This window comes from Hyla sarda, chromosome 6, assembly GCF_029499605.1.
Source record: "Hyla sarda isolate aHylSar1 chromosome 6, aHylSar1.hap1, whole genome shotgun sequence".
NCBI classification, from domain to species: domain Eukaryota; kingdom Metazoa; phylum Chordata; class Amphibia; order Anura; family Hylidae; genus Hyla; species Hyla sarda.
In genome coordinates, this window is record NC_079194.1 from 133,531,098 (window position 1) to 133,675,276 (window position 144,179).

Below are 144,179 nucleotides of genomic sequence, written 5' to 3' on the forward strand. Positions count from 1 at the left end.
TGTGTTCCAAAAAGAAAATAATTTCCTCTGTAGTATTCAGCAACTAACAAGTACTGGAAGGATGAAGATTTTTTAATAGAAGTAATTTACAAATCTATTTAACTTTCTGGCACCAGTTGATAAAATAAAAAAGGTTTTCCACCGGAGTACCCCTTTAATGTTTTGCCAAGATGTACAACATATAAAATGTTTTTGTATCTGACAGTGCCCATTTAAGCAAAGCTACCTCCTGAAACACACCCACAACCTATATACAGTTGAGTATACAGTTGATATAAAAAGTGCATAGAACCCTGTTAGGCTAAGTTTTCACTTGTTTTGTTTGTTTGTTTGTTTTTTTTGGGGGGGGAGCCAATTCTGGCCGCATGGTCAGATGTTAGCTGTAAATCAATGAGAAATCGCAAGATTCTTTTTCCACTTTGCGTTTTTCAGTTTGGCTTTTTTTTAATCCTTTTGGCATTTTTTCACTCTTTTTTGGCATTTTTCAGCTCCTTAGCGGTTTTGCAAAGTCGCAGCATGTTGTGCCTATGGCATTTTTCTTCCTGAAATCGTGACGTTTTTCTCCCGTAGATGTCTATAGAAGTAGGAAACGCCAAGAAAAACGACATGTGAGTTTTAACTTTGGGTTTTTTGCCATCGGTTTTTATTCTTTTATGGACTTTAGCAATACAAAAAAGTGATGGAGATGCCTTTTTTAATAAAATTTTGTAGGGTACCATTAAAAAAAATATTAAAAAAGATACAGTAGTGCTGGAAAAAATTGTATTTAACAAAATGTATCTTTATTATAATGACATTTTTATAAATTTTTAAACAGGGATCAATTTATGTGGGCAGGCAGGGCACAAAAAATGTAGCCGACAATAATAAAATGTTTTTCACTTTTTTCTTTTTACATTTACATTTTTTAGGTAGTACTACTACTCCCAGCATGGAACACACTGTTCCATGATGGGAGTATTAGTAGTACCTGTACTAATTGACAGATTGCCCATGTCACTTCTGACACACGTTGCGATTCTCCTGTATAATGTATAGATGCGGCCGCTCTTCTATGGTCTCCTGCACTGCCGTATATATACACAAATTCATATTTCCCGTAGAGAGCTGTGATTGGCCAGATCGTTCCAGCCAATCACAACTCTCTATGGGAAATATGAATAGGCGTATAAATACGTCAGTGGAGGGGACCATAGAAGAGCATCCGGCCGCCCGCATCTATACATTATACAGGAGGATCACAGCGGGTGTCAGGAGTGACACTTGCTGCGATCTGTCTATTAATGCAAGTACTACAGCTCCCAGCATGGAGCAGAGTATGCTCCATGTTGGGTACAGTAGTAACTGCAGTTAAGGACAGATCACAGCAGGTGTCACTCCTGACACCTGCTGCAATAATCCTTCATCCTTGGGATGCAGAGCGGCTTTCTCCGGCACTCGCATCTCTGCACTATAGTTTGGCCGGCCAGTTATATAAATAGAACATCACTCAATCATATTTCACGCTGAGAGTGGGGATAGGCTGCCACTATCTGGCCAATCCCCACTCTGGGGGGGAAAATATGAATAAGTGACCGGAGTATAGTGCAAAGATGCAAGCGCTGTATAGAGCTGCTCAGCATCTCTGCTATATTATGGGCGATCTGTCTATTAGTACACAGTGTGTTCCATGCTGGGAGTAGTAGTACTACCTAAAAAAAATTATAATAAAAAAGAAAGAAAAAAAAGTGAAAAACACACACACTACATTTTTATTATTGTTGGCTACATTTTTAGTGCCCTGCCCACTCAAATCACCACTGCATAATTTTTTTATTTTATTTATTTTTTGGTACCCAACAAATTTAGAAAAAAAACACCAGAGGAGAGAAAAATGCAATTTCCACTCAAACACCAGAAAAAAATGTCAGCAAGAAATTGCACTGGCGTTTTTTCTGGCCTGGAATCTTAGCCTTAAAATGTCTTTCTGCATAGGAGTCTAGTACCATAGCACATCTTATCTTCGTAATATTTGCTCACTCTCCAAATATGTCAGATTGCAAGGACATCTCTTTTGCACATTCATTTAGCGCATCATCCCAGAGATGTTCAATTGGATTAAGGTCTGGACTCTGGGACATTTCAAAATGTAAAGCCATGCTGAAGCCATGTGGATTTAGATATGCGCTTTGGGTAATCGATATGCTGAAAGGTGAACTTCTCTTCCTCTTTAGCTTTTTAAAGGACGCCTGAAGGTTTTGTGCAAAGATTGCCTGGTATTTGGAACTGTTCCTAATCACCATCACCTTGACTAAGTATTTCAGCTAAAGAAAAACATCCCCACCGCATGATGCTGCCACCACCTTGCTTCACTGTGCGTATGGTGTTCTTTGGATGATATTTTTGTAGTTTTTGTGCCAAACATACCTTTTGGAATTATGGCTAAAAAGATCAACCTTGGTTTCATCAGACCATAATACATTTTCCCACGTGCTTTTGGGGGACTTCATGTTTGTTTTTGCAAACTTCAACGAGGATTGTATGTTTTCTTTGTAGGAAAAGGCTTCTGTCTAGCCACCCTACCCTATAGCCCATTTATATGAGGAAAATTGGAGATTGCTGTCACATATAGCACAGACAGTACTTGCCAGAAATTCCTGTAGTTTCTTTAATGTTGCAGTAGATCTCTTGGAAGCCTTCTTGACCATTTTTTTCTCTCTCCTTTTTAGCAATTTTGAAGACATGTCCAGTTCTCGGTAATGTCACTGTTATGCCATATTTTCTCTACTTGATGATGACCGGTGCCTGCAATGTGGAGGGAGAAGAACACACCAAGCTGCACTGCTGAGGAGATTGCTGTGTGGGCCATGATGACGTAGCCATACATTTATGGGTTTTGTTGCCTTTTTTCCCTGTGATCTCTCTGCGATATTGGGGAGTAGGTGGTGGGTGTGTTGGGGAAGGAGGGGCTGCAGGTGCGACTGACTATTTACCAACATAATTCCTTACCGGGTTACCTACCTGCATAACTACTTATCTGCCCACTTACCAATAACCTACCTGACTACCTACCAAAATAGCCATCTTCCTGGCTACCTACCAACATCATTCCCTACCTGGCTACCTACAAACATAGTTATCTATCTAGCTACCTACCTATTTAACTAGCTACCTACCTACATAGTGACCTACCTATCTACCTAGCTACCTACCCAGCCACATATTTACCTACCTAATTATTTACCTACTTAATTACATATCTAGGTACCTACCTATCTTCATAGCTACTTACATCTAAATAGTTAGCTACCCGTATGCTAACCTACCTACTTAGCCACCTTGCTACCTATCTAGCTACCTGAATACCAACCTACCTACATAGCTACTTAACTAGCTATATACCTAGCTACCTACCTACTTATTTATCTACCTACCTACGTATTTTACTTACTGACCTACCTGGCTACCTACCTGGCTACTTTCCTATATAGCTACCTGCTTATCTATCTAGCTTGGCTACCTACCCACCAACACATATAAGCACTTTTCTTGTGCAGGACACCAAGGGGGACATTACTACAGATTTGGGCCTATGGGGAGATTGTATAAAGTAGGGGAGGGCACTGTAAAATGTAAAGTCTAACATGTTTGTCCTGCAGACGCTGAACAGATTAAGTTTTGGCAGAATTTATCATGGCGGTGTGATCCGGATGGAGAAAAAAAGGAAAGAGGACAATGTTGATCAAAAAAGATGTGAATTGTGAGTCACCTAATTTAACTGTATGGTAAAGGAGGGGGTTGTCAATGTATGTGCGTCAAGGGGGGAGGCGCCAATACAGCACCTTGTTAGGGGAGCATGGGGCACTAGGTATGCCTCTGCTTAAGGCTAAAATCTTTTTAGTCCACAACTATTTTCTACTTAATAGTGATCAAGAAATGATGCGGAGCACTCACCCAGCATGTAGAGCAGAGATATCTTTATTGCATGGACTTCTTCATATCAGGATACAGACAGGGGAGCAAGATGGTGCTTGTGCGGGGGTATGCAGGTAAGCGTCGACGGACCGTGTTCACGCCGAAGTGCTTCGTCAGGCCGATGCTCCCTGGTCTACATACTGGGTGAGTGCTCCTCATCATTTCTTGATCACTATATCGTCTGAACTGCATTCTACAGCGTACACAGCACCACACAGTTAGCAGGTAAGACTTCAAGACTTAGTATCACATCATTGGCTTGCTATTGCATTTGAACAGCAGCAGGTAGTTAGCGCTCGCACCACACCTCTTTCTGACATTGGATTATTTTCTACTTAATTTCTTTTTTTTACTACTATTTAATGGCAGCAAACAATAGGTATACAGCAGGCAATAGTTGTACAGGAAAGCCTGCTAAAAAAAAAAAAGTTTTAGAACACAGATTCCAGAATGTAACCAGGTATAGGTGTGCTGGACATTTCAACAATTGCCTTTGTTGTAATGTCACACATCCCTGAAGACCCTGCTTAACCCCTTAAGGACCCGGGGGGTTTCCGTTTTTTGCATTTTCGTTTTTCCTCCTTACCTTTAAAAAAATCATAACTCTTTCAATTTTGCACCTAAAAATCCATATGATGGCTTATTTTTTGCGCCACTAATTCTACTTTGTAATGACATCAGTCATTTTACCCAAAAATCTATGGCGAAATTGAATCAAAAATCATTGTGAGACAAAAAAAATTTTAAATGACATTTTGTAACTTTTGGGGGCTCCTGTTTCTACACAGTAAATATTTAGGTAAAAAGGACACCTTCTCTTTATTTTGTAGGTTCATACGATTAAAATGATACCCTACTTATGTAGGTTTGATTTTGTCGTACTTCTGGAAAAAATCATAACTACATGCTGGAAAATGTATACGTTTAAAATTGTCCTCTTCTGACCCCTATAACTTTTCCACGTATGGGGCGGTATGAGGGCTCATTTTTTGCACCTTGATCTGAAGTTTTTAGTGGTTTCATTTTTGTATTGATAGGACTTATTGATGATTTTTTCATGATATAAAAAGTGACCAAAAATATACTATTTTGGACTTTTTTTTTTGTGCGTACGCCATTGACCGTGCGGTTTAATTAATGATATATTTTTATATTTCGGACATTTCCGCACGTGATGATACCACATATGTTTATTTTTATTTACACTGTTTTTTGTTTTTTGTTTTTAAATGGAAAAAGGGGGGTGATTCAAACTTTTATTAGGGAAGTGGTTAAATGATCTTAAAGGAAATCTGTCATCAGCATCACCCGCACTAAGCCTGTTACACAGGCTTGTAGTGCGGGTGATGCTGATTAAAACGCTATGTACCTTATTAGAAAACCGAGCAATGGATGTTTAGAAATCTTTATATTTACTTACCTGTCAATCACAGGCTTGGGGCTCAGTTACGTCAGCGGGATTCGGGACTCGGAAGCAGGACTCGGCCGGCCATTGATGTAAAGTTTCCTGTGATCTAAAGTTTTTACAAGTGCGCATGCGCGGGTTAGCGCTAGCGTAAACCCGCGCATGCGCACTTGTAAAAACTTTAGATCACAGGAAACTTTACATCAATGGCCGGCCAAGTCCCGCTTCCGAGTCCCGCTGATGTAATTGAGCCCCAAGCCTGTGATTGACAGGTAAGTAAATATAAAGATTTCTAAACATCCACTGCTCGGTTTTTAATAAGGTACATAGCATTTTAATCAGCATCACCCGCACTACAAGCCTGTGTAACAGGCTTAGTGCGGGTGATGCTGATGACAGATTTCCTTTAATTCACTTTTTTTTTTCACTAGATTTATAGGGACAGAACGTTAATCCAGGGATTTATTCTGATTGCCATATAGGAGTCGGGAAGGAATTTTTACCTCTAGTATGAGGGTTTTTTGCCTTCCCCTGAATCAACTCAGTAGGGACTCATTAGGGTTATAGGTTGAACTTGATGGTCTCTGGTCTTTTTTCAACCTTATGAACTATGTTACATTTTTTTTGCAATGTTATAGCTCCCATAGGGGGCTATAACACTTCACACACTGATCTTTTACATTGAACAATGGTTTGTCATAGGAAATCATTGATCAATGATTCTGCTGCTTGACTGCTCATGCCTGGATCTCAGGCACTGAGCAGTCATTCGGCGATCGGACACCAGGAGGCAAGGTAAGGGACAATCCTGCTGTCTCTCAGTTGTTCGGGATGCAGCGATGTCACCGTGGACATCCCGAACAGCCCACTAAGCTGACTGGCAATGATTTACTTTCACTTTAGACGCGGCATTAAACTTTGAGAGCCGCGTCTAAAGGGTTAATAGCGCGCTACACCGCGATCAGTGCCACGCGTTATTAGCCACGGGTCCCGGCCGCGCTATAACACTGTGGCCCCGCGTTATTGAACGGGAGCAGACTCATGACGTACTGGTACGTCATGGGTCCTCAACAGGTTAAAGGGGTACTCCAGCACTAAGACATCTTATCCCCTATCCAAAGAATAGGGGATAAGATGCCTGATCACGGGGGTCCCGCCGCTGGGGACCCCCATGATCTTTCACGCAGCACCCCATTACCATCTGCGCCCCCCCGAAGCATGTTCACTCCGGGTCTAATGACTGCCAATCACGGGGCCGGAGTGTTGTGACATCACGGCTCCGCCCCGTGTGACATCACGCTCTGCCCCCTCAATGCAAGGGGGCGTGACAAATTAATGAGATGGTGGCCGGGTCCGGTTGGGATACGGGAACACCCGGTTTTCTCATCTCCCAGCCAGATCCGGTCCCCATATGTAACAAACTTAATGTGAATGCAGCCTTAGTTGGCAAAAAGAAAACTTTGATGCACAAAATTATTGATAGTGAATTGCATTTACTCTTACTTTTTTAACCAAAAATTTGCACCAGATGATCAGAAAAAAAGAATAGAAGAATATAAAAGTACATAGCTGACCCAAAAGAATAATATAAAAATAACAGAGTCTCAAACTATAATGGAGGGCAGGGTAAGGGAATAAGTTGCTGAACTAACACAAGAGCAGGACAGGCATTTAGAGCCAAATAGCAAAACTAAGCAAAAGGTATCATTGTCTGGGAATGGATGGGAGACCAACAGCAATGCTCAAAGGAAATAGAAGATGGAGTGATAGAGAATTCCAGGTGAAGCAGAGAAAGGAAATACTATTTTAGTGCAGTAAAATAAAAGGAAACAGATAATAAAAGCTATTAAAACCCATATATAGCTAATATAGGGGAAGACACCCTATTCAGCATTTATTACAAGTTTTGTTAAATTAACTGAGAAGGGTACCAAGTTTAACTACTCACTAGTTCTCTTTCCTTTTGAGAGAGATGATATCTGACTGTGGACAGATTTTCAGAAATATTGAACCAATGAAAGATTTAACAGGGTAAAATATTTTTTTATCTATGAGTATTAATCCTAGCTTGGACTTTTTGACAGTTACATCCATCCTGTATATTGTAAACAACAAGAACATTCTAATTAATAAATAACAAACTGGGAATCGCAATCCATATGCAACCTCATAATTTCCCTAATGTACTAGATTCAAAAATATTTCTCCCATGAGTAATTCATTGGCAACACAGACATTGTTTATTATAACACTTATACTTCCCAGGAGTCTTAGACTGCTCTGAGGTCTCATCTGAATGCACACATTTAACTCTGCTTGGAGACTATAAGATTCCATGTAGGTGCTCTTCTAAAACTCATTCCCAGTTTAAAGGGTTAATCCGGCCCTAAGATATCTTATCCCCTATCCAATGGATTAACAAACAGTTCACAAACCGGTATCGGATACGGCAGTAATGGATAAAATGAACAAAACTAAGTATGGTACGAGTAAACAGCAGAAATCAGGACTTACAGGGGATGAACAGAAGAACTGAAAGCTAGACACTAAACTGATCAGGTAATATAGAAGACTGTTCACACTGGGACACAGAACAAACAAATTGGACACCGCACTCCACAAAAGGAGTAGCCATTGTAATAAAGCCAAATAGACTACTGGCAAGCGGGCACACTCCACCGTGTGATCAGGATGCTGACCCAGTAAGAAACAGAAATATAATACATGAAACTCTAGACCAGAATCAGATGAGTCTAAATAGACTCCAGGATACAAAACAGAAATTATTACATACAGAGCACAGGTAAAACTAGACTAGACTCTAGACAGTGCGAACTCAGACTAAGCAGAAAGTACATACAATCCTAAAACCGACAAATGTAAAACAGACTAAAATCTACAATAAACAAGACTATTAAACCATGGCCAAAATTAAGATATGTCACAGGATAAATACAAGGGGCATGCTAAAGCAGAAATAGTTAGAGTATTGCAAAGACAGACATAATAGTAGCATTATTGCACAAAATAACCAGCAGAGAATGAAGATGGACTCTGGTTAAAAAAAGACACACCCGAGATCTCATTGGTTCTGAGCATTAACCATTCAAAATCCAGGGAGAATAACAAACTGCTCAGAACAAACACACCTGAACAGAAAAATACAAAACAAATGGACTTTACACTTTTCACAATTTTTTTACAGGGAAGAGGAGCCTTAAACCTGGCTGACTGTGCGCCTGCCCCCCTCCCATAAACCTGGCTGACTGTGCGCCTGCCCCCCTCCCATAAACCTGGCTGACTGTGTGCCCCCCCCATAAACCTGGCTGACTGCCCCCCCATATACCTGGCTGACTGTGCGCCCAACCCCCCCCCCCAATAAACCTGGCTGACTGTGAGCCCAACCCCCCCATAAAGCTGGCTGCCGCCCCCATGAACCCGGCATGTATCTGGTTGCCCCCCCCATATACCTGGTCCCCCCATAAACCTGGCTGCCCCCCCATATACCTGGTTCCCTCCCCCCATAAACCCGGCTGCCACCCCAATATAACTGGTTCCCCCCATATACCTGGCTGCCCCCTCCATATACCTGGCTGCCCCCCCACATACCTGCCCCCCCCCTTACACCTGGTCCCTCCTATATACCTTGGTGTAAGGGATTTTTATGCGCCCAGACAATTTTGCGTCCGTTCCTCTCCTCGGCTCTCCGAACCATTTCTTGGCTCTGTCTCCATGCAAAATCATCCGGGACACATTGCTTCTGCCTCCCCGCAATGTACTGCATCTTGGACTGTATAAGTGTTTACAAAAAAGTTTGTAGGTAGATTTTTCAAAACTATAGCTCCCGGTATGCCCAGACAGCCCAAAAAAATAAAGGGAACACTTAAACAACACAATGTAACTCCAAGTCAATCACACTTCTGTGAAATCACACTGTCCACTCAGGAAGCAACACTGATTGACAATCAATTTCACATGATGTTGTGCAAATGGAACCGACAACAGGTGGAAAGTATAGGCAATTAGCAAGACACCCCCAATAAAGGAGTGGTTCTGCAGGTGGTGACCACAGACCACTTCTCAGTTCCTATGCTTCCTGGCTGATGTTTTGGTCCCTTTTGAATGCTGGCAGTGCTTTCACTCTAGTGGTAGCATGAGACGGAGTCTACAACCCACACAAGTGGTTCAGGTAGTTCAGCTCATCCAGGATGGCATATCAATGCGAGCTGTGGCAAGAAGGTTTGCTGTGTCTGTCAGCATAGTGTCCAGAGCATGGAGGTGCTACCAGGAGACAGGCCAGTACATCAGGAGATGTGGAGGAGGGCTTGGGAGAGCAACAACCCAGCAGCAGGACCGCTACCTCCAACTTTGTGCAAGGAGGAGCAGGAGGAGCACTGCCAAAGCCCTGCAAAATTACCTCCAGCAGGGCACAAATGTGCATGTGCCCACTCAAATGGTCAAAAACAGACTACATGAGGGTGGTATGAGGGCTCAACGTCCCCAGGTGGGGGTTGTGCTTACAGTCCAACACCATGCAGGACGTTTGCCATTTGCCAGAGTACACAAAGATTGGCAAATTCGCCACTTGCACCCTGTGCTCTTCACAGATGAAAGCAGGTTTACACTGAGCACATATGATAGACGTGACAGTCTGGAGACGCCGTGGAGAATGTTCTGCTGCCTGCAACATCCTCCAGCAGGCCGTTTGGCGGTGAATCATTAATGGTGTTGGATGGCATTTCTTTGGGGGGGGGCACACAGCTCTCCATGTGCTTGCGAGAGGTAGCCTGACTGCCATTAGGTACCATGTGCTGGTGCGGTTGGCCCTGGGTTCCTTCTAATGCAAGACAATGCTAGACCTCATGTGGCTGGAGTGTGTCCCAGTTCCTGCAAGAGGAAGGCATTGATGCTATGGACAAGCCTGCCCGTTCCCCAGACCTGAATCCGATTGAGCACATCTGGGACATCATGTCTCGCTCCATCCACCAACGCCACGTTGCACCACAGACTGTCCAGGAGTTGGCGGATGCTGTAGTCCAGGTATGGGAGGACATCCCTCAAGACACCATCTGCCACATCATCAGGAGCATGCCCAGGCGTTGTAGGGAGGTCATACGGGCACGTGGAGGCCACACACACTACTGAGCCTCATTTTGACTTGTTTTAAGGACATTACATCAAAGTTGAATCAGCCTGTAGTGTGGTTTTCCACTTTGATTTTGAGTGTGACTCCATATCCAGACCTCCATGGATTGATAAATTTGATTTCCATTGATAATTTTTGTGTGATTTCGTTGTCAGCACATTCATTCATTCAGATCTAAAATGTGTTATCTTAGTGTTCCCTTTATTTTTTTTGAGCAGTGTATATTTCTCTGTCTTTCCAGTTTTTCAAAGATTGTGTTGCAAGCTTTTGCAAAACTACAACTTGCAGCATGCTCGGACAGGTTTTGGCTGTCTGGGCATGCGGGGAGTTGTAGTTTTGAAAAATCTACCTACAAACTGTTTTGTAAACCCTTATACAGTCCAAGATGCAGTACATTGCGGGGAGACGGAGACAATGCGCCTTGGATGATTTTGCAAGGAGACGAAGCCAAGAAATGGTTGGAAGAGCTGAGGGGAGGAGCGGACGCAAAATCGTACGGGGCGCATAAAAATCGCTCCCAGCGGCATTATAACAATTCAGGGTCTATAGATGGGGGGTGGTGTAGAGGAGGGGATGGCACTGGAAAAATGCAGAGTCTAACATGTTTGTCCTGCAGATGCTGAAGTGATGAGTTTTGGATGGAAGAAGTTTTCATGGCGGTCTGATCCGGACGGAGAAGAAAACAATTAAAGGACAATGCTGATCAGAAAAGATGTCTGTGAGTTCCATAGATGTAACTAATCACTTATATGGTATGTAGATCCAGTATATATCTTATGCCATATTGTCCGGTACATAATTACTTATATAGTATACAGATCCTGTGCACAGCTGGTATCTACTGCCATATGGTCCTGTATATAATCACTTATATGTCATACAGATCCTGTATACAACTGGTATCTACCACTATATGGGCACTGTATGGAGGAATACTGGTCCTTGTATAGTGGTTTTATTCAGTATAGTATGGCGGTATTATCCAGTTATTGTGTGGTGGTATATATTTCCTCTTTGTATATTGGTATTATTGGTCATGGAAAATAATTTATTTTATTTTGTGTGTGAGGATGGGGCATGAGGAGGAATTGGGTGGGATAGGGGCATGGCAGAGGTGTGGCCAGGGGCCGTGTTTCGCAGGGGGCCCTTGCTTTATTTGGCCCAGGGCCCTGAGTATTGTCAGTCTGCCCCTGGTAATACTGTGCACAAAAACTGCGTTATAGAATAAGGGGATGGTCTTCTAAAAGAAAGTGGCCAGTATGCATAATATAGAACCAAAATTTTTCATAGAAAATCTTGTTCTTATTAAAGAGATGTCATTTGGAGAGGTTTCACTGTTAAAGGAGATGGGATGTAACAACTCATCCCTTATCCTAAGGATAGGGGATAAATGTTAGACCGCAGGGAGTACGACTGCTGGGGCCCCCAGCGATCACTCGCACAGAGCCCCGGCTCCATGCACAAAACAAGCCTTTTCGACCACAGCACAAAGCTGCGGCCGACATGCCCCTATGGCAGAGCCGGAGATTGCTGAAAGCAACGCTCCGGCTCTCCCATAGAGCTGCATGGAGGGGGCGTGTCGGCCGCCGCTTTGTGCAGTGGTCGACACATCCCAATCATGCTGAGAACCAGGGCACCGTTCGGGAGATCGCGGGGGAACCCAGCGGTCATACCCCCATGATCGAACACTTATAAGGATAAGGGATAATTTGTTACATCCCGGATTTATCCTTTAATCTGCAACCTATCCAGTTGCATGGGGGAGCACTACGAGATGGAAAAAAAATCACATAAAAGCATTATGGTAATTAAAAACAACTTTTGACTTGTGAATTAGACATTTCAAAAGTTGTTGATCGCACCCGCTGTAATCGGGATTTATTAGCTGGACAAGTAGGCGGCATTGTGCTCCGCTCCCCAGCCTGCCGAGAGTTCTGAACATTTCTTTGCATAGAATTCTAATGTTTTTAAGGACAGTAACACTTTAAGGAGGAAAGGTCTATGCTGAACTATTAAAAAGCAAGGGGCCCAAATACTGTTCTTTACTTAAGTCCTATGATGCCTTTGTCCATCCCTGGAAATGATTTGTGATCATTCTCCAACTTTTATTCATTGTAGATCTTTACAGGTTAAAATGAAACCCAAAAATACCTTACTATAAACAATCATAACATTGAGCCTCCTGAGACCCTATTATATTGTTTATGAATGTATAGAGCAGAGGTTCAGGCTTCTATGACTTAATCTCCTGGGAACACTGAGTTTTAAAATAAAGGATGCTGTGAGGAGTTAGGTTCCACATTGTTATATCTGAGCATGGATGTTATCTCACTGGGTTCATATTAAATTCATTGTTGTCATCAATTTTATTTTTTATTTTAAATTTTTAGGAAAAATGATACATAATCAAACAATCATCACCAGCATCCATCTCATGAGTCTGTCAGATAACCAGAAGATCATCCATGTCCTATTCATCATCTTCTTCCTCATCTACCTGATGACCTTCTTGACCAACTCCATTATCATCCTTTTAGTTCTTACTTGTGCTCATCTTCATACACCCATGTATTTCTTTCTTGGGAACTTAGCGTTCTTGGACATGTCATACTCATCCGTTACTGCCCCGCGGATGCTCTTTGACCTCTCCACCCAACACTGGTCAATCTCCCTCCAAGACTGCATAGCACAAATATTTTTTGTGATTTACTTTGGGAGCTCTGAGGTTTTCTTATTGTCCTCCATGTCTTATGACAGATATGTAGCCATCTGTCACCCTCTCCATTACTTTCAGATCATGTCTTGGGGTATGTGCTCTAAGATGATGTCTTTGGTTTGGTCATCTGGTTTCCTTGCCCCTATTATTTGTATATTATGTTTAAAAAGGTTGACATTCTGTGGTCCCAACTTCATTCAGAATTTCTTTTGTGATTTGCCCCATTTGTTCCAGATCTCCTGCACTGATACCTTCATTAATGTTCTAGTTGTAATAATTGTAGGTGGTGTTCTTGGCCTTATAGCCTTTGTTGCCACATTTTACCCGTATGTCAAAATTTTTAGCACAGTGCTTAGAATTCGCACCACTGACGGAAAACATAAAGCTTTCTCTACTTGTACATCTCACCTGACTGTTGTTTTCATATTTTATGCATCAGTAACTTTTATCTACTATGTTCCTAATGCAAGTAATCTTCTTGTATTAAACCAAGTAGTGACAGTAATATATACATTAATCACCCCCTTACTCAACCCCTTAATCTACAGTCTAAGGAGCAAAGCCCTGAAGGACGCACTGCAGAGGACCTTACATATACGCATGCTGGATACAGGTATAAAAATAAGGTCCACATGACTCCTACCCAACATTGGGAATAGACTTACTGTTTGGTCAAGACAAAATTTGGCAGCATTTCTTAAATTGGAAAAAAAAATTATATTGGAAGGTCAAAATTGGAAGGGTTATTTATTTATTTTTTTTACTTTGTTTTCTTTTCCCGCTTTACTGTATATTCACAGATACTGCAGCGTGTGTTTAAATTGCTCACCAAATCTCTGCTTACTAAAATCTTTTCATTAGCCACTGTAGGATAGATGTATTATCCTAATGAGACAAGCCCACTTAATATATTAAATCACAACTCTGTTGTTGGTCCGGTGTCAGGATACATGTTTAACTCCTTAAGGATGCAGCTCATTTTCACCTTAAGGACTGAGCCCTTTTTCGCAATTCTGACCACTGTCACTTTATGCATTAAGAACTCTGAGATGCTTTTACCGATTATTCTGATTCTGAAAATTTTGCATTTTTCTAACTTTGAAGCTCTCTGCTGGAAAATTGATATTCCAAATGTTATATTGATTCACAAATATATGTCTACTTTATGTTGGCATCATAAAATGGACATATTTATACTTTTTGAAAAAATTTGAGGGCTTCAAAGTATAGCAGCAATTTTCAAAAATTTCATGAAAATAGCAAAATCTGAAGGCACAGATGTTACAGAACTACAACTCCCAGCATGCCTGGGCAGTCTAGGCATGCTGAGAGATGTAGATTAGCAACATCTGGAGGGCAATGTAATAGTGGTCTGCAAACTGTGACCCTTCAGATGTTGCAAAACTACAACTCCCAGCATGCCCAGACATGCACTAGAGGGGCAGCAGTAAAGATCGCTTTACTGCCACCTTCCTTTACCACCCACCCCCACCCTGGTCGCTTCCCTACCTGGGCCGCTGATCTCCGCTGTCTCCACCGATGATCGGCGGTCCCCACGGCATCTTCTTTCCAGATACCACCCTCCATCTTCTCCCCCAGTTCTGCCCGAAATCCAGGGGTGGGCAGTGCGGGGGGTTTCCATGGCAACCCCCTGTTGTGCACTGCCATTGGTCAGAACTAATTTCTGACTAATGGCAGGGGATAGGAGGAGATTGCAGAGCTGCAACCTCGCTCCTATCCCTCAGGATGATCGGGGCTGTCACTGACAGCTCCGATCATCCCTATTTTCCGGGTGATCGGGTCACCAGAGACCCGATCAGCCTGGAATAGGAGAAAATCGTATGTCTGAATTGACATGGGGTCTCAGGACCCCCCTCAGCGATGTGCTGGGATGCCTGCTGAATGATTTCAGCAGGCATCCCGGTCCGGTGGCCAACCGGCTTGCGGAGGGGACCGGAATTCCAACAGGCGTATCCATACGCCCTATGTCCTGGACAGGTTAAAGGGGTAGTCCGGAGAAAAAACTAATTTTTTTAATATCAACTGGCTCCAGAAAGTTAAACAGATTTGTAAATTACTTCTATTAAAAATCTTAATCCTACCAGTACTTATTAGTTGGTAAAGTTGAGTTGTTGTTTTCTGTCTGACAACAGTGCTCTCTGCTGACACCTCTGTCTGTCTCAGGAACTGTCCAGAGTAGGAGCAAATCTGCATAGCAAACCTTTGCTGCTCTGGACAGTTCCTGAGACAGATAGAGATGTTAGCAGAGAGAACTGTTATCTGACAGAAAAGAATAAATCAACTTCACCAGCTGATAAGTACTGGAAGGAATAAGATTTTTTAATAGAAGTCATTTACAAATCTAATCTAATTTACAAATAACTTTCTGGAGCCAGTTGACATGGGAAAAAAAAAAAGGGTTTCGCCAGAGTACCCCTTTAAATCTCCCGGCAACTTCATAGCCTGAGACTTGCGACAAAGAAACAAACTTGCCAGAAGTCCTATGAACGTCTATGGGGCTTCCAGCAAATCAAGATCATTGGGGTTGATTTACCAAAACCTGTGCAGAGCAAAAATGAAGCAGTTGCCCATTGCAACCTATCAGATCGCCACTTTAAAAATGAAAGAAGAAATCTGATTGGTTGCTGTGGGCAACTGGTCAGTTTTTCCTCTGCACAGGTTTTGATAAATCTCTCCTATTGTCTTCATCTACAGAACAATCCAATATATTTTTCTAAAATTACATCAAAGCCCCACTAAAGATTTAGCTCTGCTTTAACCCCTTTACTCCTTAGCCTGTTTTGACCTTGATGACCAAGGCACATTTTTAATCTGTGTGTCCCCTTATTTGGTAATAACTATTAACCCCTTAAGAACCATTGTTTTTCAGTTTTTGCACTTTTGTTTTTTTTTTTCCTTACATTTAAAAAATCATAACCTTTTTAATTTTGCACCTTCTTTTGTGCCACCAATTCTACTTTGCAATCACATCAGTCTTTTTATCCAAAAATCTACAGCGGAAAAAAAAATCATTGTACGACAAAATTGAAGAAAAAACGCCATTTTGTACCTTTTGGGGCCTTTCGTTTCTACGCAGTACATTTTTTGGTAGGTCCAAATGATTAATATGATACCCTACTTATATAAGTTTGCTGTTGTCGTACTTCTGGTAAAAATCTTAACTACATGCACGAAAATTAATATGTTTAAAATTGTCATCTTCTGACCCCTATAACTTTTTTATTTTTTCCCGAACGGGCCAGTATGAGGGATCATTTTTTGCGCCATGATCTGAAGTTTTTATCGATGCTGCCGGGTGGACCATTCATATGGATACTCCTTAATAAAATGGGAATGGTTGGTGATATTAACTTCCTGTTTGTGGCACATTAGTATATGTGAGGGGGGAAACTTTTCAAGATGGATGGTGACCATGGTGGCCATTTTGAAGTCGGCCATTTTGAATCCAAATGTTTTTTCAATAGGAAGAGGGTCATGTGACACATCATACTTATTGAGAATTTCACAAGAAAAACAATGGTGTGCTTGGTTTTAGCATAACTTTATTCTTTCATGAGTTATTTACAAGTTTCTGACCACTTATAAAATGTGTTCAATGTGCTGCCCCTTGTGTTGGATTGTCAATGCAACCCTCTTCTACCACTCTTCACACACTGATAGCAACACCGCAGGAGAAATGCTAGCACAGGCTTCCAGTATCCGTAGTTTCAGGTGCTACAGAATGGGCAAAACAAAAATTGGAACAGGACCCTCAGTTTATGCAGAAGATTTTGTTCATTGATGAGGCAAACTTTTATGTGAATGGTGAAGTTAACAAACAAAACCACCGCTATTGGTCTGACACTAACCCACATTGGATAGATCCCTCCAAGACTGTTGGAACACAAAACTTGATGGTATGGTGTGGTATATGGGGTACAAAGATAGTGGGGCCATTCTTCATCAATGGAAACCTCAAGGCCACTGGATATGCGAAATTGCTACATGATGATGTGTTTCCCTCTTTATGCACTGAAGCTGGCACATTCCCTGAGTTTTTCCAGCAAGATGGCGCACCACCACATTATGGGTGTCAGGTCCGAGCATTCCTAGATGAACAGTTTCCTGGAAAGTGGATTGGTCATAGTGGGCCAGTTGAATGGCCCCCAAGGTCTCCCGATCTGACCCCCTTAGACTTTTATCTTTGGGGTCATCTAAAGGCAATTGTCTATGCTGTGAAGATACGAGATGTGCAGCACCTGAAACTATGGATACTGGAAGCCTGTGCTAGCATTTCTCCTGCGGTGTTGCTAGCAGTGTGTGAAGAGTGGGAGAAGAGGGTTGCATTGACAATCCAACACAATGGGCAGCACATTCAACACATTTTATAAGTGGTCAGAGACTTGTAAATAACTCATGAAAGAATAAAGTTACGTTAAAACCAACCACATCCTCTTCCTATTGAAAAAACAAAAGTTGGATTAAAAATGGCCGCCATGGTCACCACCCATCTTGAAATGTTTCCACCCCCCCTCACATATACTAATGTGCCACAAACAGGAAGTTAATATCCCCAACCATTCCCATTTTATTAAGGTGTATCCATATAAATGGCCCACCCTATATTTTTGTTTTGATCAGACTTTTTGATCGCTTTTTATTCATTTTTTATGGTATAAAAAGTGAAGCTATTTTGTACTTTGGAATTTTTTCACGTGTACATCATTGACCGTGCGGTTTAATTAACTATATATTTTTATGGTTCAGATCTTGACGCATGCATCAATACCACATATGTTTATTTTCATTTTTATTTACACACTTATTTTTTATATGGGAAAAGGGGGGTGATTCAAATTTTTATTAGGGAAGGGGTTAAATCACATTTATTAACTTTTTTTTAAAACTTTTTTTATGCAGTGTTATAGCCCCCTCTAGGGGCTGTAACATTGCATATACTGATTGAAGGCACTGTTCAATGAATTGCCATAGGAATGCATTGATCATTGCTTTCTGCGCTTGATTTCAGGATTGGAGCAATCAAATGCCGATCGGACAGCCGGGAAAAAGGTAAGACACCTCCCGCTGTCCTCTCACCTCTTCGGGATGCCGCGATTTCACCGCGGCAGTCCTGGACAGCTCCGCTGAGCTAACCGGCAGTGTACTCTCCCGTTTTAGACGCCGCAATCAACTTTGATCACGGTGTATAAAGGGTTAATACCAGACATCAGCCTGATCAGCAATGTCTAGTAATAGCTGCGAGTCCTGGTTGCTGATAGCAGCCGGGATCCTGCAGATACGAAGCGCTCAGCTTCTGAGCACGCTTCTCAGATCACAAGCCGACCATGGATGTAAATATACGTATGGTTTTCCTTATGAAAGCAATTCTGAGATTGTTTTTTCATGACATATTGTACTTTACATTAGTGGTAAATTTTGATGGATATATTCAGCAGTTTTTGTGAAAAACTCAAAAATGTTGCGAAAAAAAAATCAGCATTTCTCTAGATTTTACATTTTCTGCTTGTACGATGAATAGTCATGCCACACCAAATTAATGATTAATTCACATCTACAATATGTCTACTCTATGTTCCCATCATTTGATAAACATTCTTTTATTTTTTTTAGAATGTTAGAAGGTTTAAAAGTTTAGCAGCAATTTCCCAGATTTTCACGAAAATTTCAAAATCTGATTGTTCAGGAACCAGTTTAGTTCTGAAGTGAATTTAAGGGGCTTGTAAGTTAGATACCCCCATAAATCAACTGCACCCCTTAAAGTAATCAGAATGACATTAAAGAGGTTCATTAACCCTTTAGGTGTTTCACAGAAATGAAGGCAAAGTGGATACAGATTTTTAAAATGTAATTTTTTTTTGCAGATTTTCCATTTTGTCTAACAAAACTGGTGTTGACAGAGACCTTCAACTTAAGATTTATGCCCCGTATTTATATTGACGTCTTTAGAAATATCCCATATTTGGCCTTTGTGCGCTACATGACTCATAGACAGGCCTCAGACAGGTGTGATGTGTGGATTTTGGGGCCTCCGTTCAATTTAGGATATTTTCCGAAAAGTTGCAGAGGCCTTGGGGTGCAAAAATATTTTTGGGAGACAAGTTGACATTTTCATTATAGAGTGGAATGAATAAAAAAAAAAATCTATTCTGTGGTTGTTTTTTATGAATTGTTTTTAGGTCGTTCGTCATATGGTATAAATGACATGTTAACTTTGCTCTGCAGGTTGATACAATTATGGCGATACCAAATTTATATATTTTTTTATATTTTATGACACTTATACCATACAAACTATTTTTGTAAAAAATAAAATCATGTTTATAAGTTGCCGTATTCTAAGATCCATAACTTTTTTATTTTTTCACCGACACAATTGTGTGAGGACTCTTTTTTTACGGGACATGTTGATGGTTTTTTTTGGGGGGGGGACAATTTTTGGGTATATATATAATACATTTATATATTTTTTTAATTTTTTTTTTTTTTTTTCATTTATTCTTTTACTGATCATACACATAATCCAGTGGAGTACACATCTATACTCCATTGAATTATGTCTATGCCTGTCAGTTTTACACTGACAGACATAGTATAGAAGATCAGACCTTAGGTAGAGGTTGATCAGCTTCTGTTGCCATGACAATGGAGTCCATTGTCAGTCCTCCAGTTTCCATGGCAACCATCGGCGCTCTGCTGTCACCTTGCAGAGTGCCGATCCGGAATAGAGGGAGCTCCCTCCCTGTGTAGCCCTAATAGACTCTGCAGTCACAGTGACCGCAGCGTTTATAGGAATAACTCAGGATCAGAGTGCAGCTGCGGCTGGCCGCCTCCGACAGCCCCCCCCCCCCCCCTCCTCTGATCGCTTCACTGTCTGAAGCAACGGAGGAGAGGGGGAAGGAGGAGACCCCGTAAATATCACTCCTTTTGATATGTCAGTACTTACAGACCAATAGGAGCATTCGACAGCCCACTTCTGGTTTTGGAGAAATTGTAGAGAAAATTTGCCATGAGCGCTAGATCATTTGTTCAAATCACTAGAAATTACATCTGAAAATCTCTGAAACATGTGTGACTGGTAATACTATTCTGGCATCCTTCGATACCTATAGTATATGTTTGTCTTACTATACATGTCATTTATAAATGAGAAGGGTATGTTGGCTGTTGAAGTAACGGTAGCCTTTGCAGACATGCAATGCAACTGAGCAATAAATATGTACACCAATTTGAGGCATATACGCTGCTGGTGCCATTATATTAATAATATTTTTTTTGTGTGGAGCAGTACAGCTTAGGCCTCGTTTACATTGTTGTCGGACTCTGCTATTCGGATTTCTGTCGGCAGTCCAACCAGAAAGACGGGAGTTAAGCAGAGAAAGAAATAGTGCAAGCTCTATTTTTTTCTCTGCTAAAATCCTGTAAAATTACCGGGTCACCGACGGACCCCATGCATGTCGGGAGCCGGCAGTAGCCGTTTGCATTCGACCTGTTTCAGGGTCCGATCGGCTCAAAAAACAAAACAAAAAACAAAGCCGATCGGACCTTAACGGGTCGGATGCAAACGACCATGTGAACCGAGCCTTATGAACATGATCCTTACAGTTCACGCTGAGGAGGATGGGGATTGGTGAGGGGATTATTGATGAAAAGCTGGAAGAAATGTGCAAAGTAGTGGGAAGTTATAAGGACAGGGTAAAGGGACTCTCAAGAACTTCTGGTTTTCAATGGGAAAGGAATCTATTCAATGAGGTTTCCTTGTTGTCGATTTTTGTCCATAAGAGTAGTAAGATGTATGCGCATGTTTTCAAAAACTGGTATGTGGTACAACAAGGTTGCTTTAATATCCTCAAGTTCCAGAGTAACATATGATATCCTACAGGCAGGGAAATAATATGGGGATATTTTAGTAAAGTCTGATTTAGGCACTGGTCATGGCTGGTCAGCATGTCTACAATCTGGTTGGTGATACAGGAGGAAGGGATGATTGATTTTGATTGAATACTCATCCCTAGTGAAATTATGTTGTCTCCTTACAATGACCACCTGCACAGACTGGAAGATCAGGACACTGCTGTGCCCCCTATTATTGTCTGCTTCTGGGGTAGGCATCTAGAAACTGCCTCCCCACTCAGGTATTTAAAGGGGTACTCCACCCCTAGACATCTTATCCCCTATCCAAACAGGTAGGTGCCGCAGGCTATATTGTGGGGGTCCCCGCGATCAGACATCTTATCCCCTATCCTTTGGATAGGGGTAAGATGTCTAGGGGTGGAGTACCCCTTTAAGGATCTGTGCTAGGGACATGGAGTTACTAATAGACCTCATTGGAGTGAGAAACTGATACTGAGGTCAGCACCATCTCATAATAATGTTTACACCTAAATAATAGTCATAAAGTGATCTAATAATACCAGTATGATAGGAGCAAATATTATAACAAGAAACACCTAATATTGCCACATTATGACTACATATTACAACACATAGTGACATAATAACATACAGTTACTAGCCGCTGGCTGTCTGGGTATGCTGGGAGTTGAAGTTTTGCAAGATCTGGAGGGCCACAGTTTAAGACCACTGACTTAAAGGGGTACTCCAGTTTTTTTTTTTTTTTTTTTAAATCAACTTAAAGTTAAACAGATTTGGAAATTACTTCTATTTAAAAATCTTAATCCTTCCAGTACTTATCAGCAGATTTATACTACAAAGGAAGTTATTTTCTTAAATTTCATTTATAAGTGATCTATAACAAAAAATTGGCAAAGCTCCTCATGGGACAAGTACAGTTTTGTATATATAATGGATGCGGTGAGAGAATAGTACAATGAGTGACTGTATTCTGCTCCCCTTGCTTGGTTGTGTAACAGACACAACCACAACTGCGCATGTATCAGTGTAGGTGGAGCAGCCTCCAGTGTCGGGACCTGGAGTGTTCCTGGCAGAACAGCAAGAATTCATAATATTAGAAAAGGTTACCGGGTTTCTGGCACAGTCCACCAAGGATGAGGTGAAGTTCTTTAAAGTAGTTTTATTAGCCAAAACATGATGCGTTTCAGAGCATAGGAGCGCCTTCCTCAGATAAAATGACAGTATGACAGTACAGAGTATGTGGGTTCCAGTTATATTTAAAATTGGTGCCAAACATAATAGGCCACACCCACTGGGCGTGGGCAGTACCAGCAACACAAACTAAAACAATAGTGTATACAAAGAGCACAGTTATTCATAAAAACATATTAAAACATACATTCTTTAAACATAAATAACACATGGTGGCAGTGGTTGTGTTTGGGTACTAGTTATAAAGGGCAGGGAGGTGCTGAACAATGGGGTTAACCTATTGCTGTGAGTCGTGGCTTGCTTGTTATGTTTGGGCACAAGCCTGCCGGCGTGTGGAGAGAGATATGGACTGCAAGTGCGCCGGTGGAAACAGGGCTTTGGCCATCTCTCGCACAGCGCATGCGCTGAGGGAGAAATGAACATAGTATAGAGGCTGTTTTTAACCTGGTATTATGGATGGAGGGAGAGGGAGATTTCAGGTAGGGACAAGGGGGAACAATGTGGACAAGAGTTATTTGGAAGAGATGTTGGGGAGGGATATACAATAAAATCCACATAATATGGATGCATATATAATATGGGGGATGAAGGTGAAAACTGTCACATGTTTTATTACAAATATATGATTGGGCCAGTAGAAGTAGGACAATGGATGTGGGCAAGGCAATGTAAATTGCATGGGACAAAACAGTAATGATAATAAACCATACAGTGATGACATATGGCATGTGACAATAGACCATACAGTAATGATAACAGTGATGATAATAAACACTACAGTGATGACATATGGCATGTGACAGTAAACCATACAGTGATGACAAATGGCATGTGGCATATAAGCATGGATTTATCAATTGCAATAAACCATATAGAAATAACATATGGTATATATATAAAGGATAAATATAAAGGTGACACTACCCTATGTATATAGTTTAAATTATGGACAACAGTTACAATGACATGATCAAGCCTACTCGAATACTAGGCTGGGATAGCCTGCACCAGAGTTGTAAAATCAAAGAAATGCTAAAAATTAGAATGAGTAACCAGAGAGATGGCAAACTGCCAAAGATAGGAACATAGTTCAGTGAAAATATAGTACAGCATAGTAATCTTCACTCTTAGTGCATATGAAAGATCAAACTAGTATTGGTGTACGCCTATCTAGATGTATTGAGAAGGTCATAAGCACACACCTTGATCAGTGTACTGTTAGCCTGACAGGTGCAGGCTATTCGGTTTATAGATCCAGTAGGACTGCCTGCGTTGAAGCCTCTCGAACCTGTTGTGAAAGTTGCTGGGAATGTGTTCGATGGCTAGCAGAGAAAATTATGTGAAGCCATTATTGTGGTATGATGCCTGGAGACACTGTGATGTATGAAGCCTCTGGATACGTTAAATCTATGGTGGTTCATCCGTGTTCTGAGTTGTTGGGTAGTCCGGCCCACATATTGGAGGTTGCATGAGCATTCTAGCAGATACCTTACAAATGTGGCAGAGCAGTTTATTCTACTTTTAATGGAGAAAGTATCTTCAGTGACATTGCTCTTAAAATTGGATTTTCCATGCAGGATATTGGTACAACATTTGCAAGCTTGCGCCCCACATTTGAAAACCCCCAGAATCGCTCCCACTGGGGCTTTTTTGGGGCCTCTGTCCTTCAGGCGGGTGGGAGCCAGTGCATTTTTCATGGTTCTTGCTTTTCTGTAGGTGATGGCAGGTTTCTCTGGGATATGTCCTCTCGAAATAGAGTCCTGGGTGAGGATATTCCAGTGTTTATTTTGTATGCGTAGGATGTCCTTGTGTGAACCAGAGTAAGTGGTTATGAAGTTGTGTTTGAAGTTTTTTTCAACTTTTTGTCTAGTGGTTCTTTATTGTTGACTGTTTTGTTGTGGTCAATGGCCCGTTCGTTTTCTGATTTATCAATCCTGGGTGTATGTTCACTTTTTTCATTCTCCCTAGGATTTCTGATTGCTCTGTTGTATCCTGATTTTATGATGCGAGTGGAGTAACCTTTTCCTTTTAATCTCTGTGACCTTTTCTACTATTCTAAATTTATTTTATGCTTGACCACAGTGCTCTCTGCTGATACCTCTGTCCATGTCAGGAACTGTCCAGACCAGGAGAGGTTTGCCTTGGGGATTTTCTCCTGCTCTGGACAGCAGAGAGCACTGTGGTCAGACAGAAAAGAACTTCAAAGAGAAAACAACTTCCTCTGTAGTATACAGCAGCTGTTAATTTACAAATCTGTTCAACTTTCTGGCACCAGTTGATTTAAAATAATTTTTTTCCATTGGAGTACCCCTTTAAATAAAACCTGTCTGACAAAGGGAAGTGTGGTGACAGCGCCACGGCAGTAACACATTACAATGACAAAGTCCCGTACAATCTTCTGGCGCAAACTTTTTCGCAACTGCATGCAATTTACTTTGGACACAGTTCAGACTCAGACTAGGGCTTGCGGGTTTATGGTTAAGGCACACACCGGTATCCTGTTCGTGAAGCCAAAGTTGTGGTGTGACCAAGGGGTGTGAAGGGTGTAGGTTGATGGGGAACATGTATACCATCTACACCCAGGGGCAAGGTGTTATTGGTATTGGTGGTTTTTCAGGTAACCACCCAAACGGTAGCACCAATATCCGAAGGTTAGGCTGAGCAATAATAGTCCAAGACCATGTAAGGGATAACGGTAGGTTTACTGAGGTTAGACAGTTGTTAAAGTCTTTACAGCTAGACCAGAATCCCAGAGAATTGACCAGTAACATGGAAAGGTCCTTGCAGCTTGCTGGGACTTGCAGTACTTTTGGGTCAGACTTCAATACAGCCACTCTGACTATAATTGGCTTGACTAGTGACTTGACTTTGGTAGAGACAGGGCCGGCCTTAGGTGTTCAGGCGCCCTGTGCGAGCTAACCTTGTGGCGCCCCCCCTATTACCCCATAAACATACACAAAGAGGAAAAAAATCTTTGTAACAAATATATTTTTTTTTATATTTAATCATTCCCCTACCCTACCCCCTTAATCAGTCCCATGTCCCCCTTAATCAGATGCAGTATAGTTCCCCCACATTAGGTGCAGTATAGTTCCCCCACATTAGGTGCAGTATAGTTCTCCCACATTAGGTGCAGTACAGTTCCCCCACATTAGGTGGAGTATAGCTCCCCACATTAGGTGCAGTATAGTTCCCACATTAGGTGCAGTACAGTTCCCCACATTAGGTGCAGTATAGTTCCCCACATTAGGCAGTATAGTTCCCCACATTAGGTGCAGTACAGTTCCCCCACATTAGGTGCAGTATAGTTCCCCCACATTAGGTGCCATATAGTTTCCCACATTAGGTGCAGTATGTTCCTCCACATTAGGTGCAGTACAGTTCCCCCACAATAGGTGCAGTATAGTTCCCCACATTAGGTGCAGTATAGTTCCCCCACATTAGGTGCCGTATAGTTCCCACATTAGGTGCAGTAAAGTCCTTCGCATTAGGTGCAGTATAGTCCTCCACATTAGGTGCAGTACAGTTCCCCCACATTAGGTGCAGTACAGTTCCCCCACAATAGGTGCAGTACAGTTCCCCCACATTAGGTACAGTATGTTCCCCCACATTAGGTGCAGTATAGTTCTCCACATTAGGTTGGCAGTATAGTTTCCCACATTAGGTTGGCAGTATAGTTCCCCACATTAGGTACAGTATGTTCCCCCACATTAGGTGCAGTATAGTTCTCCACATTAGGTTGGCAGTATAGTTTCCCACATTAGGTTGGCAGTATAGTTCCCCACATTAGGTGCAGTATAGTTCTCCACATTGGGTGCCGTATAGTTCCCCACATTAGGTGAGGTATAGTTCTCCACATTAGGTGCAGTACAGTTCCCCCACAATAGGTGCAGTACAGTTCCCCCACATTAGGTGCAGTATGTTCCCCCACATTAGGTGCAGTATAGTTCCCCACATTAGGTGCAGTATAGTTCTCCACATTAGGTTGGCAGTATAGTTCCCCACATAGGTGTAGTGTTGCTCGCGAATATTCGCGATGCAAATTTTATTCGCGAATATCGCAATTTTGCGAATTCGCGAATATAGCACTATATATTCGTAATTACGAATATTGGTCTTATTTTTTATTTTTTTTCACAGTACACATCACAGTGATCATCCCTCTCTGCTTCCAGCTTGTGTGGTGTAAAGAAGGCTCTAATACTACTGTGTGAGACTGGCGTGCAAATTTTCGCATATGCGAAAATAAAACGCGAATATTACGAATATGCGAATTTAGCCAATATATGACGAATATTTGTCCATATATTCGCGAAATATCGCAAATTCAAATATGGCCTATGCCGCTCAACACTAGTCACAAACTGATGGTCAGACATTCTCCTTCAGGATTTTTGGGTAGAGAGCGGAATTCATGTTTCCATCAATCACAGCAATTCTTCCAGGTCCTGAAGCAGCAAAGCAGCACCAGACAACCACACTACCACCACCATCAATACCATATTTAACTGTTGGTATGATGTTCTTTTTCTGCTGTGTTACTTTTATGCCAGATGGGGGGGGGGGGGGGGTTGGGGGAACGACAATGCTACCGAATTTGGGGAACCTGCTACTTCCTAATGTGGGGAATTTTTGCATATTTTTGCGAATATTTGTGCGAATTTTTGCATATGGGAAAATTTGCACATGCAAATTTTCGGTTATGCTAATTTTCGCATATGATAATTTTTTCGCACATGCGAATTTTCGTTTATGCTAATTTTAGCATATGCGAAAATATAACGTGAATATTACGAATATGCGAATTTAGCGAATATATGACAAATTTGCGAATATATCGCAAATTCGAATATGGCCTATGCTGCTCAACACTACTGTCGATATACCTGATCATCAAAGATAAAAACATTATTGCGTAAAGTAAATAAAATGGCAGTGATTAAAAATTGTGATTGCACATCCCCAATAAAAGGGAAAACGAGGATGCAGCAGTGGTAGAAAGCTAAGGAAAAAGGAGCCATTTAGCAAAACAAAATTAGTAAAAATATTTAATTTGTCTACACATGTATTATCTATACATGAGAGATCCCTTTTATCTAAGGGCTTATCTTTTTGTCCAGCTACGGCTCCAGATCCGTTTCAGTTATTTCTGGACTTCAATGAATACACCAGAACACTTACACTGGCTAGAGTTTTCTCAATAAAAGAAAAAAATCCCATGGGGATTACAGATACCACATTGTCGGTTACTGATAGCGATGACACCCTTGTTGCTGAAATTAAACATGTTGATGTTTACAAAAAGTCTACAATTTACCCTTTATCCTCTAGAGGCAATTTTATTGATACCTTTATACACTGGTCTCTAATGATTTTAGAAAAATTTATGAATAACCAGTGCGTTATTTTAATGATAATTTGTCTAAAGATGAAAGACTGGCATTAAAATCACTTAAAAATTATAATACCCTAATTGTCCGCCCTGCTGACAAAGGTGGTGGGAAGGTTTTATTAAATTGTGAGGATTATATAGCTGAATCTTTTAATATTTTATCAGAAGCAACATTTTATAGTAAATCGAAAGAGGATGCCTCTGCACAGATTTTTTTAGAATATAATGATATGATTCAAGAAGCTATTGCTAATAATATTTTAAATAAACAGGAACGGGAATTTTTAAACATAAAAAATTTCCAAACACCTATTTTTTATTATTTACCAAAGGTCCATAAAGATAAGAAAAAACCTCCTGGACGGACGATTATTTACGGCATTGGATCGATCACTAGTCATTTGTCCCACTATGTGGACCTGTTTTTACAACAGTATGTCTTGGAATTACCAGCTTTTTTACGTGATTCTACACAATTGATACATGAATTTTTTAACTCTCGACGTGAGTGCCCTTTATTCGAATATTTTAGAAAAAAGGGCATAAGTGCAATAAAACATTTTCTTGACACAGATGTTACTATTGGGGATGTGCAATCACAATTTTTAATCACTGCCATTTTATTTATTTTACACAATACTGTTTTCATCTTTGATGATCAGGTATATCGACAGGAGTGGGGCTCTGCGATGGGGACTCGATTCGCACCTAGTTACGCAAATTTATGCATGGGGCTTTTTGAGTCCCTATACATCGCACAGCCCCGCTGGTAGGATTCCCATGTTGTGTTTTATCACCGATTCATCGACGATTTGTTGAGCACCTTCATAACAATGAATGGGGGCTGGATTTTACTCCCAATTTCTCCTGTACTACAGTTTTTTTAGATCTGGAGATTTTTAAAGATTCTCATGGTAATATCCAAACCAAAACACATTTTAAAAAGGTGGACATGAATAGTTTTTTAAACTTTTCTAGTTGTCACTATCCTAAATGGGTAAAAAATACACCATATGCTCAGTATCGACGAATAAGGAAGAATTACAGTTCCGATAGAGATTTTAAGATTCAATCTAATTTATTGCAGGAAAGATTTCATGAAAAAGGGTATCCGACAAAAGTTTAAAATTATGCTTTTAATAGAGTTAAAAAAAACTACAACAGAAAAATCTAATTGTTCCCAAAAGGAATATCAATCAAAATAAAAAAAAGGTACCTTAGACAGAAAATTTTATTTTATCACTAATTATAATTCCTGCACTGCCAATATTCGTAATATTCTGTCTAAGCACTGGCCTATTTTACTTTCTGACCCCATTTTAAAATGAATATTACCTGAAAAACCAGCCCTAACATTCCGACGTGCAAAAACCTTGCGGAATCATCTTGCTCCTAGCCGCATGAAAAAATTACAAAAAAATCAGGAACAAAAACTATCTATTTATTCTGGCAAGAATTCTATTAGTGCAGGTACATTTGCATGCAAAAATCCTAGATGTCTTTGTTGCTCTTGGATACCAAAAGGTGGAACAGTCAGTTTTAGTTCTAAATCTACAGGCGAGAATTTTATATTAAAAACATATGCTGACTGTTCATCATCTTATGTAGTTAATTTAATAACATGCAAATGCAGTACCCAATATGTTGGCCGCACTATACAGACTTTGCATGCAAGAATTAATAAACATCGCTATAATATTAATAATAAATTCATGTTACATAGTTTATCACGGCACATGACTTTAGTTCATGGCGGCGATTTGAATGGCCTTTCTCTGTGTGTTATTGACTCCATCCCAGTGGATTTTTTAAATCGTTTTCAACAATTGATAAATTGGGAGTCATTCTGGATTTTTAAAATACACTTTGAATCCAGAAGGGCTTTATGAGATGATCGAGGACTGTAAGATAAGCTCATGTGATTTGATATGTATTTATTTGAAAGTGTATGCTTTTATATTTTTAATATCTGGATTTTATTATTATTTACTGCAAATGGTTTTTGTTTGTATGTATGGAGCCCTCCATGGACTATACTCCTCCCATTTACTTGTCATTTCCGTTTTGGTCTAATTTTGCACTCCCACCTCCCCCCTTTTTTTCTTATAAATACTGACAATTTTATATGTATTACACGCCTGATGAAAAAGCTGTCTTGGCTTTGAAACGCGTTGTGTGTGGTTTAATAAATTGATATTTTCAAAAACATCAACTCTTACCTTTCCTTTGAGGTTTGGCAGCGCGGGAATACTTCCCTAATTTCCATTGTGTCCTGCTTTGATTTTTCACACGCCATCCTGGCGTGGGAAGGCTGCAGCAGCCTCGAAGCATCATATGCAATCTCCTTATTGTCCTCTGAGCGTTGTGCCTCGTTATTGCACAACTGTGATAGGTGAGCATAACATTCACCTTCTTTTTCAACATACTTGTTGGTGGTCCTGGACATGGAAGCGCTTCTGTCTCCTTTTGCCAACTTGGAGGTGTGGCAAACACAGCAGTCCCAGCCACGCCAGCATGGAGGGTGCTAGACCTAAGAAGGAACATTGGTGGCAGGGTTCCAGGGTTGGAACCAAGAGCAGCTGCATAAAGAGACAATGATCGGTGAAGGAGATGGTGGGGAAGAAGCTGGTGCTCAAAGGGAAGAGCCACTACAGGATTACTCAATTAAAACTCCTGGGGAATAGGATAGGAGAGACAAAACAGGCAGCACAGGCATGACCTATATTCAGCCTGAAGGTATAGACCAAATGTAAGAGACAAAAAATCAGATCAGAATAACAATTATGACCATCTGGAGGTGATACCATGATCATATAGAGTGAATTCTGGTAGAAAAAACAGACCTGGCCGCACATCCACAATTTTGTATTATGATCTAATTGCTTCTCAGCATAATAACAAAAACTAACAGGTTGTTAGTATATATGTTTTGATCAAAAGGTACAAAGCCCACTCGCCACGTCAAGGCCACCTAATGTCCCTAGCATAAAATGATCATATAGAGCTATTCATTCTAACCCCAGTGCTAGATAAAAAGAGGAGCTATGATTGTTAAATGTCCCCTGTTAACACTATAACTTCTATGGGAGAGATGCGTTGGGAAGGAAGAGAGGGTGTGGTACAGCATGGTTCATTCTGAGGTGAAAATCAGGAAAACGACACGGATCAATACACAAGAGTATATCAGAAATTGTGAAAAACTGAGTTTTTAGCAAATGTGAGTAAGGTGTATGTAAACGTACGACTTCAACTGCCGTTATATATGTACAGCTGGTACAAATTGTACATCTTCTGGAGTCTTGCTAATAATTCACAGAAAACGTTTGAAGTCATGCACTCGTGGTTCTTTATTCTCTGTGTGTCTTGAGCTGGTTACTATTTTATACTATTTTATGATGTATTTGGGCTTGTCCACATTAAGCAGGAGGAATATCAAAAATATTTTCTACAATATTATTCGCTTCTGCAGTCAGATCATCAGATGTAAATGTCACACAACATCCTTGATTTTTTACTCCAAAAGAAGTGACATCACATGAGCAGGAGCTGAAAGAAAGACAAAAAAGAATAGCTGTAAATTGAAAAATTAGGACTGAAAGATGCATGTTAGTGGCCATGTGGCTTAGTTTATTTCTAAGACTCCATTTAAACCCATGTAATTTGTATTTAAGGCTTCTACTCCATAAACAGTCTCTATGCTGAACAGTAGTCTGCCTCTCTATGCTGAACAGTCTCTATGCTGAACAGTAGACAATATCTCCATGCTGAACAGTAGACTGCCTCTCCATGCCGAACAGTCTCGATGCTGAACAGTAGACAATATCTCCATGCTAAACAGTAGAATAATTCTCCATGCTGCACAGTGGACTGCTTTTCCACGTGACAGTGAGGTTCCACTCCATACTGCCCAGTTGACTGCCACACTATATTGCAGAGTGGACTAGTGAAATATTGGCTATGAAACACAATTTGCTTCTTACCGACTGGAAGGAAAGCTTTTGCCATGGATGCTGATGTCACCAAATGTTACAGTAATGTTGTTATCACTTGTCACATGGCCTGAAAACATAAGAAGATATTGATGGACATTTATCAACGGGTTTAGTCAGGTTTTCTTTACTATAATTGTCACAAAATTGGCGCGACTACGTGTGTTTTCGTGCGACAATTTGCATGGAGAACAAGAAAAGCAAGAAAATTCTAACTTGCTTACGTAGTAAATTTTTCAAAATGAATTTGCTTTAGTCGGGTATTTATCAACTGCAACAGTCGCAACTGCACAAATAAAAGTCGCAACAAGGTTAAAAATTGACTAAATTTACTCCAGGTCAAACATGGAGCAGAAAAAGCTACTACCAAAGTAAAAAAGGAAAAATTGCTTACGTGAAAGAAAATTATCAACAGGCTGAAACCAGTTGATAAATAAGTCACACATAAGCAAAAAAAATAAAAAGTTAAAAAAAGAATACATAAGCAAACATTGATAAATGTCCCTCATTGTTGTTAAGAAAAGTGTAACTTTCTAAGTTATATAAGTATCTGAAAAAGCTGAGTGATGCCAATACAATTTTCAATGGATTGTCACCAAGCTTTCCATGACTCCCAAATAAAGACCCTGCTTAGTTACTGTACAGCCACCCCGGTTACTTATCACCAAATAGATGTATGCTGGTCTGGACAGGTGAGCACTTACTAACTAGTCCAATGGTGTAATTGGAATCTCTTCTTTTGCTCTCCACTTGAAGCTTGAGAAGATCCAGATGTTTTACCAAAGAGATAATGACCTTCAGTCCAGGCTCCAATGATGCGACTAATGTATCAACTTCTTTCTTTACAACCCTGAATAGAAGTACAAAGAGCAAAATCTATCTCATGTCTTATACTCAAACGAAATGAGTCTAAAATAACAATATCCCATCTTGTAAGCATCTGTTAGGGAGAAAAAATGGAGAGACCGGTACCAGCGCCTGGTGTATTACCCTTGGTAACAGGAGCTAAGAGAGGTCCAGAACTGGACAGGAATCATAAAGATGGCCGTTCACCTTAGAGAAGAAGTAACAGGCATATAACCCCAGCGGTAATGGGGTACTAAAGGTGTGGAGTCACTGCCAGGCCTTCTGGGTAACAGGAAACAGTGGCACTGTCCTGGATAGACTGCAGAGGAACTTAGAAAAATACCCTTTGTAGATGGTGCTGCGGCTCCTTCAGAATGATGAAAAGGGACCAAAAATTGTCCCATTTCGTCATTTTGAAGGAGCCGCAGCACCATCTACAAAGGGTATTTTCTAAGTTCCTCTGCAATCTTGTAAGTATATCTTGTATGTATGTAAAGATTTTGGCTCCAACGTGAGTCCAATGGGCAAATATTGCCATGTCACACTGATCATACTGCAGTGAAGATATAGTGAATGGGGTTGCACTGGGGCCCACAAGAGGCTATGAACGTGATCCGACAGTTGAAAGAAATGAATACAAGATGGATTTTTTGCGACTGTCAAGTCACGGCTACTTAGGGGTCACAACACAACACCATTCACTTACCCAAGCTGCAATGCAGCACGATCCCTGCAACACAACACTGGGATCATTCTTTGGCAAGTTGACCTGTGTAGTGGCCAAAATTTCTGCAAAGCCATAGCCTAACTGTTTACAATATTTTTACAGTAGATTTCCCATGTAAGGGTCTATGCACACATCGGAGTTCCTCCATCTTAAAATTCCAGGGTGGCTAGCACCGACTGAATCAACCAACGTTAAGACTGAACGGACATTGCTGGTCCCCATAGCCAGCAATACCTGCTCTTGTATTCCACTGAAAGAATGAACATGAACATTATTTCAGTGAATTCCTTTCAGCAACAGAAAGCACTCCTGCTGGAATTCCATAGTGCGCACTGTCCAGCAAAATCCCATTAACAGCAATGAGACTTTGCTGCATCAAAATTTCCAAGCTAAATTCTGCTCGGAAATTCCATAGTATGCATGGGCCCCAAGAGGGTATGATAATATACTGATATGGTGTCTCTGTTGGTTACATTGTTTCTGAATTTACCATAATGTTTGTGCCACTGCTGTCCATGGGTAAACCTGTGTATCTCGACCTTTTGTCACTGTGATGTTTTCGGCAGTTATCTCAATGGACACCATCTTCTTCTTGTGCACAAGTCCAAGTTTATCAAAGCCGTTGTTATCTGCAGCAAGTTTCCCATTAAGAGTGATCCCTGGAGTAGGAATTATGGATAATATCAGCATCCAAGAACAATTCCACAATGTATCTAGTGATTTCAATATTAACCCATTAATCACCTTAGACTACACTGGACAACTATTTTTTAAACAGATTTGCTTCCTGAAAAACTTTTGGTGATTATGATAGATTCCTTCAAAGTGAATGCAAATATAGTTTCGGATTGACTGTATCATGTAAGAATTTTGAGAAACATTAATCTTTAGATAAAGATGTTGGCCACCCAATCTGGCACCATTGAGGCCCTCATTTTCCCCATTATACACTACTCAAAAAAATTAAGTGAACACTAAGATAACACATCCTAGACCTGAATGAATGAACTAATTGTATAAAATATTTTCGTCTTTACATAGTTGAATGTGCTGACAACAAAATCACACAAAAAATATCAATGGAAATCAAGTTTATCAACCCATGGATGTCTGGATATGGAGTCACACTCAAAATCAAAGTGGAAAACCACACTACAGGCTGATCCAACTTTGATGTAATGTCCTTAAAACAAGTCAAAATGAGGCTCACTAGTGTTTGTTGCCTCCACGTGCCCGTATGACCTCCCTACAATGCCTGGGCATGCTCTTGATGAGGTGTCGGACAGTCCTGGACAGTCTGTGGTGCAACGTGGCATTGGTGGATGGAGCAAGACATGATGTCCCAGATGTGCTCAATCTGATTCAGGTCTGGGGAATGGGCTGGCCAGTCCATAGCATCAATGCTTTCCTCTTGCAGGAACTGCTGACACTGCTGTCTTGCATTAGGAGGAACCCAAGGCCAACCGCACCAGATTATGGTCTCACAAGGGGTCTGAGGATCTCATCTCGGTAAATAATAGCAGTCAGGCTACCTCTGGCAAGCACATGGAGGGCTGTGCAGCCCCCCAAAGAAATGCCACCCCACCCCTTTACTGACACACCGCCAAACCGGTCATGCTAGAGGATGTTGCAGGCAGCAGAATGTTCTCCGCGGCGTCTGCAGACTCTGTCACGTCTGTCACGTGCTCAGTGTGAACCTGCTTTCATCTGTGAAGAGCAGAGGGAGTCAGTGGCAAATTTGCCAATCTTGGTGTTCTCTGGCAAATACCAAACGTCCTGCACGGTGTTGGGCTGTAAGCACAACCCCAACCTGTGGATGTTGGGCCCTCGTACCACCCTCATGGAGTCTGTTTCTGACCATTTGAGTGGACACATGCACATTTGTGGCCTGCTGGAGGTCATTTTGCAGGGCTCTGGCAGTGCTCCTCCTGCTCCTCCGCACAAAGGCAGAGGCAACGGTCCTGCTGCTGGGTTGTTGCCCTCCTACAGCCTCCTCCACATCTCCTGATGTAATGGCCTGTCTCCAGGTAGTGCCTCCATGCTCTGGACACTACGCTGACAGACACAGCAAACCTTCTTGCCACAGCGCGCATTGATGTGCCATCCTGGATGAGCTGCACTACCTGAGCCCCTTGTGTGGGTTGTAGACTCCATCTCATGCTACCAGTAGAGTGAAAGCACGGCCAGCATTCAAAAGTGACCAAAACACCAGCCAGGAAGCATAGGAACTGAGAAGTGATCTGTGGTCATCACCTGAAGAACCACTCCTTTATTGGGGGTGTCTTGCTAATTGCTTTTAATTTCCACCTGTTGTCTGTTCCATTTGCACAACAGCATGTGAAATTGATTGTCAATCAGTGTCGCTTCCAGAGTGGACAGTGTAATTTCACAGAAGTGTGATTGACTTGGAGTTACATTGTGTTGTTTAAGTGTTCCCTTTACTTTTTTTGAGCAGTGTATCATAGTGTTTTTCAATTTATAATTGGTTCTGTCCCCACTTGCCTCTCATCTGTGTCTGCCCCTTCCTGTTTGTGTTAACAATAGTCGGCAGTACTGTTGGACCCTGGGAGCCACAGAGGCACAGAGCAATTCCTATAATGTGAGTAATCCACCCCTAAATGTTGCATTAAGGCAGGACACATTAACCATTTTACAGACCCATAGCTGCCCAGGAGGATGGGCTCTGAGCCAACAGTCATTGTGCTTGGCCCTCAATAGAAGATCAAAGTCCCTGACCAACTGTGGTGTAGGGACTGTTGTTGAATGTAAAATATGTTATCTAGTCAACTGCAACGTCTGTGTTATTCCTTTCTTACAGACTCCAGAGCTTCACCTTTCAATTAGTATATGAATTATCTTGCGTGTGATCAACACATGTATTACCTCTGTCTGAATTGTGAAATAAGTTTACAATTCCACCTGGAGGCTCAGAAAATCCAAGACACATCTTCTCTGGGAGAGCAGCAGCACTAATAAGTACGGGAAACGATAAACAATCTGCAAAGACAGAAAATATGGAGAAAAACTGATAAACTTGATGACATTTAGTCTTAATACAAAGAATACTCTGCTGTACTGCATTGTTTGTTACTCTGTTTACAGCATACTGTTTTGTAATTGAACTCAGTTTACACCACTGATAGGTGAAATAAATGACACTGATTTATTAATATTCTAAAATATTTGTCTGGTTCAGGACAAATCTTTTTTTGGTAAGCAGTAGTCAGTACATACCAAGAGCACAAGCAGTGAAATGCAGCAGGGTTATGGACTCATTGATGCAGTTCGCGAATATCTCAGGCAGGTGAAAGCACATTTCATTCCTTCAGAAGGCTGTCACCCAGATTCCATAGACTCCTTAGGCAAACCTGTAAAGCTGTGCAGTGTTACATTACAGCTAGTTGGACAGATTTGCCCAGATGCCTAGGAAAGCTGAGTTACAACCCTACATAAACAGTTATAACTGAGGGAAAAAAGAACAGCATTTCACAATGGGACAAAAATGTATCTTTAAAGGTCTCACCTAAGCGTACTGGTTTCCTTGTTTTTAACCTGGCTGCTGTCCGGATATATTGTGACACTGCAAGGAAAATGAAAGAAGCTCAACAAAAGCTTAGGCAACTGCTGTAAACTGTCTGTTTCAAGGCATCTAGAACAGTGCTTGTCAACCAGGTGCCTCCAGCTGTTACAAAACTACAACTCCCAGCATGGCCGGACATGGTTGGGAAACACTGCTATAGAAGGTAGTATGGAGTGTTACGTTAAAGGGGTACTCCGGTGCTTAGACATCTTATCCCCTGTCCAAAGGAAAGGGGATAAGATGCCTGATCGCTGGAGTCCCGCCGCTGGGGACCCCCGTGATCTTGCACGCAGCACCCCATTTATAATCAGTTCCCGGAGCGTGTTCGCTCCGGGTCTGATTACCGGCGATCACAGGGCCGACGGCGTGTGATGTAACGCCTCCCCCCCCGTGTGACGTCACTCTCCGCCCCTCAATGCAAGCCTATGGGAGGGGGCGTGACAGCTATCCACAGGATAGGGGATAGCTTGCTGATCAGTGGTGGTCTGACTGCTGGGAACCCCATGGATCCCAAGAATGGAGACAAGATTATCCCCAGAATGAATAGTTTGCACCCTGTGTGCACGGCCAGCACACCATTCATCCTCTTTGGGACCACAATACAAAGACAAGCGCTAAACTCAGCAACATTTAGCGGCCCCTTAGGGTATGCTCACACATACAGGATCCTGCGCAGATTTGATGTACAGGATTTGTAACTGCCTATTAGAAGCTGTGTTCAGTAATTTAGTTTACATTGTAATCTGCAGCAGAAAATCTTTCACATCAAAAATGTGTACGTGTGAACGTACCCTTAAAAGTGAATAAAACACTGGCTGCGCATACATGATAAAAAAAACACTCAGCAGACAAATTCTTATTTTCGAGATCCATGCTGGTCCCAGCAGTCAGACCCCCACCGATTAGCTTGCTATGCTCTATCTTGTGGATTTGGAATAACTTAATAAGATGAGAATATCCCTTTAACCCCTTAAGGACCCAGCCATTTTACACCTTAGGACCCGGCCATTTTTTTGAACATCTGACCACTGTCACTTTAAACATTAATAACTCTGAGATGCTTTTAGTTATCATTCTGATTCCGAGAATGTTTTTTCGTGACATATTCTACTTTAACATAGTGGTAAAATTTTGTGGTAACTTGCATCCTTTCTTGGTGAAAAATCCCAAAATTTGATGAAAAATTTGAACATTTTTTTTTTTCTCACTTTGAAGCTCTCTGCTTGTAAGGAAAATGGATATTCCCCCCCCCCAAAAAAATTTTTATCCACATTTCCAATATGTCTAATTTATGTTTGAATCATAAAATTGATGTGTTTTTACTTTTGGAAGACACCAGAGGGCTTCAAAGTTCAGCAGCAATTTTCCAATTTTTGACAACATTTTCAAACTCACTATTTTTCAGGGACCAGTTCAGGTTTGAAGTGAATTTGAAGGGTCTTCATATTAGAAATACCCCACAAATGACCCCATTATAAAAACTGCACCGGCCAAAGTATTCAAAATGACATTCAGTCAGCATTTTAACCCTTTAGGTGTTTCACAGGAATAGCAGCAAAGTGAAGGAGAAAATTCACAATCTTCATTTTTTACAATCACATGTTCTTGTAAACCCAATTTTGGAAGTTTTATAAGGGGTAAAAGGAGAAAATGTATACTTATATTTGTAGCCCAATCTCTCGAGTAAGCACATACCTCATATGTCTATGTAAAGTGTTCGGCGGGTGCAGTAGAGGGCTCAGAAGCGAAGGAGCGACAAGGGGATTTTGGAGAGTACGTTTTTCTGAAATGGTTTTTGGGGGGCATGTTACATTTAGGAAGCCCCTATGGTGCCAGAACAATGGCATACCATTTTGGAAACTAGACCCATTGAGGAACGTAACAAGGAATAAAGTAACCCCATCTCTTCTGAGTATGGAGGTACTCCATAAGTTGACCTGAAGTGCTCTACGGGCGAACTACAATGCTCAGAAGAGAAGGAGTCATAGTTGGCTTTTTGAGAGCAAATTTTGCTTGGGGGGCATGTCGCATTTAGGAAGCCCCTATGGTGCCAGGACAGCAAAAAAAAAACACATGGCATACCATTTTGGAAACTAGATCCCTTGGGGAACGTAACAAGGAATAAAGTGAGCCTTAATACCCCCAGAGGGGTTTCACGACTTTTGCATATGTAAAAAAATGTTTATTTATTTTTCACTAAAATGTGTGTTTCCCCCCAAATTTCACATTTTTGCAAGGGTTAATAGCAGAAAATACCCCCCAAAATTTGTAACCCCATCTCTTCTGAGTATGGAGGTACCCTATAAGTTGACCTGAAGTTCACTACAGGCGAGCTACAATGCTCAGAAGAGAAGGAGTCATATTTGGCTTTTTGAGAGCAAATTTTGCTCGGGGGGAATGTCGCATTTAGGAAGCCCCTATGGTGCCAGAACAGCAAAAAAATCCCACATGGCATATCATTTTGGAAACTAGACCCCTTGAGGAATGTAACAAGGAATAAAGTGAGGGTTTCCCCCCAAATTTAAAATTTCTCTTCTGAGTATGGAGGTACCCCATAAGTTGACCTGAAGTGCACTACAGGCAAACTACAATGCTCAGAAGAGAAGAAGTCATATTTGGCTTTTTGAGAGCAAATTTTGCTCGGGGGGCATGTCGCATTTAGGAAGCCCCTATGGTGCCAGGACAGCAAAAAAAAAAACCACATGGCATACCATTTTGGAAACTAGACCCCTTTGGGAACGTAACAAGGAATAAAGTGAGCCTTAATACCCCAGAGGGGTTTCACGACTTTTGCATATGTAAAAAAATGTTTATTTATTTTTCACTAAAATGTGTATTTCCCCCCAAATTTAACATTTTTGCAAGGGTTAATAGCAGAAAATACCCCCCAAAATTTGTAACCCCATCTCTTCTGAATATGGAGGTACTCCATAAGTTGACCTGAAGTGCTCTACGGGCGAACTACAATGCTCAGAAGAGAAGGAGTCATATTTGGCTTTTTGAGAGCAAATTTTGCTCGGGGGGCATGTCGCATTTAGGAAGCCCCAATGGTGCCAGGACAGCAAAAAAAATCCCATATGGCATACCATTTTGGAAACTAGACCCCTTGAGGAATGTAACAAGGAATAAAGTGAGGGTTTCCCCCCAAATTTCACATTTTTGCAAGGGTTAATAGCAGAAAAGACCACCCAAAATTTGTAACCCAATCTCTTCTGAGTATGGAAGTACCCCATAATTGGACCAGAATTGTACTGCACGGGCGCTACAATGCTCAGAAGAGAAGGAGCCACATTTGCAAACTTTGCTGAAATGGGGGGGGACATGTCGCATTTAGGAAGCCCCTATGGTGCCAGGACAGCAAAAAAAAAAAAACACATGGCATACCATTTTGGAAACTAGACCCCTTGAGGAATTTAACAAGGGGTAAAGTAAGCCTTAATACCCCACAGGGGTTTCACGACTTTTGCATATGTAAAAAAAAATTATTATTTTTTCACTAAAATGTGAGTTTTCCCCAAAATTTTACATTTTTACAAGGGTTAATAGCAGAAAATACCCCCCACAATTTGTAAATACATTTCTTTGGAGTAAGGACATACCTTATTTTTGGATGATAATGGCTCGGCGGATGCACAGCAGGTCTTGCTGGAGTGGGAGGGCAGTCAGGGGCCATGAGCTTCATATGGAGCCAGGATGTGGAACCCCCCCATCAAGGAGCGTTAATGGGGAGCACTGAGCCCTAAAATAGGGGAACACTATGGGGGACAACGGGCCTTAACTGGGGTATACAGGTGGGGTACAGAGGCCCGTAATATGGGGTACAGTGGGCCAAAAAATTATAATAAAAAAGGATATATTCCCAGAATGATGACCCAGAGCATAGCCAAAAATAAAAAAAATATGCCCGCCCCAAACCCTATGCTCTGAATCATCATTCTGGGAATGTGATGTGTGTGGCCGTCCCTAACCTGTTGCCTCAAATGGAGAGGTGGAGAGAGAGCGCTGTGCATTTGAGGCAACATAAAAAAGTCCCCGATGATAGTGACAGTGACCTATGACCCATTTTTGAAAAAAACACCCCCAGAGGTCAGGTATTTTTTTTTTTTTTTTTTAGGTTTTTGAGGCAATTTAGAGATTTATGGGGTTAAAAATTTGGAATGTACTCTGGACTTGGTACATTGGTCAAATTATGGAAAAATAACATAAAAAGGGAAAATTTAGGGCTCCATGGAAGTGTGATACTCTCTGAAGCAGTTTATGCAGAGGCCCGGATTATCTGGGCAAGTGTCACATTGATATGTGGTGTCCTTCCGAATCCCATTCCTGAAACACACACAGCATTTTTTCGGGGTTTGTCCCTTCTTTCCAGTCGGGGGATCACACCTGGAAAGTGTTGGCCTGGGACGATCCTGGCGCCTATAACTCCAGATCCTTGGGAAGTCTGACCTGATCTTTCCCGGTCAGCAAAGATCAGGAACCTTAGGACTTCTTCTTGGTACTGGAGGAATGTCCCTGTGTTGCCAGCGTACTGGGATAGTACAAAAGCGTTGTACATGGCAACCTGTACCATGTAGACCGCAACTTTTTTGTACCATGCCCATGTTTTCCGCATGGCGTTATATGGCTTGAGGACTTGATCTGAGAGATCAATTCCCCCCATATACCGATTGTAGTCCAGAATACAATCGGGTTTGAGGACCGGTCCCACGGTACCTTGCACAGGGACAGGGGTGCTGCCGTTCCCATGAATAGTGGTGAGTATAAGGACATCCCTCTCATCCTTATACCTGACCAACAACAGGTTATCATGGGTCAGGGCATGGGACTCACCCTTGGGGATAGGCGTCTGGACCAAATTTAGAGGGAGGCCTCTCTGGTTCCTCCGCACGGTCCCACAAGCGGACGTGGATCTGGCGAAAAGGGATTTGAACAGAGGGATGCTGGTATAAAAGTTATCCACGTACACGTGGAAACCCTTATCCAGCAATGGGTGCATAAGGTCCCAAACGATTTTCCCGCTAACACCCAGAGTGGGGGGGACATTCTGGGGGTTCAATACGGGAATCTCATCCCTCATATACTCTAAACTTGCAAGTGTACCCGGAGGTACTCTCGCAAAGTTTGTAGAGTTTCACGCCATACTGTGCCCGCTTCGAGGGAATATACTGGCAGAAGATGAGTCTCCCCTTAAAACTGATGAGAGACTCATCTACAGAGAGGTCCCTGAGCGGTACGTAGGCCTCCAAAAATTTGGCCCCAAAGTGATCGATGACCGGCCTAACTTTGTAAAGCCGGTCATGGGCGGGATCACCTTGGGGCGGACATGCTGCATTATCTGCATAATGCAGGCATTTCCGAATCGCCTCGAATCGCTTCCATGTCATCGCCATACTGTAAAGCGGGGTCTAATAGAGGACGTCCCCGCTCCAGTATTGATGAGCACTTGGTTTTTTTACCAGGGCCATATGCAGGGTGAGGCCCTAAAATGTCCTCATTTCCGCTGCTTCAATGGCGTACCATTCACTGGACCTGGCCAAAAACAAATTGGGGTGGTGGGCAATGAACTGCTGGGCACACAAGTTCGTTTGCTCCACCATGTGATTGACCAGGCTGTCACTGAAAAAAACTAGTCTAGATCAGTGAATCCAGCATGGTCAATCCGGATTCCTGAGTCGCCAACAAACTCAGGAATCCGTGGCTGATAACCCTCTAGGGGGCTCCAGACAGGGTCATCGGAAGGGGGCTCCGGTGCACATGTCTGGGGGGCCGGACTCCTATTACGAGCGGCATTGCCACTCGTACTAGTGTCGGCCACTGGGTCACTCTCATGGGGGGTGCGTGGCTTCGCCTGGCGGCGTCTCCGCCGCCTTACAGGGGAACCATCATCACTGCTAGATGAGGAGGAGGACGAGGAAGAACACAAAAAAGTAGGATCTTCCTCGTCCTCACTGGCAGATTCGGAGTCGAAGGCTAAAAAAGCGCAAGCCTCATCTGCAGAAAATGCCTGGCGGGCCAACGCCTTTTTTCTACGGTGGCGGGGGTGGGGCGGTGGCGAGGGTGTGTGTGCGGGGGGGGGGGGCAGGGAAGTGTGTAGTGCTTGGTGTAAACTTACAGGGAAAAAAAATGTGTGGCACTCGCAGCACCCTGAACCCGGATCAGGTGACAGTGGAGCCTTTTTTTATTTACTGTTTTTTCACTTTTACTTTCGTTTTGTTTCCCTACCTGTCCCTGGAAAAAGCTCACCCTGATCTAATGGGGTCCTCTTCTTCCTGAGGGTCTCCGATGCTCCGAGGGGGGATCCCGGTCCTTATCTTCCTGCTCTGCCAGCTGACTGAACTCAGTAAGCGTGCAGAGCGGGGAGAAGGAGCCGTTAACCCCTCCTCTGCCGCACTGCTATTGGCTGGACGATCGCGGCCAATAGCAGCATTGCTGGGGAGGTGACAGTATTGTCACCTCTCCCCAGCAACGGCAGGTGATTGGCGGTGTATTGTACACCGCCGATCATGATTTATTACCGGGTCATCGGGTCACAATTTACCCGAATGACCGGAATCGGCGCAGATCGCTGGCGTGAATTCGCTTGCGATCTGCGCCGATCGCCGACATGTGGGGGTCCCGGGACCCCCCTCGGCATTTGCACGGCATGCCTTCTGAACGATTTCAGCAGGCATGCCGTTCCGATCTCCGCCCGGCGAGCAGCGAAGACCGGAATGACTCAGGACATATTCATACGTCCTGGGTCCTTAAGTACCAGGGTCCCAAGACGTATGCATACGTCTTGGGTCCTGAACAGGTTAAAGGGGTACTCCCCTACTAGACATCTTATCCCCTATACAAAGGATAGGGGTTAAGATGTTTGATCACTGAAGTACCACTGCTGGGGCCCCCCATGATCTCCCGCAGCACCTGGCATTCTAAACAAATGCCGAGTTCCTGCGGCAGTGGTCGTGACATCATGGCCACGCCCCTCATGACGTCACTTCATGCCCCCTACATTCATGTCTATGGGAGGGATGTGTCAACAGACACGCCCCCTCCCATAGACATAAATGGAGGGGGCGTGGCATGACATCATGAGGGGGCGTGGCCGTGACATTACAATCACGGCCTCCGGCTCCAAGCATTCTGAACGCTGGAGCACCGGAGTACCCCTTTCAGACTCTTTACTGACCAGATCCACCTTACTCATGAATCTATTGCAGGCAGCGCGGGTAAAGAGATAATTCTCCCACTGTGTTTTTACTCAGTAACTTCACTATGTCTAAGGAATATACAGTAGTGATACATCTCCTGACCATGTGCAGATGAAGGGTGCAGCTACAATGACAGAGCAATCTTTGTAAACGTACAATCTACAAAACATAATTAGCAAAAAAAAAAAGGTTAATCACTTCAACTAAAAGAGGCTTACTAGCACCAAATGAAGGTGAAGAAACAGCAGGCACATCTGAAAAGAAATAAAAAAGAGAAATGGGAATATAATTTTTTAGGAATGGAATGAAAAGCTGTCATACAATCAGTCAGCTGAACATTTATGGCGGCCATTACCTGTGCTGTCATCCAACGTGACAGAAATGCATAAGAGAATATTTTATAGAAATTAAACTTCATTGCTCTAATGAAAGGTTCTACAGTTTTCAAATATACAAATAGAGAGGAATTTATTAAGTGAGTGTGGTGGAATTGGGTAACAACCCCTTCCCGATCCCCTGAATTTTGATTTGTGGCTTTCGTTTTCTTCACCTTCTAAGACCCATAACTTTTTAATTTTTCCACAAAACCAAACTTGGATAGTTTTTGTTCTGTTTTATGAAAAAAAAAAAAAATCTGTTCATTGCCATGTTCTGACCCCTATAACTTTTTTATTTTTCCACCTATGGATCTGTATGAGGCCTTAAAGGGGTACTCCGCCCCTAGACATCTTATCCCCTATCCAAAGGATAGGGGATAAGATGTCAGATCGCCGCGGTCCCGCTGCTGAGGAGCCCTGGGATCCCCGCTGCGGCACCGCGCCCTCATTACAGCAAAGAGTGAGTTCGCTCTGCACGTAATGATGGGCAGTACAGGTGCCGGAGCATTGTTACGTCACGGCTCCGCCCCTCATTATGTCACGGCTCGCCCCTTTCAATACAAGTCTATGGAAGGGGCACGGCGGTCGTCACGCCCCCTCCCATAGACTTGCATTAAGGGGACGGACCGTGATGTCACAAGGGGTGGAGCTATGATGTCACGCTGCTCCGTCCCCTGTATCGCCCGTCATTACGCACAGAGCGAACTCGCTCTGTGCTGTAATGAGAGAGCGGTGCCGCAGCGGGGATCCCAGGGCTCCCCAGCAGCGGCACCACGGCGATCTGACATCTTATCCCTTATCCTTTGGATAGGGGATAAGATGTCTAGGGGCGGAGTACCCCTTTAATTATTTGCACCATGAGATGTAGTTTTTAATGGTACCACTTATGTGTAGATCTGAATTTTTGATCACCTTTCATTCTATTTATTCTGGGATGTGATGTGACCATAAATCAACAATTTGGGGGTTTGGAATTCTTTGGAATGTTTACGCTATTGGCCATGCGGGATCAGGGATGTAAAAATGTAATTGTCTGGACAATTTTGCATGCAGTGATACCAAATACATTTATTTACTAACTTTTTTTTGCAGTGTTTTTTTATTTTATTTATTTATTTATTTATTTTGAAAGATGGTACATTTCAATTTTTATGAAGGGGAGGCTTAAATAATAAATAAAAAAATTTTTTCCTTTTTAACTTACAATTTTTCAGCCTTCCCCTCCAAAGACGAGGAGACTCTTGTTGACATTTATTTGTAGCAAACACTTAACATAACCAGTCCCGCTCTCCCCTGAAAACTTACTATCCTCCTTTGGCTTCTTTGCCACCATTGTTATGGAGTCATCACTTTCCTCTAATTTGGTAATAACCAATGACGTCAGAGGAGTCACAAAGTTGTACTTCAAGCTCAGGTCGAGCGCCTTCTCTGTGAAGTTCTTATTTAATTCACCTCCAGCTGAAATTCTGGAACCAAAACAAAGGGACCATGAATTTCCTCAACAAATGAATGAATAAATAAATAAGAACCTATAACACACTGAGAGGTTGATTCTCTAAACTGGAAACCTAAAATCTTTCCTAAGGATTAACACTCTGCTGGATACGTGTGGCCCCTACCCAATCACTTAAAGGGGTACTCCGCTGCTCAGGGTTGGAACAAAACGGCGTTCGGAACATTTTGTTCCAAACACCGAGCAGCAGAGTACCCCTTTAAGAAATAAGAAGCAATACCCACATGTAACAGGTACAGAAAATGTTTGGTAAAAGTGCAAGGGCCGGGGAAGGACAGACGACTAAAATTGGTGGTGTTATTTTATTTTTGGCATAATTTAAATTCTTCCCGATAGGAACGTGTTCATGCCTGAGCAGCTTAGACCCAGGCAAAATGCGTTTGTGTCACGCAGTACATCTAAAACTATGAAAATCTAAAATTTTGCACATACATAATTATTCAAGCCCTTTGCTATGCTAAAATTAAGCTCTGGGGCCTTCAATTTCTATTGATCTTTGAGATGTTTCCTCATCTTGGTCGTAGTCACCTATGGTAAATTCAGATGAATGGACATGATTTGGAAAGGCATAGCCCTGTTTATATAAGGTGTTACAGCAAACATTCCATATTAGAGTAAAAACCAAGTCATTAAAGGGGTCACTGGTCAGCGTTCCAAACTAAATATTCCGAACGCTGTGTTCGTGCTGCGGGGGGCCACACCCCATGATGTCATGGCCACGCCCCCTCCATGCAAGTCAATGGGAGGGGGCGTGGTGGCCATCTATATGTTCCCAAGATCCTCTATATGTATTGTTCTTTAATTGCATATACATATATATATATATATATATATATATATATATATACCTGTTTTACATATATATATATATATATATATATACACAATCAAACATCATTATGGGTATCAGAATTGTACATTACATAGCAATAGCCAATCCCCCCCATTCCACACACACCATGACCCAGTCTCCCCATGAATGAGCAGGGGACAGCACTTTCAAAAATCTCAGAGTCATCTTCCAGACTCTTATTTCTACCTTTAAAGATAAGTAACTCATATCACTTACCATCTTTCAAAAATTCCAATATAGTTGAAATTTGAAGAGGCCTCTCCGAGGCCTCTGCACTATGTTAAATCATTCATCATTTGTGTAATTTTTATTTTAGATCTCTGGTAAGTGAATTGGAGCTGAAAATAATATAATATCTGAGGTATTATAATCATTTTACCTAGTACAATATGATCTGCCATCAAAGTTGACAGCCTGAGCCAAAATGCTATACTTTTATTAATTTTATTGATAGCTGGTCCTAGATTTAGCCTAGCATAGTCTATAGGCTGTGAGTATATATTTATCCCCAGATACTCAAAACTCTCTGATCTATTAAGGAATGTTTAGGCCCCGAATTGGCTCAACTATATTACTGTCCAAAGGAAGAAGACAAGATTTATTCCAAATAATGAGCAGCCCTGATACCTCACACAATTTTTCATTGCATAAAATAATATTATCAGGGATGTAACAATAGGGGAAACAGGGGGAACAGTCGCACCAGGATCCCAAGGCACCTCTGCCTCATAAGATGATACCAGTATTATAAGTGTCACATGGCAGGCATGGGGCCCGGTTAATGGGTTTTGCATTGGGGACAAGAAGCTGCAAGTTACGCCTCTGACTATTATCAATACAATTTTGAAGTTTTTTAACTAGCATGGTTTTGTCACACCATTAACACTATGTTGCTCCATTTTCATAAGGGGACAAGGGACCTCCATACTTGTGATTGCTGGGGTCCCAGTGCTCAGACCCACACCAATTGCATGCTTTTTACCTATCCTGTGGATAGGTGATAAATTGCAATCTTGTGAACCCCTTTAGGCTCTTGTGAATAAAATCTTTTTCTGGTGGCCATATTTCTGGAGCCCATGCACCACAGATATACATCCTAAGCCTGATCTTACCTCTTGGTCAGTAATTGATCTATGGTCAGATAAGCCCACAATCTCTCAGTGAAGTCTCCAAATATGTATTTTTGTTCTGCCCCTACTTCCACATCATTCCTTATATCGGTCTCTACTCTCATGGAAAAAGGATCAGTCATCTGGAAAAACAGGAATACAAGAATCACAGGACATTCACATTCATCTGATGGGGGGGTGTCTTATAAATGTGCTGACTTCACCTTGAATTTATAACACACATAAGTGGGCTGGATTACATTCATGGGCACAATGGGGCTGTAATTCTGTAGATGTCATAAAGAGACCTCAGTGGTTAGCAGATGACGACAATACTTACACCTTGTGCCGCAACTTCGGCGATGAGAATGTCTACATTGTTACTGTCTATTTGTCCAGCTACAACTATTTCAGAGCCTTGGTAATAATATTTGAAGCTGTTCTGGGTTAAATCATTGACAGGTAAATTGAGGTATCTCAGGTTGACATCAAGGAGGACAGGGTTTGCCACTTCTTTGTAGAAATCCTGCAGGAAAAAAAAATGTTTAATATGTCCAATCACAATCATCATACTATAAATACAGTCATGACCGTAAATGTTGGCACCCCTGAAATTGTTCAAGAAAATGAGGTATTTCTCACAGAAAAGGATTGTAGTAACACATATTTTGCTATACACATGTTTATTCCCTTTGTGTGTATTGGAACTAAACAAATAAAGGGAGAAAAAAAAGAAAATTGGACATAATGTCACACCAAACTCCAAACATGGCCTGAACAAAATTATTGGCACCCTTAACTTAATATTTAGTTGCTCACCCTTTGGAAAAAATTACTGAAGTCAGTCGCTTCCTATAATCATCAATAAGCCTCTTACACCTCTCAGCCGGAATGTTGGATCACTCTTCCTTTTCAAAGTGCTCCAGGTCTTACTTATTGAAAGGGCGCCTTTTCCCAACAGCAATTTTAAGATCTCTCCACAGGTGTTCAATGGGATTTAGATCCGGACTCATTGCTGGCCACTTCAGAACTCTCCAGCGCTTTGATGCCATCCATTTCTGGGGGCTTTTTGATGTATGTTTGGGGTCATTGTCCTGGAAGACCCAAGATCTCAGACACAAACCCAACTTTCTGACACTGGGCTGTACAGTGCGACCCAAAATTCGTTGGTAATCTTCAGATTTCATGATGCCTTACACACATTCAAGGACCCCAGTGCCAGAGGCACCAAAACAACCCCAAAATATAATTGAACCTCCACCATGTTTCACTTTAGGTACAATGAATGTCAGAAATCACTCGGAGAGGTTTAGAAAACCCTACTAAGGGGCGTGGCTTCTATAAAATGAGCATAATCCAACGAAAAAGCAAGAGTGGATTTTGAAAACATAGAATGTGTCGGCAGATAAGAACCCTTTGGCCATCTAGTCTTTCCAATAATCTGAATCCTATCAATAGTCCCTGTCATCTTATATGAAGGATAGCCTTATGCTCATCCCATGCATGTTTAAACTCCTTCACTGTATTTGCAGCGACCACTTCTGCAGGAAGGCTATTCCATGCATCCACTACTCTCTCAGTAAAGTAATACTTCCTGATATTACTGCAGAAACCTTTGCCCCTCTAATTTAAAACTATGTCCTCTTGTGGTAGTTTTTCTTCCTTTAAATATGCTCTCCTCCTTTACCGTGTTGATTCCCTTTATGTATTTATAAGTCTCTATCATATCCCCTTTGTCTCTTCTTTCTTCCAAGCTATACATGTTAAGGTCCTTTAACCTTTCCTGGTAAGTGTTATCCTGCAATCCATGTACTAGTTTAGTAGCTCTTCTTTGAACTCTCTCTAGAGTATCTATATACTTTTGGAGATACGACCTCCAGTACTGCGCACAATACTCCAAGTGATGTCTCATCACTGCCAGATGCTTGTGTAAAAACAGGTAAAATGGTCAGGCCTTTGCAAAGCATGGTCATTATGGCCAATATATATAAATAAGGTAAACCCAAATTAAAAAGACTTGTTCACTTAACTCGCCTTTCATCCGGACATATCTTCCTGAGTTAATAGTATATATATCTGGACAAAATTGTGCAACCAAGTGTGAAGAAATTTTCACTAAATGTGTATTTTAAATGCTGTTGTCTTTGATGTTTCATGGTATAGTACTTTCTAACATTATCTGGGGGGTTTTATTACAATTGCAATGTTGTCGCTGTTTTTCTTTTTATTTAAATGAGGTCCCTCGGGCACGGGCACCCCATGGGATCCTCTGCCGGGAAGGCGCTCTGCCCGGATCATTAATATGCATGCCCTCCCTGCAGGTTTTCGCCAGGGTGCAAGTGCTGCTACCAGAGTACACCCGGCAGCGGTGTCAATTTCAGCCTCATTCCCGTGGCCAGCAGTGAAGTGTGAGGATGCACAAAGGTATGAGGGTGAATGAGGCTGAAACTGATGTCGCTTCTGGGTGTACTCTGGAAGCGGTGCATGCGCCATGGTGAAAACCTGCCGCGAGAGCACGTGGGGTGCCCGGAGCTCTGGTCCTAGCTCCGCCCGTGCCTGAGGGACCTCATTTACATAAAAATAAAGACAGCGATAATGGCGCAACGGTGGTATGACAGGTAAGTGAGGGTAATACTGATGACATTCGTGGTATTGGCAACATAATCCACTTTCAGCCTTTTCTTCCACCTGGTCTGTGGAATGTCGTTGGTATTTGGTATTTCAAAATTTTGTCCCAGGAATTCAGCTAATAGATAGATTAAGTTTGAAAGGCCCACTTAGTTGCTAGGGTATCTGAATGGGCTAGGGCATTTTAGAGAATTGGTACAGCATAAGCAAAGTCTTGGAAATGAGACTGGAAGGTTTGGATTTTATAACAAGACAAGATTCTCCTATTATGCTTTAAACTTATTTTACTGAACTCCGCAGCAAAGTAAAAATATATATTTATAATTAAATGTACAGAAAAACTTTGAACACATATGGTATGAGGCAACCAAACATGTTGTCACGTCACCAATAACCAATCAGATCAGCATGAACACAGTAAAGGTAATTGACAAATGAATCAAATCCTTGTTCTTTGCTGCTCAGCAGTGCCATCAAATAAGTATTTTATTGCTCTGTTATTTATGTATAATTTTCTTTCTTTTTCCTCTTAATCATAAAAATGTTCTCATTGTATTATCTTATTGTTATTTAATTTTACCTTATTGTACCTAATTCATATTTCTTATATATTATTATCCCCCCCCTTTGTTTTTCTTCCCCTCCTTGTTTTATCCCCCCCCTTTTTCATTATTTCAAAATATTTGCCCCTATATACATATTTACAGATATTTACATATTTACATTTTATTTGTTTTCTCATTTCTCCTTTATATACATTTTTCATATATTCCCCTTTTATATCTTTCCTTTTATTTGCCTTATATTGCTCTTAATTGTTTCCCGATCATCCCCGCTGATCTCTCTTTCTGATGGGACCCCCGTTCTCCTTACTATATCCTCCATTATCTTCTTTTTTTTCCTGCATCATCAGTGCCATGTTTTCCTCATCTCCGAGCCTTCTGTGGTGAGCCACCGGTGTTAGGGCGGGGACCACGGGGTTTAACAGTGTAGGTAGCGGGGCCAGATGGTATTAAACCCTGGGGCAAGATGTTGTTAACCCCTAGTGTTTGTGATGCCAGGATGTGATTGTATGGTGTAGGGCACCGCCAGCAACCAACCCAAAATGGCATTTCGTAAATGAAAGTCCAAAGCAGGGTTTTGATGCAACTGGAACTTTAATGAAGAAGGCAGAGAACAGTCTTTACAAATAGCCAACTTCCACAGAGGTGACCGGGACACAGGGAACCTCTCAGACTTGCTTGGACTTGTAGTTGCAGTAATAATAATGATGCAGGCCACTGAACTACTGTTATCACTTGGTAGGGACAGTAGAGACATGACTTGTACTCACAGATTTGATGCGGCTGCAGGTTTATAGGCTTTGGCCTAGATATACTGGACTTGACTTGTACAGGTCTTGTGCTTGCTTTTGGGTCCAGAGAATAAGAGCTAAGAGAGCGAATATGGAGACTACAGCCCTTAATATATCAGGGGGCTGGACTAAAGCCCATTGGTAGCTGGTTGCCTGTGATTACTTGTGCCTCTGGAACTCTGGGTATATCATGTGATCACATATCACATGACACATCACATGACCTTAGGAAGGTAATATACAGGGTAAATATCCTAACAACCTTCATATATTACTTACATTCACTGTACAATACATATAATAGATGTACATACTTAATATACAATACCAAATAATGAGTTAGGGGAGACCCTGCAGGAGAGCCCTTTGGACCTGAGGGACTCTACCTGAGGGGACTTTAGGACTGTATAGAACCATGTTCTGTACCGGGACACCACACTTCTGACCGTTAGGTCTCGCGAGAATTGATCTAGCAGTGTGGTATTCACCTGCTAGACGTTGACGAGATCACTGTACAGTCTCGTCAGCAATAACAAGTGTGTTACACCCCTTAAGGAATTGTTACTTATAGAGATGAGCAAATTTTTTGAAAAATTCGATTCGGCCGATTAGACGAATTTTCCCCTAAAAATAGTTTTGGTTCGAATTTTTGGGCAGCAAATCGCTATGAAAAACTGCAATTTCTGGCCTACAGAGAACCTCAATAAGGGTGTAGAACACATTGCCTTGCTGTAACACGCATAGGGTGTGTGCTGGGTTAGTGAAATAATACTTTTATTCAGTATGACATGCAGATCAGAGGCGTCGCTATTACAATCACTGTCGTAGAGCGGCACAATGAGAGAGCCTGGTGGTGGCATCAGTATGAGGAGAACATATAGTGGCTGAAGGGCACAGCGTGGAGGTGGCGGCAGCATGAGGAGAATATATAGTGGCTTAATGACACAGCCTGAAGTTGGTGGCAGCATATGGAGAACATATGGTGGATGAATGACACAGGATGGAGGTGGCGGCAGCATGAGGAGACCATATAGTGGCCGAATGACAGAGCGTGGAGGTGGCGGCAGCATGAGGAGAACATATAGTGACTATATGACACAGCCTGGAGGTTGCGGAATCATGAGGAGACCATATAGTGGCTGAATGACACAGCGTGGAAGTGGCGGCAGCATGAGGAGAACATATAGTCGCTGAATGACACAGCCTGGAGTTGGTGGCAGCATGAGGAGACCATATAGTGACTGAATGACACAGCATGGAGGTGGCGGCAGCATGAGGAGACCATATAGTGGCTGAATGACACAGCCTGGAGTTGGCGGCAGCATGAGGAGACCATATAGTGGCTGAATGACTCAGCCTGGAGTTGGCGGCAGCATGAGGAGACCATATAGTGGCTGAATGACTCAGCCTGGAGTTGGCGGCAGCATGAGGAGATTATATAGTGGCTGAATGACACAGCCTAGAGGTGGCGGCAGAATGAAGAGACCATATAGTGGCTGAAAGACACAGCCTGGAGTTGGCGGCAGCATGAGCAGACCATATAGTGGCTGAATGACACAGCCTGGAGGTGGCAGCAGCATAAGGAGACCATATAGTGGCTGAATGACACAGCCTGGAGTTGGCGGAAGCATGAGGAGATTATATAGTGGCTTAATGACACAGCGTGGAGGTGGTGGAAGCATGAGGAGACCATATAGTGGCTGAATGACTCAGCCTGGAGTTGGCGGCAGCATGAGAAAAACATATAGTGGCTAAATGACACAGCCTTTAGGTGGCAGCAGCATGAGGAGAACATATGGTGGCAGTATGAGACAGCTTGGAGCTGGCATCAGCATGAGGAGAACATATGGTGGCAGAATGAGACAGCCTGGAGCTGGCATCAGACTGATGAGAATATATGGTGGCAGAATGAGACAGCCTGGAGGTGCCAGCAGCATCAGGAGTCCTGAAAGTGACCAGGTGACAGAGTGGTGCGGTGGGTGGCCATACCAGTACCCGGTGATGAAGGTGGGTGAAAAAAAGATAACTTGGCATCAGGCGGGTGACAGAATAGTAGCTGAAGCAGGTTGGCAGGAGAAAACGGTCTATTTTGTAAAAGTGTTAGTGTGCACAAGTAAGTATTGATGATATGCATTACGTGAAATTTAACTTTTAATAATATGCTTAGGATAAAATACATGGACCCAAAATATATTTTTTTAAATCAAACAAAAGGAAAGATGTGCAAAAACAGCATGTGCCACCTACACCACCAAGTATTGATGTGATGCAAAGACCGCTAAAAGGTGGAAGGGAACAACGCATGGTCCACTGTAACCGGTGGGGGTAAAAACTTGCCCTGTAAGGCCCTATTCTCGCATTATTAATCCCCTTCTTGGCAAGTGTTACTCGCCCTAAAAAGGGTGGACCCACACAGCAAACTCTCCCTATTTCCACCTACAAACACTGCCATTTCCCAGGGTTTTTAGGTGGAACTAGGGATTGGTTCCTGTGTGGAGCAGCACTTTTTAAGACGAGTGACACTTTCCTCGGAAAGGTGGAAGGGAACAACGTATGGTCAATTGTAGCAGGTGGGGGTAAAAACGTCCCCTGTAAGGCCCTATTCTCACCCTATTAATCCCCTTCTTGGCATTTATTACTCACCCTAAAAGGGTGGCCCCACACAGGAAAATCTCTATTTCCCTCTAAAAACCCTGGGAAATGGCAGTTTGGGACCGAGTAACACTTGCAGAGAAGGGAATTAATAATGAGAGAGTAGGGCCTTACAGGGGAAAAAGACCGCAAACGGCGCCTCGTGTATTACCCTTAGAGTAGGTATGGAGTAGTAAAGCCCCTTAAAAGTGGCTACTCACCTTGGAGAAGGAGAAATAGTGCATATCACCTCAATAAAAGGTATATAGGTGGAGCAGGCTGCTCAGCCGGAGGGTCCGCAGGAGTCAGGTAAAACTGTCCTGTTGAAGCATGCGAAGAGGTAGAGAAAAAAGGACCAACGATTTTCCAGGCGCTGCTAGCTCAAAAACACGGAGGCACGAGTTATAGATGAAAGATCCTGGCAGGGATCATATTTATTAAAAAAACAAAAGTACAGATGACGCGTTTCGAGGGTAACCCCCTCTTCCTCAGATCAACATGTTGAGCTGAGGAAGAGGGGGCTACCCTCGAAACGTGTCATCTGTACTTTTGTTTTTTTAATAAATATGATCCCTGCCAGGATCTTTCATCTATAACTCGTGCCTCCGGTGTTTTTGAGCTAGCAGCGCCTGGAAAATCGTTGGTCCTTTTTTCTCTACCTCTCCGCTCTCTGTAGTAGGTCAGTTTCTACTCCCTCTCAGTGGGTGTAAAAAAGGCCCCCATTTTGTGCCAGAAGCGAGGGTCCAATAAGGTGGAGAGCTGCAAGCAAGTGAGAATGCAATGTGCCATTTGTGCAAGAGACTCGGAGGGATTCCCTGCATCCATCTCCTCTGCATACTGCCACTATGTGTCTGGGTCCTCTGTCTCACCTTCCTCATAACCCTCTAGCTCCTCTAGCTGCTCCTGCTCCTCCTCTCTGGTCAGATGACTAGAAAAACCGCCCAACTTGCAAAACCAAAACTGTGCTCCACTGTGCCCCTCCCCCTCCTCCTCCAGGTCAGCCCCCACAGGGCCCATGTGGCCGTGAGATATAGGCGCCACGTCTCCAGTGCCCTGACCAGCCATTGTTTCCAACACGTGTTGTAGTAGATGAAGCAGTGTAATCCTGGCGAATGACTAATAATGTGGCTTCCTCAAAGGGCCTGAGCAAATGGCAAGTGTCACGTATGAGCTGCCAATGGTTGACATTGAAGCTACACAGGGGAGTCCCCCTATCCGCTTGGATCATCAAGAAATCGGTGATGGCTTTTTTCTGTTCGTATAGTCAGTCCAACATTTGGAGGGTGGAATTCCAACGTGTGGAAATGTCGCAAATCAGACTATGTTGGGGGATACCGTTCTGACGCTGCAGCTCAAGGAGGGTGTGCTTTGCAGTGTACCAGTGGCTGAAGTGCATGCAAAGTTTCCTTCCCATTGTTAGGATGTCTTGCAGATGGGGTGATCACTTCAGGAACTGCTTGACAACCAGATTGAACACGTGTGCCATGCAGGGCGCATGGCTCAGGCTTCCTTGTCACAGCGCAGACAAGATGTTCTTCATATTGTCGGTCACCATGGTTCCCATTTCCAGTTTTCGTGGAGTAAGCCATGATTTGATTTTTTGATGAATGACTTTTAGCAGTTCCTCCCCTGTGTGACTCCGTTTGCCAAGGAAAACCATGTGAAAGAACAGCGTGACACAGCCGTGCCCTGCACACATGGAATGTTGGAGGGGGACTGAGACCTGTCCATGCAGTGGAGGCTGGGGACATGGTGGAGGATGAGGAGGCGGAAGTGGCATAACCTGTCCAAGTTACTGTTGTGGCTGTGCAGGAACCACATTCACCCAGTTGGCCGTAAAGGACATGTATTGTCCCCGACCGTAGTTACAGCTCCACACGTTAGCGCTGCCATGCACTTTGGTACACACCGACAGGCTCAAGGACTGGCCCACCTTCTGTTCCACAAAATTGTACAGGGCTGGTACTGCCTTCTTCGCAAAGAAATGACGGCTTGGGACTCTCCACCTCTGCTTGGCACAAGCCATCAGTTCTCTGAAAGGTGCAGAGTCCACCACTTGGAAAGGGAGGGACTGCAGCACCAGCAACTTGGACAGGAGCTCATTTAGCTTCTGCGCCGTTGGATGAATGGGCGCATACTGTTGTCTCTTGGAAATGGCTTTGCCGAAGGATTGCTGGTGGAATGACTGACTCGAAGTAGGAGGAGCAGGGGCATCTGGAGCAACAGAAGTTGAGTATGACACACAGCTCCCTTCGGCTGAGGTGGTGGAGCCTTGGCTGGCTAAAACAGGGAGTGGCGTGCCACTGGGTGATGCAGCAGGCTGGACCACCACATCGGAGCCATGGTTCTCCCAGGCCGCTTTATGGTGACATTGCATATGTTGATGCAGGGCCGTGGTGCAAACATTGGGACCCTGGCCACGCTTCACCTTCTGCCGACACATTTTGCATGTGGCCACGTTAACCTCCTCCGGATGCTTGATTAAAAACTGCCACACCGCCGAGTAGCTGATTTTCCCACCAACAGTCCGCACTGATTGACTCAAGGGAAGGTAGGCTGCCGCGAAGCAGATGGTCTACCCCGAGCAAGTTTGGCTCCAGACTTTCCACTTCTGCCACCATGCTGACTGCCAACCATGCTACCACCTTGCTGGCTAAGCTGCTGCCTCACAGGCAACCTGCAACCCTCTTCTCCTGATGATGAAGTCCTTTCTGCACCCGGCTCCCAGTTGAGATCAGCTTCATCATCATCGAGTTGTGTCTGCATGTCACTGATGTCCTGCTCAGGTTCCTCAACAGTGTCTGCTTCAGAAGCCTGAACGCTCCCAATACCACCTCCCACACCACTCTCCCCATCACTACTTGCCCACCTAGAGGAGGAAGCGGCGGATGTCTCTTCCACTTCTTGGCTGGGCAGTAGCTGCTGACTGTCCTCTAGATCGCCCTCACTAAATAGCGGCGCTGAATCCACAGAATAAGTACTTTAGGGGAGGAAACAGCATAGGACAGAGGCAATGGGAGGACAGGGACTGCTCCCGGGCCAGGAAAGCTGAGGGTTGTGTCTTAGGAACCCACCGACTGTTGACTGGGGGTGTCAGATGTCTCTTGTGATGAAGTGGATGACCATGTTAACCAATCGATGACAGCAGATGGGTTGCTGGTCGAGACACGACCGCTAGCTGATACCGGGAGCTCAGGCATCTTGCTGCGACTCCTGCTGCCACTTGCCCCTAGTCTGCTGCGACCTCTACCTGATGAATTTAGACCTCTGCCACTCCTTTGTGCACATCCTGGCACTTCTCTGCCTGACATACTCAATGCGTATATGAGGAGAGTACAATATGCTCCACTACGCCTAAAACAGTATTTGTGTACAACACCAACCAGTGGGTACTTTTGGCTGGCCTTTCACAGTATCTAGGCCCTTAAGACTTAGACAGGAACAAAATAGTACACCATTTAAATATACATATGTGGTATGCACTTATGAGGGGAGGTCAATGCGCTCCAGTTCGCTTAAAAAAAGTATTTTTGTACAACGCCAGCAGTACACACCAGTGCTGCAGCACACAGTCGCTGCAATTTCAATCTCACTCCCTTCCCTATCAGGGCTTCTAGGCAGGATTTGGGCTTGAGGTGAATCGCTGCTGTTCTGTGCAATACACTGTGCAACACTCTGCTCTCTGTTCCTCTCTGTAATAGAATGCTGTAGTGACTTGGAGGTGAATTGCTGCTGTAAAAATGCTTTTCTGTGCAACACACACTGCTCTCTGTCCTTATCTCTGTGCAACAAAACACTGATGTGACTGGGAGGTGAATCGCTGCTGGAAAAATGCTTTTCTGTGCAACACACAGCCCTGTCTGTCCCTCTCTATCTCTCTACAATAAAAGGTTGAAGTGATTGGCCTATGGTCTTAGATCCTGTCCAAAACCGCACACGGGTAAAAACTGAGCCGACCGGAGTCACCGTTTGACTCCGGTCGGCTCAGTTTTGACCCGTATGCGGTTTGGACCAGATCTAAAACCGTAGGCCAATCACTTCAGCCTTTTATTGTAGAGAGATAGAGAGGGACAGACAGAGCTGTGTGTTGCACAGAAAAGCATTTTTCCAGCAGCGATTCACCTCCCTGTCACATCAGTGTTTTGTTGCACAGAGATAAGGACAGGATCATTAAAGTAAATCGAGTCACGGGCTGATCCGTCTGGGGCATGGGAGCACCCAGTTTGCCCCTCCCCCCGCCGGATCGGGCACCCGTATGTACAAAACGTGGTGTGAATGCACCCTTTCTTAGTTATTTCATGTCCGGATCTCTATTCTGACATTTTGTAACTAAATTAATCATTTCTTATGCTATGCTGCCATCTAGTGTCTGAAATTTATATTATACCCTGTATTAATTGAATTTAATACTAAGCCCCCTTTAGGTTTATTCTACCCTAATATTTTAAAAATGTATTTTGTACATTTTATTGCACATATTTAATATTTACATTCATTTATATATAAATTTATTTTACCTTAATATGTTATTAATATTTATGATATTTATTGTATATATATATATATATATATATATATAAATATATATATATATTTAATATTTAAATTTATATATTAATTTATATTGTTTAATTAATTTATTTATATTAATTAATTTACATTTAGTGCTATGAAGACAATAGATCATCTAACAAGGACATCCATCCTCAATCTTTAGTCTCTGAGTCCATCACTCATGAACATCTACAACACCTAGTTGATGACTCTGTCTCAAGATCTGTCAATTCAGCAGTCCAATCTGCAGTTTCTTCTCTCCATGACAGTATAAATAGGTCCATTACTATAGCCTTATCCCAATCCAATACGACGGATCCTATTGTTCTTGGTCATTCCACACCCTCCGACCAATACTGGTCTCCTGAGACCTCTGTCTCTAAAATGGCTAAAGGTCTTAAAGTCCCTAAAAAGGCCATTTGTAAGACCAATAATACGGTAATCACCCTACTAAGATTTCAAAATGTTCGGCTCAAAGAGTTCGCCACAATCATAATAATGACCGCCGATCTGACATCGGTCCTGTGAACAGGGCGATTCCTATGCATTCCATACCCTCTGCCCCTGAGGAAAAACATCATAAATGGGCTCAGAAATCCGCTGAGCAGACAAAACCTGATTCTTTCCAAGAATCGTCTTCGGACGAATTTTTAGATTCCCAAGGTGAGGTCATGGAGGATAATGACTATTACTCTGATGAGAGTGGTGAAATAATTGACGACCCTGATGATAAGGACGTAATTATTGTTGGGGATACTGGGAATCCATTCTTCGATCCCTCACTCATATGCCATTCTAGATCCGGAGAGTGGCTTCCCAATCCCAAAGTTGCCCAGTACTTATCCTTATGGACAAAACAGGGCCTTGATAAATCAGCCCATAATAAACTTAAGGCTGAGAGCCTAAGACCCACCCTCCCTCACAATGCTTCACTCACCCCGGATGTAGATCCAATTTTGACTAAATTCCTTATGAAATCAGAAAAAAAATCCAAAAAAAGGGCATAGATAGAAGCTTTAAAGCATGCCAAGATAACCTTATGGACATACTAGGTCCACTTACCAAAATCTTGGACTTGGCAGAAGAAGCATCAACTTCTAATAGACCCGTTGATACGGAAGTTTTAAGAGGATGGGCTCAACGAGCCATGTGTTTCTTTGGCAATGCCAATTCTGCCATTTCCACTGAGCGCTATTTTGATGAAAATCTACCCCCAATTGACCAAATTGGCCTCTAACGAGTCTGAGAACCCAACAGAGGGTATGTTATTCGGGGAAGAATTTATTAAAGAAAATACGTGGGCTTCTTCTCTTCCATCTTAAAAGCCCAGACCTCCCTTAGAAAAGTCTTTTCAAATAAGGTTTTCGGGAGGGCCGGGAGAGGACGGAGCCGCTTTCCCGTCCGAGCCCATTCTTTCAGACAGCAATACAGAGGCTCTTATCAACCAGGACAATCCTCATACCCAGATCCTTCCACTACCACCCAACCTTTCTTCCCATACCGAGGAAGACCGTGGCGTTTCCAGGGGACAGACCATCTTCAGGTAGGACATTTACCCCCTTCCCTAAGTTATCCACTGAAGACTCATACATTTTTCCAAAACCTGGAGTATGATTACTTCCGACTTATTGATCCTAAATACCATTCTAGGTTATCGGATAGAATTCATATCTCAACCAATTCAACTTGTACTCCAGCCTCCAAAACATTTTTCTCAAATGGACAGAGATGTATTAGATTCAGAAATACAAGATCTACTTACAAAACAGGCTATTACTCCTGTAAATCCCAATTGTCCAGGTTACATCAGCAACATTTAATAGTTAAAAAGAAGGATGGTGGCCACAGGCCTGTTATCAACCTCAGATTTCTCAACAATTTTGTGGTTTATTGCCACTTCAAAATGGAAGGTATCCATCTTCTTCGAGATATTTTTTAAAAGACGATTGGTTAATAAATATAGATCTAAAAGATGTCTACTTGACAGTTCCAGTTCACCCTTCTTCCCAACCTTTCCTTCAATTCATTTGGAACAATAAAAAATGGCGATTCAATTGCCTTCCATTCAGCCTATCTTCAGCCCCTTAGTGTTTCACCAAACTTTTAAAGCCAGTTGTGGCATCTCTCAGGAGTCGATGTGTACATCTAGTTATCTACCTTGACGACATTCTCATTATGGCCCAATCCAAGGATTTAATTCTTCTTCACATGGAATGGACCCTCTCTCTCTCTCTCTCTCTTAACCGACCTAGGTTTTCTTATCAATTACAAAAAGTCGGTACTTGTTCCTTCTCAAGAACTGGAATTCCTAGGTTTCTTGATCAACATCCAGTTGACCACTCTGAGTATCCATCACAGAAGGTTGAAGACTATTCGCAAGGAAATTAGTCAAGTACTCCTGAAAGATCTTATCTCATTGAGAGCCATAGCTCGAGAAGTAGGTCTTCTTTTGGCATCCATTCAGGCAACCTTTCCAGTCCCTCTTCACTATCGTGCTCTCCAAAGACAAAAAAAATCGCCATTTACGAGAAGGTCTAAATTATTCCGATGAAGTTCGTTTGTCCTCAGACTTGAAAGAAGAACTCCACTGGTGGCTTTTTCACATTCAACTTTAGAATGGCAAAGCAATTTTTCATCCAAATCCAGATATAGTCATAGAATCAGATGTCAGTCTGATCAGATGGGGCTCTCGATGCGGTCCTCTTTCAACTGGAGGAAAATGGTCCCCTTCCGAATCTCTCGAACACATCATTTGTTTTGAACTTTTGGCAGGATCTTTTGCTCTCAAGAGCTCTGCAAAAGATTCCTCCCATTGTTGTGTTCTATTACGCATGGACAACATATCTGCTGTCCAATATTTGATAGTAACAAAATAGGTACAGTTTACGTTTGAAACCTTCATTTTGACACATTTGTTAAAATTCTATAACAAGTTACAGATTGTCTGAGATTCATTGTTTATATGCAGACATGTTATTTTTGTTTTGGTTATATGTCATTTTTATTAGTTCTTTGTATTTCTTGAAAATTCAATAAAAAGTTATTTGAAACAATATATCAATTGCCTGGGGGGACCACTTCCAAAACCCTTGCAGAATTTGCCAAAGATTTCTGGCACTTTTGTCTGGAGAAACACATAATCTTGAAGGCTAAATATCTTCCAGGAATTTTTAACTCTATTGCGGAATTGAATTCCCGATTTCTAACGGATTACAGCGACTGAAAACTCCATCCCCGAGGATTTCATCAGATCAATCTTTTATGAAGTCCACTACATCTGGACCTATTTGCCTCTCATCTCAATCACCAAATTCCGCACTTCTTCAGCTGGAGACCAGACCCGGAGGCTTCCGAAATGGATGATTTCCTTCAATTTTGGCCTACAAAAATTCTATACACATTTTCTCCATTCAATCTCATCCCTCGCCTTCTTCTTCAGGTGTAAATTCGGAAATCCACATTGGTTCTGATAGCTCCATGGTGGTCAACTCAATCGTGGTTTCCACAGATATTACATCTCCTCATAGACTTTCCTCAGATTCTTCCTTACTTTCCGGATCTCCTCCAAGATCCTCTAGGGAACTCACATCCTTTAATCTTATCGGATCAATTGCCTCTAGTGACATGGTTAATTTCAGGTCGTCCAGATCATTCCCATCTCTTTCTCTCTCATCTAGAGAACTCCTTTCTGATACATGGGCTCCAGGTACCAGATCTGCTTACAGATCATCCTGGAAAATTTGGCTTCATTGAAGTGCTCAATAGGATCTGGATCCCTTTCTGGATCTGTCACATTATAAACTTCCTTTCTTATTGTTTTGATCAAGGTAAAGCTTACCGGACTATCAATTTATACCGTTCGGCCATTTCTTCCCAACATCAACATATTGATTTTTTTACCCGTTGGTAAACATCCATTGGTCTAATATTTCTAGACGACAATATTCTCCACAAGGAGTTTACTTTTCTATTTATCATCGTACTAAAACAAACTTGCAGTCGTACTTTTATCCAGCCTTTACACTTCAAGAAAAACTATGTGTAGTTCGTTGTCTTCAATCCTACGAATCTAGGACAGAATCTCACAGGCATAATTCTTCATCTCAACTTCTTATTCCTTTTTGCAAACCCTATAATCCTGTTTCTGCCACCACGTTTGCTAGATGGGTAAAACAAACTATGGACTTAGCCGGCATAGATGTCTCTAAGTTTGGAGCTCATTCTGCCAGAGGAGCAGTCTCAACTAAATTATTCCAGTCGGGAGCTTCTCTCTCAGACATTCTTAAAGGGGTATTCCAGGAAAAAACTTTTTTTTATATATCAACTGGCTCCAGAAAGTTAAACAGATTTGGAAATTACTTCTATTAAAAAATCTTAATCCTTCCAATAATTATCAGCTGCTGAAGTTGAGTTGTTCTTTTCTGTCTGGCAACAGTGCTCTCTGCTGACATCTCTGCTTGTCTCGGGAACTGCACAGAGTAGAAGAGGTTTGCTATGGGGATTTTCTTCTACTCTGGACAATTCCCGAGACAGGTGTCATCAGAGAGCACTTAGACAGAAAAGAGCAAATCAACTTCAGCAGCTGATAAGTACTGAAAGGATTAAGATTTTTTAATAGAAGTATTTTATAAATCTGTTTAACTTTCTGGAGCCAGTTGATATATAAAAAAAAGTTTTTCCCTTGATAACCCCTTTAAAGCTGCTAATTGGTCCTCTGATTCCACTTTTAGGGTCTATTGACATGTAAAGTATTCTGCGCAGATTTGATGAGCAGGATTTCAAGCTGTGTTCATTCAGTTTACATTGTAATCTGAAGCAGAGAATCCTGCGCATCTAATCTGTGCAGAATACTGTACATGTGAATAGACCATTAAAAGATTTTATTTCAGATTTGAATGTCATGTTTCCATGGTTTTATTGTAGTATGTTTATATTATTTAACTGTATTGATTAACATTAGCTTTGAACTAGCATAATAGGAGCATCTTGTCTTGTTATAAAATGGAAGATTTTTCTAGCCTTGGTGAAGGAAGATATAGATTTTATTAAAGACAAGACGCAAATATTTTCCCTCCCCTGTTAACCCAACCCTTTTACTTGTCTTTCAGCTGTCTAAAGGAGTATTTACCATGTTTATCAACTCACCGTGTCAAACGTTCCTGTTCTTCTGTTGATGAATGTTCCATTATCTTCATATTCACGACATTGTGTCAAAAGTTCCTGTGTTTACTATAGAAACTGTTTACAAGTAAACTTCTTCATTCCTATCCAAGTGGGACTGTATTCCGGTTATTTGGATCATTCCATATTTCCGCAAAGAAGAAGGATTTGATTCATATGTCAATTACCCTTACTGTGTTTGTGCTGATCTGATTGGTTATTGGTGATGAAACAGCATGTTTGGCTGTGTCATACCATATGTGTTCAAAGTTTTTCTGTACATTTAAGTATATATATATATATATATATATATATATATATATATATATATATACACACACACACACAGTGGTCCCTCAAGTTACAATATTCATTGGTTCCAGGATGACCATTGTATGTTGAAACCATTGTATGTTGAGACCAGAACTCTATGGAAACCTGGTTATTGGTTCTGAAGGCACCAAAATGTCATCCAAAAATAGGAAAAAATTTAAGAAAAATAAGTAGATAACTAAAATAGATAAAGCAAGTCCTTATATAAAAGTAATAAAGATCTGCTGGGAGCTGGAATCGCTGTCTATGTCAGTGTTTCTCAACCAAGGTTCCTCCAGCTGTTGCAAAACTATAACTCCCAGCATGCCCGGACAGCCAAAGGCTGGGAGTTGTAGTTTTGCAACAGCTGGGGGCACCCTGCTTGGGAATCACTGTCTATGTTGAGGAAAGGATCTTCTTCAGGGTCCTGTACAGTACAGGCAATGTCCTAAAAAAGTAACATGGAGTTGCCCTTACCTGGTGTCCAAAGGAGCAGGAACTCTGGTACAGGTAACGTGTACAGAACATGTAATACCTCCCTGTACTGTAGGGGGTGCTACCAGACCCCAGTCAGTGCATGCACTTCAGTAATACAGGGGTTTTACCAGTAAAATGCCCATTCTGATTGGTCAGTTCTTCCGGCCATTGACACTTTTCACAGATCTGGACTGTCCGTAGCATTGTATGTTGAGTCTGGTTTCAAGTTACAATGGTCCAGAAAAGACCATTGTATGTTGAAACTATTGTATGTTGAGGCCATTGTAAGTTGAGGGATCACTGTATATATATATAAATATATATATATATATATATATATATATATATATATATTTTTTTTTTTTTTTTGCTTTGCTGCTGAGTTCAGTAAAAGAAGTTTAAAGAATAATACTCACGTCTTGTCTTTAATAAAATCTATATTTTCCTTCACCAAGGCTAGGAGAATCTTCAATTATGAAGCATGTTAGTCTTAGTTTGCAGAACTTATTTCCTGGGCAGGATAGTATACAGACATGAGGGAGGTTGCTGTAGTTAACCATTTAGTTGATTTAGTTTAGTTTAGTCACAAGTTGACACAACCTAACTGGACACTGTATAGTACTTATTATCTGGTAGTCACAAGACAGCACAAAATTAAACTCTGGATAAACAACACTTATAAAGTATAAATTGTTCACACTCAAAGTCACCTGCAACTGTAAAGCGGAGTCAGAATCCAAATATATTCGTCTCGCCAGACCACCATTTCCTAAGGACATTTTCTCTAGGAAACTATAATCTACGTCTGCACCAAATCCCAAACTGTACAACGTTGCCACACCATCAGCGGCTTGCTGCACATTCTTCATTATTGTAGCAATGTTGGTTTCACCTACAAATGAGGCAAAAGTCATTGAAATGCAAATACAGAAATTTTATGATGGACAGACAAGAAAATACTAAGGGGAAAATTATAAAGGCTTGCATTCAAGAAAAATGGCGTACGAAAGTTTGAATTGTTGGTCAAGCCTCATTTTGCACTAAAGTTTGTGACTTATGGCCTTTTTGCACCATAAATGAGACTTAGTGGAGAGAGTAGGGCCACCCACGCCTTGCAGGTCATGCTAAGACAGCCATGGAAATGGTGCATGGACAGAAAAAGATGCACCCAATGTATTTACAGCTGTGCGCTTGTTAATACATCTATATAATCTTATGCCAGCATTCTACTCCTTAAAGGGGTATTCAGGCTTTATACATCTTATCCCCTATCCCCAGTGGCAAGGCCCCTGTGATCTTGGTGCAGCCCCCGGCATTTTGTGTCAGGCGCTGCCTCCGAGATGGGGACGTGGTGTCACACCACGTCCCCTCCATTCATGTCTATGGGAGGGGGTGTGACGGCCTCCCATAAACATTAATCAAGGGGGCATGGTGTGACATCACTAGGGGCTGTGACGTCCCCGTCTCAGAGGCAGCGCCGGGCACAGAATGCCGGGGGCTGGACCGAGATCACGGTGGTCCCCAGCGGCGGGACCCTTGCTATCATACATCTTATCCCCTATCCTTTGGATAGGGGATAAGATGTATAAAGCCAGAATACCCCTTTAAAACCAGTGTGTGAAAGTCTTAGAAAATGTCCCCATAATCACAACTGCCTATATAAAAGCAATGTAAATGTAAGCTATGACATCCGTACTTCCCAAATATATGTGACTACATAACTACTATCCAAAGATTAGCAATGACATCACTCCTCCTAAAATTGACCTTACTACCCCCCAAACTAAAAAGACTGAGCTCACTGCCCCTCAAATGTAAACAAATACATCACTACTCTCCAAATATAAGCAATGGATTTCCTCAAATATAGGCAATGACTTCATATCTCCTCAAATATAAACCCATAAGCACAGGTGATAATGTCACTATCCTATCAACACATATCCTTTTTAATATCCTAGTCATGACAATTTGATGACCTCCACGATAATTAACCTTTAAATATCCATCTCTAATCCCAGTGTGATCCTAGCTCTACATACCAAGCGTTGGGTCTCCATCAGAGAGGAATATTATAGATGAAGCGCTGATTTCTGGGAATATTTCAGCTTCTCGCCCGTCTTTCAGCATCTTGATGGCAGATAATAAAGCTGAATTTATATCAGTTCCTACAACACAAAAATATATTAACTAGATCCTAATGCTAGTAAGAATGACAAAAAAAATGGTGAATTTACAAACTGGCATTCCACCTCTAAACCCTCCCTCCATGTTAGACCCGCTGAGGGTGCTATGTAGTGGTGAAACAGTGGGGCAGAGACAGGGCTTGAAGGGGTTGTCCATTTAGAGCAGAGCTGGGGAGTGGGCATTGGCCTCCTTTTTCAGGTTCCTATTAGTCAGAGCAAAGAGCCACTGGAGAGAACCATGGATTTCAATGGGTGTCATGTCTCAGTAGAGCATCTACACCATGATACAAATGATATTGTGTACCTCCCACCCCTGCTGCTATATACTGTATCTCACCTCCCTTTGCCTTGATTTTGCTCACAAATTTCATTGCACTTTGGATATTGTCGGGCGTTGCTTTCAGGAGGGCGTCGTTCCATTTTACTACATTGCTGCTAAATTTCAAAATTCCGAAGTGATCTTCCTCAGGCAAATCTGACAGAATTTTAATGAAGGCCTCGTATGTCTGCAGTAAAGATTCACATAAGTTTAATACTTGCTGTATAACATGCTCAAAGATCTACAGTCTACATATCTAAGATTATCTAAGTCCATGTATAGAAACTAGTGCAAACCATTATCCTGTCAACATAGCAACCAGTTATATTTCATCCCGCCACCAGTGTGATGGGACTAGTTACTACTTTCCTTCATTATGTAAGGGAGGCAGTGGGAAAGAGTTATCAATATTTGGTACTACACAAAGTGGAGCAGTCACCCAGAGCAAAAAGTGGAGTATATGTAGTGTACGAAAATGTGTTCTAGACACTTTTTGAACATTCCTCAAATGGGCACTGTCAGATATAAAAACTTTTTAGATGTTGTACATCTTCGCAAAATAATAGTTTTTCTAATAAACTTCTTAAAAAAAAAAAACATTTTATTAACCTCTTAGGGACCCATTTCCCCCTTAAGAACTCAGCCCTTTTTGCAATTTTGGCCACTCTCACATTATGCATTAATAACTCTGAGATGCCTTTACCTTTTATTCTGATTCCGAGATGTTTTTTTCGAGACATATTCTACTTTAATATACTGGTAAATTTTTGTCATTACTTGCATCCTTTCTTGGTGAAAAATCCCAAACTTTAGCATTTTTCTAACTTAGAAACTTTCTGCTTGTAAGGGGAAATAGACATTCCAAATAAATGATATATTGATTCACAAATGCAATATGTCTACTTTATGTTGGCATCATAAAGTTGACATGTTTTTTCTTTTTGAAGACATTAGACAGCTTCAAGCTATAGCAGCAATTTTCACGAAAAATTTAAAATCTGAATTTTTCAGGGACCAGTTACGTTTGAAGTGGATTTGAGGGACTTTTCTGTGAGAAATACCCCATAAATTACCTCATTATAGAGACTGCACCCCTCAAAGCATTCAAAATGCCGACGAATCAGGACGATTGTGAGGTGGCACCAGTGCCACCTCATTCCTACTGCTAAAGGATGATAGATACCATCTCGGACAGGACCTATCTTCCTTTTTTTCCCGGAATTGCCGCAAATGGACGATCTGAATCGCCACACAGGAAACTCTCCCTATTTCCACCTAAAAACCCTGTGAAATGGCAGTGTTAGTAGGTGGAAATAGGGAGAGGTTCCTGTGTGGGGCCACCCTTTTTAGGGCGAGTATCACTTGCCAAGAAGGGAATTAATAATGTGAGAGTAGGGCCTTACAGGGGAAGTTTTTACCCCCACCGGTTACAATGGACCATCCGTTGTTCCCTTCCACCTTTTAGAGGTTTTTGCATCACATCAGCACTTGGTGGTGTAGGTGGCACATGGTGTTTTTTGCACACCTTTACTTTTGTTTGATTTAAAAAAAAATTTGGGTACATATATTTTATCCTAAGAAAGGTTAAGTTTTAGCTAATGCATATCCTCAATGCTTAATTGTGGTCTGATGCCGAAGAATATCTGTAACTGGGGAGCAGTGCCTTAAATCTGTTTGGCACTATCCATATTTGTGAAGTGTTGGTGTGGCACCATGGTGGGTGAAAATCCTGGCTGATCCATGCCTGATTCATCTTCTCAAAAGGTCAGTCTCTCCCCATTTTTCATGGACAGACAAGTTCTCCTTGGGGTTACTGTGGCCCCCGCTTCACTAAACACCCGCTCTGACGCCACACTCTTGGTCGGGCAGGACAGCTTTTCCAGGGCAAACTCTGCTAGTTGCGGCCACAAATCAAGTTTGGCTGCCCAGAAGTCCAGCGGATCTTCAAGGTGTGTTGACATGGTCATGTCAAGCTATGCCACCACCTGCTGGTTCAGGTCCTGCTCCAGGTCTACCTGCTGCTGATGAGTTGCTTCACTATGCGGGTGAAGAAAGCTACTCATCAGCGACTGTAGACTCAGGCTGCTGCTGATGGAGCTGGTACTGCTCCTGCCACCCCACCCCTCCCCAGCAGCCATGGCAGTGGAAGATGAGTGCTGAGGGTCCCCCAAGTCAGACCTATGAGAGAATGGACGATGGCGCAGATAGGCATCGGCCAACTGACTACCTAGGATGTCTCTGTAGTAGGTCACTTTGTCCTCCCTCTCAGTGGGTGTAAAAAATGGCCCCTATTTTGTGCCAGTAGCGAGGGTCCAATAAGGTGGAGAGCCAGAAGTCATCCCACTGCCAAATGGTGACAATTTGTCAGTCACTACGCAAGCGAGCATGCATCGTGCCATGTGTGCAAGTGACTCGGAGGGACTCCCTGCCTCCATCTCCACTGCATACTGCCACGGTGTGTCTGGGTCCTCTGTCTTGCCTTCCTCATAAACCTCTAGCTCTTCCTACTCCTCCTCTCCTATCAGATGACTAGAAAAAATGTCTCGCAAAACCTAAGCTGTGCTCCACTGTGCCCCTCCCCCTCCTCCTCCAGTTCAGCTCCCACAGGGCTCATGTCGCCGTGTGATGTAGATGCCACATCTCCAATGCCCTTACCAGCCATCGTTTCCAACACATGTTGTAGTAAATGAAGCAGTGGAATCACTGTCCAATATATGGAGGGTGGAATTCTAACGTGGAAACATCGCAAATCAGAATATGTTGGGGGATACCGTTCTGACGCTGAAGCTCTAGGAGGATGTGCTTCGCGGTGTACGAGTTGCTGAAGTACATGCAAAGTTTCCTTCCCATTGTTAGGATGTCTTGCAGACTGGGGGAACACTTCAGGAACCACTTGACAACCAGATTGAACACGTGTGCCATGTAGGGTGCATGGCTCAGGCTTCCTTGTCGCAGCACAGACAAGATGTTCTTCCCGTTGTCGGTCACATGGTTCCCATTTCCAGTTTTCGTGGAGTAAGCCATGATTCAATTTCTTGATGAATTACTTTTAGCAGCTCCTCCTCTGTATGACTCAGTTCGCCAAGGCAAACCATGTGAAGAACAGCGTGACACCGCCGTGCCCTGCACACATGGTATGCTGGAGGGGCACTGGGACTTGTATGTGCAGTGAAGGCTGAGTAAACGGTGGAGGATGAGGAGGCGGAGTCACACACTGTCACAGGACCAACGGCCTGAGAGTGTGGAGGCGGAAGCGTCGTGACCTGTCCAAGTTGCTGTTGTGGCTGTGCAAGAACCACATTTACCCAGTGTGCCGTAAAGGACATGTATTGTCCCTGACCGTAGTTACAGCTCCACTCATCGGTGCTGCCTTGCACTTTGGTACACACCGACAGGCTCAAGGACTGGCCCACCTTCTCTTCCACCAAATTGTGCAGGGCTGGTACTGCCTTCTTCGCAAATAAATTACGGCTTGGGACTCTCCACCTGGGCTCGGCACAAGCCATCAGTTCTCTGAAAGGTGCAGAGTCCGTCACTTGAAAAGGGAGGGACTGCAGCACCAGCAACTTGGACCGGAGCACATTCAGTTTCTGCGCTGTTGAATGAGTGGGCGCATACTGTTGTCTCTTGGACATGGCTTTGCCGATGGATTGCTGGCGGAATGACTGACTTGAAGTAGGAGGAGCAGGAGCATCTGGCGCGACAGAAGATGGGTATGACACACATTTCCCTTCGGCTGAGGTGGTGGAGCCTTGGCTGGCTGAAACAGGGAACAGTGTGCCACTGGGTGATGCAGCAGGCTGGACCACCACATAAGAGCCACGGTTCTCCCAGGCCACTTTATGGTGACGCTGCATATGTTGACGCAGGGCCATGGTGCCAACATTGGGAACCTGGCCACGCTTCACCTTCTGCCGACATATCTTGCATGTTGCTACGTGAACCTCCTCCGGATGCTTGATGAAAAACTGCCAAACCTCCGAGTAGCTGATTTTCCCACCAACTGTCTGCACTGATTGACTGCTACTGCCGCCAACTCCAGGAACCCCTGTTCCACTACCTCCCAGGAAGGTAGGCTGCCGCGAAACAGGTGATCTACCCCAGGCATATTTGGATCCAGACTTTCCACTTCTGCCACCATGCTGACTGCCAACCATGCTAGCACCTTGTTGGCTCAGCTGCTGTCTCACGGGCAACCTGCAACCCTCTCCTCCTGATGATGATGAAGCCCCTTCTGCACTCTGCTCCCAAGTGCGATTGGCTTCATCATCATCAAGTTGTGTCTGCACGTCACTGATGTCCTCCTCAGATTCCTCAACAGTGTCTGCTTCAGCAGCCTGAACACTCTTAACACCACCTCCCACACCCCTCTCCTCAACACTACTTGCCCGCCTAGGGGAGGAAGCAGCGGATGTCTCCTCCACTTCTTGGCTGGGCAGTAGCTGCTGACTGTACTCTAGTAGATCATCCTCCCTAAATAGTGGAGCTGAACCCACAACATAAGATACTTCTGTAGGGGAGGGAGCAGCATAGGACAGAGGCAATGGGAGGACAGGGACTGCACCCAGGCCCTGCCAACTGAGCGTTGTGTCCGAGTTGTGATTAAGTGGATGACCGTGTTAACCAATCGATGACGGCAGATGGGTTGCTGGTCGAGACACGACTGCTAGCTGATACCGGGAGCTTAGGCCTCTCGCTGTGACTAGCCCCTAGTCTGCTGCAACCTCTGCCTGATGAATTTAGACCTCTGTCACTCTTCTGTGCCCGTCCTAGCACTTCTCTGCCTGACATACTTTGTGCGTATATGAGGGGAGTACAATACGCTCCACTACGCTTAAAACAGTATTTGTCTACAACACCAGCAGGTGTGTACTTTTGGCTGGCCTTTCACAGTATCTAGGCCCTGTTAAGACTTTAACAGGAACAAAATGGTACACCACTTAGATGTACCTATGTGGTATACACTTATGAGGGGAGGACAATGCGCTCCAGTACGCATAAAACAGTATTCGTCTATAACACCAGCAGGTGTGTACTTTTGGCTGGCCTTTCACAGTATCTAGGCCAGGGGTCTCAACCTCCAGGCCTGCAAGCCATTTACGGACCACGGAACAAAATTATGCGGCCCGGGCTCTGGGCAGGTGATTTCTTCAGGCATTTAGCCCTGCTTTAGGCAAGCAGTGCTAAATGCCGGAAGACTTCACACACGTCGGCACACACTGCTACTGTACCTATATCTCCCTGCTGCAGCCTATAACGAGCCTTCCTGGAGGGATGCACACGATTGGTGAAGTCATTGGATCCACAGCGCAGGATGCCGGGACGCTGACATCCTGCACGGCGCATGGGATGACGTCACCTAACGCGCGCATCCCTGCAAAGAAGGGTCGTTTTAGGCTGCAGCAGGGAGAATTAAGTACTGTAGCTGTGAAACTTAACTTAACTTGCCTAATTACTTGCTTAATAAGGGAGGACCTACTTATCCCCAGTGGCTAACCTATCTTCTTAGGGGGCATAATTGTTTAAATAGGAGCCCTACCTACTGGGGGTAATATCTATCTGGGTAGGGCTCCCCAGTAGTTAGACAGGCCCCCAGATAGATATTACCCCCATCAGTGATGGTGATCATATCTATCTGGGGCCTCTATACCTACTTGGGAGCCCTACCTGATGGGGTCATATCTATCTGGGGGCCTGTGTACCTACTGGGGAGCCCTACCAGATGGGGGTCATAGCTATATGGGGGCTTATGTACCTACTGGGGAGCCCTACCAGATGAGGGTCATATCTATATGGGAGCCTGTGTACCTACTGGGGAGCCCTATCTGATGGGGGTCATATCTATCTGGGGGCATAATGGGGGCATTATATGTAAGGGGCGCATGATGGGAGCATGATATGCGAGGGGCGCATGATGGGGGCATTATATGTAAGGAGCGTATGATGGGGGCATTATATGTGAGGGGCGCATGCGGCCCTTAAGACTTTAACAGGAACAAAATGGTACATCGCTTAGATGTACATATGTGGTATGCACTTATGAGGGGAGGACAATGTGCTCCAGTACTCTTAAAACAGTACTTGTCTACAACACCAGCAGGTGTGTACTTTTGCCTTGCCTTTCACAGTATCTAGGCCCTTAAGACTTTAATAGGAACAAAATGGTACATTACTTAGTTGTATGCACAGGTTACACTTAATAGAGGGCAATGTGCTTTTAGTGCTCTGCTCACCCTAACTGGCTGGCTACTATTAGCTTTTCAGTTGTTGTACACATCAGTGCTGCAGCACACAGTCACTGTGTACCACACCCAAAATTGCATTTTCTCTCTCAATCTCACTCCCTTCCCTAATCCCTCCTAGGCTGGATTTGGTTTTGAGGTGAATCGTTGTTGTAAAAAAGCTTTTCTGTGCAACACACTGCTCTCTGTCCCTCTCTGCAATAGAACCCTGATGTGACTGGGAGGTGAATCTCTGCTATAAAAATACTTTTCTGTGCAACACACACTGCTGTCTGTCCCTCTCTCTCTGCAACAGAATGCTGATGTGACTGGCCGCAAGATGGCTGCCGATTATATAGGGCTGTGACATCACAGGGGTGGCTGGCTACTGAAAGGCTGCATGCTGCATGAGATTCAGGTTCATCCCACCGACCCTGGTTCCCGCCTTCTCAGGATTCCTTGCCCCATGTCCTCACATTTTAGATTCCCTGGAGCCTGGACCGCACTAAATGGAGATTAAGGAAGCGATTCGTGCTGCGATATTCTCATTCGTTACTAATCAAATTTTTCCTGAAATTCGTAACGAATTTGGATTCGGCAGATTCCATTCGCTCATCCCTAAGAGAGGACATGCCTCCTGTCTTTGACAACATGGAAAATACATTGAGAAACTGTAATATGCTATTTGTTAGTGAAATATGGGTGATAGAGACATAAAAATTACCTGTACATTGTGTATTTGTGGAATATGGCAGGTACGCTTTAATTTAAAAATTGTCTAAATAAAGGGCCTTTCCTCATCCATAATTTTAATAAACCATGATGTAACTCAGAATCCGTAGAGGAGAAGTAAAGTAATGTACCTTCACAGTGATGCCACCAGCAGAACAGTGAGTGCAGCTCTGGAATATATTATATGATGTAACTCAAAATCAGTACAGCTCATGTAAAGTAAATGTATGTATACAGTGTGGGGGGTTTACAGATTTTTGCTGAGTGTGGTATTTACTGTCGTGGTGCACATTAGTAAGTAAATCCATGTCCAGATACAAAATGCACAGTCAAAGTTTACACCTCTGTTTTTAATGTAGCTTGAAATTAGCCTTTTTCATTAGCAAATTAATTGGGAAAACATACACCCTTATAGCCATGTTCCCTTTTCAGAAACTAAACCCCCAAACATGATGTCGAAAAAAAAGTGTTGCCCAAACAATGTATATTAATAGTAAATAACATATACCTGGCATGCAACAAACTTTGGCGCATGAGAGGACAAAATGTGAAGCATGAGAAATAGTAAATTCCCCCTCCCCCCTAGTGACTCCAACAGCTGAATAGTGAGTGCAGCACTGGAGTGAAATACAGATTGTTACACAGGATCAGTACAGAGTAAGTAATTTAATGTACGTATTATTTAATGTACATGTTACCTATCACAATAACCTAACAGTACCTGCTTTATCTTGCGGCCTCTCATGGACAAACTGCAGTCAATAACAAACACCACGTTTTTGGGGACCCTGTCAAGTATGCTGGGAGCAAAGTAGTGCACAAAATGCCCATTGACAATCTGTGGAAGAAAAGGTTATTACTGTGAGTGGAGAGGAGTAACATGTCAAAAACTAGAGAAAAGGCATATAAACCATAGAAAGAGCAGAAGCAGCAGCAGTATACAGATAAAGTTGGAAGGGGGGGATTAATCTAGTAGGTGATGATTTCATCCTGTAGTTCACAGGGAGCCATCTGATCCAGGACTGACCACCTTCTCTGACACATAAAGCACTGTGATTTTCGATGGGTCAGACTGGTGATCACATGACTTAGTTAATAAAACACATGGATGCAGCTGTGTTGGAATAAAACAAATGGTGCAGTAGGGCTAGTCATAGTTAATGTGCATGATATGGGCAAGAAAAAAAAAATTACTTCTTTAAGACATTTTAACGGCCCAAACATAGTAAGCCAATGACTACATTCAAGCCACTTTCCACTCCTACATGTTTATTTTGCGGCACTATTGAATACAGTAAAATATTAATTTTTTTCATCCTCTCATATATTTTTATACACATGGTTATTATCCATTAGGTTATTATTTATTTAGTTTCTTATGTTACAGCATTTATTAGAGTCATACCCGACAATATATATATCCTGTTTATGTTATCTTATACAGATATTATGACATTTAAAATATATGGTCCTTCTAGTTTTTTATAGGTTATATATACATTTGCAATTGATAGGTCATTCTGGATACTGACTTTTTTGGTGATCGCAACCTCCATCTTCCACGTGATGTGTGTTTGTAATCAATCATTTTCCAAACAGTGTGCCAACAGCTGTTGCAAAACTACAACTCCCATTATGCCCAGACAGCCAAAGGCTGTCTGGGCATGATTGAAGTTGTAGTTTTGCAACAGATGAAGACACACTGTTTGGAAGTAGTTCCAATACAATTTGTGTGTCATTTTGTTTTAACTACAGAGCCAGACAGAGGAAAAGAGAGAAACACAAAAATGCTGCTGAAAGCTGTGCTATATTCACAGCTTACACTGCTCAGTACTGCTATGTAATGTTCTGGTTATTGACCACTGAAGCTTCTTCCAGTAGAGTTAGGTCTTTCCACTCATTGCTCATTTTGGGAAGTGCAAGCCACACTAATATTTACCATCCAAATTCACCAGTCACCTGTATATTTCCGGCAGACATCTCTCTGTTGACATCGTACTTGATGACAAAGTCGCCGTCCAGAAGAGTCTCTGTGCATCCTGGACATTTACGCTGCTGCTCCAGTGTCGGCTTAAACACAATGTGAGCCTGAAAGATCAAAACTTTTAACAGCAAAGTAACCTCCTGTCACCAGCCAAACCAGACAATAAACCTTGTCCCCGTACCTTGTTCTGGTTGTGATCGATCTGAACTGTATCCATTAGCTCATTGGTCAAGAAACCTCCAAATGCATTGACAAAGCTGATTCCTTGAGGTTCTACTATGTCTACTGTTATCTATAAAGAAAGAGCAGTATACTTTATTTTGGAGAAGAATGTGCTAATCTTGCAGGAGGTCACATCCTAAGGGTATGTTCACACGGCGGATTGTCCATGCATAATTCCACCATAATATTCTGCACGGACATTCCGCTGCGGCAGAGCGCCATTGATTTCAATGGAATTCCGCTGCACTGTGCACATGGTGGAAATCCTGATTCCAGCATCCGCAGAAGATTTCGCTCTGGAATGCATTGCAGTCTATGAAAGGACATATTGTATTTCCGAGCGGTCTTAGAACCCAACGGAACTTTTGTTCCTGTATTTTCCGGGTGGAATTTCCGCACATTTTAATATCGTGTGAACATACCCTAATGGTCCAAGCACACTATAGCGGAATCCTCTTGCAGCAGAATCCCATTGACCTCAGCTTCAACCAAATGAATGAACATATTCATTCTTTCCACAGAATCCACTGGGCTATGCTCATTAGGGAATGGGAATTTAATTTTTGACACTTATTTCCTCTGTACAATTCAGCTCGAATTACCGTATATACTCGAGTATAAGCCGAGTTTTTCAGCACGATTTTTCGTGCTGAAAACACCCCCCTCGGCTTATACTCGAGTGAACTCCCCCACCGGCAGTGGTCTTCAACCTGCGGACCTCCAGAGGTTTCAAAACTACAACTCCCAGCAAGCCCGAGCAGCCATCGGCTGTCCGGGCTTGCTGGGAGTTGTAGTTTTGAAACCTCCGGAGGTCCGCAGGTTGAAGACCACTGCGGCCTTCGACATCTTCCAGCCCCCTCTCACCCCCCTTTAGTTCTATACAGTACTCACCTCCGCTCGGCGCTGGTCCGGTGCTGCAGGACTGTCCGGAGAGGAGGTGGTCCGGTGGGATAGTGGTTCCGGGCTGCTATCTTCACCGGGGAGGCCTCTTCTAAGCGCTTCAGGCCCGGCCTCAGAATAGTCACGTTGCCTTGACAACGACGCAGAGGTGCGTTCATTGCCAACGTACTTCTGCGTCATTGTCAAGGCAACGCCTCTATTCCGGGCCGGAAGCGCTTAGAAGAGGCGCCCCCGGTGAAGATAGCAGCCCGGAACCACTATCCCACCGGACCACCTCCTCTCCGGACAGCCCTGCAGCACCGGACCAGCGCCGAGCGGAGGTGAGTACTCAGAACTAAAGGGGGTGAGAGGGGGCTGGATGATGTCGAAGGCCGCAGTGGTCTTCAACCTGCGGACCTCCAGAGGTTTCAAAACTACAACTCCCAGCAAGCCCGGACAGCCGATGGCTGCCCGGGCTTGCTGGGAGTTGTAGTTTTGAAACCTCTGGAGGTCCGCAGGTTGAAGACCACTGAGGGCGAATGATGAGAAGAGGATGATGAAGGGGGGGGGGGTGTGGGATGATGACAAGAGGATGATGAAGGGGGGGGGGGGTGGGATGATGACAAGAGGATGATGAAGGGGGGATGTGTGGGATGATAAGGGGATGATGAAGGGGGGGATGTGTGGGATGATGACAAGAGGATGATGAAGGGGGGATGTGTGGGATGATAAGGGGATGATGAAGGGGGGATGTGTGGGATGATAAGGGGATGATGAAGGGGGGGATGTGTGGGATGATGAAAAGGGGATGATGATGAGGATGTTAATGACGGGTCTGGATGATGACAGGGGGGGATGATGTATTTCCCACCCTAGGCTTATACTCGAGTCAATAACTTTTCCTGGGATTTTGGGTTGAAATTAGGGGTCTCGGCTTATACTCGGGTCGGCTTATACTCGAGTATATACGGTAAGTGTCTGTTCCAGGAGGTTCTAATTCTGCAAGAAAATTCAGCAAGGAATTTTCTTATTAAATTTCCTCAGTGGGCATGAGCCTTAAGGTTCACACTTCAGAATATCCAGCCAGACAAAATCCGACCAGAGATTCGGACATTGCCGTCCCCATAGATGGCAATATCTGCAGAGCGGAAATCTGCCAGAATATTGAACAAGTTCCATGTTCTGACAGAATTTTTTGAGCATATTTTCTGGCCAAATGGGACCAGAATTTCCGAGGGGAATCTCAAAACGGAATTCCGCTCGGAAATTCCGTGGTGTGAACCCGGCCTAACAGTTGCACAGTAGAAGGAGCAGGGCGTCTAGCTGCACAGAGTATTTAAGCAGAGGAGTGTGCTGATCCTTTGGGGGGATTACGTTATGTTCTCACCTGAAAATTTTCTACCAGCTGTTTGGGTTCCACTTTCAGTTGCAGTTGGTATATCCCTTGGTGTCTTTTCAGCAATTCCTCGTATGTCAGTTTAAATATCGCTGTAGCCCGTGCTCTAACATTGACCGAGATTTTAAAATTCTCCATTTTCCGTCCAATAGATCTAGACAGAAATAAATTCTAAGCATCACATATGGGTAATCCCTTTAAGGTGGCTTTATAAAATTATAAAATTGCTAATATCAGTCGTACATGTGGTGAGGAACTGGGTGGAAAGCCTTGTGGGGTGTAATTAGTTGGGTTGTTTCTGTTCTAGATACTGAAAGGGCGCTGTTAACCCTTGTCACTCGTGACGCCAGGGTGAGGGTTAAAACTCTGTGGTGATGCAGGGCCTATCGCCAACCTTCCCAAGAGCGATAGGTGAGTGTGAAATAAATAGATTGTCCACAGCAGTGCTGAACTTAAAACATGCGGAATCTTTACTGAAGATTTTCTGTATTTTCAATAACGGTAACAGTCCAGATAACAGAGTCTATTGAAACAGCACAGCAGTGATTGACAGATGCTTAGGAACGGAAAGTTCGCTTTGGCTTTAGAGGATTGTATTTGCATAGATCCGCCGGATTTAGAGGTTTGATTAGGTCCAGAGATCTTGCTGAGATAACAGGGAATTGTAAGAACTATCTGTCTCTAGCGCAGGCTTAGGCCGCAAGGCTTAGGCCTAGTAATTTGTCTTGTAAGCTGCGGAGGTCCTACCTCATCCAGAGTCAGCAACCCAAGAGAAAAGAGAGCGATCAAGATGGCGCAGCTCCCTTATATGGGCAGGGGCTGGCCGGTTTGGATTGGTCCAATCAGCTGTCACTCACCGTTACATTGCATTGCGGGTGATCACATGTCATGAGAACCACCAAAGGTCCTTCATCAAACCATGGAGTTCTGAACTAAGTCACATGACACATGCAGGTCCTGTGACGCAAACAAGGTAGGTATTCACATAAATATTAACTAACTATGGGGTGACGAGGGGCTAGCTAAGGTAGAGGACCCCCACTGTTCCTAGGGACTCTGTCTTTGGGGACCTCACCACAAGGTAACGTATGAAATACGGTACCGGGACACCACATACATATACTTGTAAATGTCTCTTGAGGTTCTTGGCACTGGAGATACATAACATTGATATCATAGAGTAATGATCATAGGGTACAGGGAAGTTACTGAACTTCCTGTCAATCATCCCACTGAAGAACATTATAGTCAAATTTGCCACAGCCTGAAATGAATGAGAACAGAGAACAGCAGATGGCATTTACCTGTCTTTGAGTGCTTCTTTATAGGCCGACATCATTGTGGGTTTTTTACACAGGGAGATATACAGACGCCTAAGGCTAAGTTTCCACTTTTTTTCTGGCAGTTTTTGGAAAACTGCCACTGCAAAGTCAGAAGTGGACTGGATAGCAGGAAAAAAATGACCTTTAACCAGGGGCTCAGAAGTCCAAAGAGATCTCACAGCCAAGTCATGGAAGTGAATAGAAGAATTCTTAGCGCCTGGTTAATGGTCATTTTTTTCCTGCTATCCAGTTCACCTACAGGGTTTCTCTCTGGACTTATCCTGAGACCTGCGGGCCTGCACGGAATCCTCCATCATTACCTCAGATTGAGGTTACATGCGTATTTAATATACGCTCCAGGTGACCGTCCATCCACTAGACCCCCCACCCGTCCCCCGTTTGTGGGGTGCTATTCGCTTCCTAGGGTAATGCAGTAGGCGCCTCTTTGGGCCTTTTCTCTTTTTTCTTTATCTACAAAGTCAGAAATGGATCCATAAGGGTGGAGTAGTTTAAGTCCTTCCTTTATATGTCCTATTCTTTTTGAATGCACTTTTCCAAAAGCTGCCAGAAAAAAAAACAAGTGAACACTTAGCCTTAGGCTCTGTTCACACGGGGGAGATGTCTGCACGGAAAATCTTCATGTGGACATTCCTCTGATAGAGAGGCACGGGGGTTAGGATTATTCTAAAATGCGCCGTCTCATAGGCGGCAAAGCCTATGAGATAGTACATTTCTGTGTGGACTACGCAAAAACATTGAACGTATTAAATATTTTTGCGGACACTGGAATCAGGAAACATGTGGAGTGGAAATTATTCCGTGTGCACAGTACAGCGGATCCCTTTACAATCAGACCCTCACAAGTTAGACATGGGAGATGAAAAAAAATGGCTGATAACAGGAAAAAATAGGCAACATTTAATTGCTCAGAATATGGCATTATGGGCCACTAACGTCCTACATTTTTGGGGCTATTGATTAAATGGGCACTGCCACCTTAAACATTTTTGACATGTTGTAAAGCAGTGTTTTCTATACAGCGTGCCTCCAGCTGTTGCAAAACTACAACTCCTAGCATGCCTGGACAGCCAAAGGCTGTCCAGGCATGCTGAGAGTTGTAGTTTTGCAACAGCTGAAGACACACTGCTTGAAAAACACTGATGTAGACCACGACCAGCACTAGAACTAGCTGAAAGAAGAGCACGCAAAGCAAGACAAACATAAGGGATTGTCTCAGTCAGCCACCCTCGTTCTAACGATCAAAAATTTTGACATGTCTCTACAACATGTCAAAAGTTTTTTTTCTTAAAGTGACAGGTACACTTTTAAGATTTTATAGAAACTTACTGAACCAGTCCAGCGTTTTGGCCCTTGGATATTGCTCTTTCATACTGCTCGTCTGCTTCGGCCTTCTTTTTCACTACACCAACAGTCGTGATTCCATCAATGGTCCTTAATGACAAATAAAGATATTTTTTGTATTACTGAATAGAACCTCACACTTTGTAGCCTTGTAAAGTTACTATGAATGATGCACTCTTATATAGCAACACCAGTGCATGAACAATAAACCACCGCAAGAAACTTGAAAATACAAAAGGTTTGTGGTGTAATGCAGTTTTTTGCCTATTCCTAAAGGAACAGTTCTAGGAAAACGGGAAACTGTGTTTTATTATCACATTATTCTGGTTCTTATATTTTTTTTAACCAAGGGAAAATGCACGAGACTGTAATCTGTGTTCTGTTTCATTGTGTTCACTACAATGTAATATCTGTCTGTGGCGGTAATTTACCGCATCAGTCGAAACACTAAATTCTGACCCGCACACCTTTATGTCCCATTACATATTATCATTATACAGTCACATGACTCGTGTCATAAACTCACATGCTGAAATTGGTTATGAACGCTGTTTTGGGAAGTTCCACATCAAACACGGCTTCATGTGATGAATTTAACTGGTTCTCAATCTCAGCAACAATCGTAGTGTGAGCAAAGCGCGATGTTACCTTACACTCAATGTCCATGTTGTGGATGAGCAATGATGGCTCTGCCTGAAACATTATAACATTATAAACCTTATGTTACATTCATTAGATTCTACATTAGCTCTATAATACAGTGGTCACTCAAGTTACAATATTAATTGGTTCCAGGGCAACCATTGTATGTTGAAACCATTGTATATTGAGACCATAACTCTATGGAAACCTGGTAATTGGTTCTGAAGCCCCAAAATGTCATCCAAAAATAGGAAAAAGTGAGGATTAAAGAAAAATAAGTAGATAATTAATATACACTGCTCAAAAAAATGAAGGGAGCACTAAGATAACACATCCTAGATCTGAATGAACTAATCGTATGAAATACTTTCGTCTTTACATAGTTGAATGTGCTAAAAACAAAATCACACAAAAATGATCAATGGAAATCAAATTTATCAACCCATGGAGGTCTGGATATGGAGTCACACTCAAAATCAAAGTGGAAAACCACACTACAGGCTGATCCAACTTTGATGTAATGTCCTTAAAACAAGTCAAAATGAGGCTCAGTAGTGTGTGTGGCCTCCACGTGCCTGTATGACCTCCCTACACTGCCTGGGCATGCTCCTGATGAGGTGGCAGATGGTCTCATGAGGGATGTCCTCCCAGAACTGCACTTAAGCATCCGCCAACAGTCTTTGGTGCAACATGGCGTTGGTGGATGGAGGGAGACATGATGTCCCAAATGTGCTCAATCGGATTCAGGTCTGGGGAACGGGCCGGCCAGTCCATAGCATCAATGCCTTCCTCTTGCAGGAACTGCTGACACACTCCATCCACATGAGGTCTAGTATTGTCTTGCATTAGGAGGAACCCAGAGCCAACCGCACCAGCATATGGTCTAACAAGGGGTCTGAGGATCTCATCTCGGTACCTAATGGCAGTCAGGCTACCTCTGGCAAGCACATGGAGGGCCGTACACCAATACTAACCCACCGCCAAACTGGTCATGCTGGAGGATGTTGCAGAGAGTAGAACGTTCTCCACGGCATCTGCAGACTCTGTCACGTCTGTCACATGTTCTCAGTGTGAACCTGCTTTCATCTGTGAAGAGCACAGGGCGCCAGTGACAAATTTGCCAATCTTGGTGTTCTCTGGCAAATGCCAAATGTCCTGCACAGTGTCGGGCTGTAAGCACAACCCCCACCTGTGGACGCCGGGCCCTCATACCACCCTGATGGAGTCTGTTTCTGACCTTTGAGTGGACACATGCACATTTGTGGCCTGCTGGAGGTCATTTTTCAGGGCTCTGGCAGTTCTCCTCCTTGCACAAAGGCGGAGGTAGCGGTCCTGCTGCTGGGTTGTTACCCTCCTACAGCCTCCTCCACATCTACTGATGTACTGGCCTGTCTCCAGGTAGTGCCTCCATGCTCTGGACACTATGCTGACGGACACAGCAAACCTTCTTGCCACAGCTTGAATTGATGTGCCATCCTGGATGAGCTGCACTACCTGATCCCCTTGAGTGGGTTGTATACTCCGTCTCATGCTACCGCTAGAGTGAAAGCACCGCCAGCATTCAAAAGTGACCAAAACATCGGCCAGGATGCATAGGAACTGAGAAGTGGTCTGTGGTCAACACCTGAAGAACCACTCCTTTATTGGGGATGTCTTGCCAATTGCCTATGATTTCCACCTGTTGTATGTTCCATTTGCACAACAGCTTGTGAAATTGATTGTCAATCAGTGTTGCTTCCTGAGAGGACAGTGTGATTTCACAGAAGTGTGATTGACTTGGAGTTACATTGTGTTGTTTAAGTGTTCCATTTATTTTTTTTTAGCAGTGTAGATAAAGCAAGTCCTTACATATAAAATTAAGAAAGAGCTGCTGGGAGCTGTAAATCACTGTCTATGTCAGTGATTCCCAACTGGGGTGCCCCAGCACACTGGTGTGCTGTTTGGCACTGCCCGGGGTGCCGCAGGATTTTGCCGTCAAAATATATTTTTTTTTATTTCCCGCCCCGGCCTGCACACCTGTGACTCACGGCGCCGCAGGGGGAAGAGAAGTCTGTGTGCGCTTTGCTGTGTGCACACACAGCATCCTCCAGTGTCTCCCAGGCTTCCCCAGTGTCCCCCTCCCCCTGCGGCCCAGTGAGTGAGTGCCCTGTTGGTGCCCTGCCGGCGAGGGGAAGAACATGGAAGCTGTGTCGGATTCCCATGCCAGTGTAGTGACTCGTGCCCCAGCATCTCGCTCCCCCCTGCAGCGCAGTGAATGAGTGCCCTGTTGGTGCCCTGCTGGAGCCCTGGGTCAGTGCCCTACCGGAGAGGGGAAGAACGTGGAAGCTGCGCCGGATTCCCGTGCGGTTGTAGTGAAAGATGGCTTGCTTACCCCCTCTCAACCCTTTCCCCGCCCTACCAGTCACCCATGTCCACCCTCCTGTCATCCATGTTCACCTTGTCCATTCCCCTGTCCATCCCTGTCACTCATGTTCACCCCCCCATCTGCCCCCCAGTCTACCCCTGTCACCCATGTTCACGCCCCTCATCCGCCCCCCAGTCTACCCACTGCCTCCCATGTTCACCCCCCATCCACCGCCCCCCAGTCTACTCCCTGTCACCCATGTCCACCCCCCTATTCACCCCTCTGTCCCTTTGTCACCCCTCTTTTATCCCCCTTGTCATCCTTGTCCACCCTCCTGTCACCCCTGTTCACCCCCCTATCTCCCGCGTCCACCCTCCTGTCATTCATGGTCACCCATCTGTCACCTATGTCAATCCCCAGTCCACCCCTCTGACCACCCCCCAGTCTACACCTTTCTCATCCATGCCCACCCCCCCCATTCACCCCTCTGTCTCTTTGTCACCCTAGTCCACCCCTCTCTGTCTCTCCTGTCCACCCCTGTTTTACCCCCTTGTCACCCTTTTCCACCCCTCTGACCCCCTGTCTCCCATATCCACGCTCCTGTCATCCATGTCCACCTTGGCCACCCCCCTATCCACCCCTCTGTCACCCCTGTCCATCCCCCTGTCACCCATGTCCACCCCCTATTCACCCTTCTGTCCCTTTGTCACCCCTGTACACCACTCTGCCACCCATGTACATTCCTCTACCCACCTGTCACCCATGTACACCCCTTTACACTCCTCTACACCCCTCTGCCACCCATGTACACTCCTCTACACCCATGTACACTCCTCTACACCCATCTGTCACACATGTACACTCCTCTATACACCTGTCACCCATGTACACCTTTCTACACCCCTCTGTTACCCCTTTACACCTATATGCCCCTGTATTCCTCTTCACTTTTAAAAGGGGAATCTGGAGGCTGATTTTGGTAAAGTGTGGAGCCCAATAGGTTTGTTTTGCAGGTTCAACGGTGAAAAGTTGTGGTTGGAAGAAATGGTCATGACGGTCCGGATCTGACGGAGAACAGGGAACGACGCAGAGAAGACGGCATTTGTGAGTTGCTGTATAAAGCAGCATTGTAAGCTACATACCCACAGATAAATAGATATTGTGCATTGCGGCTTTTTCCTTTTTTTTTTTTCTTGCTTCTCAACTTTGGTAGGGGTTCCTCTTTTTCCAAGGTGGGCCCCGAAAAAGGTTGGGAAGCACTGGTCTATGTAGAGTACAGGAGCTTCTTCAGGGTCCCGTACAGTACACACAGTGTCCTAAAAAAAAGTAACATGGAGCTGCCCTTACCTGGTGTCCAAAGGAGCAGCTAACTGTGGAACAGGTTAAGAGTAATACAGGTGTTTTACCAGTGAATGCCCGTTCTAATTAGTCAGTTCTTCCAGTCATTGACATGTTTCGCAGATCTGGACTGTCCGTAGCATTGTATGTTGAGTATGGTTTGAAGTTACAATGGTCCAGAAAAGACCATTGTATGCTGAAACCATTGTGTTGAGGCCATTGTAAATTGAGGGATCACTGTGTCACTATAATATCTATTCATTACATTCTATAATAGCTCTATAATATCTATTCATTACATTCTATAATAGCTCTATAATATATATTCATTACATGCTATATTAGCTCTATAATATCTCTATAATATCTATTCATTACATTCTATAATAGCTCTATAATACCTCTATAATATATATTCATGACATGCTATATTAACTCTATAATATCTATTCATTACATTCTATAATAGCTCTATAATACCTCTATAATATATATTCATGACATGCTATATTAACTCTATAATATCTATTCATTACATTCTGTATTAGCTCTATAACATCTCTATAATATCTATTCATTACATTCTATATTAGCTCTATAATATCTCTATTATCTATTCATTACATGCTGTATTAGCTCTATAATATCTCTATAATATATTAATTACATTCTGTATTAGCTCTATAATATCTATTCATTACATTTCATATTAGCTCTATAATATCTATTCATTACATTCTATATTAGCTCTATAATATCTATTCATTACATTCTATATTAGCTCTATAATATCTCTATAATATCTATTCATTACATTCTATATTAGCTCTATAATATCTCTATAATATACATTCATTACATTCTATATTAGCTCTATAATATCCATTCATTACATTCTATATTAGCGCTATAATATCTCTATAATATACATTCATTACATTCTATATGAGCTCTATAATATCTCTATAATATCTATTCATTACATTCTATATTAGCTCTATAATATCTCTATTATCTATTCATTACATGCTGTATTAGCTCTATAATATATTAATTACATTCTATATTAGCTCTATAATATCTATTCATTACATTTCATATTAGCTCTATAATATCTCTATAATATCTATTCATTACATTCTATATTAGCTCTATAATATCTCTATAATATACATTCATTACATTCTATATTAGCTCTATAATATCTCTATAATATCTATTCATTACATTCTATATTAGCTCTATAATATCTCTATAATATCTATTCATTACATTCTATATTAGCTCTATAATATCTCTATAATATACATTCATTACATTCTATATTAGCTCTATAATATCTCTATAATATCTATTCATTACATTCTATATTAGCTCTATAATATCTCTATAATATACATTCATTACATTCTATATTAGCTCTATAATATCTCTATAATATCTATTCATTACATTCTATATTAGCTCTATAATATCTCTATAATATCTATTCATTACATTCTATATTAGCTCTATAATATCTCTATAATATACATTCATTACATTCTATATTAGCTCTATAATATCTCTATAATATCTATTCATTACATTCTATATTAGCTCTATAATATCTCTATAATATACATTCATTACATTCTATATTAGCTCTATAATATCTCTATAATATCTATTCATTACATTCTATATTAGCTCTATAATATCTCTGCCCACTGTGGGCAGAGATATTAAGCTCAATGGATGTGAAGGATTTTCAGCTCGCTGCCTAGCAACCACTAAACTTCCTGTCTTGTGACCATCATTAAGAACGTTGTTCATGGCCGCACAACTCCATGGCGCCAACACATGCTTATTTAGAACTTTGGTTATGTTCATGCCCAATGTAATTAATATGTCAAAAGCAATTAATCACATGACAAATACATACAACCCAATAAATATTAGATCTGGCTCACTCCATATACATCACCTACTCCGAGCTCACCACTGAGAGAAAAAAAAGTGAAAACTCCAATTCACAGATAAGAACAATCTAGTCCGGCACTGCTGCCCAATCCAACACCCGCTCAAATAATAGACACCAGCTTTTTATTATTTTCAAATTATTTTCTTTTTGGAACACAGAGCTCTCTGCTGACATCATGACCACAGTGCTCTCTGCTGACATCTCTGTCCATTTTAGGAACTGTCCCAGAGCAGCATATGTTTTCTATGGGAATTTTCTCCTACTCTGGACAGTTCTTAAAATGGACAGAGGTGTCTGCAGAGAGCACTGTGGTCATGTTGTCAGCAGAGAGCTCTGTGTTCCAAAAAGAAAATAATTTCCTCTGTAGTATTCAGCAGCTAATAAGTACTGTAAGGATTAAGATTTTTTAATAGAAGTAATTTACAAATCTGTTTAACTTTCTGGCACCAGTTGATTAAAAAAAAAAAAAAAAGTTTTCCACCGGAGTACCACTTTAAAAAAATTTCTGTAAAACAGTATCCTGTACAAATAATGGGCTCCTAACTTTCTTTAGGTTCCTTCCTTTAGGTTCCTTCCATGAGGTGAGATAGAGGCTTTGAAGTGGTTGCAGTTATAATCTAAGCTAGTCCTTAAACTGATAATGGGGGCAGTACAGTGGTTATGTCCAAAGAATATTATCTTGCTGAAGCAGTGTGTGGTGTCCCAGCGCCAGTGGCTGTCCCCTGGTTTTGGACTGTCTCGGGCAGCCTGGCAGCACAAGGTGTTGGGCCCACTAGAGTCCTACTGTTGTATTAATTATGTGTATACTGTAATATAAAAAAATATATTTTCCTAAATTTATTTCATTATTGTTATATGTATATGTGTTTAACATGTTACTGTGCCTTTAAGGGTGTTACCCATGAGACCCTGCAGTGAGCCCCATGTGACCCTGCCTGCCAATGAGACCCCAAAAGTCTCCCCTCTATAGTGAGATGCAGGGGAGGACTTAGCCTAGTTCCATCCAGGCTCCTGAGCAACAGCTTGGCTCAGGTGTGCTGTGTGTCATGTGCTCTGAGTAGAGGCCTACTTCAAATCTAATCTCTATCCTGGTCATCCTGCAAGAAAATACTCACGTGTGGGAAATTCATGCCCCTGCAGAGAAAGCTACAGTAAATTGTCAGGACCCTAGCTACCAGAATTCATTCATTCAACTACTCCAAGTCTCTGAACAGCAACAGGACTCCCAAGGGGTTACGCTGCACTCTCGAACCAAAGGCTAGTTGTCTATGCAATTCCACCTGCATCTGCTCAGTAAAGACAGTTATCCGTAACCTGGCGTCGGTGTGTTTATTTGCTCATCATGTCTGGCCCAGGAGAAGCTGCCTCCAACCTCGGACCGTGTATAGGATAACAGTGCACTGGCGTCACAACTTGAACAGGTAATCTTACTAATACCCCATGGGAGCCACAAGTGTGCTTATTGAGTGATCCAGAGATGTAAACACAATTCATGGCAGACCCCACTGTTAGATAACACGTAAGTCATCCTTCAGCTCTGACCCATGATTGTGCAACCTAATGGTCTAAAGCAGTGCCAGTGCTCGATGTCATTTATACTGGATTCCTTTGGCACAAGATATGTTAATACATTTATTACCTTGGAGATCATATAAGTCTTATCACGTGTGATTTGAACTGCATATTAGAATCATATCTGGTTATTCACATTGTCAGAAGAATTGTTAAGCAACACAATAATAGCAACCAGTCTCAGATCTTCAGCGAAGGACATAATTGTCATTGGAACATGGGCAGCACTTACCGTATTTTTCGCCCTATAGGACGCACCGGCGTATAAGACGCACCCAATTTATAGGTGCAAAATCTAAAAAAATAAAGATTTTGAACCCAATAGTGGTCTTACCCGTGCGGACCTCCTGATGTTGCAAAACTACAACTCCCAGCATGCCCGGACAGCCGTTGGCTGTCCGGGCATGCTGGGAGTTGTAGTTTTGCAACATCTGGAGGTCCGCAGATTGAAGACCACTGCATAGGAGGTAATACTCACGTGTCCCCGCCGCTCCGGACCCGTCACCGCTGCCCTGGATGTCGCTCCATCGCTGTCGCCGTGTCCCCGTCGCTCCGGAAAGTCTCTGCTGCCGGCCGGGTATCCTCGCTCTCCGTCGCCGCCATCACGTCGTTACGCACGCTGACGCACATACGTCACGACGTGATGACGAGGAAGGAGAGCGCCGGACATACAGGGGATCCGTGAACGGAGAAGACACAGAGGAGGCAGGTAAGGTCCCTCCCGGTGTCCTGTAAGCACTAACCCGGCTATTCAGTCGGGCTGTTCGGGACCGCTGCGGTGAAATCGCGGCGGTCCCGAACAGCCCGACTGAACAGCCGGGTTAGTGTCACTTTCCCTTCAGACGCGGCGGTCAGCTTTGATCGCCGCGTCTGAAGGGTTAATACAGGGCATCACCGCGATCGGTGATGTCCTGTATTAGCCGCGGGTCCCGGCCGTTGATGGCCGCAGGGACCGCCGCGATAGGTGTGTATTCGCCGTATAGGACGCACCGACTTTTTCCCCCCAGTTTTGGGGAAGAAAAAGTGCGTCTTATACGGCAAAAAATACAGTATTTAGTGCATATAGTACTTACTGTAATTGTAATCACAGAGTGCAAAATAATGCAATAATAGAAGCAAGTGAGATGATATAGACAGACTTAGGTCTGTATTACATGCCTTCACGTGAGACAAGACTGATCAATCAATCAAAAAGCCCTTTGTATTTAATAGGGTATAATGTTAAGATGGAGTACTCTGCACCATCACTTCTGGTTATTATTCTTCGGTGAGCATCAAAACAAAACCCTGGCGCACGCATGTTTACTTGAAAAGGCATTGAACTCCAAACACTTTGTGCTCATGATTCTGTTCAATGGTTGATATGTTTCACAACAAAGTATCAAGGTACATTTATAAGGTGAACCTGCAAACAGGGCTGGTACCCTGTGCAAAATTGCCTTTTGGTGCCCCCACTCTATTATTTACTGTGTGGCTCCCAGTGTAGATCGCTGATGGAAAGCTGTGATGCAAGAGAGTAACTAGAAAAGGCTGAAACCATTAAAAACAATCGAATGGAGCCACCCTGAGCATGAACATTTACCACGGAGTCCACGGAGACATCTCAAAGTTTTGATCAGTTAGTGTCTGAGTGTTCAGACCCCACCGATCTCTAAATATAGCTGGGAGAAGCGTAGGATTATGTGCTTCACTTTCTGCTTTTTCTCTTTCACTGCTGAAGACAGACGGATTATGAAGCTCATCTTGTAAAGTGAGACAGATAGCAGCGAAGTGAGAAGTAAAGTACACAGTCTTATAAGTGTGCACTTACACTTCTTTGTATGTTTAGAAATAATTTTAAAGAAATCTCACCAATGTCACCTGCACTAACCTGTCGGTACCAACAGATAGTGCAAGTGATACTGATGACAACGGTACTAACCTTGTCCCGTACCATGGCGGGGATTTTCGGTAATCTCTTCCGTTAGCTCCGCTCCGGGCACCTTGCTTGAGGCACGGGCGGAGCTTAGTGACATCACTGCTGCTGCGAGACTCAGCAGAGAGCAGCAGCGGTTTGGGGCATGGGAGATTACCGCCATGGAACGGGACAAGGTGATTACTGTTGTTATCAGTATCACCTGCACTATCTATCGGCACCAAAAGGTTAGTGCAGGTGACACTGGTGACAGACTTCCTTTAACAAACAGCCAGGCATTTATAGGTTACCTGATATGACCCCAGACCAGACCCCTAAATGTATTCAGGCATAGCATCAGGGCAAATCATATTAAAGGGGTACTCCTGTGGAAAACAATTTTTTTTCTAATCAACTGGTGCCAGAAAGTTAAATAGATTTGTAAATTACTTTTCTTTAAAAATCTTAATCCTTCCAGAATTTATAAGCTCCTGTAAATTGTATAGTTCTTTTCTGTCTGACCACAGTGCTCTCTGCTGACACATCTGTCCATGTCAGAAACTGTCCAGAGTAGGAGCAAATCCCCATAGGAAACCTCTCCTGCTCCGGACAGTTCCTGACATGGACAGAGGTGTCAGTAGAGAGCACAGTGGTCAGATGTTTAAAAACAAAACTATACAACTTCCTCTGGAGCATACAGCAGCTGATAAATACTGTAAGGATTAGGCTTTTTAAATAGAAGTAACGTACAAATCTGTTTAACTTTCTGGCACCAGTTAATGAAAATAAAAAAATTGAACTTGAGTACCCCTTTAAACAACATGTGCGTAGTCTGCACCGCTCTGGTCTTGGGCTCATGCCAATCCTGCCCCCTATCCAGGAAGTGCCATGCATCAGGATGAGGGCTCTGTAACAGTGGCATCAGGGGAGTGAGGAAGGGAAATATAGTTTTTATGATTACCAGCTGCTTGCAGGCATTAAAAAAAATACTGGACAACCCCTTTAACCCCTTAAGGACACATGAAGTACTGGAACGTCATGTGTCCACTCCCGATCTATAACGCGGGGCCACGGCGTGGCCCCGCGTCATAGCGGGTCGGGCCCGGCCTCTAACAACGGCCGGGACCCGTGGCTAATAGCGCGCGGCATTGATCGCTGTGCCGCGCGCTATTAACCCTTTAGACGCGGCGTTCAAAGTTGAACGCCGCGTCTAAAGTGAAACCGAAAGCATGCCGGCTAGCTCAGTGGGCTGTTCGGGATAGCCGCGGTGAAATCGCGGCATCCCGAACAGCTGACAGGACAGCGGGAGGGCCCCTACCTGCCTCCTCGCTGTCCGATCGCCGAATGACTGCTCAGTGCCTGAGATCCAGGCATGAGCAGTCATGCGGCAGAATCATCGATCACTGGTTTCTTATGAGAAACCAGTGATCAATGTAAAAGATCAGTGTGTGCAGTGTTATAGGTCCCTATGGGACCTATAACACTGCAAAAAAAAAGTGCAAAAAAAAAGTGAATAAACATCATTTAACCCCTTCCCTATTAAAAGTTTGAATCACCCCCCTTTTCCCATAAAAGAAAAAACACAGTGTAAATAAAAATAAACATAAATGGTATCACCGCGTGCGGAAATGTCCGAATTATAAAAATATATCGTTAATTAAACCGCACGGTCAATGGCGTGCGCGCAAAAAAATTCCAAAGTCCAAAATAGTGCATTTTTGGTCACTTTTTATATCATGAAAAAATGAATAAAAAGCGATCAATAAGTCCTATCAATGCAAAAATGGTACCGTTAAAAACTTCAGATCACGGCGCAAAAAATGAGCCCTCATACCGCCCCATACACGGAAAAATAAAAAAGTTATAGGGGTCAGAAGATGACAATTTTAAACGTATAAATTTTTCTGCATGAAGTTATGATTTTTTCCAGAAGTGCAACAAATTCAAACCTGTATAAGTAGGGTATCATTTTAATCGTATGGACCTACAGAATAAAGATAAGGGGTCATTTTTACCGAAAAATGTACTACGTAGAAACGGAAGCCCCCAAAAGTTACAAAATGGCGTTTTTTTTTTCAATTTTGTCTCACAATGATTTTTTTTCCCGTTTCACCGTAGCTTTTTGGGCACAATGACTGACGTCATTACAAAGTAGAATTGGTGGTGCAAAAAATAAGCCATCATATGGATTTTTAGGTGCAAAATTGAAAGAGTTATGATTTTTTAAAGGCAAGGAGCAAAAAACGAAAATGCAAAAACGGAAAAAACCCCGGTCCTTAAGGGGTTAAGATGTGTATCCCTGGTGGTCTAAAGCAGTGAATTGAGGTATCTCTGGTGGTCTAGGATAGTGAATAGGTGTCACGATTCGGCTTCCAGGTAGTGGATCCTCTGTGTCAGCGAGGGATTGGCGTGGACCGTGCTAGTGGACCGGTTCTAAGAGGCTACTGGTTTTCACCAGAGCCCGCCGCAAAGCGGGATGGTCTTGCTGCGGCAGTAGCAACCAGGTCGTATCCACTAGCAACGGCTCTACCTCGCTGACTGCTGAGAAGGCGTGGGACAGAAGGACTAGGCAGAGGCAAGGTCAGACGTAGCAGAAGGTCGGGGGCAGGCGGCAAGGTTCGTAGTCAGGATGGGTAGCAGAAGTTCAGGTACACAGGCTTTGGACACACTAAACGCTTTCACTGGCACAAGGCAACAAGATCCGGCAAGGGAGTGCATGGGAGGAGGTCAGATAAAGGCAGGGAGCAGATGGGAGCCAATTAAGCTAATTGGGCCAGGCACCAATCATTGGTGCGCTGGCCCTTTAAGTCGCAGAGAGCTGGCGCGCGCGCGCCCTAGAGAGCGGAGCCGCGCGCGCCAGCACATGACAGCAGGGGACCGGGACGGGTAAGTGACCTGGGATGCGATTCGCGAGCGGGCGCGTCCCGCTGTGCGAATCGCATCCCCGACGGCCATGACAGTGCAGCGCTCCCGGTCAGCGGGACTGACCGGGGCGCTGCGGGGAGAGAGACGCCGTGAGCGCTCCGGGGAGGAGCGGGGACCCGGAGCGCTAGGCGTAACAGTACCCCCCCCCTTAGGTCTCCCCTTTTCTTTGACCGGTAACTGCCTCCCCTGGGATGAGGACACCGGGAAAGAATGGAGGGTTTCCTCAACGGCAGGCAGTACAGCAGGAGTGGGAATGGGGAGGGAGGGCAGAGGGCGAAGCCTGGCACGGGGCAGTGTGACACCAGGACGGGGGCCATGAGGAGGCACAGAGGTTTGCCTGACGGGACTGGGAGGGGGGGAGAGGCACTTCCTATGGCAGGCAGAGTCCCAGTTCTTTATCTCCCCGGTGGTCCAATCAAGGGTGGGGGAATGAAGCCGGAGCCATGGCAGACCGAGGAGGACCTCAGAGGTACAGTTGGGGAGAATGAAGAACTCAATCCTTTCGTGGTGGGGTCCGATAGACATCAGGAGGGGTTCTGTGCGGTAACGCACGGTGCAGTCCAATCTGGCTCCGTTGACCGCGGAAATGTAGAGCGGTTTGACGAGACGGGTCACCGGGATGCTGAATTTATTAACAAAGGACTCCAAAATAAAATTCCCGGAGGCACCAGAGTCCAAGCAGGCCACGGCTGAGAGGGAGGAGTTGGCTGTAGGAGAAATCCGCACGGGCACCGTGAGACGTGGAGAAGAAGACTTAGAACCAAGAGATGCCACACCCACGTGAGCTGGGTGCGTGCGTGCGTTTCCCAGGCGTGGAGGACGGATAGGGCAATCCACCAAGAAATGCTCGGTACTGGCACAGTACAGACAGAGATTTTCTTCTCTACGGCGATTCCTCTCTTCCTGGGTCAGGCGAGACCGATCCACTTGCATGGCCTCCTCGGCGGGAGGCCCAGGCATAGACTGCAAAGGATGCTGTGGGAGAGGTGCCCAGAGATCTAAGTCTTTTTCCTGGCGGAGCTCTTGGTGTCGCTCAGAAAAACGCATGTCAATGCGGGTAGCCAAATGGATGAGTTCTTGGAGGTTGGCAGGAATCTCTCGTGCGGCCAGCACATCCTTGATGCGACTGGATAGGCCTTTTTTAAAGGTCGCGCAGAGAGCCTCGTTATTCCAGGATAGTTCAGAAGCAAGAGTACGGAATTGTATGGCGTACTCGCCAACGGAAGAATTACCCTGGACCAGGTTCAACAGGGCAGTCTCGGCAGAAGAAGCTCGGGCTGGCTCCTCGAAGACACTCCGGAGTTCAGCGAAGAAGGCCTGGACTGTGGCTGTGGCAGGATCATTGCGGTCCCAGAGCGGTGTGGCCCAAGACAAGGCCTTTCCTGAAAGAAGGCTTACTACGAACGCCACCTTAGACCGTTCTGAAGGAAACAAGTCCGACAACATCTCCATATGCAGGGAACACTGAGACAAAAATCCACGGCAGAGTTTAGAGTCCCCATCAAATTTGTCCGGCAGGGACAAGCGGAGGTTAGGAGCGGCCACTCGCTGCGGAGGAGGTGCAGGAGCTGGCGGAGGAGATGGTTGCTGCTGTAGCAGAGGCAGAAGTTGCTGTAACATGGCGGTCAACTGCGACAGCTGCTGTCCTTGTTGGGCAATCTGCTGCGATTGCTGAGCGACCACCGTGGGAAGATCAGCGAGACTTGGCAGCGGCACCTCAGCGGGATCCATGGCCGGATCTACTGTCACGATTCGGCTTCCAGGTAGTGGATCCTCTGTGTCAGCGAGGGATTGGCGTGGACCGTGCTAGTGGACCGGTTCTAAGAGGCTACTGGTTTTCACCAGAGCCCGCCGCAAAGCGGGATGGTCTTGCTGCGGCAGTAGCAACCAGGTCGTATCCACTAGCAACGGCTCTACCTCGCTGACTGCTGAGAAGGCGTGGGACAGAAGGACTAGGCAGAGGCAAGGTCAGACGTAGCAGAAGGTCGGGGGCAGGCGGCAAGGTTCGTAGTCAGGATGGGTAGCAGAAGTTCAGGTACACAGGCTTTGGACACACTAAACGCTTTCACTGGCACAAGGCAACAAGATCCGGCAAGGGAGTGCATGGGAGGAGGTCAGATAAAGGCAGGGAGCAGATGGGAGCCAATTAAGCTAATTGGGCCAGGCACCAATCATTGGTGCGCTGGCCCTTTAAGTCGCAGAGAGCTGGCGCGCGCGCGCCCTAGAGAGCGGAGCCGCGCGCGCCAGCACATGACAGCAGGGGACCGGGACGGGTAAGTGACCTGGGATGCGATTCGCGAGCGGGCGCGTCCCGCTGTGCGAATCGCATCCCCGACGGCCATGACAGTGCAGCGCTCCCGGTCAGCGGGACTGACCGGGGCGCTGCGGGGAGAGAGACGCCGTGAGCGCTCCGGGGAGGAGCGGGGACCCGGAGCGCTAGGCGTAACAATAGGTTATTGTTTCATTGGTGGTCTAGTGGAGTGAAAGGATTAATGGCAGCATCCCTGGTGGTCAAGGACAGTAAAAGGGTTGACTTATAATGGGGCCCATCAGATTCCACCACTGTTGAGTTTTGAATTGCACCACAAGTTCCACTATTTTTCCTGTCAAATTTGACAAAACCTGCAAGAGAGGCTTATGTCTGAGATTCAGCATTTAGAGAGGCTTTATATCAGCCACATGCACCATGGGAATCAGTCTCAAATAAGCTGACGCATTGGGGTAGATTTAATAAAATTGCCTTATTTGCCCATAGCAACCAGTCACAGGTCAGCTTTCATTACTTAATTTGCTCTGGTAAAATAAGAGTTGAGCTGTGATTCATTACTATGAACAAATAAGATTTTTGGGATAATAACGTAGGCATGCTCTGTAACCTGTGAAGATAAAACTTGACCATCACTATTGTTAATGGTCTGATACCATCTTATCTCTACATTTTGCCTGGTGAAAGTGTGCAGTGACCATTGCCAACCACCAGCTGCAGCAGTCACATGCAGGACCAGGAACAACAGCAGGGGTATGTAACCTTCCACTCTGCCATCGCCTGCTAGCTGCCCCTTTACTATGAAAGGGGTTATTTAGGATTACAAAATTGGCACCACACCTGTACTCAGGTTGTATGTGGTATTGCAACTGTTCCAAAAATTTTGAAAGTATTTAACATGAAACAAATATAAACAATAGGTAATTAACTGATGACACATTCCTTTTGATCCCTTAGTGGTAACCAAAACTGTGCCCTATCATATATATGACAATCATGGTATCATACTGGGAAAAATAGTATGTAGCACTCTTCTGACTAGTTGCTTTCATCAGGATAGAAGCTCTGACACTTCATGGATTCAGTACTCACCAAAGCGCCATTGGGGGGTCCAGCGATACAAACTATAAGGAGCACAGTAGTGAATACAAGACCGTGCCTGAAGAGCTCCATGGCAAATCTGTTCCCAGCGTGCAGCGACCACTGTGGGTTAATGGATAACTGGCCTCAAACCCTCAGCCTCAGCCGTTCCCTGCAGGTTGAGGGGCTGGGGTACAACTCCACTAGAATTCTAACGAATTGCAATGAAGAGATAAACAGCAGCCAGACAAATGTTTGCTGAAAGGCCATGCAGACCCTGCTGCCAAGATTTCTGGTCTAAGCTGCACACAAGGAATAATAGCACTATCATGCTATTAAAAAATAAATAAACCACCACCCCATTAGAACAGTATTTTGATTTATGGTGTGATTGAAGTTCTACATTTCAGAGCCTACAACTCTGAAGAGAAGTAGTCACCCATAGCAACCAGATTGCTTTTTTTAAATAAGCTTCTGAAAATGAAAGACACAATTTGATTGGCTGCTATGGGCAAATGGACCACTGTTCTTCTACACAGGTTTTGATAAATCACCCCCAAAGAGCAGTGCATTCGGGGAGTGGCCTGGATGCTGAGCTGAGCAGACGCATGCTGCAGTAGCTCCGCTTTGAAACCGTGCTTTCACTCACCCTGCTATCATCCTGGACTCCCTGATCCTTCCTCAGAGGCTCTGGAAATGAAGTGGATCACTTGGCTCCATCATACCGCACCATAAAGGCAACCCAGCAGCGGCGGCAAAACTAAAACCGTTCGCCCGCGCTGTCTCTCAAGATGGCTCCTGACAGCTGTCTCACATGGGTGCTCCCGCTGCTGTTGGATCATCAACTGCTGTCTTTACCATCCCTGCCTGCTAACCTGACCCTAGGGGAGGTATCTCCTCAGCTGTTAACGGCCATCACGACCTGCAAAACTTCACTTACTAGTATGCTGGAGGAAGTTAGAGTGGATCTCGGATTACTGCTGCAGGACCTCCACAACCTCAGGAACAGGATGCGCCATGCGGAGGACCACATCTCTACTGTGGAAGATAACATGGCTCCCTTACCTGCTTCCATCACAGTCCTCGAGCGCACGGCCTCCCAGTGGTAGGAAAAAACAGACAATCTGGAGAACAGACTGCGGAGGAACATCCTCGGTATTGTGGGCCTTCCAGAGCGCTCTGAGGGCCAGGATCCGGGCCTATTTGTGGAGCCCAACACTCCCTTCTCCACAGCCTATGCGGTGGAAAGAGCTTGCCATGTGCTGATGCGCCCCCTTCCACCTGGGGCCCCACCACGTCCACTCCTGGCCCGTATGCTTAATTGCAGTGACTGGGACCTGGCCTTGCGCCTGCTGCGCCGCTTACCTGAAATCATGTACAATGGCTCTCCGGTGTCTTCCCGCACTTCTCCCCGGATCTTCAAAAGAAGCGTGCCGCATTCCAATCTGTTAAGCGGAAACTTCGTGAATTGGCGGTGCCTTACTCGATGGTCTACCCTGCCCAGCTCCAGATAGTGGACGGGGAACGCACTCTTTTTTTTTTTCCTCACCCCCCAGGTGGCTGATGAGTGGGCCTCTCGACGACGCAATGCTAGGCTGCAAGCTTCTTTCCAGGAGTGACACTCCATTTACACGCACCTTCGCCAGACGACTGCCTATAAGGTTGCTGCTGCCTTCTCCTCATGTGAGGATCTACTACCTCGGCAGTGGACCTTGTCATGAGTACTGTACCCAGCTCTGGCCTGTACCAGACCCGGTCCTGGACGTTCCCCATATCTATGTTTGCCCTCTGATGGGAGCCACCCTGATGGGAGATTTGTTTTCGTCTCCTTCCTCACAGATATCTCCCCATATGTTCTCCTGGGTGTTTATGTCCCGCCCATGGGCTCCCTAGATGTACTCCACCAGGCAGCTGTGTTTGCTGCTTCTTTCCCTGGGGCCAAGACCCTATGTATGGGTGACCTCAATAATGTATTGGACTCCAGATTGGATTGGGTTCTGCTACTGACTCTCGACTTTCTCACACTCCATTAGCTGCATTACTCTCAGAGCTGGGGTGGTTGGATTTTTATAGACACTTCCACCCGTGTACTCGCACATTCTCTTGCCAGGCAGCAGGCTATAACTCTCTCTCACAAATTGATTTTATGATAGGCAACCCTTTGTTAATTCCCTTAGTGAAGGCCCTAGCTTATGTTATGTCAGACCACTCTCCGTTATTGTTGACCCTGGAACTACCAAGTCCCCCAATGGTTAGAAGCTGGAGGTTTAATACATACTGGTTGTCCCTTCAAGGCCCTCATGATGGTATCCCGATACAAGTGCAGATATTTATGAATGATCACAGGGACACCGAGGACAAAATAATGGTCTGGGAATCCGCTAAAGCCTTTTTGCGCGGTTGCTTACAATCCGCCATTTCCTATCACAAGCGGGAATCGGCGCGAGAGGAGAATGAGTTAGAGACACGATGATCTGGTCTGGAAAGGAATTATGTGACTGACCCTACTGACGCACACAGGCATGACTGGCTCCAGGCTGGCTGACTATCTAAAGTGTTTGCAGGAGAGGGCGGCTCAAAAACTTTTCTTTAACAGTCAAGTGGCCTTTGAGTTGGGCAACCAGTCTAGCAAGCTGCTGGCTCATCTTATTCATCAAAATTTGCTTTCTCAAACAGTACTGCAGATTCGTGCCTCAGATGGCTCCATCTTAACTAACAATGCTGATATTTCAGACGGGTTTGCTGTTTTCTATTCTGATTTGTACTCCTCACAAGCCACTTATTCACACTCTGACTTGGCTTCCTTCCTGGACGTTTTTCCTTGTCTCTCTAGTGACAGCGCTGCTTCTCTGGAATCTGGCTTCACAATGGAGGAATTAACTGATGCCTTGGGTTTCTTAGTGAGAGGTAAATCGGCGGGCCCCGATGGTCTTCCAATGGAAGTGTATCAACAGTATAGGGAGCAGCTGGCTCCCTGTCTGTATATGTATCAGGCAGCTTTTGCTGCGAATAAACTCCCTGATTCATTCTACGACGCCTTCATTGTGGTAATTTTAAAGCCAAACCAGGAACCACTAGACTGTGGCTCATACAGTCCCATTTCTATTTTAAACTTAGATTATAAGTTACTTAGTAAATGTTAGCCACCACACTCAACCGGGTTATACTGGAGGTTATCCATATGGACCAATCAGGCTTTACTGTCCCAGGTGAGAGTTGCACAAAGGGAGGACTGGGCAATGGCCTCCCTAGATGCTGCTAAGTCCTTTGACTCCATAGAGTGGCCCTTCCTCCTTGAGGTCTTGAGTCGCTTTGGGTTTGGCCCAAACTTTATTAAATGGATATTGCTACTTTATAGCTCCTCGATAGCCCAGATGTCTGTCAATGAGTACTTTCCCCATATTTTGCCCTTGCTAGGGGCACGCGGCAGGGGTGCCCTATTTCTCCCTTACTCTTTGCAATTGCCATTGAGCCTTTAGCTCTGCAGATATGTCAACACCGTGATTATTCTAGAATACGTGTTGGCTCAAGGGAGGATAGGGTAAGCCTCTACGCCGATGACATGATACTTTTCATGTCTAACTCGACTGAGGCCCTTCCTATTGAAATCATGCCTATTGATAGGTTTGGTGACTATTCTGGACTGAGAATAAATTGGGATAAATCTGTTTTCATGCCCCTGAGGGATGCTTCCTGGGCAGTGTGCTTCTATGGCTTGGAGGTTGTCTCCCACTTTAAATATCTTGGTATTCATGTTAACCGGGCATTTGGGGATGACCACCTGATGAATATTCAAACCTTGCTCCAATTCGTTTGTGAGAAGTTTCGGGTTTGGGCGACCTTGCCGCTTTCTGTGGCTGGTCGCATCAAACTCTTAAAAATAGTGGTCCTAAAATGCTTATATGTGCTTGAGCATGCCTCTGCCCCGGTGTCGTTCTTTAAATAGTTGCATGCCCTTTTCACATCCTTTGTGTGGGGAGAGAATAGATCCAAACTTAAATAGTCTCTCCTGTAGCGCTCCAAAAGTCGGGGAGGCATGTCGCTCCCTGACATTCACCTGTACTACTTGGCGGAACAGCTCCGTTACCTTAGACACTGGGTGGTCTCATCAGTCAACAGTGAACATCACCTTGCCCAGTATCTCCATCTTGCCCAACTGTGGCCTGTCCTGGAGGGTGAGTCTGGAACGGGTGGTCCTTGGTTGACCTTACATAGACTGGCCTCTCAGGTTTGGGTAACATCAAAAAAGCTTCTTGTATACACGGATACCATGATAGACAGTTGTGGTCTGATCCCTCACTTCCTCATTTCTCTGCTGGATCCTCAGATGGGCGGCCTTAAGCCCGCACACATCGTTTGGAACAATAACTTCCGGACGCTGGGGAGCGGAGCTCTGAAAGCAAGTGAACGGAGTACCCCTTTAACTGAAGAAGACTGGAGTGACGCTCTATCTTCTCACTTAAATGCATCTCCTGCTGTTAATAATAGACTCAACTATATATGTTTCACCAGTCATACCTCACACCGACACGCTTAGTTAAAATGGGCAGATGTCCAAACATGAATTGGCATAGATGTGGAGTTAGTGGGGCGGATTACATACAAATGATGTGGCTCTGCCAGCCCATACATGATTTCTGGAGTAAAATACAGCACTTTCTGGGAACCCTGCTGCAGTACCCCTTATTAACAGATATTAGGTCCTGCCTACTGGGTCTCTTTGAGGAGGAACAGTGGTCGCGCGCAAATCCATAGCCTTGCACTGAGCTTGATAGATCCTAGATCCCCTACCCTAGCTGACTGAAAAGCCCTGGTGAATACCACTGTAATGTATGAATACCTGGTTTATAGACAACATAAGAATCACCCCAAATCTCATAAAATCTGGTCCTCCTGGTGTGCTTCTCTGCAGGCAAACTTCACAATATCTCGATTTTTGGCCCTCAGAGACCAGCTGAGCTCCTCCCCATAGCCACTATCATAATATTCTTGGTTGCACTCCCTATTTCAGTACTCTGCTACAAGATGTTGGATCTCTACCTGCTTACACACTCCTCCTCCCTCCCCCCCCCCCTTTTTCCCCCTCGTTTCATTCCAAGTTAGACCAGTTTGCCCATACATCTGTCCAGTTTTTGGCCTGTCTTTAGGCAAATTGTATGTTTTTAGTCATGTCTTGTCTATTGTGTGTGCTATTGTTTAAGTTCCCACTTTCAGTGGTTGGTTATTTATGGGTAGAGGTTCATACTGTTATTACCATGTATTGCTATGGGAACCTGATTAAGTCTCTCATTAAAGTTAAAATTACTCTCCATACACTGACTTCCCACTGGGATTGCGTTTATTCACAGTAAGGAACCGAATGTGGGTTATGGATGTGCGACATGTTGCAGATTTCAGATTTTGATATGTTTGATGCAGATAAAAATTGCAAGGAAAATCATGTACACGTATCCTCGTATGGATTTTGACACAGATATACTGTAGCATTAACTATACTGAAAGTTTTATAAAAAAAAAAAAATTTTATTCTGTACAATCCTCAAGATCTGTTTGTGGTCTTTGAATGTAAACAGCTGGGTAGTCAGGAAGGATTTTCCATGAATTCTTTGATACCATGTATCTGTGCTGAGGAAATTTAAGAATAGCAATATAAAAAATATATATATATATATATAAAAAATAAAAGCCATTAATTACTCACCGGTAATTCTGTTTCCTCGTAGTCACAACAGCACCACCAGAGAGAGATGGACTCCTCCCCCAGGGACAGGAAACCTACATCATAAAAGGAAGCACAGCCCTACCTAGCCTCAGTGAGTTACCAAGAACCCTTTATAGCCTTCACATTAAAATAAAATTTGAAATTGCTTCCTATTAAACATAGAAATACTAAAATAACTGACACTATCACGTCAGGCTAACAACATACTATACAATAATAGTAGAAGTAACTTCTTTTCTCCTAACTAAAACATAATAATGCACAATCAATCACTATTAGATTATTTCTCTAACCCGTGATGGAAGAAACCCAGTACACAGAAATAAAGAGGTGGGAAGGCTGTGGTGCTGTCGTGACTAAGAGGAAACAGAATTACCGGTGAGTAATTACCGGCATTCCACCCCGTCACGACAGCACCAGAGAGAACACCAGAGTGCCAGAATTAGGGTGGGACCACCGCCTGGAGGACTTTCTGTCCAAAGAGAGAGAAGAGAAATCAGCCAAGTTTAGCCTGTAGTGCCGAAAAAAAAGTATGTGGCGACGACCAGGTGGCCGCTTTACAGATCTGCTCAATAGAAGCCCCTCTCCTTTCAGCCCAAGAAGAAGCTATAGCCCTAGTGGAGTGAGCTCTTATATTATCTGGCGGAGAAAGCCCTACCGATAAATATGCAGAGGATATAGCCTGGCAGATCCATCTAGAAAGGGAATCCTTTGCAGTCTTGTTCCCCTTGCTAGGCCCCGCAAACTGAACAAAAAGACTATCTGATTTACTAAAGTCCCTTGTTCTATCGACATACTCTAGCACACACCTCCTAACATCTAAGTTATGAAAAGATCTTTTTGTATCATTAGATGGGTTGGCACAAAAGGAGGGGAGAATAATCTCCTGGGACATATGGAAGGCCGATACCACCTTTGGTAGAAAGGCAGGATCTGGGCTAATTACAATTCTGTCATTCAGGATCTTTGTGTATGGCTCTTTAAAGGATAAAACTGCAAGCTCTCCTACCTGGCTGGCTGTTGTAATAGCCACTAAGAAGACTGTCTTCTGAGTCAGGACCGAGAGAGGAATTTCTGACAAGGGCTCAAACGGCTGCCTACTCAAAGCATTTAGCACTACTGAAAGATCCCAAGCAGGAGTTTTAACACTTGTTGATAACTGCAACCTGTTAACTGATCTAAAAAATCTCCTAATCCACAGGTGATCAGCAATCTTTTGGCTAAAGGCAGACACCTGAACTTTAAGAGTGGCTGCTCTCAACCCTTTCTCAAGGCCCTTCTGAAGAAAGTCCAGAATGACTGCAATGTTAGGTTTGTCAAAGTCTATATTAGCAAGGCCCACTACCTCCAAGAACTTCCTCCAGATCCTGAAGTAGACCTTGTTTGTAACCGGCTTCCAAGCCTGAAGAAGGTCAATTACAGCATCTGAAAGGCCCTTAGATCTTAGAACTAGCCTTTCAAAAACCAGGCCGTCAGGTGTAGGCTTCGCACTTCTGGATGTAGTAGCGGACCCTGCATCAGAAGATCCGGTATCTCTGGAAGGACCCAAGGATCTGAAACTGACATTGTCCTTAGGCAGGAGAACCAAGCCCTCCGAGGCCAGAAGGGGGCGATCAGAATCACTCTGGCCCTGTCCTCTCTGATCTTCTTGATGACCCTAAGTATGAGCACAAGCGGGGGAAAAGCATAAGCCAACTCCCACCCCCACTTATGGGACAAAAGCATCTACCCCTAAAGGACTGCCTAACATGGACAGGGAGAATTATTTTTTTTTTTACTTGCCTGTTCTGTCTGCTGGCAAATAAATCCACCTGAGGGGTGCCCCACAGATCTGAGATCTTCCGAAAGACTGCTGGGTTTAACTGCCACTCTCCCTGACGAACTTGATGCCTGCTCAAGAAGTCTGCCCTGACGTTTAGCTGTCCATTCAGATGAACAGTTGAGATGGAATTCACTTAATTCTCGGCCAGCGACAAGATCTGGAAAGATAACATCATTAAACTATCACTTCTAGTGGTACCCTGCCTATTAATTATGGATACTGCAGTACTGATCTTTAATGGAGGACCCTAAAGCTTGTAACGCACAAAACATAGCTACCGTATATACTCGAGTATAAGCCGACCCGAGTATAAGCCGAGACCCCTAATTTCAACCCAAAATCCCAGGAAAAGTTATTGACTCGAGTATAAGCCTAGGGTGGGAAATACATCATCCCCCCCCCTGTCCTCATCCAGACCCGTCATTAACATCCTCATCATCATCACCGCCTGTCATCATCCAGACCCTCATCATCATCACCTGTCATCATCCCCTTGTCATCATTCCACACATCCCCCCTTCATCATCCCCTTGTCATCATCCCACACATCCCCTTCATCATCCCCTTGTCATCATCCCCACCCCCTTCATCATCCCCTTGTCATCATCCCACACACCCCCCTTCATCATCCCCTTGTCATCATCCCACACATCCCCCCTTCATCATCCCCTTGTCATCATCCCACACATCCCCCCTTCATCATCCCCTTGTCATCATCCCCTTGTCATCATCCCCACCCCCCTTCATCATCCCCTTGTCATCATCCCACACCCCCCCTTCATCATCCCACACCCCCCCCTTCATCATCCCACCCCCCCCCCCTTCATCATCCTCTTCTCATCATCCGCCCTCAGTGGTCTTCAACCTGCGGACCTCCAGAGGTTTCAAAACTACAACTCCCAGCAAGCCCGGGCAGCCATCAGCTGTCCGGGCTTGCTGGGAGTTGTAGTTTTGAAACCTCCGGAGGTCCGCAGGTTGAAGACCACTGCGGCCTTCGACATCATCCAGCCCCCTCTCACCCCCCTTTAGTTCTGTACAGTACTCACCTCCGCTCGGCGCTGGTCCGGTGCTGCAGGGCTGTCCGGTGAGTAGGTCGTCCGGTGGGATAGTGGTTCCGGGCTGCTATCTTCACCGGGGGCGCCTCTTCTCCGCGCTTCCGGCCCGGAATAGAGGCGTTGCCTTGACAATGACGCAGAAGTACGTTGGCAATGAACGTACCTCTGCGTCGTTGTCAAGGCAACGTGACTATTCTGGGGCCGGGCCCGAAGCGCTTAGAAGAGGCCTCCCCGGTGAAGATAGCAGCCCGGAACCACTATCCCACCGGACCACCTCCTCTCCGGACAGTCCTGCAGCACCGGACCAGCGCCGAGCGGAGGTGAGTACTGTACAGAACTAAAGGGGGGTGAGAGGGGGCTGGATGATGTCGAAGGCCGCAGTGGTCTTCAACCTGCGGACCTCCGGAGGTTTCAAAACTACAACTCCCAGCAAGCCCGGACAGCCGATGGCTGCCCGGGCTTGCTGGGAGTTGTAGTTTTGAAACCTCTGGAGGTCCGCAGGTTGAAGACCACTGCGGGTGGAGAGTTCACTCGAGTATAAGCCGAGGGGGGTGTTTTCAGCACGAAAAATTGTGCTGAAAAACTCGGCTTATACTCGAGTATATACGGTAACAATTCTTTGTAGTTAGAGGAAGTGTGTCTAATCAATGTGTCCCAGGAACCCTGAAGGTCTCTGTCCCCTACATGAGCTCCCCACCCCCAGTGGCTAGCATCCGTAGTAACTACCAAGGGAGAATGAACCTTCCAATCTAACCCCCTCTCTAAGTTATAATCCACCAACCACCACCCTAGAGAAGCAATTACAGACCGGGGTAGAAGGATAACTCTCTCCAATCCCCTTTGAGACCCATCCCATTTGCCAAAGCCTCTAACTGCAGGGACCTGGAATGGAATTGGACCCAGGGTACAGCAAGGATGGCTGAAGTGAATAACCCTAATAAGGACATCCCTTTCCTAATAGTAATGCTTGGAGATTTACAAACCTCTGTGACTAAAGACTTAAGTTAAGCAATTTTCTGGGCAGGTAAAAAGGATTTATGAAGTGTGGAATCTAAGAGAATTCCCAAAAATACCCTTTGTTGCATAGGGGAAGATGACTTTTCCCAGTTCACCAATCAACCAAGTTTATTTAGAACTTTACAAGTGTAATCTAAGAAACACTGTACCTTTTCCCTTGTCTCGGCAACCGGAAGGAAGTCGTCCAGATAAGGGGAAAAGACCCCCCTCCTCCTCTCTGATGTGGGCTGCCATTTCTGAGATAATTTTGGTAAAGACTCTCAGGGCCACTGCAATCCCGAAAGGGAGGGCTCGAAACTGAAAATGCATAAGATGAGAGTCCATGTAAACCACCAGTCTCAGATATTTCTGGTAGTCCTGGTGAATGGGAACATGCAAGTAAGTGTCCATCAAATCCAGTGAGGCCATGTAACAGTCCTTTGAGAGAAGGTTGATTGTTGACTTGATAGTATACAAGGAGTTCAAGATGGAGACTAAGAACCGGTTCAGAGGCTTTAAGTTTATAATTAGCCTGTAGGATCAGTTTGGCTTTTTTATTAGAAAGAGGGAGGAGTAAAATCCCTGACCTAACTCTTCCTGAGGTACTGGACTAGAGCCCATTTCCGAACCAGCGATCTTACTTCTCTCTCTAAAGAGGACTGACCTGTTTGAGACTGACAGTTTGTGACGAGGAATAGAGTGGGCGGCAGGCTGGAGAACTTTAAACGCAGTCCGAACTTTATAGAGTCCCGGACCCAAGAACTTCCAGCTATCTTTTCCCACTCTGGAAAAAATTCTAGCAGCCTGCCGCCCACCCGAGACCTCGTCACTGGGAATTAGTTTTTTTGGACGTGGACTGCTTTTTTTTTTTTTTTTTTAAAGAGAATCTCCACTTGGAAGACTGATCTCTTCCTTTGTTCTGGTCCCCTACCCCTAGAACGAAAGGGTCGGGGGTTTCTTGAGGTCTGGGAAAAAAGGAAACCCTTCTTTCTATCCCCTGCCTTTTCTAAAAGATCTCACAGGACTGATCCAAACAAAAGCTCCCCCTCACAACGTATTGCACAGAGTTTGGATTTACAATTACTGTCTCCAGTCCAATTCTTAATCCACAAAGCTCGTCTGGCTGAATTAACTAGGGCCCCAGACCTAGCTGACAGTCTTAAAGCGTCCGCAGAGGCATCCCCCAGAAAGGCGTCCGCCTTTCTAATGGCTGGTAAAGAGGCTAATAGATCCTCCTTGGGGGCCTCATTCTGAATGTCAGCTGACAACTGGTCTAACCACACAATAAGGGAGCGAGTTACCGAGGTACCCGCTGCATTAGGCTTTAAGGTAGCCCCTGCTGTCTCCCAGGCTCTCTTAAGGAAGCCCTCCGCCTTCCTGTCCATTGGGACCTTAAGCGAACCCAAGTCCTAAAAGGGCAAAGCCCCCTTCTTGGTCACCTTAGCAATGGCCACATCTATCTTGGGAACTTTATCCCAGAATTTAGAGTCCGCCGTGTCAAAGGGATATTTTCTTTTAATTGCCCTTGGTATAAACAATTTTTTATCTGGGCACTCCCATTCCCTGGAAATTAGTTGAGAGATAGTTTTATGGACCGGAAAAAACTCTCCGCTTTTTAATCTCCAGGCCTTCAAACATAACATCCTGGACAGATTTCTGTTCCTTTACTTCTTCCATCCCGATAGATGACCTAACTGCTTTTATTAATTGGTCAGTGTCCTCCACCAAAAATAAGGGCTTGCCCGTGGAATCATCATCTGATGACCTATAGTCATCCTCTGCAGGGTAGATAGAAGGAAGAAGAAAAAAACATCAGTATAGGTGGAGGGGGGGGGGGGGAGGGGCAGGAACAATTCAGGAAATCTATTAATAACAAAATAGTACCTGAACTAGAGTTTGCCTCCACAATCTAAACCTTGGTAGCAAAAAAAGAAAGAATTTCTCCAAAAACAGGCGCTTCTCCCAATAAAAGGTTTTCTTTATTCCATCAAGGTAGATATAAAAGATTAAAAAGCACTTTCAACGCGTTTCTAGCTCGGACCGAGCTTTTTATCAAGACGTGCATAGTCTAGATAAAGACCTCGGTCCGAGCTAGAAACGCGTTGAAAGTGCTTTTTAATCTTTTATATCTACCTTGATGGAGTAAAGAAAACCTTTTATTGGGAGAAGCGCCTGTTTTTGGAGAAATTCTCTTTTTTTGCTACCAAGTTTTATCTCTGTATGCCGACTCCCCTGGAGGATCAGGTGCTCTAAGGCTGCTGACCCATCTGATGAGCTGTTATAGATGTTATGCTCTAAGCATAACACATTCCAGTGAGCATAATATTATTGCCAACATTGCCTGAATTTTTAATGGTATTTCACTAGGATCGCGCTTCTCTTGTCTTTTTTGTCTCTATAGTACATTTACTTCCACAATCTGACCTTCTTCCTCCTCTACCCCAGTGGAGCGGAGGATAAGGCCCCTGGCTGATAACAACCCTTTTAAAGGAGGCTTCAATCTGACTTTTAATTAAGTCCTGCATCTGCATAATAATGGATAGAGTCTCAGCAGCCAACACCCTGTTAGTACAAGCTACACAATTTGGCTTTTTATAATCCAAGGCTAAACCGGTTCTAAAAATTTTTTAAAAATATACAACAAAAATTAGGGTTTTAAAATGAAGCACCACCACAAAGAAAATAAGGTACCTGCACATAGCGCATTCCCTGTTCTTACTCTTTTTAGAAGCTTTCCTAGGTACATCACCCTGAAAAAAAAGGGGAGTATTACAGCTTTAAACAAGTTTAACATTCACCCCTCAGCCAGTAAATACCGTAGGTGGAAGTTTGGAAGAATCCATGCGATCCTGCTTGGAATGATACCCAGAATGGCTCATCCTCAGAGATGCACCCCCTCCTTGAAGTCTCCAGCACAGCTTGGACAGCAATCCAGCATGAACACAGGAGGCAAAGTGAAGTAAAAGGAACTCTCTTTAAACCTCCCGCCCTGAAGTCACGTGACCCGGCTTCTGACGTCATCTCCGGCCCGGACTTCCTCCTCCCAGCACACAGCAAGCCCTGCGACTGTGCCGGACCCGTCCCCAGCAACACAGAGAACCGGCAACAACACCGAAGCCCGTGACCCCACACCAGCCACACCGGAACCCCAGGTGCGAACAAAACTAGTGCAACTATGCGCAAAACACGTACGCCGCGGCCGAAATACAGCGGCTAGTACAGGGACGGAGGGGGCCGGCGCAAGATTTGAAAAAAATCTCAGCTGGGGACATGCTAGAAAGCTCCCAACCAGGTGCTATTGGAGGCACTACTAACCCTGCAACCACAGGGACAGGACTTCTAGGCCTCCTCACAGTCACCACATCCCCATCAGAGACATGGATTCTCCAGGCTTCCCATGGGGACAGGAAACCACTGAGGCTAGGTAGGGCTGTGCTTTCTTTTATGATCTAGGTTTCCTGTCCCTGGGGGAGGAGTCCATCTCTGGTGGTGCTGTCGTGACGGGGTGGAAAATAAAGTTTCTTACTAAGGATCGACCGATATTGGTTTTTTAGGGCCGATATCGATAATCTGTGGAGGTTAGGGCCGATAACTTATACCGATATTCCGGTATAAGTTATCAGCTATTTATCCCCCTGCAACACCGCTGCAGATCATTGATTTAAAGCAGGCGCTTTAATTCAATGCACTGCAGTGGCTTTTGCGGTGCCATAGGCCACCACCCGCTTCTCTCCCCCTGCCTGTCCGGGGGTCCCGAGACCTAGCACAGCCACCGCTCCCCCTGCCGTGCCTAGGGGTGCCTCCAGCTGTTGCAAAACTACTACTCCCAGCATGCCCGAACAGCCGTTGGCTGTCCAGGCATGCTGGGAGTTGTAGTTTTGCAACAGCTGGAGGGCCTACTGTAGGTATAGTATATTATACAGATCCCTGTTCATCCCAGAACCCTGACTCACCTTCCCAGTTGCTGCAGGCACCATCCGGGGAGGGTGAGCCAGGCCATCCATCCTTCCTGTAGTGTCCGGCGGCATTCCAGGTGGAGGGTGAACCGGTCCGGGCTGTCCTTCTCCGGGGGTCCTCTTCTCCGCTCCGGCCTAGTAACGCTGCATAGACGCCGCGTCTGACGTCACGGCGTCTATGCAGCGTACTAGGCCGGAGCGGAGAATAGGACCCCCGGAACAGTTTACCCTCCACCCGGAATGCTGCCGGACACTACAGGAAGGAAGGATGGATGGCCCGGACCATCCCGATTACGGGTAATTTAATTTTTTAATTGGAGGGTGGGGGAGGGGCCTGACCGGTATAGCGGTATGGGCAAAAATCCGTACCGTGGGAGAAAAAAAAAAAAAAAAAACTGTATCCGGTTCATACCGGTATACCGCCTAGCAATACGGTGGGGGCGGTCACGGTAATTACCGATAATGCCCAAAATCGTGATTATCGGCCGATAATATCAGCCATACCGATAATCGGTCGATCCCTATTTCTTACCTTACTTGTTCCTGCACCACTACCAGTTTAAGGGTGCATTCACACGCTATTACTAGCAGAGGGTTGCCCACTGCGAGTTACGCTACCATGGATTTAAATGGGTCCACAGACAGTCCACAATAGATCAGATTTGCAGTCTGTCCGTGGACCCATTCAAATGAATGGTAGCGTAACTCACAGCGGGAAACCCGCTGCTAGTTACTAGCGTGTGAATGCACCCTAAGGCCAGTTTTTTTCTGCCGTATTTTGGAAAACTGCCACTGCAGTGGTAAGTGGATCAAGTAGGAAGTACAAGTCCTTCCGTTATATTTTAACCAGATTTGTAAATTACTTCTATTAAAAAAAATCTTAATCCTTCAAGTACTTATCAGCTACTGTATATTACAGAGGAAGTTGTATAGTTATTTTCTGTGTGACCACAGTGCTCTCTGCCGACACCTCTGTCCATTTTAGGAACTGTCCAGAGCAGGAGAGGTATGCTATGGGGATTTGCTCCTTCTCTGGACAGTTCCTGACATGGACAGTTCCCGACATGGACAGACGTGTCAGCAGAGAGCACTGTGGTCAGACAGAAAAGAACTCCACTTTCTCTGAAGCATACAGCAGCTAAGTACTAGAAGGATTAAGATTTTTTAAAAGAATTTACAAATCTGGATAACATTCTGGAACCAGTTGATTTAAAAATAAAGAAATTGTATTCCACCAGAGTATTTAAAGCTCTGAGGGAAGAACCCTGATAAGCACTACACACAGTTGTGCCACATTCTTGGGAGTTTTCAGATTCTATAAACTGACAAGACAGACTGAACAACATTTTTTTATTCAAATGACATCGGCACTGGACACATCTATTTAGAGTTTTTGGCGTTATTTGCCAGCATTTTCTTCATTCCTTTCTTGTTGTGTTTCTTGGCGAAGCGCATGTTCCTCAGAAACTTGGGATCAACCTGAAAAAAAATTAAAAATGAGGGCAAAGAAAAAAGGGAGAAATTGGTGATCAATATAAGAGTTTGTCTAAACTAACATGTAACATAACTGCACTCAAATCTTGCTTTAATTTTTTTTTTTCTATTTGCTGATTGTCAATCTACAGTGAAATCTACAGCAAAATACACAATGACTTTTCATGATAAACTGTTGTGTGTAAAATGAGAAGCGGCACCATTCCTGGCCATTGTACAACTTGTATATGGAATATTTCCCCAGCAGATTTCTGCTATGCAGACTGCATCTATAATTTTCAGTTCTCCCAGAGATGGTGAGTGGGTTCTATTGTCTCCCATACAATGCACAGGAGAACATACACTTCTATCGATCTATACACAGCCTAAACTTTGTAGAAATTGTGAATATCACTTTCCCTTAAGCCTCCCTCCTCCCCCTCCATAGACTTGTATTGAGTAGTAGTAGTATGATAACTGGAATAAGTAGCATTTTGTCCAATAAGATGTATTACAATGTTTCTAATATTTACTATTGATCTAAGTAAAGTTTGTTGTAATGACAGTGCCTGACATACAGTGTATTCTGTTGAAAGTAGGGATGTCCCGATACCATTTTTTTTTTTTTTTTTTTTTTTTAAGAGAGTATGAATACTGACACTAATTAGGGAATTTGCTTTGGCGGTGAGACCGATGTCTCCAGAGCGATTGCACTGATGTTCACATGGCGAGCAGCGTTAGAAACCGGGTGACCTGCACTATCTACCTATAAATTCAAGTTAGTGCAAGTGACTCTGCGGTAAGATTGCCTTTAATAGTAGGTAGTATCCCCTTTTTAGGTATAGATAGCTGCAGACATTAGCAGCAGCCCCCCTGCAGACTGCAGCACCCCCGTTGTAGACATCAGGGACCCCACCTTGTAGACAGCAGGGGCCCCACCTTGTAGACAGCGCTCACCTGTGGCTGTCCTCTGGTGTTGCTGCTCCACTGCCCCGTTCTCCCGTCTGCATCATGGTGTCCTATGGAGGAGCATGTGACGTTACGCAGGGGAGGAGGTGGAGTTACGTGTGTGTCACATGCTCCTCCATGGGACGCCATGATGTGGACGGGAGAATGGGGAAGCAGAGCCGGCCCGCAGTGCAGCAGGTATCGCACATGGTACCGGGGACATTAAACGAGTCCCTGATACCATGCAAATGCCGGGTATCGTCCTGATACCGATACTAGTATCGGGACATCCCTAGTTGAAAGTATTTGTACGAAGAAAATGTAGTCTGTTGCAGGCAACACCTCCCCATAAAAATAAATGGCATAAATTTGTCCTATGAAAATATGCTGTTTGTGATTCCAGCCTCCCCTGATGAGTCTGCCCCCTATGGTCCACACAGTAGAGTGGAGGAAAAAAAAATTTCAGACCACATTAGCAGAGCACAGAACATTTGTCTGCATTTAGCGCAACTGCAAACTTGAAGACAGAACAGAACAAAACAAAAAAAACAAAAAAAAGCACACACACGTGAAATGCAGCCTCTGGTCTACCACAGATGAGCAATAATAAACTGTACCAAGCACTAGGACCCCTACATTCCAAAATCCATCTGGTGTGTTAGTAATTAAAAGGTACTCAAGTGTTTTTAAATCAGCTGGTGCCAGAAGAGTTACAGATGTGTAAATAACTTCTATTTAAAAATCTTAACCCTTCCAGTACTTAGATGCTGCTTGCTCCAGAGGAAGTTGTGTAGTTCTTTCTAGTCAGACCACAGTGCTGTCAGCTGTCAACAACGTCCATGTCAGGAACTGTCCAGAGCAGGACAGGTTTGCTATGGGGATTTGCTCCTACTCTGGACAGTTCCTGACATGGACAGGGGTGTCAGCAGAGAGCACTGTGGTCAGACTGGAAAGAACTATACAACTTCCTCTGGAGCATAAATCAGTTGATCAGTATGGAAGGGTTAAGATTAGAAGTAATTTAGAAATCTGTAACTTTCTGGCACCAGTTGACTTGAAAACATTTGTTTTCCATGGAGTACCCCTCTAACGCTCACATCGATCAACCCCAGCAGCCAACTAACACATGTAGAGAGTTTCCTCTAATGTCAGGCATGTTTGATTTCAACTGCCAGATCCTTTTGTAGTTGGAGAGATCGCAAGATGCCAGTAGGCCGAATGTGTCCCTCTCCCAGTCTTTTTAGAACACAAGCACACCAAATTCCCATAGCAAATCTCTCCTGCTCCAGACAGTTCCTGACAGAGGTGTCAGCAGAGAGCACTGTGGTCAGACAAAAGAAATTCAAATAGAAAATAACTATGTGGAGCATACAGCAGCTGATAAGTACTAGAAGGATTAAGATTTTTTAATAGAAGTAATTAACAAACCTGTAACTTTCTGGCACTAGTTGATTTAAAAAAAATTAAATATAAAAAAAAATTGCCATTTACTGACCTCAAACAGGGATTTAAAAAAAAATGGTAAACTGTGACACGCTTTAATCTGTAACTCATGCTGTCACTTGTTGTAATGGGGGTTCCTAACTTAGGAAACCCATTGTCATGTACACAGTAAAGGAGAAGAGGCCCTCAGATCAGGAGCCTCATCCCTTTGCCAGAGTGGAGAGAGGTTATAAACAATCTTTCCTACTGAGGATCAGTCCTACAGTTAAATGTTTCCTAAACTGGGAGTCTCCAGCTGTTGCAAAACTACAACTCTTCGCATGCTGGAGGCCACCTGGTGGAGAAATAGTGCTGTAGTTTATAACTTTGCATGTGAATGCCTACTGTGTAATAGCACTACCTAAGACAAAGTAGCACAATTGTGGATATCCTAACAATAGCTGCAGGACAACAGTTCTTTAATATGACACCGCAGGAGATCTGGGTCCTAAGCCTGCGAGTCCGGAGGTGCTGGGAACCAAAGAACTCAGTTACAATAAGGTATGCTCAACAAGAAAAGTGGCTACCCGTACTCACCGCTAGGCTTCAGTGGAACGACTCTGCTGTTTTGGTTCTCACGGACGTCTCCGGTGTCAGCGGGCAGGGCGCTCAGAGGCGACCGCAGGCTGGTTTCGCAATCAGCACGAAACCAGCCTGCAGTCGCCTCTGAGCCCCCTGCAGCGGGTCTGACACCGAAGACGTCCGTGAGAGCTGTAACAGCAGAGTCGTTCCACTGAAGCCTAGCGGAGAGTGCGGGTAGCCGCTTTTCTTATTGAGCATAGACTACTGTGTAATGCTGCCAGGAAACTGAACACTTTTTACCAGGTCTCAGATAAGAGTTCATCTCTGTGGGACACTGATCAGCTCATTATTGCAGGATACTAACAAGTAAGGCTTATGCAAAACAGAGAACCCCCTTTAAGCATTTCATTTACACCCCCATGTTTAGCAAATCTAGGACCAAGCTGAACCACATACTGCAACCAAATCCCCTCTTACTGCAAACACCTGAACCCCCAAAAACACTTGTAGAGGTAACAAGATCAGACAAAAAAAAAAAAAAGGCCAAATTATAACTTCTTCAACTTAATTTACAATTACTTTTTCTAGGTTCACATCTACGTTGGGAGGCTCCGTTTACGGCCTATATAGCAAATTCCATTCAACAGCTGTAAATATAACCAGCCGGTCCTAGTGCTGGGCGGTATACCGGTTCATACCGAAATGCTTCATGTCCTGCACGATATGAATTTTCCCCATACCGCAATACCGGTTTGGCCCCTCCCCCTCAGGAATGAATTATCAACCCAGCACTGCGCTGTCCCCCCACATTGGAGAACTAATCATGTGACCTGCGAGCGCTTTTATGCTTTTCTCCCCCCAATTAAATTATCAGCGCTGCGCTGTCCCCATCAGGGAACTAATCACGTCCCCCTGCAAGCGCTGCCCTCCTCGTCCTCCTGTTTGTTGCGGGCTGCAGGAAATTTGTACTGTATGCTGTATCCCTATGCCCGGGCTGCAAAAGATAAACAAAACAAACTTTAACTCACCTCCCTACGGCGGTCTCACGCTCTTCTCACGGGAATTTTGGAGAGCCGTCAGCCTATCACCAGTCGCAGCAATGTTCCGCCTCAGCCGGTGATAGGCTGAGCTCACTGTCATGTAAGGAGCTCTGGCCGGCTTCTTACATGACAGTAAGCTCAGCCTATCACCGTCCGAGGCGGAACATCACTGTGGCTGATGATAGGCTGACGGCTCTCCAAAGTTCCCATCCCCAGAAGCAGGTGAGGCCGGTACCTGACCAACAGGGCAAGGTGAGTTAAAGTTTATTTTGTTTATCTTTTGCAGCCCGGGCATAGGGATACAGCGTACACTACAGATTTCCTGCGCCGGTGGCCCGCAACAAACAGGAGGACGAGGAAGGCAGCGCTTGCGGGTGACGTGATCAGTTCCCTGATAATTGCGGGGGGGGAGGAGAAGCAGAACAGCGCTCGGTCACATAATTTGGGGGGGGGGAATACCGTTATATACCGTGGAACCGCCATAAGTTACAAAAATACCGTGATACACATTTTTGCTCATACCGCCCAGCTCTAGCCGGTCCATTCACTCCAGACACCAATTGACTTATATGGGGTCTGTTATATGAGGTTTCTGTTATAGAGTCCATTCATTTGACTGGATTCAACCGGACAACAGAACATAGAAAATATATAATGCTGCATTCCCCCCCCCCCCCCCCCCCTGTCGTCTGAACAGATTCCAACAGAGGACAGACTGAAGCCTCAGATGTGAATCTAGCCTAATACAAATATTAAAAAGAGATTTTCTGATCCCCCCCCCAAATATCAGTGTCATTTTCATTTACCAAGTGAACACAGCAACTAAACTGCAGCACAAAGGACAGTACCAGACGGCATTACACAGACATTTGCCAAATAAACCTAAACCAATTGGCTGCTCTTACCCCTTTAAGAGACTCGTATCTCTGAGATCTGGGCTTCTTGATGCCATTTCTGTGCCATTTGCGAGCTGTAACAAAAAAAATTAAAAAATATAAAGATTCTGATTTAAAGTGGCAAGGAACTCCGCAATGTTCTTCATAGGGTAGAGTGGTGGCAAGCTTCTCCATTCACTTGGGGGACAACAGATCTTAGCTCGCAACCTGCAAGGATTCCAGCAATCAGACCCCAACTGATCAGCTAGTTATCACCTATCCTGTGGAAAGGGCAGTGTTTTCCAACCAGAGTGCCTCCAGCTGTTGCAAAACAAACTCCCAGCATGTCTGGACAGCTTGCTGGGAGATGTAGTTTTGCAACAACTGGAAGCACACTTGTTCTGAAACAATAGGATAGGAAATAGAGATATGATAGGGAATAGGGGGGGTTACCAGTAATTTTGGGAAGACTGGGCACTTACACTGGTTGTGAGTTGTGTGATTCTTGGACTTTGCCATATTGAATTCTGTAAAGAAAAAAAATTTGACAAATAAGAATATTCATATATAATAGCATAAAGGTGGTGGGGCACAACACAAAGGTCAGTTACTGTATCAGACCCCAGACATCCCAAAACTACAGGCTGCACAGACTGTACAGCGCCCCCCTCACATCAGCTTCCAGGGTTCTGACCAGCGCTCCCCCCCCCCCCCACCCAATCAGCTTCCAGGGTTCTGACCAGCGCTCCCCCCCCCTTTCATCAGCCTCCTGGGTTCTGACCAGTACCCCCCCCCCCCCAAACAGCTTCCTGGGTTCTGACCAGCGCTCTCTCCCCCCCACTTCATCAGCTTCCAGGGTTCTGACCAGCGCTCCCTCAAATACTAGGTACTGACTGTCACACATCACATTCCACATTACTTCAGAAGCTACACAGCCTCTGCCATAGTCATAGCTCCGGACCCTCTACATCAGTGGTCTTCAACCTTCGGACCTCCAGATGTTGCAAAACTACAACAGCCGGGCATGCTGGGAGTTGTAGTTTTGCAACATCTGTAGGCCCACAGTACTAGATGAACAGCTGGCAGGGGATACAGACACTGCACCCCATAAAATCAGTCACGTGACCCAGAAAAATATGAACTCACAAACTATGGATCATATGGAGCATGAGAGCAGATACTGGCAGGAGGAGCCCCCAAACACCACAGCTAAGGAATTACACCCCCATATACTAGATCCCAGCCATAGCAACATCTATAACTCGGTGTCCAGCCGCCTGATCCCGCCAATATCCCGCCGCTCCGGCCCCTGGTTGTATTCTCCGATGTCCACCATTACATTCCCCCCGGTCCGCGGCTCCACCACCGAGGATGACCCCGGATAATCGCATCCCCCGCCACACTCACCAGCACTCAGCTACGACCACAAGCCGGAAGAGAAAGGCCGAACGCAAAGCACGCCGGGAAGTTACCCAGCCTGGGTGCAGGGACTAATCAGCCCCCACCGGAACAAGTGTCCGCACACGAAGGTTCCGGCTGCCACAGTGAGAATTGGATAGAATTGTGATATTCTATATTGCGATATTCCATACAGTGTAGCAGCCTGTTATATCGTGTAGTCCGTGCAATATAATAAGGATTCTTATTGTGGTATTCTGCATCTTTGTAGAAAGAGCTGCTGCCTAGTAAATCACGTGATCATTCTTCTGTACAGTGGAGTATGGACGGGGCTGAAGTTGGTTCTTATTCGAGCATTGTCTTATAGATGACTATGACTAATAAACCCTTTCTCCTCTTATTTCTCTCTATGCAGTAAACCTGTTATTTTTTTTTTATACATAAAGGTTGAATATTATTTGGGAACAATCGAATACAGAAAAAAAATCTAGATTGTTTGTGTTTTTGCTGAAAAAAAAAAAGTTAAAAATAGATGAAAAAATATGCGTTTTGAATAAGTAACTAATGAATTTAAGGGGTTAAACGCGGTTGGGGCACTGACCTAAGTGTTGAAAAATATAGAGTAAAGGCCCCTCCATAATACCCAACTGTATCCAGCCTGGCCCAAACAGTGGATTGGCATTAAAACAGGTGTCAACCTTGCCAACTATATACATTTTCTACATTTTGAATAAGTAACTGAGGAATTTAACCCCTTAGGGACTCAGCCTATTTTCACCTTAAAGGGGTACTCCGCTGCCCTGCTTCTGGAGCTCCGCTCCCCAGCGTCCGGAGGTTTATTGTTCCGATCGCTGTGTCCGGGCTTCCGTGTTCAGGGCCGGCCCTCGTGACGTCACGCTCGCCCCCTCGTGACGTCACGCCTGCCCCCTCAACCAAAGTCTATGGGAAGGGGGCGTGTACACGGAAGCCCGGACACAGCGTTCGGAACAATAAACTTCCAGATGCCGGGGAGCGGAGCTCCGGAAACAGGGCAGCGGAATACCCTTTTAAGGACTCAGCAAATTTTCGTTTTTGCATATTCGCTTTTTCCTCCTTCCTTTCTAAAAATCATAACACTTCCAATTTTGTACCTACAGACCCATATAAGGGTTTGTTTTTTGCGTCACCAATTTTACTTTGCAATGACATCATTTACAATATAACCTGCGGTGAAACCCCAAAAAAATTATTTGTGTGGTGAAATAAAATTTAAAAAACGCCATTTTGTAGCTTTTGGGGGCTCCCGTTTCTACACAGTGCAATATTTGGTAAAAATGACACCTTATCTTTATTATGTAGGTCCATACGGTTACAAGAATACCCAATTTATGTAGGTTTTATTTTATTTTAATACTTAAAAAAATTATAAACTACATGCACCAAAATTAGTATGTTTAAAATTGGCATCTTATGACCCCTATAACTTTTTTATTTTTCTGTGTACGGGGCTATATGAGGGCTCATTTTTTGCGCCATCATCTGTAGTTTTTATAGGAAGGATTTTTGTTTTAAAGGGACTTCTTGATCGCTTTTTATTAATATTTTTATGGTATATGAAGTGACCAAAAATGCACAATTTTGGACTTTGGTATTTTTTTACGTGTACACAATTGACCATGTGGTTTAGCTTTAATAGTTAGGACATTTACGCACGCGGTGGTACCACATGTGATTATTCTTTATTACATTATTTTAAAAAAAATGTGAAAAGGGGGAAGATTTAAACTTTTAATAGGGAAGGGGCAATAGCTCACCGATTGGATGACGGAAAGGCAGGTGAGGACACTCCCATCGTCCGGTAAGCTGATCAGGACATCACGATTTTATCGCGATAGTCCCGAACAGCTCAGCTGAGCTACCAGGATTCTTTTACTTTTGTTTTAGACGCCGCGAGGTCCGCGATGCCCCGCAGCCAGCCACGCCCACTTTAATAATTCACACTGTAATTCAGCGCATGCGCCGTTCATTTCTTCTAAAGTGCACGCCGCTTCGTATAATGCTTGCGAGCGCTCGATCCCCCAGCAAGCGCTCGCTCCCTCCGCCGTCTTTCTACTCAGGGCGCACTGCGCAGGCGCCCTGAGTAGAAAGACGGAAGCGGGAGTGAATGCTCGCTGGGGGAGCGGGCGCTCGCAAGCATTATATGCAGCAGTGCGCACGTTAGAAGAAATGAACGACGCATGCGCTGGGACCTGTGTGTCAATCACACAGAGTCCCAGCACTGAATTACAGTCGGTGGGCGTAGCTGGCGGCGGGGCATCGCGGACCTCGCGCCATGCCTACCCGACTGTCCATGGCTTTCATAAAAAGCCTTTTTTAGGGTAATAATAATTATTAGGTAGAAAGGTTGTTATATAAACCACCTGCACACAGTACACATGCTGTGTGCAGGTTATTGCAGTAAAAGTTCATGACAGTTGCGCTTTAAGGATCGGGGATGCAGGACGTATGCATACGCCCTGCGTCCCCAAGAGGATAAGGGGCTTAACGTGGTTGGGACACTGAATTAATGGCGGAAATATAAAGAGTAAGGGCCCCTTTATAATACCCAACTGTATCCAGCCTGGCCCAAATAGTGGATTGGCATTAAAACAGGTGCCAACCTTGCCAACTATATACATTTTCTGCCTTTTGAATAAGTAAATGGTGATTTCAAGGGGTTAAACGCGGTTCGGCCACTGGCCTAAGTGTTGAAAAATAAAGAGTAAGGGCCCCTCCATAATATCCAACTGTATCCAGCCTGGCCCAAACAGTGGATTGGTAAGAAAACAGGTGCCGACCTTGCCAACTATATACATTTTCAATATTTTTAATAAGTAACCGGTGATTTGTAAAGAATCGGCATGACCCAGTGTGTAACACATAGAAGCATATTTTTTCTGTGAGATGTCAACTTAATTACTTTTCTGTCTGGGTACAAGGTATACAGCATCCCAACCATAGCCGTGTGCTATGCAAGGCCGTATACAGTGCATAGGGCTACATTTCTCATTCCATGTGCCACTGATGGAATGATAAATATGTGCACAACCCCCTTGGCTGTGTGAAAATCTGTGCAACTTTTGACCATATTTTCATAAGTTGTACATGATAAATCCTGGCACCAGGTTTAAAATGCCCACTCTCAGCCATTAAATATAGGTTGAAGTACATTAAGTTCTGTGTATGTGATGTGGGTGTTGGGACAAGTACTATTGTGGAGATTCAGCAAAGCCGAAGAAAAGTGGTGACGTTGCTCATAGCAACCAATCAGAATGCTTCTCTATTTGCTGCTCTATGCACTAAGACTGAGTCCACCCCCAGTAAAGGCGCCGATCAATTATAATCATGAGGAGCTCATTCCAGGCTGTTCTCACGTGGCCTTTAATATGCAGAACTAATCCAAATAAGCAAAATAAATGTCAGAGATCTTGAAATCAAGAGAAGGCTTCAAGTTTATTCCACACCAAAGTGTATACATGTGCAATGTTTCGGCTAAATACCTTTGCCAAGCAGAACAAATAGTACAATGACGCTTACTTAACCCCTTAAGGACGCAGGGCGTACCTGTATGTCCTAAGTCCCGCTAACGGGGTTTAAGCCGTTCTCACGAGCGGAGAACGTGTTAAACGCCGTGGGTCCCGGTTGCTATAGGCAGCCAGGACCCATGGCTAATGCCGGGCACTGGATGCCGCGATCAAAGTTGATCGTGGTGTTCAAACTGAAAGTAAAACTATCCCGGCAGCTCAGCGGAGCTGATCGGGACTATCGCAACAGAATCGCGATGTCTCGATCAGCTTTACTGGATGACGGGAGGGTCCTCACCTGCCTCCTCGTCATCCGATCAGTGATCTACTTCTACATGCCCGCGTGCGTAAATGTCTGAACTATTAAAATATAAGGTTAGCTAAACCGCACGGTCAATGGCATGTAAAAATGTGAAAAAATACCGAAAAAAGTCAAAAATTGTGAATTTTTGGTCACTTCATATACCATAAAAATATTAATAAAAAGCGATAAAAAAATCCCATCAAAACAAAAATTGTATAAATAAAACTTCAGATCACGGCGCAAAAAATAAGCCCTCATTTAGTCCCATAAGCGGAAAAATAAAAAAGGTTTTAGGGGTCAGAAGGTGACAGTTTTAAACATACTAATTTTGTTTCATGTAGTTATAATTTTTTTTAAAGTATTAAAATAAATAAAACCTACATAATTTGGGTATCCTTGTAACCTTATGGACCTACATAATAAAGATAATGTGTCATTTTTACCGAAAAGTGCACTGCCTAGAAATTGATGCCCTAAAAAGTTGCAAAATGGCGGGTTATTTTTTTCATTTCACGCCACAAAGAATTTTTTTTTGTTTTGCCACAGATTATGTTATAAAATAAGTAATGTCATTACAAAGTACAATTGGTGACGCAAAAAACAAGCCCTTATAGTGGTCTGTAGGTGCAAAATTTTACGTGTTATCATTTTTAGAAGATGAGGAGGAAAAAACGAAAGTGTAAAAACGAAGATTGATTTGAGTCCTTAAGGTGAAAATGGGCTGAGTCCTTAAGGGGTTAAATACATCAAAGTGCATTACAATTGGTCAAAGAAACATGTGCATTACATTCCCAGTGATTAGGTCGTCCAACCTCCAGGATCTGATAGGTTGTGTATGTAAACATCATGTGATCATTAGCTGTCAAACATACTAAAGTGCATAAAAAACATATTCCAGACAAATCTAATATATAGAGGATAAAGAGGGACCTCCGTTTAGCACCCTCAAAGTACTTACATAATGCGTCAAAACCGGCGCTCGCATCCCACGGTCACAGTGTCCTCCCATCCACTGCGCCTGCGTCGATCCAGCGGCGAGTTTATGCAGCGCTATATTGTGCCAATGCATGATCGGAGAATGTAAGTACTTTGAGGATGCTAAACGGAGGTCCCTCTTTATCCTCTATATATTAGATTCGTCTGGAATGTTTTTTATGCACTTAAGTATGTTTGACAGATAATGATAACGTGATGTTTACATACACAACCTATTAGATCCTGGAGGTTGGATTACCTAATCACTGGGAATGTAATGCACATGTTTTTTGACCAATTGTAATGCACCTTGATGTATTTAAAGGGGTACTCCGCCCCTAGACATCTTATCCCCTATCCAAAGCCGTCACGCCCCCTCCCATAGACTTGCATTGAGAGGGTGGGGCGTGACATCACACGGGGCGGAGTCGTGACGTCACGATCTTCCGTCCCCATGGTCGGTAGGAATAAGCCTGAGATCCTCCAGCGCTTCCAGAAGCAGTTACAGGTGGGTGCTGCTTGCTATATTGCGGGGGTCCCCAGCGGCGGGACCTCAGCGATCTGACGTCTTATCCCCTATCCTTTAAATAGGGGATAAGATGTCTAGGGGTGGAGTACCCCTTTAAGTAAGCTTCATTGTACTACTTGTTATGCTTGACAAAGGCACTTAGCTGAAACGTTGCACATGTATATACTTTGGTGTGGAATAAACTTGAAGCCTTCCTTTGATTTCCAGATCTCTGACATTTATTTTGCTTCTTTGGATTAGTTCTGCATATTAAAGGCCACGTGAGAATAGCCTGGAATGAGCTCCTCATGATGATGATTGATCGGCGCCTTTACTGGGGGTGGACTCAGTCTTAGTGCATAGAGCAGCAAATAGAGAAGCATTCTGATTGGTTGCTATGAGCAACGTCACCACTTTTCTTCGGCTTTGCTGAATCTCCACAATAGTACTTGTCCCAGCATCAACATCCCATACACAGAACTTAATGTACTTCAACCTATATTTAATGGCAGAGAGTGGGCATTTTAAACCTGGTGCCAGGATTTATCATGTACAACTTTAGAAAATGTGTTCAAAAGTCGCACAGATTTTCACACAGCCACTGTTTAGGCCAGGCTGGTTACAGTTGGGTATTATGGAGGGGCCCTTACTCTTTGTATTTCATCCCTTAATTCAGTGGCCCAACCGCATTTATCCCCTTAAAGGGGTACTCCGGCGCTTTGACATCTTATCCCTTATCCAAAGGATAGGGGATAAGATTCCTGATCGTGGGGGTCCCGCCGCTGGGGACCCCCGTGATCTTGCACGCTGCATCCCATTAAAATCAGTCCCCAGAGCATGTTCGCTCCGGGTCTGGTTACTGTCGATCACGGGGACAGAGCGTTGTGATGTCACGGCTCTGTCCCCGTGATCGACAGTAATCAGACCCGGAGCGAACGCGCTCCGGGGACTGATTTTAATGGGGTGCGGCGTGCAAGATCACGGCGGTCGCCAATGGCGAGACTCCCGCGATCAGGCATCTTATCCCTTATCCTTTTGGTAGGGGATAAGATGTCTAAGCGCCGGAGTACCCCTTTAAATTCATCAGTTACTTATTCAAAATGTAGAAAATGTATATAGTTGGCAAGGTTGGCACCTGTTTTAATGCCAATCCACTGTTTAGGCCAGGCTGGATACACTTGGGTATTATGGAGGGGCCCTTACTCTTTATTTTTCAAAACTTAGGTCAGCGTTTAACCCCTTAAATTCATCAGTTACTTATTCAAAACACGTATTTTTTCATCCATTTTTTTACTATCTTTTTTTTTTTTTTTCTGAAAAAAACACAAACAATCTAGATTTTTTTTTCTGAATTCGATTCAACATTTATGTATAAAAAACAGGTTTACTGCAGACAAATAAGAGGAGAAAAGATTTATTAGTCATCTATAAGAAAATGCTCAAATAAGAAACCAACTTCACTGAATAAGAAGCTGCCAAAAGGGAAACCAACTTCATCCTCATGGAATATGTCTATATATTATTATTATTACAGTTGTATAATTGTTTCTAAAGAGATATAAATCCCCCCCAACCAGGGTGCCTCCAGCTGTTTCAGAGCTACAACTCCCAGCTTGCCGGACAGCTTTTGGCACCCTGGTGGGGTAACACTACCCGAGTACAGCTAATAATCTTTTTCTTCCTTGTGATTTCCTTTCTTCCATTTCTGATCTTCCGTCTTTGCCGTAGTATGATCTGCTCTCTATGCACTGACTTGTGTTTGAAATACCATCAGACATTCCCGCGATAGCCGTGATCTTATGGATCAAACCTGCAGTGTAAAGTAGGGGGGAAGACAGACATGCAGCCTGATTACATGAGAAACAAGATGATCTCAGACATACAGACAATACACAAGGTTTGTTTAAGGGCCACATGAATGTTTGTAAGGCAGCACTATCCTATGTAAAAGGGCAAGAGATCAGCTCTTCATTTGGGTAATCATATTGTTTAGGCAATGTTCACATTGCCGTTGTGTTCCATCCCATTCGGAGTTTGCTCACTTTCACTTTGCGTCGAACAGCCCCCAAAACGGATCGAAGCACAACTCACTCCACCGGGTCCCAACGGATCCCATTGACTTCACTGGGGTCCGTTGGGGTTCCGGTAGTTTACAGGAGAAAAAAAAATAGAGCATGCGCTATTTTTTCTTTCATAAACTCCCGTCGTTCTGATGGAATTGCCGTTGGCGCTCCATATAGCATAGCTTGTCGGCAATGTAAAAGAGGCCTTATGCAGGCCTGAATAGAGGATGTTAGGCCAGCAGTAATGTAAGTGAAGGACTGCATAAACAATCCAGCTGTTTGTGTGGCCCACCGTGCACGAGGACTGAGCCGCTACTAGATTGGTGCTCCAACAGCAGTCCCATGTGTATGGGTATCTTAAATGCTGTTAACAGATTTGAGCAGATGATCAGGCAATATGGCTGCACCCATGATAATGAAGAAATAATTAAATTTAAAAAAATTACAGTCAGAAAATAGACACAGTCTAGAAAAAAGAACATGTCTTAGTATCTGGATCTGATCAGTAAAAACAAATTTAAGTGACATAGGGGGAGATTTATTAAGACCTGTCCGTAGGAAAAGTTGCCCATAGCAACCAATCAGATCGCTTCTTTCATTTTTAACAAGGCCTCTGCAAAATGATAGAAGCAATCTGATTGGTTGCTACGGGTAACTTTTCCTTTGCACAGGTTTTAATAAATCTCCCCCAATATTCTCTTTAAGCTGGAGTCACTGGTCTTACCTGTGTACTTATCGGGCAGAGAGGCAGTGCAAGTCATGAGATAGAAAAAAGCAAGAGATGAAAAAAATGTATGCAAAACACAAGTCAGGGCTCAAACATCATAAAACGAAAAGGGAATGGCAGTGAAATAAGTATAAAAATCGACAGTTTTTTCATCTAATAATGTGGTCCGTCAGTGCATACATTGTTTTATTGTTAGATTTCTTTGTTTAATTTTGTTTGTTACATATGTTGAATGCAGTGGATATCTTTCTAGATATTGCTTGTTCTGATGCTTATGTGGTGAAGGTGTGATGAAGGGCAGATGTTATTACCCTTAGGGCAGATATTATTAACTCTTGGTATTCATGACGCCAGGGCGTGATTATCCTCTACACCACCTGAGGTATGACCGCTGGTTCCTGGGCCAGGCACAGGGCAAATAATCACTCCGATGCAAGGTTATGGAGCAACAGCAGCTTTAGTGAGGCAGACAGATGTTATAGACTTTACAGCTCAGTTAGGCCTAAGGAGATGACCAGTAACTTTAGGAGATATGCAGGTGTTGTGGTAATGCCCTGTGTACCCCATCAGGCCTTTCATCCGTCTGTAGCTTCACATTCATACAAGAAAATACACACAACACACAGCTCAGTCTACTTCATTGTACCAGCTCTCACTTGACTGCTGCCCATGCCTTTTTATTTATGTCCACAGTAGTATGTCAACCAATGGGATGATGATACAATGATGTGTCTCCATTTACAATACAGCAGAGTAAGCAGTTTAGACAAAATCATCTAAGGACAGACAATATATGTTTAGCATCTCTTCTGGGAAGTGCAAACACAGCTTATTGGGTAATGGCTCAATACAACAACTATGCAAAAGACAACTCTGGAACTCAGATGACTATTCTTGGAGAGATAATGTATCAGCTCTTCATCTCTCTAGGTGGTACTACACAAAGCCCATAGTGTATTTCTTTAGTGAATTATGTTTACTCCTGAATATACGAAATTACCATGTCAGGGGCTCGCTGGGACTTGTAGTGGACTTGGATTCAATTATGCAGTCCCACGCTGACTTTAGACTTGACATACTTGACTATGCTGGCTAGACTTCTCCCCTGTATTTGCTTACCAGGCATTGGCTTTCACCTGAAGGGGGTTCACTGATGATGGAAGCGTGGCTGCCTGGTTAGGCCTTGGTCTCCCTCAGGACACCAGACACTCTCAGATCTTGACTGTACTGCCCCTCAGCATAGTCTAAACTGAAACTAAATTAGTTCCTCCCTGCTATATAAGGGAGCAATTTGGAGGACTCCCATAGGTCACTTACAAGTCACCTGGTCACTGGCACCTTCCTTGGTTACACAGACTTAGTAACAACAGGCACATTAACATGACTATAATACATTAACTCTTCATATCACAGAAGAAATGATGAGAGTCCTGAGGGGTGTGGAGGCCAGGGGACTGGGACTGAGTCTACCTGATAGGACCAACAGTGTACAGAAGGGCCACTTCTGTACTGGGCCACCACAAACTCCTCTTAACCCCTTAAGGACTCAGGGTTTTTCCGTTTTTGCACTTTCGTTTTTTCCTCCTTACCTTTTAAAAATCATAACCCTTTCAATTTTCCACCTAAAAATCCATATTATGGCTTATTTTTTGCGTCACCAATTATACTTTGCAGTGACATTAGTCACCCATTTTGTAACTTTTGGGGGCTTCCGTTTCTACGCAGTGCATATTTCGGTAAAAATTACACCTTATCATTATTTTGTAGGTCCATACGGTTAAAATGATACCCTACTTATATAGGTATGATTTTGTCGCACTTCTGGAAAAAATCATAACTACATGCAGGAAAATTTATACGTTTAAAAATGTCATTCTGACCCCTATAACTTTTTTATTTTTCCACGTACGGGGCGGTATGAGGACTCATTTTTTGTGCCGTGATCTGAAGTTTTTATCGGTATGATTTTTGTTTTGATCGGACTTTTTGATCACTTTTTATTCATTTTTTAATGGTATAAAAAGTGACCAAAATACGCTTTTTTGGACTTTGGAATTTTTTTGCGCGTACGCCATTGACCGTACGGCTTAATTAATTATATATTTTTATAGTTCGGACATTTCGCATTTACCACATATGTTTATTTATTTATTTTTTTAAACTGTTTTATTTTTTTTATGGGAAAAGGGGGGTGATTCAAACTTTTATTAGGGAAGGGGTTAAATGACCTTTATTAACACTTTTTTTTTACATTTTTTTTGCAGTGTTATAGGTCCCATAGGGACCTATAACACTGCACACACTCATCTACTATGCTGATCACTGGCGTGTATTAACACGCCTGTGATCAGCATTATCGGCGCTTGACTGCTCCTGCCTGGATCTCAGGCACAGAGCAGTCATTCGTCGATCGGACACCGAGGAGGCAGGTAAGGGCCCTCCTGGTGTCCGATCAGCTGTTCGGGACGCCGCGATTTCACCGCGGTGGTCCCAAACAGCCCGACTGAGCAGCCGGGATACTTTCAGTTTCACTTTAGAAGCGGCGGTCAGCTTTGATCGCCGCTTCTAAAGGGTTAATACCGCACATCGCCGCGATCGGCGATGTGTGGTATTAGCCGCGGGTCCCGGCCGTTGATGAGCGCCGGGACCGAAGCGATATGATGCAGGATCACGGCGCGATCCCGCTTCATATCGCGGGAGCCGGCGCAGGACGTAAATATACGTCCTGTGTCGTTAAGGGGTTAAAAGAAGCTATCCTTGGCGTATAATCCTTGAATATGGATGAAGGACTAGGCCACTGGCCTTAAACAAGGGTAAACAGTTCCTGGGGCATTTTACAAATGTCCTGCACAGGGCTGATAAACTCGGGAAGAGTCCATGTGGCATTTTGAACAAGTCTTTGCATGCTCATGTGAAAAGGGGGACTCAACCAGGATGAAATCAACAATTTACTGTGTAAATTCTTTTGACTTGACAACTACTTTTTGGGTAAGAATTGATGTGGATCGGGCTGTCTTAGACTCTCTACCCTGATGCCTGTGCTAATGTGGCCCATAGGCATATGCTACTTCTCCCCGTTATATTTACTTTTTTACAATACATGACAACAAAATATATGTACACAATAGCTCTGCCATTTTTATGTGCTACTTAGACTTTCAGGTGATCTCTCTGGCCACAAGAGAACCATGTACATGGTGGACAGGTAAACAATAAGCATTAGACACTTTACATTTGATACTATTGCTACTATGGACTGGATATACTCTGACGACAAAGCTACAGTCCAAACTGAATACTGCACATGACAATCTTCTGGACGTTAAATGCAATATTTACATTACTCTCTAGTATACATTTATACTGACTCTCTATTACTATGGACAACATTTGTTGAAGGCTAGACAATTCTGGCGTACTAATACGTGTTACTAGTGACTAATTTATATATAAGTGCTATGTACACTAACTCATTGCATTTTATGGCAATGAGGTAAATAGATATGCTTTTCCTGATACCTCCTGTATAACCGCCATAGCCAGCAGAAACATTTGACACTACAGACATTTTGTGCAAACATTCTATATACACTTTATTACAAAGTGAATCATCTTCAGAATAATAGTTAGGATTGCATAAACTTGTAAAAAAACAGTAAACAATATATTACTCTTTGCAGGTAAATGATAGTACCGCTCTACAGTTCTGGTAGTCAAGAGTCTGTATTAAAAGATCACGACTTAAGCCAGGCACAAAAGCTTATGATTTTTGGTTACTGGTAGTTCATGGCTAGTCCGCCAGGCACTTCACTTAAACGTTACGTTAAACCTGCAAAACAATAGTGGTACTCTACACAACGTTAGTCTCACGACTGAATAGTAGGAAAAGAAACAATATTAACACATGTGAGTTCATCCTGGAAATCTTCCATCCCAACCTCACCTGTCAGGGTGCTTTCTAGGTTGGGACATGTAGCGGGAACCACGGGACTGTACTCCCTCCAAGGACTGACTCATGTGTTCCAAGACACTTGGGATAGCTTTGAATCAGTGATGGTGGGGCTCACTATTACCACCATCTGTACCGCAGCAGCTTGCGCCACTGGGGGACAAAGTGCTGGTGCCTGTTGGGCCGGCCAAACCTCCTCCTCAGCAGGAATAGGCCGAGGCACTTTGGTTGGTGCCCTTTGAGTAGGCCAAACCTCCTCAACGCCAGGAGTAGGCCTGGGCACATCTGTAGATGACTTTTGATTCTGGATGATACTTAGGTGCCATGACGGGTGCCTCGGGCAGGAACTCTTCTTCCATGACTTGATCTCTGACTTGTGGAGGTTGTAGGCCAAAGGGATCTGACTCCCAATCTTCTGAGGGGAAGCAGACAAAGGGGATCTGTGTGGGATTCTTTGGTCTTGTCACCGCCGCCACCCATTCTTCTCTTGCATTGCGGACTGGGGTGTACTCCACTATCTCCCTGCTCTCCAAGGAGTGTAGATGTGTAGGGAGGTACTCTCTCTTGACTGTCCGATGCTTAACAAGGACAGTGCCCCCATGGTAGCAGTCCATTACGGTTCCGAACCCCCGGACTCTGTCAAATTTGACTACTGTGGCTCTTCGCCACTCAAGGGGTGGATCTTCTGCTCTGGGGTGGTCCAACATGCGGATATACAGGCGCTCTAAATTTTTGGTGTCTTATTGTTGGGCCTGTCGCACCTCACATGGCATCTCTTTGGGGCCGTACCCTCGCCTCCTCTGCGCCCTCATTTCTTCTATGATTGCTGCTACCTGTGCTTCCTGTCTGGCCCTCTCGGACACTGCTGCTTGTACAGGGGGATGCTCTTTCCCGGGCAGGAGGAGTAGGTACTGGTGCATATATTTCATAAGTTGCGGCTCATCGCCGAACACCCACTCTGGAAGTGGGGGTGATCTGGGGTGTGCTGTGGCCTTCTGGGATTTTACACATGGCGGGCACAACTTCAACACTGTTCACAATGGGAGACAATAAACATTTCTTCACCTCCCCCTCATTTTTGGTCCCAGTCTGGCCCTGCCTGCCAGTATATTAAATATACTGGTATTCCAATGGCTGTTATTTGTAACCCCTAAAGAACACAGGGTTTTACTCATTTTTGCACTTTAGTTTTTTCCCCCTCACCTTCTAAAAATCATAATGCTTTTCATTTTCCACCTACAGATTCATATGAAGTCTTTTTTTTTTACGCCACCAATTGTACTTTGTAATGACAATCATTTTATCACAAAATCTACGGCGAAACCAAAAAATAAAATTATTTGTGTGGAAAAACTAAAAAAAAATGCCATTTTGTAGCTTTTCAGGGCTTCCGTTTCTACGCAGAATCGGTAAAAATGACACCCTCTCTTTATTCTGTAGGCCCATATGATTAAAATGATACCCAAATTATATAGGTTTGATTTTGTTTTACTTCTTTTAAAAAATTATAATATTATACTTACCGTATATCCCGGCGTATAAGACGACTTTTTAACCCCAAATTTTCTTCTTAAAAGTCGGGAGTCGTCTTATACGCCGGGTATTGAGGTCCGGGATAGGAAAACTTCTGATTATCTGCCCAGGCCGGCTCCCGTGTGTGGCTGCAGGCGGGGGCCGGCCAGAGCAAGTAAAAACGAATACTGTATAGTAAAAACCAGGGTGCCTCCAGCTGTTGTGAAACTACAACTCCCAGCACGGCAAAGGCTGTCCGGGCATGCTGGGAGTTGTAGTTTTACAACAGCTGGAGGCCCCCTGGTTTTTAGTATACAGTATTAGTTTTTAGCTGCTCTGGCCGACCCCCGCCTGCAGCCACACACGGGAGCCGGCCCGGGCAGATAATCATAGGTATTCCTATGCCGGACATCCCTGTGTCCCGAAAAATCTTTTCGGGACATAAGGATGTCCGCCGGTCACTTACCATTACCCGGTGGCGCGTGTCCTCCTGCGATCCTCCTGCGGTCCGGTCCTCCGTCTCTATGGTTGTACGCACAGGACGTCAGTGACGTCACGTGCGTACAACCATAGAGGCAGAGGAGCGCAGGACCAGGAGGACCGCAGGAGGACGCGCCGACCGGGGCCTGGTGAGTGACCGGCCGTGCTATCTTAAGTGATCCGGTCACCGCTCCCCGGTCCTGGCACCTACTGCTATGGTCCATAGGCCATAGCAGTAGATGGTGACCCGGGCCGGAGGAGCGGTGATCGGAACACTGTGGGGGCAGACCAGTACAGACATACAGCCTGCAGCCATACACTGTATATGGCTGGAAGCTGTATGTCTGTTGGGGGGAGCTGCCAATCTAATGTGGGGGGAGCTGCCTACTATTGTGGGGGAACTGCTGACCTAATGTGGGGGGAGCTGCCTACTATTGTGGGGGGAGCTGCCTACAAATGTGGGGGGAACTGCCTACTATTGTGGGGGAAATGCTGACCTAATGTGGGGGAATTGCCTACAAATGTGGGGGGAGCTTCCTACTATTGTGGGGGAACTGCTGACCTAATGTGGGGGGAGCTGCCTACAAATGTGGGGGAGCTGCCTACTATTGTGGGGGAACTGCTACTAATGTGGGGTAACTGCTGACCTAATGTGGGGTAACTCCCGACCTATTGTGGGGGAGCTGCCGACCTAATATGGGGGAACTGCCGACCTAATGTGGGGGAGCTAGCAATCTAATGTGGGGGAGCTGGCAATCTAATGTGGAGGAACTGGCAACCTAATGTGGGGGAACTGCCTACCTAATGTGGGGGGAACTATACTGCCTACCTAATGTGGGGGAACATGATGCCTACCTAATGTGGGGGGAACTACAAGGTACCGTACATCGCGGTAGGAGGGGTAGTCTTATATGGCGAGTATATCCCAAACTCTATATTTTAACTGTAAAAGTTGGGGGTCGTCATATACGCCGGCATATACGGTATATATTATACTTTTTGTACGAAAATTGAGCATGTTTAAAAATGTCTTCTTCTGACCCTTATAACATATATTTTTTCATATATGGGGCCCTATGAGGGCTAATTTTTTGCGCCATGGTCTGTTTTTATCGGTTCATTTTTGTTTTGATGGGACTTTTTGATCGCTTTAAAAAAATTTTTTAGGGTATACAAAGTGACCCCCAATATGCAATTCTGGGCTTTAGTATTTTTTATGCATACGCTATTGATTGTGCGGTTTAATTAACATTATATTTTTATAGTTTGGACATTTACGCACGCAGCCACACCACATATGTGTAGCCTCTTGGGGACACAGGTCGTAGGCATACGTCCTGCATCTCCGATCCCTAAGGACTCAGGTCGTACCTGTACACTGGTTACACTGATCAGTGCTTTGCAGTGGCATAACACTGATCAGTAGCATAACACTGATCAGAAGATTGCATTTTTTTAGCCCCCCCCCCCCCCCCCCATGGGGGAAAAAAAAAAGTGTCCATTTTATTTTTTATAAAAGTTCATTAACCCCTTCCCTATTAAAAGTTAAAATCACCCCCCTTTTCCCATTTTTTTTATAAAATAATGTAAAAAAGAATAAAAAATCATATGTGAACCGCCGCGTGCGTAAATGTCCGAACTATTAAAATATAAGGTTAGCTAATCCACACGGTCGATGGCATAGACGTAAAAAAAATACCAAAGTCCAAAATTGTGCATTTTTTGGTCACTTCATACACCATAACAATATTATTAAAAAGCGATCAAAAAGTTGCATCAAAACAAAAATGGTACTGATAAAAACTACAGACAACGGTGCAGAAAATGAGCCCCGTACATGGAAAAATAAAAAAGTTATAGGGGTCAGAAGATGCCAATTTTAAACATACTAATTTTGGTGCATAAACCTATAAAATTGGGTATCCTTGTAATCGCATGGACCTACAGAATAAAGATAAGTTGTCATTTAAAAAAACAAAAAAAAACACTGCATAGAAACGGGAGTCCCCAAAAGTTACAAAATGGCGTTTCGTTTTTTTTTATTTCACCCCACAAATGTTTTATTTATTTTTTGTTTCGCTACAGGTTATATTATAAAATAAAGAATGTCATTACAAAGTACAATTGGTGACGCAAAAAACAAGACATTTTATGGGTCTATAGGTGCAAAATTGAAAGCATTATGATTTTTAGAAGGGAAGGAGGAAAAAACGAAGATACAAAAACGAAAATTTGCTGATTCCTTAAGGTGAAAAGTTCCTAAGGGTTTGTTTGTTTCTTTTTGTTTACATTTTTTTTATGGGAAAAGGGGGGTGATTTAAACTTTTATTAGAGAAGGGGTTAAAACACATTAACAATTTTTTTTAAACTTTTTTACACTATTTTTAAGTCCCCATAGGGGACTATTACATGCAATCATTAGATTGTACACACTGTTCAATGCTATGCCATAGCATAGATCAGTGTAATCGGTACTCCATTGCGCCAGCCTGCTGAGGCTGACTGGAGCCTTGGAGAGTCGATCGGACCGCAAGGAGGATGGAAAGGGCCCTCCCACCATCCTCACAGCTGATCAAGACATTGCGATTTCCCTGCAATGATCCCGATTAGCACCGCTAAGCTGCCGGCATTGCATTTTTGGCATTTTGACGCCGCAATCAACATTGATCGTGGCATCTAAAGGGTTAATGTCAGGCATCAGCCCAATTGTCGGTGTCCGGCATTAGCCGCGAGTCCTTGCTGCTGATAGCAGCCAGGACAGAAAGGATATGAAACAAGCTCCTGAGCTCGCTTCATAGACATGCTGCATGGCAGCGCCATATATACACGGTACCCAGTCCCTGTCCCCCTCTGATCCATCTGTGTCATTTCAATCCCCCCTTTGATCCCCCTTTTGCCATTTAAATTCCCAGTCCTCCCACCTCTGATCCCACTGTGTCATTTCATTTCCCCCCCCCCCTTTCCTAGGATGCGGCGCGTCTGACACTGGGCGACACTGACGAGTAACGTCACTGAAGCCCTCCTGCACGGCTCTTCGGCGCAACATCTGCCGTCAGTCCCAGCAGCCACCACAGCTCACTGATTTAAAGTGGCCACTTTAGAACAGTGAGCAGTTGCGGCTGCTTTCTGCAAGACTGGATGGGCGGCAGTGGCACACAATTTGAATGTGGCATCCTATATTAAAAATACTTAAAATTTTTTTTTTTTTGTGTACCGATACCGGCAGGCCTAGGGGCCCCTACCTAGACGGGGCCCCCAAATTTATTGTTACCCCACTGCCTCTGAGCAGTTTAATACCTAACAGGTTTTAATGTAGACTGTGATTAGGAGTAATTTTAGGCAGGAGTACTTTTATTGCATGCGTGTTTGGCACATATTATCAAAGTCACAATAAAAATGGTGCTATTTACAGAATTAGCATGATCTCTGTAAAACATGCTTTTTTACCACGATTTCAGTCATTTGCGGCAAGAATGCACAAGGCTATTAGTTGTGGAACCCTAATTAGCATAAACGTGTGAACACATCCTTACCCATTTCCTGTCAGTGATAGTTGCTTATCAAGGCGGCTAATGTTATATTTGGTTTCAGTGATAAAGTAATATCAATTATTACTACAGTTTAGCCAACATAAAGTTGCTTTAATCTAATAGAGATTACAAACTGACCTGAATCTGTGCAAGTTATATTATCATTATAAGTGATGAAAGTAAAAATCGATCTGCAAGATGAGGGGAAGCCAAAACAGTTCATTGTATTGATGCAGTACTTCTTACCTGCCAGCAGAGGGAGACCCAGCAGCTTGTTTTAGGATTATAGCTTCTGTTCAGTGATGTACATAGAATGTATGTGAATATGTCCTGCCTAGGCATGTGAAAATCTGGAGATATTACAAAAAAAAAAGGGGGAGCAGCCACCGTGTACATACATTACTTATCCCTTAGTTATATTGTACATTATACTCCAGAGCTGTGTTTTGCTGGATGCTCTGGAGTATGACACCCTTAAATATGTGTACCTACGTTACTTACCCTGTACTGAGCCAGTGTTAGAGCCTGCATTATACTCCAGAGATCCCCTCACTATAAATTGCTTTCAGAGCTTAAAGGGGTACTCCGCTGCCACAGCGTTCAGAACATTTTGTTTTGAACACTTGGAGCGGGCGGCGGGGGTCATGATGTCACGGACAAGCACCTTTGCCATCACGCCACGCACCCTCAATGTGCCAGGACCCCCGCGATCAGACATTTTATCCCCTATACTTTGGATAGGGGATAAGATGTTTAGGGGCGGAGTACCCCTTTAGATCTTCCGGCATTCTCAGCTTTTTCAGCATTTGCAAAGGCCTTGCTCCTGCGATTTGCATTGTATGATGAGTCTATGTATCCAACCAAACACAAAAAAAACATGGGGGCTCAACCTCTATATCAGATTACATATTAGGGTGCAAAGCAGTATATCCCAATAGCCATACACAAAACAAAACGAGGAATATGCTGAAGTGCAGTGCACACCTATCAATGACAACAATGTTCTGTATAAAATATTTATCTTTATAAGCAAATGATATAGAAAAATACATGTGTAAAGAAAGAAGATTATCCAGCGCACACACATATAAAACCGAGCTGCTTTATTGCATAGTTGCCATAGGATACATCGGACACTCAGGTAACGTGACGCGTTTCGGCCCGCGGGCCGAAACGCGTCACATTACCTGAGTGTCCGATGTATCCTATGGCAACTATGCAATAAAGCAGCTCGGTTTTACACGTGTGTGCGCTGGATAATCTTCTTTCCTTGCATATGTTTGGACTAGTCCTGGTCCTGTCCGCGCGCAGAAGCCTGGGGTTGAGCTGGTTCTACTTTCTTGTACCTTCTAGAAAAATACATGGATACAAAAAACACACAGTACAATTAAAATTGCTCTAACCAGAGCAACCTCCTACAAAAACATGCGTTCCATCGTTGTTAGGCAACTTCCTCAGGGACACCCCTGAGGAAGTTGCCCAACACTGACGGAACACATGTGGCTCTGTGGGGGGGGGGGGGGGGCACATTTTGCGACCTGTTTATACCTGCATCCGTCTAATCCCGTCCGGCATCCTACACTGGCTTGCATGTTTTACTTATTCTCTGTGGGATAGCCAGTTAATTCTGTGTATACACTACAGGGCAGCATTACTTGGCCCTGATATTATACTGTGTAGTTTGATTCTGTACAATAGGTATAGTTTTTTCTGCCACATATATGGTTTACACATGTGTTCGGGGTTCTAGACGGACTGAGCAATATTATCTGCCTACCATTGATATACATGTGCCCCCTTCAGGGTGGTAATTTTAATTGTTTTTAATTGTACTGTGTGTTTTTTGTATCCATGTATTTTTGTACATGATTTGCTAATAAAGATTAATATTTATACAGAATATTGCTATTATTGATAGGTGTGCACTGCACTTTAGTATATTTGCTTTTTTTCTCCTTTTTTTTGTGATAAGTCTACGTAAACTTGTATGCAGTTTCTGTGACTCTGCGATACACAAAAATTCTCCACAGCCCCTTTGGTTGCACTTTCTAGTCCCTTATTTAAAATAGGAAAAGCAGCTCTGGAGCACAAACTTCTGCTCAAACTATAGTTGTAAAAAAAAAAAGAAAAAAAAAAAGAGCACACTGTCTTCATAAAGAAAAATAAGTTTATTTGAAGTATAAACAACAATCATCATTCTTACATTCTGGAAATCAGATGCTATATAACCACAACCATTGGAACGTAGAGCGCATAACCAGCTCACTAATAAGTGCAGGGGATGGGGAGGACAGTCACTGCCCAAAATAAGAAGCTTTTATTACAAGGCAGAATATCTCCAAGTTGCCCATAGAAACAGTTTTCTATGGCAAGATGGTCTTTTTTTTCCTAGTTAGACATTATGAATAAATTATGATCAATGTTACTTTAAAGGGATACTCCGCTGCTCAGCGTTTGAAGAAAAAACAGTTCTGAACGATGGAGCTCTTGACGTCATAACCCCGCCCCCTCATGCCGTCACGCCCCGCCCCCTCAATGCAAGTCTATGGGAGGGGGCGTGACAGCCGTCACGCCCCCTCCCATAGACTTGCATTGAGGGGGTGTGGCTTCACGAGCTCCTGGCATCGGCTCCAGCGTTCGGAATAGCAGCGGAGTACTCCTTTAGGAGTAGGGTCACATGTGCTGTATTTTGCTGCTGCATATTTTTCTACCTATTTAAGTCAATGGCTAGCAAAAATAGCAGCACAAAATACGCAGCAAACCTAAAAACTTACCCTTAACCTAGAAACTCACAACATCATCGAACGCTCCAGATTTCACTTTCCCGATGATTTATAAGATGGTTGAGGTGTGAAGTGACATTTATATCTCAAAGCAGTATAATACAATGGACAAGGTCCTCTCCCTGCCATATAACAGATGTGATCCTGCAGCCCTTTCTGTCTGGTGAGCCGGTTGTGCGTCCTATGTGCACGTTCATCATATCGGACATTCAGAACAATGACATTCTCATATATTTTAGGAAACTTCTTTCTGCAGAATACAAAAAGTGAAACCGGTGGAAAAGGTCCCAGATTCATAAAGCGTCTGATCCGTATAAAGTGTGCGACCGGTAAAAAAAAAAAAGATGGTCAATGTTCTTACTGCGCTCGGTACAAACGTGGCCGGGAGTACAAATGCTGATTAGACCGAGTATATAAAGTATAAATAAAGGCAGCCGATAAGATCCGCATCAAAGAGAGCAGGAGGTTTACCATAATACAGAAAAGTTCAAATGAAAAAAGAAAAAAAATGATTAGTGAAAAATATTAAGACTGATTTACAAACCTAATTCAAGAACGGGACACTGGATCTGATCGATGTTAGATAACGTAAAGGAGAACCCCAACCAACAGATGTATATAGACCCCATATCTGTACCCTGGGGGCTTTCCCCAAGGAGCTGCTGATTAAAGGGAACCAATCATCAGATTTTACCCTATATAATGCTTGGTTGTCCTCACCATCCCCGGGGGACGCTCCTGCCCCCAGGGATGGTGAAGATATGAAGTTATAAACTAGTCACCTCCGCCGCCGTAAGTAGTCACCTGGGCGGGGAGCTCCACTCACCTATTCCCGTTCTTCGTCCGGGAGTGACGCCCCCTCCGCTTGATTGATGGGCAGCGTCATTGTTCCGCTCACTAAACAGACGGAGCAGAGAGATGACGCGGCCCATCAATCAAGCGGAGGAGGCGTCGCTCCCGGCATGAGAACAGGAGTAGGTGAGAAGAGCTCCCTGCCCAGGTGACTACTTACGGCGGCGGCGGTGACTAGTTTATAACTTCATATCTTCACCATCCCTGGGGGCAGGAGCGTCCCCCGGGAATGGTGAAAATAAAGATTTTACCCTATATAACGCTTTGCCAAGCGTTATATAGGGTAAAATCTGATGATTGGTTCCCTTTAAGCCAAATAGGCAGCAGTTTGTTCTGTTTCCATAATCTGGCCTTGACATTTAAAAGGGGTACTCCGGTGGAAAACTCTTTTTTTTTTTTAATCAACTAGTGCCAGAAAGTTAAACAGATTTGTAAATTACTTCTATAAAAAAAATTTTTTATCCTTCCAGTACTTATCAGCTACTATATAATACAGAGGAAGTTATTTTCTTTTTGAATTTTTTTCCTGTCTGTCCACAGTGCTCTCTACTGACACCTCTGTCCATGTCAGGAACTGTCCAGAGCAGTAGAGGTTTGCTATGGGGATTTGCTTCTGCTCTGGACAGTTCCTGACATGGACAGAGGTGTCAGTAGAGAGCACTGTGGACAGACAGGAAATAAATAAAAAATAAAAAAATGAACTTCCTCTGTATTATACAGCAGCTAATAAGTACTGGAAGGATTAAGATTTTTTTTTATAGAAGTAACTTACAAATCTGTTTAACTTTCTGGCACCGGTTGATTTAAAAAAAAAATGTTTTCCACCGGAGTACCCCTTTAAAGCCAGGAACCGGACAACCAGCTGCATATGTACAGATAATGTACAGGCTTCGAGCAGCAGGGGAGACAGACTCATACAGAAGCAGGCATGGGAACTCAACAACCTCCACATAATAGTGGATGGAGTTATACTTTAAATATCGGCTTCACTTGAACAATGGCACTTAAGCGTTCACAAAACAGATCGCAAGCACAGCAAGCTTTATACTTGCAGAATTGAAACATATAGCTTCCCAGTGGCAGCAAAGTCCTGCATGCCCTAATGCAGGACACCATTAAAGTGCAACTCCACCTTCAAACATCATTTCACAGTTTTGTTCTTCAAATGTTGAGTAATGTACATCTTACTGGGGTCCTATTATCTGGATTCACAATTCTGTTGGCCACTGCTGGCCGCAGGACAAACACAGTCCATAGACATTACATGTCCTGCCAGCAATACATTGCTGTCTTTAATGGGAACCTGCCTGAACCAGGGTCATCAGGCCGGGACCCGGTGGCTTCTGTCTACCTCATCTTCCTTGATTTATAGCTCTCTCCCTATACACAAACAGGAACAGATCTATCAATCAAGACTGGCGGGGCCAGGAGAAACCGCTAGGGAACGCCTTGATGACTTGTGGTTCAGGCAGCATGAAATTGATAACAGGTTCCCTTTCACCCTTTCATTTATAATACTTTAAAGTCTAGCGTATTGTATTGTTGGAGACACAACATTGATTTTTGTTTGCTAAGCGCCTATTTACTATTGGTGTTGGACATTCTACTTTGAGGTTTTGTTCATAGGTCAAAGTCACTCAGCTGAAAAATCCTCAGAAGCCAGCTTTGGTTACAACAGGCTGGAGTAGAACACACATTGTAATTCATGAGCAGCTTAAGGAAAATATGTCATATTGTAATTTGGATGTAAACTGTGAAATGACATCTAAAGTGAACTTGCCCTTTAACTTAACCCTTGAATGCTGCAGCAGCAATGTTCTATTCTAACAGTTCAGATTCAATTGAGAAAGGATTGTACATAAAGTGCTGAGGAGCAAAATCCTATTCACACGACTGAGGCGTTAAGGTAAACACATCTATACCCCAGTGAAATAAATGGCCAAAGGCCAAGGCTGGTGTGGTTGTGAATAGGTTGGGCACACTTCAAGACATACAAGGCACAAAGTATAACGAGTCTATGATTGGCAGTGATGAGACCCGAGGTGTCAATCAAATACTGTAATAACATAAAAATAGAATTATTCTTATTATTATGGGGATAAATAACTGGGTATTCTATAAATACTTTGGAGGACATGGCACAAATACTGTAGCCCTTGGGTAGCAGAATCTGACTATATGGTACCTGGAGGGTAAGGTCTACTCTGGACCCCAAAAACCATACACTTAGAGGGAGGTACTAAGAGTAGCATTTCATACATCAGTCTTCACCAGAGGTTTATGAACACCTGAAATGCACTAACTTTATTTGCGGTGCATCTTTAGAGATTTAGGTCTGCTTAGATTTGGGCTGTAATTAGCACAAATTTAAATATATCTTTAATATTGATAAATGGGTTAGAGTGTTGGTGGCCCCACCCCATCCAAATTAACCACAGCCACTTTCTTGCCACTTCTCAGTGGAGTTCTCAGTTGGCAGCACAAAATGTGGAAATGTATGCTAGGGAACAAAATAGATATTTTGCGCTGTGTAGATAATACATTTTGTTTTCCTTGAGAAACAACAATGATACCCGGTAGGGTTCAGCAGCAATAATTCAATTGCAAGGAGTAAATATGGCTATATAATTATAATGCTTCATCTTAAGCACCCACAACAGGACCTACTGTCCTCACTTTTATGCTGAATGAATTGTAAGTCATTAGGGTGGTCCCTGGTGTCTTCACCCTGCCCCACCAACCTTTATTGATAGAGCTCTCTATTTGCTTATAGGGAAAGAAGGTCGACAGAGTGGGGAGAGGACACCAGGGACCAACCCAATGTCTCTTGGTTCTGGAAACATGAAAGTGATAAGTTCCCTTTAAAATGCCCCTCCCCCCACCACCACACTGAACACCATTGTTTATATGTGGCTTTTTGGAGCTAAGTCACTTAAAGTGTTACTGTGATGAAAAAACAACTTATGACATGTAGCTTAGACATGTAAAAAGTTGTTGATTGCACTGGGTCTCACTCCTGAGATCCACTGCAATCGAGACTTATTAGCCGGGAAAGCAGGCTGCATTGCACTTCACTCCCAGGCCACCCGGCAGATCAGACCTTTTCTTTGCATAGACTTAGGTAGGGAAAGGGTAGGATCTACCGGCCCGGAAGAGGAGTGCAATGCTGCCCGCTTTCCCAGGTGATAACAATCGCAGCGGGTCCAAAAAGTGAGATCCATCTCAAATGTTTTTCATGCATGACAGTAAAGCTTCAGGTGATCCTTTATTTATACTCCAGATCTGCACTCACTATTCTGCTGCTTGTTATTGAAAGTCATCAAGCTTGTGGACAGATACCACATTACAGCATAGCTGAGCTCTAACAATGCAGGAAGGGGGGATTGCGACTGTACAGAGCCTAGTGTCATGAGAACATCTGAGGATCAAGACAATATAACATATTAAATACAGTAAATATACACTGACTGCGCTGGTTATGGAGATTCATTTTATAAGTGACCTGTAAAATGGGGGTCAGAGGCTAATGGGCACTTTAAAATGCTGCCTAAAAAAATCCACATTTAAAAACTGTGCAGATTTTAAAGCTCCCATTATTATTAATGGGACCATCCATACAGAAGCATGAAGAAAAGAGACCATGCTGAAAAATCCATGACACGGTGTCTCCAAAACCGCACTAGTTTTTCACCGTGGTGTGGAATTTCCCATTAAAGTCAATGGAAACCATGCTGATTTGTAAGTGGAGATCAGTGTGTATTTTAGCTGTGTGAACATGCTCTACGGCTATCTACAGTATATCCATCATTAGGATTTCCATCGCTGTAAAAGGACTTAGCTTCCTTTGGATGTTCTACAGCATCACCAATGTCCTTTTATCTGTAAAGTTTGTCAGAGAGACTATTTTCTGACAGTTTTTTTTTTATCAGCCTTTCTTTCCTCTACTCAAGGAGCTTCTACAATAATTTCTAACTTCAAAGTTGACCTTTTATCTGGTCATAAAATAAGCTTAAAGGGG

At 43.8% G+C, this 144,179-nt stretch overlaps 2 protein-coding genes across 7 annotated transcripts; one reads left to right on the forward strand and one right to left on the reverse strand.

Moving 5' to 3' along the window:
- The first annotated feature begins 12,900 nt into the window (after positions 1 to 12,900).
- On the forward strand, positions 12,901 to 13,857 carry LOC130277460 (olfactory receptor 1468-like). The gene has a single exon (XM_056528132.1). The coding sequence runs from the start codon at positions 12,901 to 12,903 to the stop codon at positions 13,855 to 13,857; it is 957 nt and encodes a 318-aa protein (XP_056384107.1).
- A 14,939-nt stretch (positions 13,858 to 28,796) lies between these two features.
- LOC130276127 (inter-alpha-trypsin inhibitor heavy chain H3-like) lies at positions 28,797 to 103,388 on the reverse strand. 6 transcript variants are annotated; one of them, XM_056525049.1, is made up of 20 exons: positions 103,349 to 103,388; positions 82,150 to 82,316; positions 81,609 to 81,713; positions 78,931 to 79,093; positions 76,624 to 76,734; positions 76,418 to 76,546; positions 75,180 to 75,296; positions 67,524 to 67,692; positions 67,043 to 67,168; positions 65,711 to 65,892; positions 48,225 to 48,410; positions 47,888 to 48,027; positions 45,703 to 45,875; positions 44,251 to 44,286; positions 36,783 to 36,839; positions 36,143 to 36,256; positions 33,750 to 33,918; positions 32,391 to 32,536; positions 31,678 to 31,756; positions 28,797 to 31,243 (listed from the first exon to the last, which is right to left on the reverse strand). In XM_056525049.1, the coding sequence occupies exons 2-20, from the start codon at positions 82,287 to 82,289 to the stop codon at positions 31,114 to 31,116; spliced, it is 2,472 nt and encodes an 823-aa protein (XP_056381024.1). In that variant the 5' UTR covers positions 82,290 to 82,316; positions 103,349 to 103,388; the 3' UTR covers positions 28,797 to 31,113. The 6 variants fall into 6 exon arrangements, with proteins under 6 accessions (XP_056381024.1, XP_056381023.1, XP_056381022.1 ...); XM_056525048.1 differs by lacking the exon at positions 103,349 to 103,388 and adding an exon at positions 98,588 to 98,644; XM_056525047.1 differs by lacking the exon at positions 103,349 to 103,388 and adding an exon at positions 98,297 to 98,320.
- Positions 103,389 to 144,179: the final 40,791 nt, after the last annotated feature.

Excerpts from the sequence above, each read along its gene's own strand:
- LOC130277460 (XM_056528132.1), top strand. The coding sequence starts at position 12,901 with ATGATACATAATCAAACAATCATCACCAGCATCCATCTCATGAGTCTG.
- LOC130276127 (XM_056525044.1), bottom strand. The coding sequence starts at position 97,740 with ATGGAGCTCTTCAGGCACGGTCTTGTATTCACTACTGTGCTCCTTATA. Across the intron at positions 82,317-97,659 it reads GACCCCCCAATGGCGCTTTG|GCAGAGCCATCATTGCTCAT; the intron begins GTGAGTACTGAA and ends ATAATGTTTCAG. Across the intron at positions 76,547-76,623 it reads TCGATCACAACCAGAACAAG|GCTCACATTGTGTTTAAGCC; the intron begins GTACGGGGACAA and ends TTGATCTTTCAG.